The sequence below is a fragment of the Muscardinus avellanarius genome (genome assembly GCF_963383645.1).
Source record: "Muscardinus avellanarius genome assembly, chromosome: 10".
Lineage (NCBI taxonomy): Eukaryota > Metazoa > Chordata > Mammalia > Rodentia > Gliridae > Muscardinus > Muscardinus avellanarius.
In genome coordinates, this window is record NC_137796.1 from 66,636,767 (window position 1) to 66,780,945 (window position 144,179).

At 43.6% G+C, this 144,179-nt stretch overlaps 3 protein-coding genes across 11 annotated transcripts in view; all 3 read left to right on the top strand.

The window, feature by feature from the left end:
- EPN1 (epsin 1) overlaps window positions 1-7,197 on the top strand; it is a gene marked incomplete at both ends in the record, with an annotated part of 16,312 nt that extends 9,115 nt beyond the window's left edge. For 2 of the 9 annotated variants that reach the window (XM_080704697.1, XM_080704692.1), the window contains 8 exons: window positions 665-789; window positions 1,099-1,173; window positions 1,688-1,771; window positions 2,971-3,274; window positions 3,759-3,869; window positions 4,016-4,102; window positions 6,585-6,842; window positions 6,989-7,197. In XM_080704697.1, coding sequence (XP_080560823.1) covers window positions 665-789; window positions 1,099-1,173; window positions 1,688-1,771; window positions 2,971-3,274; window positions 3,759-3,869; window positions 4,016-4,102; window positions 6,585-6,842; window positions 6,989-7,197 — 1,253 coding nt within the window. The remainder of the gene's footprint in view (window positions 1-664; window positions 790-1,098; window positions 1,174-1,687; window positions 1,772-2,970; window positions 3,275-3,758; window positions 3,870-4,015; window positions 4,103-6,584; window positions 6,843-6,988) is intronic. The other 7 variants (XM_080704698.1, XM_080704693.1, XM_080704699.1 and 4 more) reach the window with 4 other exon arrangements.
- A 41,649-nt stretch (window positions 7,198-48,846) lies between these two features.
- NLRP9 (NLR family pyrin domain containing 9) lies at window positions 48,847-110,267 on the top strand (the record flags this gene model as incomplete). The annotated part of the gene is made up of 11 exons (XM_080703760.1): window positions 48,847-49,213; window positions 61,770-63,312; window positions 64,321-64,482; window positions 67,017-67,184; window positions 77,524-77,645; window positions 78,367-78,591; window positions 81,748-81,895; window positions 85,211-85,381; window positions 87,774-87,944; window positions 88,209-88,379; window positions 110,156-110,267. 11 exons carry the CDS (start codon window positions 48,847-48,849, stop codon window positions 110,265-110,267), a joined length of 3,360 nt encoding a protein of 1,119 aa, XP_080559886.1.
- Window positions 110,268-138,453: 28,186 nt separating this feature from the next.
- Window positions 138,454-141,254, top strand: LOC308268648 (vomeronasal type-1 receptor 1-like; the record flags this gene model as incomplete). The annotated part of the gene is made up of 2 exons (XM_080703761.1): window positions 138,454-139,210; window positions 141,163-141,254. The coding sequence occupies 2 exons, from the start codon at window positions 138,454-138,456 to the stop codon at window positions 141,252-141,254; spliced, it is 849 nt and encodes a 282-aa protein (XP_080559887.1).
- Window positions 141,255-144,179: the final 2,925 nt, after the last annotated feature.

The window sequence follows — 144,179 nt, forward strand, 5'->3', positions numbered from 1 at the left end:
GAAGTGAGAAGGTGCTGACCATGAAGGCTGGCATCTCAGCTCTTACCTGGAAGGGGGGGGGGGCTGCCATTGGCCTGTCCCCTCTTCTGCTGGCCCTGGAGATAGTTCAGCCTTACGTGATTCTGTCTATCCCTTTTTCTTGTCCTGCTCCTGGACATCCACCCTCTCCCTTCCCCTGATTGAGCCTTACATCTCACTGTCCGAACAAACACCATCTTTTCCCCCAAATTCCAGCCCTTTCCTGCCAGTTCCTTGATAGTTCCTGGAAACTGAGGCTCTGGTCTTCTTTCTGGGTCCTGATGGGCTTTTTCATAGTCTGGGAGTCAGGGACGTCTCATCTCTGGGTTTGTGGCCAGAGATGAGAAGTCTCAGGTCAATGAGAGGCCTGGGCCTGTTGTCCAGCAGGTCCCCTGGTCCTTCCCTCTGTGTGGGCAGACTTGCTCCTGTCCTCTGGTGCCGCCCTCTCCCATGGGTAGGCTGCCCTTCACCCCTCCCTCCCACCCTTCTCCTCAGCACTCCCTGCCCAGGCTTGGCCTGCTGTGGCCCTGGAGGTTGGATGGGGGATGGGGCTCCAGGCAGCAAAAGCACCCCTGTCTGAAGACATGGTTTCTAGTGCCTGCTCTCTAGGCGCCGTTCATCTTTGTTCCTCACTTTCCTGCCCCAGCCTCCTCAGCAGCAGTGGGCTCGGGCCCCCCACCTGAAGCGGAGCAGGCCTGGCCGCAGAGCAGTGGGGAGGAGGAGCTGCAGCTGCAGCTGGCCCTGGCTATGAGCAAGGAGGAGGCCGACCAGGTACTGGGCACCACATGGCTGAGGCTCTACTTCGTTCTGCCATCCTGTCTCCATGCTCACTGTCCACCTGCCTCCTCGCCCCACTGCCTCACTCGCTGCTCTCTCTGGTCCTCTCTCTACATCCTCGCCTTTCTGGTGCACTGTCTCCCCCTCTGCTCACCCTTCCCTGGCTGGGAAAGTGGCACCCCTCTCTCTCTCTTGCCTTGTCTAGTTCTGGTTCTTTGTCCCTCTGCACCTCCATCCTCTCTTGGCCTGCCTCTGCCTCTGGCGCATCCTGCCCTCCATCCCTTCACACTCTCTCTCCCCTAGCCCCCGTCCTGCGGTCCCGAGGATGACGTCCAGCTCCAGCTGGCCCTTAGTTTGAGCCGAGAGGAGCACGATAAGGTCAGAGTGGCCTCCCTACCCCTTCCCAGGTGTCCCTCACACTCCCCTCCCTAAGGTGCCCCTGCCAAGCCCACAGACATACACCTGTCAACCCGCAGTGTCATGGCTGTAGAACTGCAGGACAAACAGGATCTGGGTGGATTCCCAGGATGTGAGGCAGACCCGTTTTGCCCCCAAGTACAGAAAACACCATCGGGTCATGTGCCTCTGCAGGCCAGGAAGAGAGGGATCCCTGCTCTTCTTGGACAACAAGTGTTTGCCAAAACCTGTGCAGGCCCAGGTCTATCACCTCCTTCACGGCACTGTACTCTTCACCCCAGATCACCCTGCCTCCCACCCAGCCTTTGACCCAGGTGTCCCACTCCCATTTCATACATTGTCCACATCCCATTTTAAGTTTTCAGTCACCTTTGTCAGAGTGGAAGGGGGTGGCTGGGGCCTTCCAGGTGGGGGCAGGCAGTGTCTGACTGAGGCTCATGTTCTAACTCCTGCTCTGGTGCTCCTCCCCATGTAGGAAGAGCGAATCCGGCGTGGGGATGACCTGAGGCTGCAGATGGCAATAGAGGAGAGCAAGAGGGAGACCGGGGGCAAGGAGGAGGTGAGTGGGTGGGCAGCCTACCGTTCCCACTGGCTCAACTCCTGCTCTGGCCGAGGTGACTGTGGTGTAGTGATTGCTCCTGAGACTGAAGAGGGAGGCCCAGAGCTGCTGCAAGAGCCTGACCTGCCACAGGAAAGGGCATAGGGAGTCTGTCCCACCTATTCCTCAGGCACTCCCAAGGGCAATGCCTGTGTTAAAACCTGCGGGCCAGTGGTCCCTGACCAGGTCTCCTCTCTGACCCCTGCCCCAGGTTTCCTTCCCAGAGCTCCCAGTCTACTGCGGCATGTGGACAGGGCTTGGCTGGGCGTTAGGACTGCGCTCACTCAGGGCTGGGCTATAGCTTCCTCTCTGACCTCATCCTCCAGTCTTTTGTCTGTGGTTTCTCCTGAGTGTCTGTCTCTCTCCATGGGTTCTGCTGCTTGTTCCCCCTGAGGGCTAGCCGGTCTCCAGGCCAACCCAGGCATGAGATGTGGGTGCCTGGAGGGCAGATAGCTGACCTTGCCCAAGGCCCCACTGCCTCTCCTCCCTGCTCTGCCTCCTTGGCCCAGGGCAGGAGCGTGACTGAGGTTGATGGCTGATGGCTGGCGGCAGGACTCTGCACTTGGCTCTCCCTGGGGCCATTTGCCTCATGATTGCCAATTAGGGGTATGTGTATGTCTGTGGGGCACCTCCACTTGTAGAGAGAGGGCCTTTGGTCAGCCCCAGAACACCTGTACGTTGTTTAGATGTATGTGTGCACATACAGTGTTGGGTGGCCAGTGTGTGCTGGGGAAACGTGTGCTCAGGGAGACCTGGCAGGGTCCCAGGGAAGGGGGGGTGAACAAGGTCAGCTGAAAAATATAGTCAAGACCCAGTGTGGGGGGTGAGGTTCTGTGAGTTAAGGAGAGAGCTAGGTTTCTGCCCTCATTCAGGGGCTGATCAGAGGACCTGGGGGCAGGTGGGTTTTAAAGGGCCACCTGGCTACGATGCAGGGAGTAGACTGGGGCCAAGGTGGAGGGAGCTAGGCTGGGGTTCTTTGGTGATGTTCTGGGCCAGAGGTGGGGGGAGGTAGACAGAAGAGGTTCTGTCCTGGTGGATATGGGAGAGGATGGCCCAGGCTCTTGTCTGCTCACCTAGGCCCTGTGGCTCCCTCTGCAGGGCTCCCCACCATGTTCCATCCCTCTGGGCCCCCTCACATTCTGCTCTTCTCTCTCCTGCAGTCATCTCTCATGGATCTTGCTGATGTCTTCACGGCCCCGGCCCCTACACCAGCCTCAGACCCGTGGGGGGGCCCAGCGCCCATGGCTGTCCCTGGCCCCACAGCTGCCCCTGCCTCAGACCCCTGGGGGGGTCCTGCTGTCCCTCCGGCTGCTGACCCCTGGGGTGGCACGGCCCCCACGCCAGCTTCTGGGGACCCCTGGAGGCCTGCTGCCCCTGCAGGGACCTCTGTTGACCCTTGGGGTGGGACACCAGCCCCTGCGGCTGGAGAGGGGCCCACACCTGATCCATGGGGAAGCTCTGATGGTGAGTTCACCACCTGCTCTACTGAGGCCCTGCAGCCCTGTGCAGTTGCCCTCAGCCAGCCATGGTTTAGGATGGGGACTTTTACAGCTTGGTCCTGCTGGCAGTGGAGTGGTGCCATGGATGTTGTTGGGTCAGATGAGAGTGCCTAGGAGGGAGCTGTGGGGCAGAGGGGAGCTGTGGAGGCAGAAGCTGTGCCAGGCAGTCTGAGCATGTCTTGTGCTCCTGGGGTAAGGTTGAGTGGTAAAGGGCTAGATGCCCTTTTGGACAGGGGATGGTGGGGTGATGGAGTGAGAGGGGGCATGAGCCATGGGTAGGTCTGAGTAAGGCTGGGTGGGTTCTGTATCTGACTGGGTAGAATGCAAGTATGCGAGGAGGTGGTCTGCTAGTGGGGCTGGGGTGGTTGTACATCAGATTCAGAGGCAACAATATCTCAGCCACCCAAGCAGGGAAGCTATCAGCTCCTCACATGTCTTTTTACCCCCAGGTGGAGCTCCAGTCAGTGGGCCCCCAGCTTCCGATCCCTGGGCACCGGCACCAGCGTTCTCAGACCCTTGGGGGGGCTCGCCTGCCAAGCCCAGCACCAATGGCACTGCAGGTACTGGGTGGCCCTGAGCCAGGTGGGGGCAGCAGAGTCCTGGGGGGTGGGTACATGTGTGAAAAGTTCACCTCCTGGGTCATAAGGGAGGAGATGGAGATGGGGCCTCTAGGTGGGTACTAAGCCGAACATCCTGGCCCCCACAGCAGCTGGGGGCTTTGACACAGAGCCTGATGAGTTCTCAGACTTTGATCGACTCCGCACAGCCCTGCCAGCCTCTGGGAGCAGCACAGGTGAGCTGACCCTCCCCCAGGTCCCTAGAAGCCTTGGTTTCTCATCCCCCATTACCTGTCTCTCTCTGTCACCTCTGTCTGCTGCAGCCAACGTTCAGGGTGAAGAGCTTGGTGGGATAAAACAAGCAGGAACCATCCATCCATCCTCAGAAAGTTATAATATATAACTTTGTAGTCATTTTAGACTTTTTAAAGAGGAGTTGCCAAAATAGTTAGAGAATTCCCTCTGGAAATTGTCCACCCAAATGCCCACCCCTCTGCCTTCGGATCATTTTCCCTGTGAGTGGGAATTAGAGTGCATCGCATGCTGTGCTCCTCTCTCTCTCTCTCTCTCTCTCTCTCTCTCTCTCTCTCCCTCCCTCCCTCCCTCCCTCCCTCCCTCCCTCCCCTCTCTTTCTTTTTTGTGGTACTGGGGATGGAACCCTGGGGCTTTCTACCTCTGGGCTACACTCCCAGACCTATTTTCTATTTTATTTGGAAACAGGGTCTCACTAAGTTGCTGAGAGCCTCACTGAGTTTCTGAGACTGGCTTTTAACATGCATGATCTTCCTCTCTCAGCCTCCCAAGTACTGGGATTAAAAGCTTGCACCACCACACCCGACTTGTGGTATCTTCTTCCTCAGGCCTATCCTCTTATCAGAGTGGCTCCAAGGCATCTCTTTATCAGTGCCAGCAGCTACATCTGCTCTCTTGTTAAAAAATAAAAAGTTCTTAGTAGGCATGGTGGCCCATGCTTATAATCCCAGTACTTGGGAGGCTGAGACGGGAGGATCACTTAGGTTTGAAGCCAGCCTCAGCTACTTAGTGAGGCTCTCAGCAACTTAGTGAGACCCTGTTTCCAAATAAAATAGAAAATAGGTCTGGGAGTGTAGTAAGCCTATGGGTTTCATCCCCAGCACCACCAAAAAAAAAAAAAAAAGTTCTTGAAGCCAGGCGTGGTACGCACACTTGTAATCCCAGCATTTGGAAAGCTGAGACAGGAGGATCACTGCTTGGGGTCAGCCTGGTCAACCTCAGCTATATAGTGAGGTCCTTTGCAACTCTTGTGAGACCCTGTTTCAAAATAAAGAATAAAAAATAGGGCTGGGGTGTAGCTTAGAGGTAGAATGCTTCTGGGTTCCATCCCCAGTACTGCAAAACAAACAAAAAAATTCTTGAATTCAGCAAACTTGAGGCATAGAAACACATAACCATCCACTGATTAAGCCTGTAGGAAGAAGGCACTCCCAACACTTCCCAGCCTCCCTAATACCAGGATTAACTTAGATTAACTCTTTTTTTTTTTTTTTTTTTTTTGGTGGTACTGAGGGTGGAACCCAGAGGCTTTCTACCTCTGGGCTATACTTCCAGACCTTTTTAATATTTTATTTGGAAACAGGGTCTCACTAAGTTGGTGAGAGCCTCACTAAGTAGCTGAGGCTGGCTTGAACCTGTGCGATCCTCCTGTCTCAGCCTCCCAAGCGGGGGTATTACAAGCCTGCGCCACCACGCCCAGCTAATTTAGATTAACTCTTGAGTCTGCAATTTTCATTCTTCTCAGCCTCCCCACCCAACCTCCTATACAAATTTGCAGTATGTGACATTAGAATTCTTACATCTTCGCTAGGCGTGGTCACACACACTTGTAATCCCAGTGCTTTGGAATTGAGACGGTGGATTTCAGGTTTGAGGACAGCCTCAGCAAATAGTGAGACTCTCATCAATCTAGCGAGACCCTGTTTCAAAATAAAAATAAAATCGGGCTGGGGGTAAAGCTCAGAGGAAGAATGCTCCTGGTTTCAATTCCCAGTGACATAAACACACAGAGAAATTCTTACATCTTTTTGTGTGTGTGTGGTACTGGGGATTGAACCTGGGGTATTCTACCTGAGCTACACCTCCAGCCCTGTTTTAGTTTTATTTTGAAACAGGGTCTTACTAGTTTGATGAGAGTCTTAACTACTTGCTGAGACTGTCCTCCAACCTATGGTCCTCCTATCTTAGCCTCCCAAGTACTGGGATTATAGGTATGCACCACCATGCCCAGCTTACAACTGTGTAAAAAAAAAAAACCAGACCTTATGCCAACAAATGTTATCAACTCTGCCAAGTCATTGGCATCTGCCCTTGTTTCTTCACTTTAAAGGTCTTACATGGGACTGTAATTAGTAGGCTTTTTGTGGGGGATGCTCCTTTGAGACTGGAAATACCTTGTAGGCAGAAGTTCTTCAGTCAGCAACAGGCCCTTCCCTGAAACAGTCACTAGTCTGGTTGTTGGGGCACTCTAGTTCCATTATTCCCTCAGTGCTTGTACATTGGAACTAAATCCCTATGGTTTTTAATCAGGGCACTGCCGCTTGAGCTGCCAGCACTGAACAGACAGTGCTCCATCTGCCCCTCAGTCCTCCCCGAGAACTTGGGCAGCAGGTCCTCAGCCTGTGTCCTTTGTGCTTGGGTGGCCCTGCTGTCCCACCTGTCTGAGCCCCTTCCTGCTTCTTCCAGGGGAGCTGGAGTTGCTCGCTGGAGAGGTGCCCGCCCGCAGCCCTGGGGCCTTTGACATGAGTGGGGTCGGGGGTTCTCTGGCTGAGGCTGTGGGGAGTCCCCCACCTGCTGCCACCCCAACCCCCACACCCCCAACACGGAAGACGCCTGAGTCATTCCTGGGGCCCAACGCAGCACTCGTTGACCTGGACTCACTGGTGAGCCGGCCGGGCCCCACGCCACCGGGAGCCAAGGCCTCCAACCCCTTCTTGCCAAGCGGTAAGTATAGGTTGCAGACCTCCTTGCTGTCCCGCCGGAGCCAATGCCTCGCAGGCAGGGATGTTTCTCCCGACCTGTACACATGTACATTGCAGACACACTGGGTAGGCTGGGCCCGCTGATTGCTCCTTGTTTTCTCTCTGCAGGAGCCCCAGCCACTGGCCCCTCCGTCACCAACCCTTTCCAGCCAGCACCCCCTGCGACGCTCACCCTGAACCAGCTCCGTCTCAGCCCCGTGCCCCCAGTCCCTGGAGCGCCACCCACCTACATCTCTCCCCTGGGTGGGGGCCCTGGCCTGCCCCCCATGATGCCCCCAGGTCCTCCGGCCCCCAACACTAACCCTTTTCTCCTATAATCCAAGGCAGCAGGGGGGCCTGGTCTGGCCAGCTTCCCCCATTTCTGCTTACTGGGAGATCAGTGTTGTGAGTGCATGTGAAATGGGGGACCCCCAGTGCCCTCCCCCTTCTGGGGCCCACTCACACTACACCCTCTTTCCACATCCCCAACTCACCTCCCCAGAGAGAAACTGGACACAGGGATGGGGAGGAGAGCCGGCCAGAGGAGGACCCTTTTCCGTGGCATTAGAAGGGGGAGGGGCAGCTGGGGTCTCCCCACCATTCTCCCTCCCTCCAAATGTGTTACCCCCCCAATCAGTGTTTGAGCCTCCTCATTCCCCTTTGCACCCCTTGGTGAATCCTTGGTGATGATTTTGGCAACTTCGGGAATAAATGGCAATTCTCATGGGTGTGGCTCCCCAAATTCCCTTTCACGGTCCATGTGTCCCTCAGAAGCTTGTTCCCCTGGGGGATTCAGGGCTTGGACCCTGGTACCTTTTGGGGTGCAGCTGGAAGCAGCTCCTTTCTTAAAAGCATTTATTTCCCTGACCCAGTCGTGGGGTAGTAGAGGAGTGGAGCTGAGTTGAGCTGATGTGGTCCTTGAGTGTGAGGCTTCAAACATACTGTGGCCAGCGGACACCTGGTCTATGCTGGAGTATCAGTCAAGAAGGTGGTGGTGAGATGCTAAGAATCATTGAGAGGTGGCACATGTTTAACACATGGTCCTCATTACCCTCACCTGCGCCCACTGCAGGCATCAGGAATCCATCCCAGCACTCCTTGGAATCTTGGAGTCAGTCTGTGCTAAGAGTGGATCTCCAGGGACCATCTGGTCACCAGCACATCATCATCAGATGTGCTGGGCCACATCTGATAAGAACTATCCTGAGGCTTCAGGCTTCCCAGCAAGACGAATGAAGCTCTCATCTCCACGTATGGATGGGTGTTGGCCATCTGCAGCCCAGGGGCCTCTGGTGAGGACCCACCATGTCTATTTATGGCATGTGGGCTATCCTTATATGTGAGGTCTCCTGTTACTTCACAGGGCTGGGTCCTGGGGATCCAGGCATGGGGATGGAACTTCATCCTTGCCTATTGCTTGGGTTGAGAGGACAGATGGCCATGTCACAGTAGCGGAGCCCAAGGCAGTACTCAAGCTGGCCAGTGTTCCCAAGATACCCAGAGGAGATGTGGTTGGCAACTCCTGGGCTTGTAACTTCTATTCCCCATAGGTGCCCTCGTGTGCCCTGCCTCCCTGGTGGAAACCTGAGTCTCAGAGATGACCCTGAGGATGGTGCCCCATGTGGATAGTAGGGTAAAAGTGCTTGGTCATGGGTGACACAAAGCTAGTGTCCGGTACTTACTGTGAAATGTACCTTGGCCTGTTGGCATCAGGGAACATATTCTTGTCCCCAGCTCAGAAACCAGCTCCTGCTTCCTCCTACAGGCTAGGATGTTGGGAGGTTGTGGGGATGAAATAGCTGGCCGGCTACTCCACACAGGAAAGGACGCTAGGCTTGTTGGGGGGGTCAGCAAGATTCAGTGTCTGTGGCTCAGCCAGAGAAGGTAGCCCCCTTCTCCCACCTGGGATCCTGGATTGGGTGTGGGTGCCAGGGGACTCTGCAGGAGAAAACAAAAGGGTTTGCCATCCCTGGGTGGCAGACTGTGCTCTTTACTTGGGTTTCTCTGAGACCCATTCTCCAGTCCTTGGTGGATGGTCTGGAGGACACTTGTGGGGCTGCAGGGAGGCAGACACTTGGTCTCAACTCAGCTTGGTGGCCACTGAAGTCAAACCCTCTGTCCCGACCTGAGGATGTCACAGGATCTCATAGTTCAGGTAAGAGGAGGGCAATAAAATGAGTCCCTGCTGCTTGGCCTTGGTGGAAGGAGTTGGGACTTAGTGACAGCATCATCCCCTTTGCGTTTTCCATATATTTCTTACGGCATGAAAAGTACAAAGTAGCACCAAAGATCTGTGTCTTCTTGTTTACTCCTTTTTCCAGAGTATTCCAGCTGCCAGGGTTCTAGTGGGCACTGTTGTTTGAGGCCCCAGTACCCATTGTGACCTTCCATATCTGGACTTGAAATGAGTGCTCATTCAGGACTCAGTTCACTCTGCTGTAGGCACTCTGCTCCTGCAGGTACATCTCATCCTCAGGCAGGATGTCCTGTTAAAAAAAAAAAAAAAAAAGTTCAGTGACACCTGATAGAGCATGGTAGGGAAGAGCATCCAGCATCACAGGGTTAGGTACAAGGGCCCTGTGGTGGGGTCTTGCACTGGGGCAGAGGTTTGGCTCAGTCCTGATTGGGATGAGCAAGTACGTATTTATGGCCAAGAAGCAGGATGGGGTCTGGATGGAACGTGACCAACGGAGCACTAGGACTGAGGAGGATTCTTGCTGAAGGGAAGTCAGGTGACTGGACAGCTCCTGGGGGATGCGGAACCCTAGAGGGTGAGCAGAGGGAAGGGCAATTTAGAGATTGCTGAAACTAGATTTTACTGGGAAGTGCACAGATGGGCCTAGGAGAAGGTTCAAGAGCCCACCAAGGTGGCTAAGCAATCCCATCAGGCCAGGGCTAACCTGGGCACCTGTGTAGAGGGGCTGAAGTAAGTGCTGGAAGAGCTCTCCTGGGGTGTGAATGGGGCAAGAGGGGCGCCTTGGTTTTGACAGTTCTAGTCCTGGCTTGGGCTGTGTGGTGGATTGAAAGGCCCCTTCCTCGGGCCTGTGGGTATCTACAGCAGATGGCACCTGGGTTTGGTACTCTGGTTGGCCCTGGGTTGCGGAGCTGGTAGGAAGGCTCCCTCCAACCCTAGGCCCGGTCACTTGTACGGTGGGCACATCAGCCTCACACAGTCACCCTCCTTGCTCAGCAGAGGGGTACACTGGCCCTGCTTCCTCTGCAGTCACCCAGCTTGGCACTCTCCTAGCTCTGTTGTCACACAGCCTTGGCCGCGCTAGCATTGCTAGTGCCTTCTCCCAGCGTGCTGCCGCCACAGCCTGAAGTCCATTCAGGCTCACAGACTCCTCGCCAGCCTCTGCTTTAGCTCGCTGGCTCCTGTCTCCTGTGCAGCGCTGTGCGCTTCTTTGCACCACTTGATTTTGTGAATAATTTTGCTGTTATGCAGCTCCGGTGCCCCTGCACTGCATTGTGACTCATGTTTCCATTTAATTTTAGGGATAACTCATAAATGTTAGGTTTTTTTGGTTTGAGTATCTGCATTTTTTTAGTTTGAATATTTATCATGTTTTCTCTTTTTTTGCACTAGAGACTGAACCCAAGGACGTCCAGTGACTGAGCGAGAGCCACAGTCCCCCCCACCCCCGTTAGTACAGAGGATTGAATGCAGAGGTGTTCTTTCTCCGGGCTGCATCCCCAGCCTTTTTTATTTTTATTTTTATTTATTTATTTATTTATTTATTTATTTATTTATTTATTTATTTATTTATTTTGGTGGTGCCGGGGTTCCTGGAAGCCCTTCTACCTCCGGGCTACACTCCCAGACCTATTTTTACATTTTTATTTGGAAACAGGGTCTCCTAAGCCAGCGCGCGCGGCTGGCTTCGAACCTGCGCGATCCTCCTGTCTCCGCCTCCCAAGCGCGGGGATTACAAGCATGCGCCGCCACGCCCGGCCAGCCTTTTTTATTTTGAAACTGTCTTGCTAAATTGCTGAGGGTCTCCCAAAATTGCTGAGGCTGGCCTCAAACCTGCAACCCACCTGTCTCAGCTTTCCAAATACTGGGATTACAGGTGTGCATCACCATCCCGGGTTTGACGCACAGCCTCTCCTCCTTTTTGAGACAGGGTCTCACTAAGTTTCCTAGGCTTGCCACTGCTACCACTCCTCCTCTTCCTCCATCATCATTTTCTCCTCCTCCTCCTACTAGAGACTGAACCTAGAGGCATTCAACCCCTGAGCTACACCCCAGCCCTCTTTATTTTTTGTTTTGAAACATGAGCTAGCTAGGTTGCTAGGAGGTCTTGCTAAGTTGCTGAGGTTGGCCTCTACTTGTGATTCTCCTGTTTCAGCCTCCCAAGGCATGCAAAACCAAGCCTAGCTCTCCAGGCTTGTGTTGAACTTATAAACCTCCTATCCTGCCTCAGCCTCTTGAGTATCTGGGATTACAGGTGTGGGTCACCACATCTGAGTATTTATTTTATTTTATTTATTTATTATTATTATTTTTTTTTTCGGGTCTGGGGATGGAACCCAGGGGCATTTGACCTCCGAGCTACACCCCCTGCCCTACTTTTTATTCTTTCTTTTGAAACCGGCTCTCACTGAATTGCAGAGGGCCTCACTAAGTAGCTGAGGCTGTCTGTGAACTGTGATCCTCCAGGTCTCCGCCTCCCGAATGCTGGGATTACAAGCATGCGCCACCATGCCCGGCTCTGACTATTTATAACTTCAAAGAGCATTATATACTTTAATACAAATTTTGTTTTGGTCTTTTTTTAAATACAAAGTGTGTATGTGTGTGTTGTGGTAGTGGTGTACTGGGGATTGAACCCAGCAGCATTTGACCTCCAAGATATCCCCCCAGCCCTATTTTATCTTTTATTTATTTAGTTAGTTATTTTCTGCAGTACTAGGGATGGAACCCAGGGGCGTTCTACCTCCAAGCTACACACCCAGCCCTATTTTATCTTTTATTTGTTTAGTTAGTTATTTTCTGCAGTACTAGGGATGGAACCCAGGGACGTTCTACCTCCAAGCTACACACCCAGCCCTATTTTTTATTCTTTATTTTGAAACAGGGTCTCATTGAATTGCAGAGGGCCTCACTAAGTAGCTGAGGCTGTCTGTGAACTGTGATCCTCCTGTCTTAGCCTCCTAAATGCTGGGATTACAAGCATGCGCCACCATGCCAGGCACCAGCCCTATTTATTTTATTTTATTTATTTGTAGTACTGAGGACAGAACCCAGGCGCCTTCTACCTCTGGGCTATGCTCCCAGATCTATTTTATGTGTTATTTGGAAACAGGGTCTCACTAAGTTGCTGAGAGCCTCACTAAGTAGCTGAGGCTGGCTTCCAACCTGTGCGATCCTCCTGTCTCAGCCTCCCAAGCACTGGGATTACTAGCGTGCTCTACCACTCCTGGCTCTATTTTTTATTCTTTATTTTGAAACAGGGAGGGTCTCACTGAGTTGCAAAAGGCTTCACTAAGTAGCTGAGGCTATCCGCGAACTGTGACCCTTCTGTCTCATTGTCCCAAATGCTGGGATTACAAGTGTGTGCCACCATGCCTGGCTTTATTTTTTGTTTTTGAATCAGGATCTTGCTAGGTTGCTGAGAGTCTGCTGTTTGCTGAGGCTGGCCTAGAACCTCTTATCCTCCTGCCTCATCCTCTCAAGTGACTACAGGAATGTGCCACTAAACCCAGTTTAACAAACTTTTGATGGATGTTTTATTTGTCTGTTTTAGAAGAGGGGTGGGGGAGGGAAGGAGCTAACCTAGGACCTGCCATGCTAGATAAGCCCCTTATGAGCTATACTTCTATCCCTTAATAAATATATATATATATATATATATATATATATATTTAATGTGGATGGTACTGGGAATGGAACCCAGGGGCCATCTACCTCTGACCTACACCCTCAGATTTATTTTAGTTTTATTTTGAAACAGCCTTGATAGGTTGATGGGAGTCTCACTACTTGCTGAGACTCTTCTTGAATCTGAGATCCTCCTTTCTCAGCTTCCCAAGTACAGGGATTACAGGTGTGTGCCACCATGCCTGGCTTAATGGATGTTTTCAGGCACAAAAAAACTATAGACAAAGCCGGATATGATGGTGCGCACATGTTCCTGGCTATGGGCTTAAGGTCACTTTTAGCAATTTAGAGAGATTCTTAGCAACTTAGTGAGACCCTGTTTCCAAATTAAAAATAAAAATAGGGCTGGGGGTATGGGTCAGAGGTAGAATGTCTCTAGGTTCAGTCTTCAGTAACATACAACTATAGACAACCGTATTAGAATTCCCCTTCCAGCAGCCAGTGAAAAGCCTCACCCAGTTTCTTCTATTTATTTTATTTGGTACTGGGGATTGAACCCAGAAGCATTCTACCTCAGCTCCATCCCCAGCCCCATTTATTTTTTATTTGGATAGTCTCACTAAATGGTTGAGGCTGGCCTTGAACCTTCAATTCTTGTGGTTTAGCCTCCCAAGTACTGGGATTATAGGTATGTGCCACCACACCTGACTGGTTTCTTCCATTTATTTTGAGTAACCCTGTTTTATCCACAACGCCCTCAGAGTCCTGTCCCCTGGAACATTTTCTTTTTCTTTTTTTTTTCTTTCTTTTTTTTGGAGAGGGGTACTGGGAATGGAACCCAGAAGCATTGTACTTCTGAGCTACACCCTCAGCCCTATTTTATTCTTTATTTTAAACAGGGTCTCACTAAGTTGTGGAGGGCCTCACTACTCTGGAGTATTTTATTTTAATATTATTTTTTGTGGTACTGGAGATTGAACCTAGAGGCATTCTACCTTCAGGCTACACTTCTAGCCCAATTTTATTTCTTATTTGGAAACAGGGTCTTGCTAGGTTGCTGAGTGAGTATTTGCTGAGCCTCTCCTGTCTTAGCCTCCCAAGTACTGGGATTCCACGCATGTGTTACCACACCTGGCTGAGCACTTAAAAAGTGATAATTAAGCTGAGCATGGTGGCACATGCTTGGAATCCCAGTACTAGGGAGTCTGAAACAGAAGGATTGCGTAGGTTCGAAGCCAGCCTCAGTTACTTTAGTGAGGCTTTCAGCAACTTAGTGAGACCCTGTTTCCAAATAAAATATAAAATAGGTCTGGGAGTGTAGCCTGGAGTTGTAGAAAGCCCCTGGGTTCCATCCCTAGTAACACACACACACACACACACACACACACACACACACACACACACATACATACGATAATTAAGTTGGGCCATGATGGTGCACACATTATGTAATCTCAGTACTTTGGAGATTGAGACAGGAGGAGGATGGCAAGTTTGAGACCACCCTCAGCAACTTATCAAGACCCCATTTCAAAATAAAAAATTAAGAGGGCTGGCAATGTAGCTTGGAGGTAGAATGGCTTGGGTTTGATCCCTGGTAACACCCTCCTCACTCCATGTTAATTCTACTCCCTAGACGCAGTTGGGGAGCCCCAGGCAGTAGCTAGCCCACTGCGTTCAGAGGAGGAACATTTGTAGGGAGGAGGCTCATGAGTGACTGTTGCAGAATGGGTTCCTTGTCTTGGGGAATGTGCTGGTGGGCTAAGTCTAAGTCTACACCTATCCCTAATTTAGCATCATTAAGTCCACCCATGCCTGGGCTTCTGTCTTACTCAGGATACAGGTGTGGGGGCTACAGTACTCATCTCTGGAACACATTTATCTTTTTTAGGCCCTCCCTGCTGTTACCATTTGATGTCTCTGACTTTACTCCATTAACTTTAATTTTTTTTGGGGGGTGGGGGTGCTGGGAATAGAACCCAGAGGCATTCTACCTCTGAGCTACACCCCAGTCTCCCTTCCTTCCTTCCTTCCTTCCTTTTTTCTTTCCTTCTTGAAATAGGGTCTCACTGAATTGTGAAGGGCTTCACTAAGTAGCTGAGGCTGTCTGTGTGCAAACCGTAGCCTCTGGTCTCCACCTTCCGGGGGATTACAAGCATGTGCCACCACACCCAGCCTCCCTAGTTTTATTTCTTATTTGGAAACAAGGTCTTGATAGGTTGGTGAGAGTTTCACTACTTGCTAAGGCTGTCCTTGAACCTGAGATCCTGTCTTAGCCTCCTAAGTATTGGGACTACAGGCATCTGCAACCATGCCTGGCTATTCCATTTCCTTTAAAAGAAGCAGAAGAATGTAATAATAACATATTCCAATTCTCCTGAATCCTGTGGAGTGACGTCAGATACTTTCCCTGTTTGTGAAAAGGGAGGAGACAATATAAGAAAATCGCCTGAAGAAAAGCAGCCACCTGAAGAAGAGGCTAGAAATAATATCATTTATTCTGCATCTTTATGTTTCTCAGCCCTTATGAAATACTTTACTTGACCAAAGACCCTGTGTCTCTTTTCTCTTTCCCCAGGAAATTTTGGCTGCATTGATTCTTAGTAGGAACTGGCCTTTTTATCCACCCCCCCCCTTTTTATTGTGGTACTAGGGATTGAACCTAGGGGCATTCTACCTCCGTGCTGCACCCCCTAGTCCTTATTTTTTGTCTTGAAACAAGGTCTTGCTAGGTTGCTGAGAGTCTCACTAAGTTGTTGAGGCTGGCCTCAAGCCTGTGATCCTCCTGTCTGGGATTATAGACATGCGCCAACCTTTAATGGAAACATCTGTTATACCTTAAAATACTGAGTTTTTGGGGCCCTACCTGGCTTGTGATTTGGATATACTTTGATGTAAAATGAATGAATGAATTTTTTTCTTTTCTTTCTTTTTTTTTTCTTTCTTTATTTTCTTTATTTTCTTTTTTTATTTTTTATTTTTGGTGGCACTGGGGTTCCTGGAAGCCCTTCTACCCCCGGGATACACTCCCACGGGCTACACTCCCAGAACTATTTTTTACTTTTTTTTTTATGTGGAAACAGGGTCTCAAGCCAGCGCGGCTGGCTTCAAACCTGCGCGATCCTCCTGTCTCTGCCTCTCAAGTGCGGGGATTACAAGCGTGTGCCACCACACCCGGCTTGAATGAATGAATTTAATTCTTCATTTGTCCAAGAAATATTCACTGTATTCTTTCCACTCTTAGAATATACCTTCTGCAGCCTGTATGCTCATATGATGGTCAGCTCTGGAAAGACCCGTATGGGGGACAGGCCTGTGTTTGCTTGGGTCTACTTGTTTCTGCCTGGGACGGCACTGTTCTGAGAGGCTGCAGTGGGAAATGCCCCCAACTAGGGATTCCAGCCCTGGCACACATGCCAGGGCTCTTCCACTGAAGTGCGATCACCTGTTTGTATGTGCAGCACAGGAAGTTGTCAGAGACCCTCTCTTTTCTGCAGAGAGTTGGTGGTTATTGGCCGGGCATCGATAGAACTTTCTGAAATGCTGGAAATTTCCTTTGTGTTTGTACAACACAGATGCCACTAGCCATGCGCTGCTGTTGAGAACCTGAGGTATGGGCATGTGTATACATACAACACATGCACACATATGTACTAGGCACCAGACCCAGGAGCCTTCTATCTCTGAGCTACACCCCAGCTGTTTATTTTTTACTGTGAAACAGGGTCTCCTAAGTTGCTTAGATTGGCCTTAAACCTGTGATCCTCTTCTCTGAGCCTCCAAAGTACTAGGATTATAGGTATGTGCCACCATGCCCAGAGAGATATTTAATCTTTTTTTTTTTTTTTTTTTTTCAGTACTGGGGCTGGAACCCAAGGACATTGTACCTCTGAGCTACACCCCAGCCCTGTTTTTTTTATTTTGAGACAGGGTCTCACTGAGTTGCAAAGGGCCTCACTAAGTAGCTGAGACTGGCCGCGAACTGTGATCCTCCTGTCTTGGCCTCCCAAATGCTGGGATTAGAAACTTGCACCACCACGCCTGGCACCAGGCTTAATCTTGCTTGCTAAATTTTAATGAATTTAAATTGAGGAGCTTTCCTTGACTTTTAGGTTTTGAGTCCAGTAGAGGGCGCCAGAGACTGGAGCATGTGCACACACATGTATTCACTCCCTGTGCCCTCTTGCACAAGGTCCTGGGTACCCTGACCCACTAGATCGTGGTCGCTGTCCCGCCTAGTCCCCCACTCAATAGACATACACTACTTCTGCTTCACTGTGGTCTCCTCCCAGGCCCCATTTTCATCCCTGACAGACTCCTGAACTGGTACATTGTCTCAGTATACCTATGTGTGGTCACTGGTATGAGCAGAGCTGATGTGTCTTCCCCAAATCCATATGTCTTGAAGCCCTAACCCCCAGTCTCTCTCAGAATGTGACTATACTTAGAGACAGGCCCTTTAATAGGCAGTGAAGGGGCCAGGTGTGGTGGCGCACACTTGTAATCCCAGCATTTGAGAGGCTGACATAGGAGGCTCTCAGTTTGCCACCAGCCTCAGCTGCTTAGTGAGGCCCTCTGCAACTCAGTGAGACCCTGTTTCAAAATAAAGAATAAAAAATAGGGCTGGGGGTATAGCTTGGAGGTAAAACGTCCCTGGGTTCCATCCCCAGTACTGCAAAAAATAAAATTTAAAAAAGGCAGTGAAGGGGGCCTGACATGTACTTGGGAGGCTGAGACAAGAGGATTGTGCAGGTTCAAAGCCAGCCTTAGCTACTTAGTGAGGCTTGCAGCACCTTAGTGAGACCCCATTTCCAAATAAAAATATAAAATAGGTCTGGGAATATAGCCTGGAGGTAGAAGGCCCCTGGATTCCATCCCCAGTACCACACACACATACCCAAAGAGAAAGCAGAGGAAGGTAAAATGAGGCTCTTGGGTGGGTCCTAATCCAATATGGCAGGGATCCTCATTTTTTAAAAATTAGGACACAAACACACAGAGGGAAGGCCATCTGCAGGCCAAAGAGAGAGTCCCTGGGAGAAACCAACCCCACTGACACTGGCTTGGACATCTGGCCCCCAGAACGGTGAGAAAATAAATTTATGTTGTTTAAGCCACCAAATATAGGACTTTGTTATGGCAGCCTAGCTGAGCAGACCCAGATGATGGATTTAATATATACAGTGTTCTAGGCAGCTTTTATCCTTGTGTACAGTGAAATAAACATGGTTTGTCAAACATGGTTTCTCAGTGTTCCAAGAATCAAGGCAAACCAGGCATGGTGGCACATGCCTGTAATCTCTGTACATGGGAGGCTGAAACAGGAGGATCACAGGTTTGAGGCCAGCCTCAGCAACTTAGTGAGACCCTTTTAATAATTAAAAAATAGCTCAGAGAGCCAGGCGTGGTGGTGCACTCTTGTAATCCCAACATTCAAGAAGCTAAGACAGGAGGATCACGGTTCAAAGACAGCCTCAGCTACTTAGTGAGGCCCTTTGCAACTCAGACCCTGTTTCAAAATAAAGACTTAAAAATAGGGCTGGGGGTGTAGCTCAGAGGTACAATACCCCTGGGTTCTATCCACATTATCAAAAAAGAAAAAAAAAATAGCTCAGAGATAGAACATTCTTGGGTTCAATTCCCAGTACCACTCCCAAGCAAGCATGTTTTCTTCTTCTTCTTCTTCTTCTTCTTCTTCTTCTTCTTCTTCTTCTTCTTCTTCTTCTTCTTCTTCTTCTTCTCCTTCTCCTTCTCCTTCTCCTTCTCCTTCTCCTTCTCCTTCTCCTTCTCCTTCTCCTTCTTCTTCTTCTTCTTCTTCTTCTTTTTTTTTTTTTGGTGGTACTGGGGTTCCTGGAAGCCCTTCTACCTCCGGGCTACACTCCCAGACCTATTTTTTAACTTTATGTGGAAACAGGAAACAGGGTCTCTTAAACCAGCGAGGCTGGCTCGGAACCAGCGCGATCCTCCTGTCTCTGCCTCCCAAGCCCGGGGATTACAAGCGTGCGCCACCACGCCCGGCTAGCATGCCTTCTTTGTGAATGTGTGTACTAAGGATTAAACTCGGAGTCATTCTACCTCTGAGCTGCACCTCTGACCCTATTTTATTAATTTTTAATTTTGAAGCAAGGTCTCACTAAGTTACAGAGGGCCTTACTAAATCGCTGAGGCTGGCCATGAACCTGCAATCCTCCTATCTCGGCCTCCCAAGTACTGGGATTATAAGCATGACCCCGTTATACCTGGCCCAAGCAGCTTTTTATAATGAAATACATGTATTCAAAGAATTAAAGTATGCTAAGAATAAATGAACAAATAGGAATCTCAGAGGAATGAAAATGATAAAAAGCCAAGTAGAAATTTTCAGAGTAAAAATTACAATAACTGAAATGAAAAATTTAGTAGGTAGGCTGAATTCAGAAGATGGGCTTATACACACACACACACACACACACACACACACACACACACACACACACATATATATATATATATATATATATATATATTGGATACTGCATCTACACCCCTAGCCCTATTTTTTAATTTAATTTAATTTTATTTGCGGGTCTGGGAATGGAATCCAGGGGCATTTGACCTCCGAGCTACAGCCCCTGCCCTATTTTTTATTCTTTATTTTGAAACCGGGTCTCACTGAGTTGCAGAGGGCCTCACTAAGTAGCTGAGGCTGTCCGCGAACCGTAATACTCTGTTCTCAGCCTACCGAATACTAGGATTTCAAGGGTGCGTCACCACGCCCGGCTTATTTTTTATTTTAGTAGGGTCTTACCGAGTTACTGAAGGTCTCGCCGAGTTGCTGATGCCAGCCTTGAACCTGCTATTCTCCTGTCTCAGCCTTCCTAGTACTCAGATTACAGGCATGTACCACCACATCTGGCCCATCATAATTTATTTTTTTGTGATACTGGGAGTGGAACCCAGGGGCTTTTCTGCCTCTGGGCTATACTCCCAGACCTGTTTCATACTTTATTTGGAAACAGGGTCTTACTAAGTTGCTGAGAGCCTCACTAAGTAGCTGAGGCTGGCTTCCAACCTGTGGGATCTTCTTGTCTCAGCCTCCCAAGCACTGGGATTACAAGCATGTGCCACCATGCCCAGCCCATCATAATTTTTTTTTTCGGGTCTGGGGGATGGAACCCAGGGGCATTTGACCTCCGAGTTACACCCCCTGCCCTATTTTTTATTCTTTATTTTGAAACTGGGTCTCACTGATTTGCAGAGGGCCTCACTAAATAGCTGAGGGTGTCCACGAACTACGATCCTCCAGTGTCAGCCTCCTGAATGCTGGGATTACAAGCATGGGCCACCATGCCCAGCCCATCATAATATTTAAATGGTAGAAAAAAATAGTGAGTTTGAGGATAATACATTATCATCCAAATGAAAATCAGTGTAAAAAGACAATAACATTAAATTAAGAGGGATCTATGGGACAATATCAACCATTAGAACATACATGTAACTGGAATCTAAGCAGAAGCAGAAAAAGGAAAAAGAACAGAAAAATTAGTTGATCAAATACAGGCTGAAGCAGCAGGTCATGGTGTTGCACTCTTGTAATCCCAGTACTTGGGAGGCTGAGACAGGAGGATCATAGGTTTGTGGCCAGCCTCAGATACTTAGGCCCTCTACAACTTAGTAAGACCCTGTTTCAAAACTAAGAATAAAAAATAGGGCTGGGGGTATAGCTCAGAAGTAGAATGCCCCTGGGTTCAACCCCTAGTTCTGACCCCCAATATATATATGTGTGTGTGTGTGCATATATGTATATGTATATATACACATATATGTATGTATGTATGTATATATTTATATATGGGCTGAAAAATTCTAAATTTGAGAGAAAACATATTAGCCAAGAAACTTAACAGACCCTAAGTAGATTATAGGCAAAGAAAGCTATACCTAGATATTCTCATAAAGTAGAAAGGCCAAAAGGTAAGAGGAAATCTTTTTTTTTTTTGCGGTACTAGGGATGGAACTCAGGGGGCATTCTACCTCCAAGCTACACCCCCAGAACTATTTTTTATTCTTTACTTTGAAACAGGGTCTCACTGAGTTGCAAAGAGCCTCACTAAGTAGGTGAAGCTGTCTGCAAACCGCAATCTTCCAGTCTCAGCCTCCCAAATGCTGGGATTACAAGTGTGCGCCACCACGCCTGGCGGTAAGAGGAAATCTTGAAAGCAGCAAAAATGACTTGTAACATTGGGTTTTTCAACCTGTAATGTTGACATTTTGGCTTGGAATGTATTGTTACCAAAGGTCATATTTTGCCTTTTATGATATTTAGCAACATCTCTGGGCTCTGGACTCTTATTTTTTCTTATCCTTTTAACATCTGTCGAATAGTGATGTCTCTTCATCCATTCATTATATTCCAGGTAACTTGTGTCCTCTCTAAAGATTTCTTAAGTTTCTTTGGTCTCTTTTGATCTTACCTAATAGTTCTGGAATCCTAGTACCTGTCCCATTTTGCTTTGCCAAATCAAGTTAACTGGGATGAGCATTTGGGAAGAAAGAAAAAGAAATATATTGACTTGCTAGCAGATTGGAGAAAACAGGGAACTTCCACATTCAGGAACAAGTCCTGGATTCTCCCCATCAAAGGAAATCAAGTCCTTTTTAAGAGTTAGTTCTCCATGCTGGCGTCTTATCAGAAGGGATGCAGTTCATGTCTGGGTCTTCCTTAAGTCAGGTCTTACTCAGATCCACGGGTGCCAGGTCCCCTTCCACAGTAAATGGATGAGAACATGTTATTTGATCATAGAGGGTAAAGGAAAGGGAGAAGACAAAAGAGAAAAAACATAAGCTTTGAAATAGACTGTGTTTTCCATATACCACAACAGAAACAAAATGCAGTATGTTTCCTTAAAGAATTGTTCAAAATGTGTTTGGGGGGGATTTAGGAGAGTTATAGACATTTAAAAATTGAGGGAGCTGGGTGTATTGGTGCACACTTATAATCCTAGTACTTGGGAGGCTGAGACAAGAGGATCAGGGTTCGGGGCCAACCTCAGCTACTTAGGCCCTCTGCAACTCAGTGAGATTCTGTTTCACAGTAAAGAATAAAAAAACAGGGCTGGGAGTGTAGCTTGGAAGCAGAATGCCCTGGGGCCCAATCCCCAGCACCACACACACACACACACACACACACACATTGAGGGGGTAAAAGCCAGGCATGATGGTGCACATCTGTAATCTCACTACTTGAGAGACTGAAACAGGAAAATTGAAGGTTCAAGTCTAGCATCATCAATTTTTTTTTTTTTTTTTTGTACTGGAGATTGAACCTAAGGCATTCTACCTCCAAACTATACTCCCAGTCCTATTTTTTATTTTCATTTTGAAACAGAGTCTCACTAAGTTGTGGAGGGCCTCACTAAGTAGCTGAAGCTGATTGCAAGCCTATGATCCTTCAATCTCAGCCTCCCAAGTAATGGGATTACAAATGTGTGCCACAATACCAGGCTCAGTCTCAGCAATTTAGGGAGATCCTATTTCAAAATAAAAAATAAAATAGAGCTGGAGGTAGAGCTCAGAGGTGGAATGCCTCTGGTTTCAACCCCCAGTACCAAAACAAAACAAACAACAAAAAAAATTAAGGGATAAAATGGAAAATGAGGAAAAGGTAGTTACTGGGGCTAGAGAGAGTTTGGGTTTAGATTATCTTTAAATTGATCCTTAAAGTGATCCTTTGCCAGTTTTCTAGATAATCCTAGCATTTCACATCTAGTAGTGGTTAATTTTAGTTGTTGACTTGATTGGATTAAGAGATACCCAGAAGCTGGGCACGGTGGCACATGCCTGTAATTACAATATTTGGGAGGCTAAGACAGACATAGGAGGATCCCAAAAGCATTTTACCTCTGAGCTACAATCTCAGCTTGATTTTTTCTTCTTTATTTTGAAACAGAATCTTAGCAACTTAGTGAGACTCTTAGCAACCTAGTGAGACCCTGTTTCAAACCCCAAAGTAAAAAAGGCTGAGGTGTAGCTCAGAGATAGAATGCATTTGGGTTCAATCTCCAACAGTATGCCCCCCATCTCCAAAAAGAAAACACAAACAAACCAAGAGATATCTAGACTCGTGGTAAACATTTTGGGGTGTAGGTGAGGTGTACCCAAGAGATTAACACATGAATCGCCTGGACCTTGTGGGGAAGACCCACCCTCATTCTGGGGCTGCACCACCCAGCTTGTGTGTATGTGTGTATGTGGGGGAGGGCTCCGGAGAGAACAAATGCAGGAGACCACCTGGTCTCTTCCCAGAGTTGGTACAGCCCCTTTCTGCTTCCTGGGACTTGGAAACCCAGGCCTATGGATCCAAGACCGGCATGAGCAGCCTCAGGGCCTCAGACCCTCCCTTGGGACTGGAATTACATCACCAGCTACTCTGAACTTCCATTGGACTTGGAGTGAGTCCATGTGATACAGTGTGTGTGTGTGGGGATATATTAGTTTAAACCCTTTTCCCCACAAACAACCTGAACCAGTCCTTGAAATTCCAAACATGATAATGTCTTTTTATATGTTAATAAGCCAACCAAGGCCTGATGGACCTTAGGAAGCCTGAGACTTTCAGTTGCACCCCAGCCTGGTGTGTGTGTGGGGGAAGCTGACATTGGCCTTAGATTTTCAGATTTCTGCCATCAGACCTGTGAGATTAAGCTTTTTAAAACCCTACTTGAGCTGGGGGTGGTGGCCCACGTTTGTAATCCCTGTGCTTGGGAGGCGGAGACAGGAGGATTGCTCAGATTAGAAGCCAGCTGGGCTGGTTTAAGAGACCCTGTTTCCAAATAAAAAGTATAAAATATGTCTGGGAGTGTAGCCCTGAGGTAGAAGGGTTTCCAGGAACCCAGTACCACAATAAATAAATAAATAAATAAATAAACAAACCCCACTTGAAGGGGACCAGCAAGCTTCTGGATCCGGAAATTTGTGTTGGTTCCTGGAAAGGACAAACCTGAGAAAGCCAGAAGCTTTTTCACCCTCCCGAGCCTGCCCCCCCCCCGCCCTCTGTGATACTGGGAATTGAACCCAAGAGCATTTTACCTCTAAGTTACAATCTCAGCTTGAGTTTTTCTTCTTTATTTTGAAACAGAATCTCATTGAGTTGTAGGAGGCCTCACTAAGAAGCTGAGGGTGGCCGTGAACCTGGGATCCTCCTGTCTCAGCCTCTCAAGTACTGGGATTTACAGGTGTGCACCCATGCCCAGCTGTGCTATCTCTCATTTTAACAAATTAAATTAGTTTGAACTAGTGGGGCATGGTGGTGCATGCTTGTAATCCTGCCCTTGGGAGTCTGAGACAGGAGGATCACGTAGGTTCGAAGCCAGCCTTAGCTACTTAGGCTCTCAGCCACTTAGTGAGACCCTGTTTCCAAATAAAGTATAAAATAGGTCTGGGAGTATAGCCTGGAGGTTAGAAAACCCCTGGGTTTTACCCCCAATACCACACACACAAAAAAATAGGGCTGGGAGTGTAGCTCGGAGGTAGAATGCCCCTGAGTTCCATCCCCAGTACCATACACACACAAAAAGAATAAAATTGGGCTGTGAATGTGCTGCAGTCTCTGGCAGTGTGTGCAGGGGAAAGCACCAAGGAGCCACTGGTCCCCACCATGGGGACAATGAACATGGCATCGTGGCCAAGCCACAGTAAAGACAAGCTTGACAAGGGACCCAAGTATGGGCAGAACTACCTGCCTTGGGCATCAATAACTGTGTGTAATCTGTGGACCCACCATATTCACAGCAATGTAGATATTCAACAAGGCAGCAAACAGCCAGCAGGTACAGCAAGAACCAGTGGCCTTGTAAATTCTGCCTCTGAGCCCCACCCGGCCTGGGGTCTTAGGAACCTGAGTGAAGAACGGGTAGGTGCTCAGGACACAGGTGGAGGACAGGGACGTGCTGCGAGCCACCAGGAGGATGTAATACACTAGTTTGCACCCAAGATCGGACAGGGGGTTCCTGAAAACAAAGGCTGCCATGATTTGGGGGAGCACAATGGACAGGAGAAGCAAGGAGTTGGCCACAGCCAGGTGGACAAAGATCACCTGCGTGGGCCACAGTCTGAGGCCGAGCAAGGCTGGGGAGATATATTGTGGGAGAAGAGGATGTTCAATCCATCGATTGAATTCATAATCATTCTTCCTGTCAAAATAGTTCATTAAGGAAATAAAATACAGCCAGGTGTGGTGACACATCACCAACCCCTACCTGTAAAAGCAAGATGGTTTTCAGAGCCACTCCCCTGGAGGTTCTCAAGGCTTGGTTCTAAAAAGACATAAGAGGGTGTCAGAGAGGCTGCAGTGAGGAGCTTTCTGGGCCAGGCTGGTATAAAGATGCTTCTGCATTATCTGAGCTTGTGAAATGGATTAGGGTGGTTTTTTCTTCTTTCTCTTATTTAAAGAAGGAAAGCATGGCCACAAAGCACAGGAGGGACTGCTGGGAGAATCACAGATGCCAAATGTTGTATTTACAATAAGGTCTGAGATATAGGCACATGCCTATAATCTCAGTACCTGGGAGGTTGAGACAGGAAGATCACAGGTTCCAAGCCAGCCTTAGCAATTTAGCAAGACCTCATTTCCAGATACAAAGTGAAATTAGACCCGGGTGTGGCGGCACATGCTTGTAATCCCAGTACTTGGGAAGCTGAGACAGGAGGATTGCAGATTCATGGTCAGACTCAACTATTTAGTAAGACCCTCTGCAAATTAGTGAGATCCTGTTTCAAAATAAAGAATAAAAAATAAGGCTGGGAGTGTAGCTCAGAGGTAGAATGGGCCTGGGTGCAATCCCCAACACCACACATGCGCACATATACAAAAAGTGTGCATTTGTAAATTAATACATGAAAAAGGAGAAAGGCAATATTGCACTGTGCCATTGATTGAACTCATAATCATTCTTCCTGTCAAAATAGTTCATTAAGGAAATAAAATACAGCCAGGTGTGGTGACACACCACACGCTTGTAATCCCAGCATTTGGGAGGCTGAGACAGGAGGATTGCGGTTTGAGAATAGCCTCAGCTACTTAGGCTCTTTGCAACACAATGAGACCCAGTTTCAAAATGAAAAGAATAAAAAATTGGGCTGAAAGTGTAGCTTGAAGATAGAATGCCCCGGGTTCCACCTCTAGTACCGAAAAAAAAAAAAAAAAAAAAAATGCAAGCTGGGCGTGGTGGCGCACACCCAGCATTTAGGAGCCTGAGACAGGAGGATCGCAGTTGGTGGACAGCCTCAGCTACTTAGTGAGGACCTTTGCAACTCAGTGAGACCTTGTTTAAAAAAAAAATAGGACTGGGGGTGTATCTCTGAGGTTCCATACCCAGTATGGGCGGGGGGGGGATTATCTAAATGATGCTGGGCATGGTGGCACATGCTTGTTAATTCCAATACTTGGGAGGCTAAGACAAGAGGGACACAGGTTGGAGGACAACCTCAGCAAGCAGTGAGATTCTCATCAACCTAATGAGACCCTGTTTAAAAATAAAAATAAAACAGGGATGGGGTGTAGCTCAGGTAGAATGGCACCTGAATTCAATCCTCAATACAACAAACAACAGAAAAACAAAAAATAGATATTGACTTCCAGTTTAAAAAAAAAAAACACTAAAGTCTTCCAGAGGCAATAATCTTAATTTTTCTTTTTTTAAGTACTGGGGATTGGAACCCGGAGACATTCTACCTTTAAGCTATACCTCCAACCTTATTTTTTGTTCTTTATTTTATTTTTGCGGTACTGGGGATGGAACCCAGAGGCATTTGACCTCCAAGCTAGCCTCCCAAATGTTGGTATTACAAGCATGCCCCACCACACCTGGCTTTTATTCTTTATTTTGAAACAAGGTCTCACTGAGTTGCAAAGCACCTCATTAAGTAGCTGAGGCTGTCCCCAAACAGTGATCCTCCTGTCTGAGCCTCCCAAATGCTGGGATTATAAACATGTATCACCATGCCGGGCTCTTAATTATTAATGTTGGATCCAAGAGTCAATTGTCAGGTGAGGAAGGATAAATGACTTCTAAGTCAAAGTCCAGAGTTAGGAGAGTTCTCCAAGGAGACTGGGAGCTCACACAGTGGGGAGGGGCACCTGGACAGAGGCTGCTCTGAGCTCCTCCCATGGACAGCTCTCTCTGTTGCCTTTCTTCCTGGAATGGAACCTGGCTGGGCCTGGCCATGGAGCTCTGTGCAGGGAAGTGTCACCCAAGATGGACCCAGGACCTCGAGTCCATAGTTATAGGGGTAGGTCCCCACACCTGCTCTCCACAGAGACACCATCACCAGGCCCCCTGTCTGCCTGGAGAGCCTGGGACGTCTCCACTGAGCAGGGAACTCTGTCCCCAGTGCAGATCACATCAGCCACTTCAGGTGACTACTGACAACTTTGGCAATTAGTGGGATAAACCTAATGAGCAGCTAAACAAAAGTTAGGAAAACTTCTGTTTCCTGTGGGAGAGTCACAGGCCAGAATTGGTGTGGCCATGGGGGAGAAGAGGCCCTGGAGGTGGCTAAGGATCCTGTTGGTACATTTCCACAGGACCGTTTCACGATAATATCAAGGTCCTGAACATCAATCAGCACGTGCACCGCGGGCTGGTCTCCCTTGTGAACTTAAATTCCACAACTCCTGCTCCATATCAACTCTTGCTACAGGTGGTCCCAGGACTCCGGAGTCTGGAGCACACCAACTGAAGCCAGGGTGACCCTCCTCAGAGTCCTCAGGCCACCCTCATGCCCACGTCGCTGCAGGGAGAATATAACTCACTTCCCAAGGCTCCCTCCCAGCATACTTGCTTCTTGCCTCTCTTAACAGACTGTCCTGCTTTTTGGAGGATTTGCCCTGGAAGCAGTCATCCTGGACACACAGAGACTAAGGGGATGTAGAAATTAAGAAATATTGAAATATAGCATTAGAATTCTTTATTTGGTACTGGAGATTAAACTCGGGAACCTTCTACCTCAAAGCTATACCCCCCCAGTCCTTTATATTTATCTTTTATTTTTATTTATTTATTTTTTGCAATACTGGAGATGGAACCCAGGGTCATTCCACCTCCGAGCTACACCCCTAGGCCTATTTTTTATTCTTTATTTTGAAACAAGGCCTCACCTCCGGGCATGGTGGCCCACACTTGCAATCCCCGTGCTTGGGAGGCAGAGACAGGAGGATTGCGCAGGTTCAAAGCCAGCCTCTCTGGCTTAAAAAAAGAAAGAAGAAAGAAAGAAAGAAAGAAAGAAAGAAAGAAAGGAAGAAAGAAAGAAAGAAAGAAAGGTCTCACTAGCTGAAGTTGGCTGCTAACCTGGATCCTCCTATCTCAGCCTCCCAAATGCTGGGATTATAAGTGTGCCCCACCACGCCCGGCTAATTTTTTTCTTATTTTTATTTTTTTCCCCAGTACTGGGGATGGAACCCAGGGGCATTCTACCTTCGACCTACATCCCCAGCCCTATTTTTTATTTTTTATTTTGAAACAGGGTGTCACTGAGTTGCAAAAGGCCTCACTAAGTAGTTGCTGAGGCTCTCTGTGAACTGCGATCCTCCTCTCAGCCTCCCACATGCTGGGATTCCAAGCGTGCGCCACCACACACGGCTCCAGCTAGAATTCTTGAACACTGATGAAAAGAAGTTATGTCACTGGGTGTGGTAGGGCACACTTTTAATTCCAGTACTTGGGAGGCTGAGACAAGAGGATCCTAGGTTCAAGCACAGTTTCAGCAAGTAGTGAAACTCTCATCAAAACATGGTGGCACACACTTGTAATCCCAATACTTGGGAGGCTGAGACAGGAAGATCTCAGGTTCGAGGACAGACTTAGCAAGTAGTGAGATGCTCATCAACCTAGGGAGACCCTGTGCCAAAAAAGGGCTTCTCTCACTCTTGAGGCGGTCTAGATTCTTCCTTGAATGTGCATTTTTTACTTTCTTAATAAATTTCTAAGTATCAAGAAAAAAAAAAGTAAGTTTGTAACTGGGCATGGTATGACTGTAATCTCAGTACTTGGGAGGCTGAGACAAGAGATCACAAGTTTGAGGCCAGCTTCAGCAACTCATTGAGGCCCTCAGCAATGAAGCGAAACTCTGTTTCAAAATAAAAAATAAGCCGGGCTTAGTGGCCCACGCTTGTAATCCCAGCATTCGGGAGGCCGAGACAGGAGGATTGCGGTTTGCAGACAGCCTCGCTAAGTAGCTGAGGCTTTGCAACTCAGTGAGACCCTGTTTAAAAAATAAAAAGACTAGCCGGGCGTGGTGGCGCACGCTTGTAATCCTGTTCTTGGGAGGCAGAGACAAGAGGATCGCGCAGGTTCGAAGCCAGCCTTGCTGGTTTAAGAGACCCTGTTTCCAAATAAAAATATAAAAAATAGGTGTCTGGGAGTGTAGCCCGGAGGTAGAAGGGTTTCCAGGAACCCCAGTACCACCTAAATAAATAAAAATAAAAAGACTTAAAAAAAAGGGCTGGGGGTGTAGCTCAGAGGTAAAATGCTCCTGGGTTCCATCCCTGGTACCACAAAAAATAAAATAAAAAATAAAAAAATAAAATGGGCTGGAGATGAGGCTTGGAGGTAGAATATTCCTGGGCTCAACCACACACACTCACACACATACACACACACACACACACACACACACACACACACACAAGTATTCATACCCTGATGCTGTCCACAAACCCAGACACTGCAATTCCCCATAATAAACTGGAAAGAATAAACCAACCTTGTCAGCAGCACATACAGAAAAATTCTGTGCAGGTGTAGAGAAGGGCTCTTCCATGGCATACACACTTGGAGAATGTTAGTACTTTGTAACCTAAATTGCAATAATAGGGGTTTAAAAGTTGCTCCGTGTTAAACATTATCCTCTGATTCTTCTGCTCTGATTCTTCTGTTATTTCAGATTGATTCCATTTTTTATTATGTTGGTACTAGGGCATTCTTCCTCCAAGCTATACCCTCAGTTCTTTTTCTTTTTCTTTTTTTCAGTACAGGGGATTGAACTCAGAGGTATCATACCTCTGAGCTATACCCCCAGCCCTATTTTATTTTTATTTTTATTATTATTTTGGGGGGGTCTGGGGATGGAACCCAGGGGCATTCGACCTCTGAGCTACACCCCCTGCCCTATTTTTTATTCTTTATTTTGAAACAGGGTCTCACTAAGTTGCGGAGGGCCTCACTAAGTAGCTGAGGCTGTCCACAAACCGTGATCCTCCTGTTTTAGCCTTTGAATGCTGGGATTACAAATGTGTACCACCACGCCCGGCTCTTATTTTTATTTTGAAACAGGGCCTTACTAGATTGCTGAGAGTATCACTACTTGCTGAGGCTCTTTTGAACCTGTGATCCTCCTGTCTCAGCCTCCCAAGTACTGGAATTAACAGACATACACCATATGCCTGGCTCAAAATAAACTTAAAAAAAAATTTAGTAGCCGGGCATGGTAGCACATGCTTGTAATCCCAGTATTTGGAAGACTAAGACAGGAAGATTGAAGTTTCAAGGCCAGCCTTGGCAATTTAACAAGATTCCCAGCAATTTAATGAGACCCTGTTTCAAATAACAAAATCAGGCTGCAGGTATAGCTTGGAGGTAGAATGCCTCTGGATTCAATTCCCAACAGCCATCCCCCATTTTATTTATTTATTTATTTATTTATATTTTTTCGGTACTGGAGGTAGAATCAGGGGCATTCTACCTCTAAGCTACACCCTTGGCCTGATTTTTTTTATTCTTTATTTTGAAACAGGGTCTCACTGAGTTGCAAAGGGCCTCACTAAGTAGCTGAGTCTGGCCGCGAACCGCAATCCTCCTCAGCCTCTCGAATGCTGGGATTACAAGCATGCGCCACCACACCCGGGTCCCCCAATTTTATTTTGAAAGAGGATCTAGTTAAGTTGCTGAGACTGGTCTGTACCTGTGAGCCTTCCTGTCTCAGCTCCTCAAACTCTGGGATTACAGGTACTGTGGCAGGTTAGAATTCTGAGGGAGGGTTTGTGGCTTAAACCACAATCAAGATCTTAGAAAACATTCCAAGAGCCTCTTAACTCAGCCCCACTAGGCAAATGAAGCCCACTTCCCCATCTGCCTAGCTCAGCCTCTCTCATTCCCGTGAGGTCCTGGTGAGTAGCACACAGCACAGGGCAGGGTTTAGATCTGAGCTGGTCACATTGAGGGTGGTGGCGGAATGAACTCAAGCCCAGCCTCCACCTCAAGGGGCTCATGTATATTAAAAACAGGAACAGAAACTGGACCTGCTTCAGAGGACCAAGAGGAGCGGGATCTTCATAAGACACTTGCAGCACAGCCTGCAGTGGACATCAGAGAAGGCAGAGACCATGAGCATCGTTGTGGATGGTAGTGATTAGAGGGTGGAGGCCTCAGGAGGCAGGAGGAGGGCGGTACAGGTGTGAATAGACGTGGACAGGCTCAGGCTTCCAGCTCCATCCAACACTGGTTACTCCAGAGCATCCATTTCCTTAGATACTAATGCGCCTCGTGTGTGTGTGTGTGTGTGTGTGTGTGTGTGTGTGTGTGTGTGTGTGATAGTGGGAGTGGAACCCAGGGGCTTTTCTACCTCTGGGCTATACTCCCAGACCTATTTTATACTTTATTTGGGAACAGGGTCTCACTAAGCTGTTGAGAGCCTCACTAAGTAGCTGAGGCTGGCTTCGCACCTGTGCGATCCTCCTGTCTCAGCCTCCCAAGAGCAGGGATTACAAGTGTGCGCCACCACGCCCAGCTAAGACGCCTTTTTAAGCACTGCTATTAAGATTGAGAAGATGCACAAAGTAACTTCCCTTGGGATGCCACGGTAGAGGGGAAACTGTGCATTCAGATTGTGAGCAGGTCAGCCCCATTACCAGTATCCCAATTAGCCCTCATAGGTAGCAGGAGAAGGTCAAGGGCAAAAATCCAGTGTAATATATTTTACCTGGGAAGGTTGTATTAGTAGCATTGAGGGAGTATTCAGCAGTCAACACTCTCAGCAACGATCGGGGGTGGGAGTGATTGTCCACACCTGAGGAGCAAAAAAAAAAACCACTCCTGAAACGTTCACAGCTCCCAGGGTGGAGCCATCAAGAGCCCTAAGAGCCAATAGGAGGGGGAGAGTCCATGGCCAATCAGAGAGCAGGTTCGGCTTTTTATTCCTGTTTGTTTTAGGCAATCCCAGCTATTCAATGATAAACACCAGCCTCAGGACCAGGTCCAGACTGGGTAAGGGCGGCTTTTCCAACAGACTCATTTTTCTTCTCTCTCTCTCTCTTCTTGTCTTTTCATCTGTCTTCCTGAAGAGCGGGTGCATTTGCAGAGATTGGGCATCAGTGCCTCCTGTGAACCAGCACAATATTGGGGAACAGAATAGAATTCCTCCAGGAGGAACTGCAGCCCTTTAGTTTTCTTTCTTTTTCTATTTTTCTTTTTTAATTTTTGGTCCTGGGGATTGAATCTGGGGCATTCTGTCTTTGAGCCACACCTCTAGCCCTTCTAATTTTTTAAAATTGAAACGGGGTCTTGCTAAGTTGCTGAAGTTGCCTTTAAACTTGTGATCACCCTGTCACGGCCTCCCAAGTACTGGGGTACTGGGATTACAGGTGTGCACCACCTGGCCTGGCTCCCCCTTTTTTTTTTTTCCGGTACTGGGGATTGAATCCAGGGGTGAGCTAACGCTATTTTTTATTTTGAAACGGGGATCTCATTAAATTGCAGAGGATCTCACTAAGTAGCTGAAGCTGGCCACGAACCTACAATCTTCCTGTCTCAGCCTCCCAAGTACTAGGATTACAAGTGTGCGCCCCCACACCTGGCTTCCCCTTATTTTTTATTTTTATCATTTTTTAATTTTTTGCAGTACTGGGGATGGAACCTAGGGGTTTTCTACCTCTGAGTTACAATAGCAACCCAATTCTTTTTCTTTTTCTTTCTTTTTTTTTTTTCTTTGGTGGTACTAGGGGTGGAACCCAGAGGCTTTCTGCCTCCAGGCTATACTCCCAAACCTATTTTATATTTTATTTGGAAACAGGGTCACACCAAGTTGCTGAGAGCCTCACTAAGTAGCTGAGGCTGGCTTTGAACCTGTGCGATCCTCCTGTCTCAGCCTCCCAAGCGGGGGATTACAAGTTTGCACTCCCATGCCCGGCTATTCTTTGTTTTGAAACAGGGTCTCACTAAGTTGTAAAGGGCCTCACTCAGTAGCTGAGGCTGTCCACAAACTGTGATCCTCCCGTCTCGGCCTCCTGAATGCTGGGATTACAAGCATTCACCATCACGCCTGGCATTCCCCATATTTTTATTTTATTCATTTTTTCGTGTTACTGGGGATGGAACCCAGGGGCAGTCTACCTCGGAGCTACACCCCCCAGCTCTACTTTTTATTTTTTATTTTGAAACAGGATCTGAGTTGCAGGGGACCTCACCAAGTAGCTGAGGCTGGCTGTGAACCGCCATCTTCTTGTCTCAACCTCTCAAATGCTGGGATTATAAGGGAGAGCCACCAAGCCTGGCTTCCCCCCCCCCTTTTTTTTTTTTTTTTTTGGTGGGTCTGGGGATGAAACCCAGGGGCATTTGACCTCCGAGCTACACCCTCTGCCTTATCTTTTATTCTTTATTTTGAAATAGGGTCTCACTAAGTTGCAGAGGGCCTCAATAAGTAGCTGAGGCTGTCCACGAACCGCGATCCTCCAGTCTCAGCCTCTTGAATGCTGGGATTACAAGTGTGCAGCACCATGCTCAATTTCTTTTAAAACGGAAGACAGAGGGAAAATGGAATCTTTTGGTATTGGAGAACTAAGGAGAAATGATAAAAAAAAATACTCAAAGCCGAAAGTCTGCCTTTTGGATGGGCAGGTCTTGGGTTGTGACTTGGAGATTCACAGAATTTGTGGAGAATGAAACTGGGGGGGAAGGCGGAGGAGACAAGGGGAAACGGGGAATCTGATGGTGATGTGGCTGGTTGGCTTTTGTTTTGCAGTACTGAGGATTGAACCCTGGGCCTCCTGCATACTAGCCAAGTGCTCTACCACTGAGCCATGCCCTGGCCTTTTAAGTTTTTTCCTTGAAGGCTCTATCTGAGTTGCCCGGGCTGTTCTTGAATTTAGGATTCTCCTGCTTCATTTTCCTAGTCCCTGAGATTACAGGTGTGAGCCATTCTGCCGCAGCCTGGCAGGTGGGCTTGGGCCTAATCTTTTACCACCCAAGAGTTCTGGGAGGTCCTGATTTAATACTCAGTGATTTGCAAATTGCTTTGTCAACAACGTTTGTTTGGGGGTAACTCCAAAGCAGGACACGGAGGGAGTGACCCAGTGAACTGAGATCTGGATTTCTGCAGCACAACGGAAGACTGCTGAACCCAGAACACAGTGGGCGAGGCAGTAGGAGGGGAAGGGGGTGAGCCTTAAAGCTGCCTAGGGCGTCCAGGGGCTGGGGCATCCGCAGGAGCCCACCTGCCTCCGTTCCTAGCACACCTGCCATGCGGACTCTGCCTCAGGAGGTTTGGTACTTTCGGGAAGGCTTCGGCTGGGTTAGGACGGAGACAGGACTGGTTAGGTTCTTAATTTTTTTTTTTTTTTTTTTTTGGTGGTACTGGGGTTCCTGGAAACCCTTCTACCTCCGGGCTACCCTCCCAGACCTTATTTGGAAACAGGGTCTCTTAAACCAGCGCGGCTGGCTTCGAACCTACGTGATCCTCCTGTCTCAGCCTCCCAAGCGTGGGGATTACAAGCGTACACCACCACGCCTGGCTGAGGTTCTTAAATGTTGTGATAAAGCTGCGCGTGGTGGCGCACGGTTGTCATCACAGCATTCTGGAGGCTGAGACTGTAGGATCGCGGTTCGCGGACAGCTTCAGCTACTTAGGCTCTCCGCAATTTAGTGAGACCCTGTTTCAAAATAAAGAATAAAAAATAGGGCTCGGAGATCGAATGACCCTGGGTTCCATTCCCCAGACCTGGAAAAAAAAATTGTGATTAAAAAGCCGGGCGTAAACCAGGCGTGGTGGCGCATGCTTGTAATCCCCGCACTTGGGAGGCTGAGACAGGAGGGTCGCATGGGTTCGAAGCCAGCTACTTAGTGAGGCGCTCAGCAGCTTAGTGAGACCCTGTTTCCAAATAAAATGTGGAAAAAAAAAAAAGTCTGGGAGTATAGCTCGGAGGTAGAAAGCCTCTGGATTCCACCCCCAGTACCACCAAAAAAAAAAAAAAAAAAAAAAGCCGGGCTTAGTGCGCATGCTTGTGATCCCAGCATTTGGGATCCTGGTTCGCAGACAGCCTCAGCTACTTAGGCCCTCTGCAACTCAGAGACCCTGTTTAGAAATAAAAAATAGGGCTGGGTATATAGCTCAGAGGTAAAATGCTCCTGGGTTCCATCCCCAGTACTGCCCCCCCCAAAAAAAAATTGTGATAAAGCCAGGCGTGGGTGCACCTGTAATCTAGTACTTGAGAGGCTTAGATGGGAGGATTGCAGGTTTAAGGATTGTTTGAGGATAGCCTCAGTAATGTAAAGAGACTTTGCAAATTAGCAAGGCTGGGGTCCTCAGCAAGGACCTCCTGGTGGTAGACAGAGTCCCCACATGCACCTGTAGGCCCAGCCCAAATACATATTTCATATCCACATATTTCCAACTTTATTATGCATCATTCAGGTGTAATCATTTTCTCAAATACTCAGTATATATTGTTTTCAAATTACAGTTTTATTAGGCTGGGCATGATGGTGAATGCCTGTAATCCCAGTACTTGAAAGCCTGAGATAGGATTGTGGGTTCAAGTAAGGACAGCCTCAGCAACATAGTTTCCAAATAAAAAGGGGTTTAGCTCCAAGGTAGGATACCCCTGCATTTACTCCCTTCATAACACAAAAAAATAAAGGTTTTTTTTTTTTTTTTTTTTTTTTTTTTGGTTGTGGGGATGGAACTCAGGGGCATTTGACCTCTGAGCTACACCCCCTGCCCTATTTTTTATTTATTTTGAAACAGGGTCTCACTAACTTGCAGAGGACATCACTAAGTAACTGAGGCTGGCCACAAACAGTGATCCTCTGGACTCAACCTCCGGAATGCTTGCTGGGATTACAAGTGTGTGCCACCACGCCTGGTTTTTTTTTTTTTTTTTTTTTTTTGTGGTACTGGGGGTGGAACCCAGAGGCTTTCTACCTCCGGGCTATACTCCCAGACCTTTTTTATATTTTATTTGGAAACAAGGTCTTACTAAGTAGCTGAAAGCCTCACTAAGTAGCTGAGGCTGGCTTGGAACCCACGTGATCCTCCTGTTCCAGCCTCCCAAGTGCAGGGATTACAAGCATGTGCCACCACGCCTGGCCTAAAATAAAGTATTTTTTAACTGATACAAATTACATATAATGATGGGTATCAGGGTGATGCATATGTTTATTTATTTTTGCGGGTCTGGAGATGGAACCCAGGGATATTCAACCTCCGAGCTGCACCCCCTGCCCCATATTTATTCTTTATTTTGAAACCGGGTTTCACTGAGTTGCAGAGGGCCTCACTAAGTAGCTGAGGCTGTCTGCGAACCGGGATCCTCCAGGTCTCAGCCTCCCGAATGCTGGGATTACAAACGTGCGCCACCACGCCCGGTTTTTTTTTTTTTATTTTTTTATGACACCAGGGATTGAACCCAGGGTCATTCTACCGCCAAGCTACAACCCCAGCCCTATTTTTTATTCTTTATTTTGAAGGAGGGCTTTACTAAGTAGCTTCAAATCTGCAATCCTCCTTTCTCAGCCTTCCAAGTACTGGGATTACAATCGATCTCACTAAATTGTGGAGGGTCTCACAAGTTGCTGTGGCTGGCTGCGAACCTGCGATCCTCCTGTCTCAGCCTCCCAAGTACCGGGATTACAAGTGTGTGCCACCATGCCTAGTTTATTTTCTGTTTTTGCAATGGGGTCTTGGTAGGTTGCTGAGAATCTAGCTAAACCAAGGCTGGTCTTGAACCTTTGATCCTCCTGTTTTCTCAGCCTACCAAGTACTGAGCAGCACTGTGCTTGAGTTTCTTAGGAATCCCACTTATTTACATATGCATTTGTTTCCTTTTATTTTATTTATTTTTTAATTTTTTAAAAAATTTTTTGGTGGTACTGGGGTTCCGGGAAGCCCTTCTACCTCCGGGATACACCCCCCAGACCCATTTTATATTTTTATTTGAAAACAGGGTCTCTTAAGCCAGCTAGGCTGGCTTTGAACCAGTGTGATCCTCCTGTCTCTGCCTCCCAAGCGCGGGGATTACAAGCGTGCACCACCACGCCCGGCTGTTTCCTTTTATTTTAGATCTTATCCAAAAAAATCTTTGCCCATTCCATAATTTAGTGAGACCCTATTTCAAAATAAAACATAAAATAAGGCTGGGAATGTAGCTTAGAGGTAGAATGTTTCTGGGTTCAGTCCTCAGTTACTTACACACACACACGCAGCCTCGTGCCTCACCCACCCAAGTACTGGGATTATAGGCATCCGGCACCTTGCTTGGCTTCAGATATGTAAGTGTTCAATCAGTTTGAGTTGGTGTTGAAGTACAAGTCTAGTCTTTTTTTTTTTTTTTTTCGCATGTGTATATTTTTTCCTGCACTGTTTATTGAAGAGACTGTCCCTTCTCTGATGCATGCTCTGAGCAACTTTGTTGAAGATAAATTGTCTATAGATGAGTGGGTTTCTTCTGGGCTTTTTATCATGTTCTGTTAATATATGTGTTTCTTTGTGCTAGTACTATGTCATTTTTTGTGCATGGTACTAGGGATTGAACCTAGGGGCATTCTACCTTTATTTTCTGTGGTACTGGCTGGGGGTGGAACTCAGGGGCTTTTCTACCTCTGGGCTATACCCCCAGCCCTATTTTTCATTCTTTATTTTGAAACAGGGTCTCATTGAGTTGCAAAGAGCCTCACCAAGTAGCTGAGGCTGGCTGTGAACCACGCACACGATCCTCCTGTCTCAGCCTCCCAAATGCTGGGATTACAAGCGTGGGCCACCATGCCCAGCTCCCAGACCTATTTTATACTTTATTTGGAAACAGGGTCTCACTGAGTTGCTGAAAGCCTCACTGAGTAGCTGAGGCTGTCTTTGAACCTGTGTGATCCTCCTGTCTCAGCCTCCTAAGCACTGGAATTACAAGTGTGTGCCACCACACCTGGTTAATTTTATTTTTTTTGCAGCACTGGGGATGGAACCCAGCGGCATTTTACCTCCAAGCTACACCACAGCCCCCCCGCCTTCTCTCTCTCTCACTGTACTGGGAATGGAACCTAGGGACATTCTACCTCCAAGCTATATACTCCCAGCCCTCTTTTTTAAATTTTATTTCATTTTTTTTGTTCTTGCCTTCACTGTCCTTACTTTATTTTTTTATTTTTAATTTTTTAAAAATTTTAATTGATGCATTGTATTCATACATCATAATCGGGTAAAAATTTTGTGAAGACATACATGTGCACATAACCCAGTTAGCCCCTATCAAATCCCCACCTCATTCCCTCTCCATCCCCCCTTTCCATGCTTGGCTCAGTGGTTGACTTTGATACCTTTAAGTCAATTACGTGCTTTAGAGAGTTTCCTTCTCCCCCTCTTAGGTTGTCTTGTTTGCTGCTCTATAGGATTTCCTTTTTCACCTAGAGTTCCTCCTATGGCCCATTTCTCCTTAGCTTTTGCATATTAGGGAAAGCATCCATTTTCTTATTTTTTGTGACTGACTAATCTCACTTAGCATAATGTCCTCCATTTCCCTGAAAATGCTGCAATTGTGTTTTTATGGCTAAGTAAAATTCCATTGTGTACATATCCCACAGTTTTGTAATCCATTCATCTGTTGATGGACATCTTGGCTGGGTCCATAGTTTAGCTATGGTGAATTGTGCAGCTATGAACATAGATACACATGCATTAGTTTGGTAGTTTGGTTTCCTATCTTTTGGGTAGATACCCAGAAGTGGTATTGCTGGATCAAATGGTAAATTTGTTCCCAGTCTTCTAAGGATTCTCCATACTGTTTTCCAAAGTGGTTGCACTAATTTGCAATCCCACCAACAATGTCTTAGAGTTTCCACTTCTCCACATCCTCACCAGCATCTGTTGTTGTTTGTGTTTTGAATGATTGCCATTCTAGTTGGAGTCAGGTGAAATCTCAGGGTAATTTTGATTTGCATCTCTCTGGCCAATGATGGTGAGCATTTCTTCATGCATTTATTGGCCATTTGAATTTCTTCTTTTGTGAAGTGTCTATTTAGTTAGCTTGCCCATTTTTTTATTGGATTTTTTTTTTAGTGTTGAGTTTCTTGTTCTCTGTATATTCTAGATATTAGTCCTCTGTCGGAGGAGTAGGTGGCAAAAATCTCCCATTCTTTTGGCTCTCGGTTGAGGTTCTTGACAGTTTCCTTTGCTGAACAGAAGCTCTTCAGTTTCATGCAATCCCACACATTGATTCGCCTTTTAGTTTGTGCCTTTGGGGTCTCGTTGAGAAAGTTTTTATCTGTGCCTCTGTGTTGGACCTATGCCCTCTTCAAGGTCTCTGGTCTAATTTCTAAGTCTTTGATCCATCTTGAATTGACTCTTGTGCAGGGTGAGAAAGTGGGATTAATTTCCAATTTTCTGCATATGGTTAACCAGTTTTACCAACACCATTTGTTGAACAGGCCGTCTTTTTTCCAGTGTATGTTTTTGGTGCCTTTGTCAAAAATCAATTGGCTGTAAGTGTGTGTATTCTTATTTCAAAACAGGGTCTCGCTAAGTTGTGGAGGGCCTCACTACATAGCTGAGGCTGTCTGCGAACCATGATCCACCGGTCTCACCCTCCCAAATGCTGGGATTACAAGCGTGCGCCATCATGCCCGGCCCCAGCCCTATTTTTTATTCTTTACTTTGAAGCAGGGTCTCACTGAGTTGCAAAGGGTTTCACTAAGTAGTAGCTGAGGCTGGCCGTGAATAGCCATCCTCCTCTTAACCTCCCAAATGCTTGGATTACAAGCATGTGCCCCTACACCCAGCCCTTTTTTAAAAAATTCTTTATTTTGAAATAGTCTCATTTAGTTACGGAGGGTCTCACTAAGTAGCTGAGGCTGGCCGAGAACCTGTGATCCTCCTGTCTCAGCTGTACTGGGGATGGAACCCAGGGGCATTCTACCTCCGAGAGACACCCCCAGCTCCATTTTTTATTCTTTATTTTGAAACGGGGTTTCACTGAGTTGCAAAGGCTAAATAGCTGAGGCTGGCTTCGAACCTGCATGATCCTCCTGTCTCAGCCTCCCAAATGCTAGGATTACAAACGTGCACCACCATGCCTGGCTATATTTTAAATTTTAACTGACTCTCATTAAATTGCTGAGGGCTTCGCTAAATTTTTGAGGCGAGCCTCACCTGTGATCCTCCTGTCTCAGTCTCCCAAGTATGCACCACTATGGGGAGCCAGGATTTTTTTTTTTTTTTAATTCCTGTGAATAGTCATTGGCATTTTGATAGGGATTGCACTTGAATCTGAATCTGAAGGTAGTGTGAATATTTTACCAACTTTTTCAATCCTTGAACACGGGCTATCTTTCCACATATTTTGGCTTTATCTTCTATTTCTCTCAAATGTTTTATAATTTTCTTGTAGAAATCTTTTACCTTTCTGATTAAATTTATTACTAGGTATTTTATTTTTATAAACAGGACTGCTGCCTTGATTTCTTTCAGATAATTCAGTGATGTATAGCAATGCTATTGATTTTTGCATGTTGCTTTTTAATCCTGTAATTTTGCTGAATTCATTGAATAATTTTTGGTAGTTCTGTGGGGTTTCTGTATATAAGATTGTGTCATATGAAAACAGTGACAATTTATCTTCTTGTTTTTGTGGTTCTGGGAATTGGACCAGGGGCATTCTGCCTTCAAACTACATCCCCAGCCCTTTTTTTTTTTTTTTTTTAAACAGGATCTCTCAGTTGCTACGATTCTCTGTACATTCCTGAGGCTGCTCTTGAACCTGAGATCCTTCCGTCTCAGCCTCCCGAGTACTGAGGTTACAGACATGTGCCACCAGGGCTGGCTTAACTTTTATCCTTTTTAATGTGGATGCTCTTAATTTCTTTCTCTTCCTTGATGCTCTAGCTAGAATGTCTAGTTTTGTGTTGATTAAAAGTGGAGGAAGTGGGAATCCTTGCCTTTTTCTAGATCTTAGGAAGCATTTTTTTTTTTTTCCAGGTCTGGGGATGGAACCCAGGGGCATCTGATCTCCAAGCTACACCCCCTGCCCAATTTTTTATTTTTTATTTTGAAACAGGGTCTCATTGAGTAGCTGAGGCTGGCTGTGAACCTCGATCCTCCTGCCTCAGCCTCCCAAATGCTGGGATTCCAAGTGTGCGCCACCAACGCTCCGCTGAATTTGTTTTTGAAACAGGGTCTTGTTAGGTTGCAGTGTCTTGCTAGGATGCTGAGGCTGTCCTTGAACCTACCATCCTCCTGTCTCAGCCTCTCCAGTACTGGGATTCCAGGTGTGCACCATCATACCCAACTTTCTCCCTGTTTTTCGCAACTCACTGAGACCCTGTTTCAAAAATAAAAAAATACTAAAAAATAGAGCTGGGGGTGCAGCTTGGAGGTACGGTGGTGCAGTGCCCGTGGGTTCCATCCCCAGCACCCCCCCCCCACACAAATAGTTTTGCTAAGTACAGTATTTGTGGTTGATTCTTATTTTTTCTCAACTGTGAAATTCTCCTCTCTCTGCCTCCTGGCCTAGAAGTTTTCTGCTAAGAAGCTGTTGGCCAAATTGGAACAGTTATGTGATGTTCACTCATTTTCTCTTGATGCTCTGATAATTCTTTGCCTTTACCCTTTGAGAGCTCAATTATAGCATATATTAGGGTAGACTTGATTCAGTTGAATCTAACTGGCGACCTTGGACCTTACTATACCTGGGATATATGAATTCTTTAGGTTTGAGGGTTTCCTATTATCTGTGGGAATAAAATTCTACTCCCTTGGCATACTTGAATCCATTTTGAATCCCAATAGCCTAAATATTTGCTCTTTTTAATGCTGTTCCAAAGTTTCTATAGCTTTCTTTATTCTTTTTCCCCTTTGGTCCTAGAGATTGAACCCAGGAGCATTCTATTTCAGATCTATACCTCCAGCATTTTTTTTTTTTTTTTTTTTTTGGTGGTACTGGGGTTCCTGGAAGCCCTTCTACCTCCGGGCTACACTCCCAGACCTATTTTTACATTTTTATTTGGAAACAGGGTCTCCTAAGCCAGTGTGCGGCGGCTGGCTTCGAACCTGCGCAATCCTCCTGTCTCTGCCTCCCAAGCGCGGGGATTACAAGCGTGCGCCACCACGCCCGGTGGCCCCCAGCATTTTTTATTTTTAATTTAAAACAGGGCCTGGCTAAATTGTTGAGGCTGGCCTCAGACCTGATTCTTTCCTGTCTCAGCCTCCCAAGTCCTGGAATTATAGGCTTGCCTCACTGGATCTGGTTGCCAACTATATATTTTTGACTAACTTGTCTCTAAGATTACCGATTCTTCTCTTTGAGCTGTTCTGCTATTAATGCCTTCCATCGTATTTTTTAAGTTTGCTTTTTTTTTTTTTTTTTTGCAGTACGGGGGGATGGAACCCTGGGACATTTCACCTCCGAGCTACACCCCAGCCCCATTTTTTATTCTTCATTTTGAAACAGGGTCTCACTCAGTTGCAAAGGGCCTCACTAAGTAGCTGAGGCTGTCTGCGAACCGGGATCCTCCTGTCTTAGCCTCCCAAATGTTGGGATTACAAGCATGAGCCACCATGCCTGGCTCCTGGTTAGTATATATTTTCAGCTAATTTTAAGAATAATCTTGCTGGGCATGGTAGTGCAAGCTTGTATTCCCAGTACTTGGGAGGCTTGCGGCCAGCCTCAGCTACTTGGTGACGCCCTCTGCAATTTAGTGAGATCCTGTTTCAGAATAAATAATAAAACAATAGGTGGGGTTGTAACTCGGAGGTAGAATGCCCCTGGGTCAATCCTCAATACCGCAAAACAAAAAAGTAATCTTTTAGCTGCACTTGGTGGTACAAGCCTATAATCCCAGTTCTTGGTAAACTGAGGATCACATATTGGCAGCCAGCCTCAGCAAGTTAGTGAGGACCTCTGCAATTTAGTGATATCCTGTTTCCATGTTTAAAAATATAGGTCTGGGGGTATAGCTTGAAGGTTAGAATGTCCCTGGGTTCAATCCCCAATACCACCTCTCCCTTCTCCCCTCCCCCTCTCCCCTCTCCTCTCCCCTCTCCCCTCTCCTCTCCCCTCTCCCCTCCCTCTCCCCCTCCCTTCCCCTCCCTCCTCCCCCCTCTCCCTCTCCCCTCTCCCCTCCCCCCTCTCCCCTCCCCCTCCCTTCCCCTCCCTCCTCCCCCCTCTCCCTCTCCCCTCTCCCCTCTTCCCTCCCCCTCCCTTCCCCTCCCTCCTCTCCCCTCTCCTTCTCCATCCCCCTCCCCCTCCCTCCTCCCCCCTCTCCCCTCTCCCTCCTCCCCCCTCTCCCTCCCCCCTCTCCCTCCCCCCTCTCCCTCCCCCCTCTCCCTCCCCCCTCTCCCTCTCCCACACAAACTTTTATTGGTGCATTGTAATTGTACATCATAGTGAGAGTCTTGGTGACACATTCATCTATGCACACAACATCACTTGGTCTGTTTCTCCACACCTTCCCCCCTCCGTGTACACGATAGTGAGATTCATGGAAATATGTATACGCACGTAACATTGTTTACTGTTTCCTTCCTCCTACCTCTCCTTTTGGCTCAAGGATTTTTATTTATTGGTTACTTCCTCCTCTTAAGTTTTTCTGATAGAGTATTAAGCTGTTTCTCTGGCCTCCTGAAGACTGAGAACAGCCGTTTTGCACAGTCTGGCTGCCGTATCTAGTCTGCTAGGTGAGGCTGTGATTCCTGGCAAGTGCTAGACGCTCTTTGACAGGTGCCATAGTCTACGTGATTAAGTACTAGGTGTGTTTTTCAGACCTCATGACCTGCGTCTCTTTGCGTCTGTCCTTTCATACATTCCCAGTGGACGGCTTGTCTCTCGAAGCCTCTGATTACTTCTGCGGTTTCAGCGCTGGATGGTGGCAGGTTTGCCAGGAACCTGCAGTTTGCATCTAACCACTGAGCACCGGATTTGCACCTCGCTCACTCTGGCACACACCTGCAGTGTGTTACTCAGAATGAACTGGGTGCCCCGTGAGGCCAGTCTGTCTGCAGGCCGCCTCCTGGGGCTGGGTAAGCCCAGACACTTAGCCCCCAGTCACTGATCTGTCGTGGACTGCCACAGGGCTCTGCTCAACTCTGGGCCTCGCCATGGAGGGATGAGCCCCGTTTCGCTGTCTGCTAGGCAGCAACATGTCGCTTCCTTCCCTCTTCTCTCTCCTATCTGATAATCACTCCGCCGTCATGTTGCCCAGGGTTAGGGGAGATGGTGCAGGATGGAGGCCCTCACTAGTGGGCTGTTGGCTGCTCTGATGTATTTGTGGCCTAAGTACAGGCAGAAGCCCCAAAGCAGAAGCCCCAATCTCTGGGTTTGTGGGTCCCCATACAGCACTGGGGTAGGTCTGCATGCTGTGGCCGGAGATGCACGCCTGGGGGTTCTGCCCGACACCAAGTTCTAGGGCAAAGTCTTGTGCTTACCCCCCTGTCCTAAAATATGGCAAGTAGAGTCTTGATGTACATTATGCCCAGGACTGGGGGGAGCCATTTGTTGGCTCGCTGGCTCACACAGGTGCAGAGGCCCCACCCACAGGCATTGGCTCTGTGGCTCTGCCCAGTGCTGGGTGTCAGTGCTGAAGGCTGGGTGCTGGATTCTACAATGGTAGCCTAGACTTAATTCCCTTGTCTAAGTGGGAAGTGTCCCTCCACACTGTGTTGGGGTTGAGAGAAGGGTGATATGGGCCATACTTCCCTCTTGGCCTCCAGTGTCTCCTGTCTTATTACCATGCTAAATCTTGGTGCTGTGGTCTCCTACTTGGTTTCTTTAGTTCTTGTGAACGTTGTTCGTACATGAATAGCTGTCAAATCGATGTTTCTATGGAAAATGACCATTGGTGCTTCTTGCTCTCTAATTTTTGTTACTGTAAACTTGAATTTTTTTAATTTTTACTTATTTAATTATAGTACTGGGGATTGAACCCAGGGGCATTCTATCTCTGAGCTACACCTCCAGGCCTATTTTTAAATTCTATTTATTTATTTATTTATTTATTTATTTTTGCAGTATTAGGAATGGAACCCAGGGGCATTCTACCTCCAAGCTATACTCCCAACCCTATTTTTTATTATTCTCTATTGTGAAACAGGGTCCCACTGAGTTCCAAAGGGCCTCACTAAGTAGTAGCCGAGGCTGTCCTCGAACCTTGATCCTCCTGTCTCAGCCTCCCAAATGCTGGGATTACAAGTGTGTGCCATCACGCTCGACTTTTATTCTTTATTTTGAAACAGGATCTTACTGAGTCGTAGAGGGCCTCAATAAGGAGCCAAGGCTGGCTTCAAATCTGCAATCCTTCTGTCTCAGCATCCCAAGTACTGGGATTATAAGCGTGCGCCACCATACCCAGTGTAAACTTGAATTTTAAACCACTTTTTGAATCTGTTACTGGGAAGCTTACATATGAATGGATACAGGTATGAGAGTTTACTTTTATCAGCTTCAACCTTATGAAATCTATATACAGATTCAGTACTTGTAGTAAAATCTGATCTGAATTGAGCTATTCTGTTCCTATCTTACCCTTTCACTTCATTTCCCTCAGATGCTTCTTATCTTCCCCTTCCAGTTTCGCCATGTTCTTCCAGTCTCCACTGAACTTCCCACCTTCCTCCAATATTTCCTGTCTTGGTCATGCACTTTGTTTCCTGTCTTTGGTACGTCTCCCCTTCCTATTATACCTGTCTTCCCTTGTAGACTCCCTGTCTCCATCATAGACTTCCTGTCTCCCATGTCTCCTTCCTGTCTTTCTGTCTTTCTCTTCCCCTTTCTGAGTTCATCATATGCTTCTAAGAGTGTCTACTGAATTTTCCATCTTCCTCCAACATTTTATGTTTGGTCATGTATTTCCTGTCTCCTTCTTTGGTACTTCATTTCTTCCTACTACTCATCTGTCTTTACTCTCGAACTTCCTGTCTCCTTCATACATTTCCTGTCATCCTTTTCCTATCTTTCTCTTCTGCTTCCTATCTTCAACATACACTTTCAGCCTCTTTCATTGAATTTCCTATCTCCCTCCAACATTTCCTGTCTGTCTTGCACTTCCCGTTTTCTCCCTGCGTTCTTTGGTACATTTCCTGTCCTATTACTCTTCTGTTTTCTCCTTCCCACTTTTCTCCATATATACCCTATCTTCCCCTTCTACTTCCGGTCTTTCACTTCTAGTCTTTTTGCAAGTCTTGGGGATGGAACCCAGATGCATTCGACCTCTGAGCTACACTCCCTGCCCTATTTTTTTTATTCTTCGTTTTTTTTGGGGGGGTGGTACTGGGGTTCCTAGAAACCCTTCTGCTTCCAGGCTACACTCCCAGACAGCTATTTTTTATATTTTTACTTGGAAACAGGGTCTCATAAGCCAGTGAGGCTGGCTTCGAACCTGTGCAATCCTCCTGTCTCTGCCTCCCAAGCACGGGGATTACAAGTGTGCGCCACCACGCCCAGCTTTTTTTTTCTTTCCTTTTTTTGCAGGTCTGGGGATGGAACCCAGGGACATTTGACCTCCGAGCTACGCCCCCTGCCCTATTTTTTATTCTTTCTTTTGAAACCGGATCTCACTAAGTTGCAGAGGGCCTCACTAAGTAGCTGAGGCTGTCCGCGAATTGCAATTCTCCAGGTCTGAGCCTCCCGAATGCTGGGATTACAAGCGTGCACCACCACGCCCGGCTTTTCCTTATTCTTTATTTTGAAATAGGGTCTCACTAAGTTGTGGAGGGCCTCACTAAGTAGCTGGGGCTGTCCATGACCTGTGATCCTCCAGTCTCAGCCTCCCAAATGCTGGGATTACAAGCGTGCGCCACCACGCCCGGCTTTCTAGTCTTCATGTACTTCTGTTTTTTATTCAATTTTCTGCCATCCTCCAACATTTCTTGTCTCCCTCATGCACTTCCTGGGTTTTTTTTTTTTTTTTTTTTGAGGTGCTGGGGATGGAACCCAGGGGCATTCTACCTCCAAGCTATACCCCTAGCCCCATTTTTTATTTTTTATTTTGAAACAAGGTATCACTAAGTTGAGGAGGGCCTCACCTAAGAAGCTGAGGCTGGCCAAATACCTGCAGTCCTCCTGACTCAGCCTCCTAAGTGCTGGGATTACAAGCGTGTGCCACCACACCTGGCTTTGTTTCATTGTTTTTAAAAATTAAAATACTGCCAGATGATTTGGCCAGCCTCAGTTACTTAGTGAGGCCCTCTGCAACCCTGAAGATGAGGGTCTTTTTTTTTTCAGATAGGGAATGTTTTCTTGACTGAATTCTTCTGCTCCCTCTGTTCTTTCTCTCTCGAGCTTCCATGCAATGCTGTGGGATTCCTGGGGCTCGTAGCACCGTCTACATGGGTCATCCTTTTTCTGTATGCTGAGTGTTGACCTACCCTGCTCTGTGGAATGAGTCATGTCAGCTTCCTGGGATGGCTGCCCAAAGCTGCTCCTTTCAGTCCAGTACCAGGGGATGGATCCCAGCAGACCACTCTTGGGTCAGTCCTCTCCTGCTTTTGTTTTGGAATCTGGATTGTTGCTAAGCAGAGCTTTTTGCCTTCTGTCTTTCAGGGGTCCATCAGAACTTTATCACATGAATGACTTACTTTTTTAGAGTTCTTCCTCCTCCTCCTCCTCCTCCGGTACTGGGGATGGATCCCAGAGGCATTCTACCTCCGAGCTACACCTCCAGTTCTAATTTTTATTTGTTTTATTATGGTGGTGATTGAACCCAGGGGCATTCTACCTCCAAACTATACCCCCAGATTTTCTTTCTTTCTTCTTTCTTCCTTTCTTTCTTTCTTTCTTTCTTTCTTTCCTTCTTTCTCTCTTTCTTTCTTTCTTTTTTTCTTTTTTTTGCAGTACTGGGGCTGGAACTCAGGGGTATTATCTCCAAATGACACCCTCAGCCTTATTTATTTATTTATTTATTTATTTATTTATTTATTTATTTATTGTGGGTCTGGGGATAGAACCCAGGGGCATTCGACCTCCGAGCTACAGCCCCTGCCCTATTTTTTATTCTTTATTTTGAAACTGGGTCTCACTGAGTTGCAAAGGGCCTCACTAAGTAGCTGAGGCTGTCTGCGGACTGTGATCTTCTGGTCTCAGCCTCTGCTGGGAGTGTGCACCACCATGCCCGGTGCAGCCCTATTTTATATTCTTTATTTTGAAACAGGGTCCCACTGAGTTGCAGAGGGCCTCCCTCTGAGGCTGTCTGTGAACTGCGATCCTCTTGTCTCAGCCTCCCGAATGCTGGGATTACAAGCGTGCGCCACTACGTCTGGCTCTGGCTCACCTTTTAGAGTTTTGATTTTATAAAAGTCTTTCTTGCTAGGTTGGAAACTGTGTTTTATGAAATGTTCAATATAACAGTGTATTGAATCTTAGAAGTTCTCACGATATGACACAAAGCTAATATTCAGCTCTTCAGAGCTTAAGCGTTCCCTAGGGAGATGTGGTGGACGGTACAAACCTAGAAATCCAACTTTCCAGCCAGGCGTGGTGGTGCATGCCTGTAATCCCAGTACTTGGGAGGTTTAGACAGGAAGATTGTTGGTTCGAAGCCAGCCTTGGTAATTTACCTTACCAAGGCTCTTAGCAACCTAGCAAGACCCTGTTTCCAAATAAAAAATGGGGTTAGGGGTGCAGTTCACAGGTCGAATGCTTCTGGGTTCAATTGCCAGCACCACACACATTAAAAAAGTAATCCAAGTTTCCTTCATTGCCTCTGCTGATAAATCTGTGTCTTGTTATGGCTTGAGCTAGTTACCATTCTCCCTGACAGCTACTTGGCACAAACTACATTTTTAGTTCTAGCATTGAATTCCTATGCATCATCACAGAAAGCTGACGTACAAAGCTTCCTCTACAGACAAGGCTGGATAGATGTGTATATGTGTTTGAAACAAGAATTGTATGACATTGATACTTTTGAGCCCCCTTTTGCTGTTGAGACTTGACTCCCTAATCATGTCGTTCTTCTTCAGGTATCACTCCTTGATTTTGAAGATCTCATATTTTCTGTGGAGCCGTCTGAGCTTACAGTTTTGGGACAAGATGGCCCAATTCTTTTTTCCTGAGTTGGGCTTGCTGTGGTACCTGGGAGAGCTCACCAGGGAAGAGTTCAAGAGATTTAAGGAGCTGCTCAGGGCAGAGCCTCAGAAGTTTCAGCTGATACCAATTCCCTGGGCTGAGCTCAAGAAGGCTTCAAAAGAACACCTGGCTAGGCTCTTGGACCAGCGATACCCAGGCGGACAGGCATGGGAATTGACCATGAGCCTCTTTCTACAGATCAACCGGGTCGATCTCTGGGAGAAGATTAAGGAAGAGATAGAACGTAAGTGAGGGAGGAGCGTGGGGGGAGGGCCGCCCAGGCATGTCATGCCATAAAGGTGATGTTACTATTGAATGACCATCCATCCACCTGCTCCCTTGCTTGAGGATGGGTTGGGGGTCAGTGTGTGAGCTCAGAGGTCGTAGGAGCCAATACTGGTCTTAGGCCAGCTGTGAACTGGAGAGAGTATCCTAATCCAATCCTCAGGGTTGGATCTAAGGAGTTTCTCTCTGCTTTTCTGCTAGAAGCTAAGTCAGTTTATGGCAGGAGATGACCTGGAATTTGTTTCTTACTGATTGTCTACTGAGCTCGAGTTCTATTTCAGCAGTTGTGTTTTCTTTCTCTTTTTCTTTCTTCCTTTCTTTCTCTTCTTCCCCAGCCCTATTTTCCTTTTATTTTGAAACAGGGTCTTGCTTGCTATATTGAAGAGGCTGGCCTGGAACCTGTGATCCTCCTGTCTGTCTCAGCCTCCAAAATACTGGGATTACAGGTGTGCACCACCATGCCTGGCTTTGCTCATCCTTTTGACCAGATATGCTCAAGGGTTTAGGCAGGTCCTAAATTTAGGAAATAATTGTAGAGAGCTCATGTGCTGGCAATCACAGGAAACACTTCTTATAATGTTTTCACTCTCATCATGGCTCAACAAAATTAATCAAAAAGAAAACTTGGGGTCAGGCAGTGTTGCTTGTGTTAGAAGAACCCTCCAAAAGTGATGGGCATGATTCCTGACTCTCCTGATGGACTCACTGATGGGACTTATTCCCTCTTCCAGGAGGGTGGTATTTTATTTTTAGAAAATAGGAAGATTAGACAGGGAGTAATGGTACATGTCTGGAATCCCAGTACTTGGAATCCTAGTACTCAGGAGGCTGAGACAGGATTGCAGGTTCATGGACAGCCTCAGCTACTCATTGAGGTTCTCTGCAACTTGGTGAGACCCTGTTTCAAAATAAATAAGATAGGATTGGCAGGGATAGCTTGGAGGTAGAATGCTTCTGGGTTCAATCTCCAGTACCACCACAACCAAAAAAAAAATATTTTTCAGACTATGAGATAAAATGTCCTTTATTTCACCTTGCATGTAATTGAAAGTATGATGGTGTTTTGCCTTATTTTTTCATTACTAGGGATTGAACCCAGGGGCATTCTACATCTGAGCTACACCCCCAGTCCTATTTTTCATTATTTTAAAATGGAGTCTCACTAAGTAGCTGAGGCTGGCCTCAAACCTGCGATCCTTTTGTCTCACCTTCCCAAGTACTGGGAATACAAGCATGTGCTGCCACACTTGGCTCTTAATTTTTTTTTTTTTGAGCCCAGAGGCATTCTATCTGTAAGTTATATCCCCAGCCCTATTTTATTTTCAAACTGGATCTCATTAAGTTGTTGAGGCTGGTCTTGAACCTGTGATCCTCCTGTCTCAGCCTCCCAAGTACTGGGATTGCAGGTGTGCACCACCCTGTCCAGCTAAGATGAGCTTTCTTTCTGTGGTTGTCTGAGCAGGAGAGAGATGCTCTTGCTTTATACTCCTGGGACCTTTTCAGACAGAGGACTCTCCACGTCTCTCCAGGGAATTGCTGTTCTAGAAAGAGCAGGACCAGCTCCACATTCCAGGGCCATCTCTTGTTTGTAATCTTTGAGCAAAAGCTATTAATGCCTTCTGCTCAGAGGCTAAACAGAACTGACAGAAATGTGAGCCTTGTCCCCCAACAGTGACCACAAGTCTGAACCAGCTGTCTGGCTCGAATCTGAGTCGGGCCCCTTATTATCTGGTGGAAGCTGCTCAGGGACACTGTGCCTCAATTTCCTTGATTGTAAAATGAGGAGGAGGATGGTACCCATCCTCTAGCAAGGACAAACAGGCTACTGTTTGTAAGCATCGTTAAAATGTGACCTCTGAGCAGGAAACGGTCCTTCTCTCTGAGCACAGAGCATGGCTGCCTGGGAGGGAGGCTTTCGGCCTGTCTCCTTCAGGCTCCTGCTCTAGAAATACTGGGCATGGAGTCAAGTCGTTCTCAGGAGTACCCTTATCCACAGAGCCCTCTCTGGCCTCGATGACCTTGGAGTCTCCTTGGTGAGCTTCTTCCTCCTGATAGGCTACTGACTCAAGAGGAACATTCCCCCACCCCCTTACTATGGGCTTGTGGTAATTAAGCGGGAGGACGCTGCTATGTTGTGGGTAGAGTCCTGGGATGCTTCTCGGTGCTTAAGACCCCCTCCCCCACCAACAAATGATCCAGCCCCAAACACAAATAGTGCCATGGTTGAGAAACCCTGCTGTGTTAACATGGCTGCAGAGACCCATGAACCAGATGAGATGCACCGGAGCATCTGAGGCCACCTGCTCTTTGCCATGGACTGTCTTAGGCTCTGGGGTTTACATGGCCCAGAGGCTCTCGAGTGAAGTTTGTTGGGTATGAAATGACACAAGGAAAACAGCTTAGTGCAAACGTTCAGTTAAAATGATGTATATTTACTTATTTTAATGGTACTGGGGATGGAAGCCAGGGGCATTCTACCTCTGAGCTATACTCTAAGCCCTATTTTTAATTTTTATTTCAAAACAGGGTCTCAGCCAGGCGTGGTGATGCTCGCTTGTAACCCCAGCCTTTGGGAGGCTGAGGCAGAGGGATCACGGTTTGCAGATAGCCTCAACTACTTAGTGAGGCCCTTTGCAACTCGGTGAGACCCTGTTTCAAAATAAAGAAAAAATAGAGCTGGGGGTGTAGCTCGGAGGTAAAATGTCCCTGGGTTCTATCCCCAGTACCGCAAAAACAAAACAACAACAAAAAACAGGGTCTCAGTAGGTTGATAAAAGCCTTACCACTTACTAAGGCTGGTCTCGAACCTGCGCTCCTCCCAAGTACTGGGATTACAAGCATGTACCATCATGCCCGGCATAGGGTTAACTTTTGATTTATAAGCACACTTAAAAGTTTTTTTTTTTTTTTTTTTTAGTAAGGTAGTTAAATCCATTCACATTTTCTGTTCGGTTCTCTCATGTGGAAATTACCCTGTGTGATCAATCTATAGCCTTTTCTATTTGATGTATCTTCCATGCTTTTAACATTCTTTATATATTAAAGTGTTTTAAAATATTTATTTATTTATTTATTTATTTTGGTGGTACTGGGGTTCCTGGAAGCCCTTCTACCTCTGGGCTATACTCCCAGGCCTATTTTTATACTTTTTAATTTGGAAACAGGGTCTCTTAAGCCAGCGCGGCTGGCTTTGAACCTGCGCGATCCTCCTGTCTCCGCCTCCCAAGCGCGGGGATTACAAGCGTGCGCCACCACGCCCGGCTAAAATATTTATTAAAGTTGTTACCTTTTACAAATACTTTCATAGAGTGCTCTGATCTCCCCTCATCCTAAATTTTTAATCTTTTTCAGCATTGGAGATTGAACCCAGGGGCATTCTACCTCCAAGCTACACCCCCAGCCTTATATTTTTATTTATTTTGAGACAGGGTCTCACTGAGTTGCGAAGGGACTCACTAGAAGTACCTAAGGCTGTTTCTGAACTTCAATCCTCCTGTCCCAGCCTCCCCAATGCTGGGATTACAAGCGTGCATCACTATGCCCAGCTCCCCAAGCCCTATTTTTTTGGGTGGGGTCTGGGGATGGAACCCAGAGGCATTCGACCTCTGACATACACCCCTTCCCTATTTTTTATTCTTTATTTTGAAACAGGGTCTCACTAAGTTGTGGAGGGCCTCACTAAGTAGCTGAGGCTGTCCATAAACTGTGACTCTCCGGTCTCAGCCTCCCAGATGCTGGAATTATAAGCATGATCCACCATGCCCTGTTTAGTTTCTTTTTATATATATTTATTTAGTTTTTGCAGCACTGGAGGTAGAACCCAGGGGCTTTTATACCTCTGGGCTATACTCTCAGACCTATTTTATATTTTATTTGGAAACAGGGTCTCACTAAGTTGCTGAGAGCCTCACTCAGTAGCTGAGGCTGGCTTCGAACATGTGCAATCCTGTCTCAGCCTCCCAAGCGCAGGGATTACAAGCGTGTGCCATCACTCCTGGCCTTATTTTTTATTTTTGAATCAGGGTCTAATTTGCAGAAGCTGGTCTTAAATTTGTAATCCTCAGCCGGGTGTGGTGGCGCACTCTTGTAATCCCCGGGTTTGGGAGTCGGAGACAGGAGAATCGAGCAGGTTCGAAGCCAGCCGCGCTGGCTTAAAGAGACCCTGTTTCCAAATTAAAAAAAAAAAAAAAAAAGTATAAAAATAGGTCTGGGAGCGTAGCCCGGAGGTAGAAGGGCTTCCAGAAACCCCAGTACCACCAAAAAAAAAAAAAAAGTAATCCTCCTGTTGGAGTCTCCCAGATACTGAGATTACAGGGCTGCTACCATGCCTGACTTTATACTTTTTAAAAAATACGATACCAATCTCATTGGCCTATGCAGATTTCCTCTTTTCCCTCTTTCCTTGTTTTCCTTGATTGGTGAGTCTGAATCACTTTTGTAAATGATGTCCCCGGCAGAGTGGAAATGCATGAGGATACTGCAAAGGATCGGGAATGATGTGGCTTGTTGGAGGTGAGTCGTCTCCTTAGAGTTTGACAGGGCTGTATGTTGAGAAGGATAGCAAGAGAAGTAGTGGGGAGTTACTGACGGCAGTTAAGCTGGTCTCAGCATCACCAGAACTGCCTTTTAGAAATAACTCTAGGCCGGGCGTGGTAGCACACGCTTGTAATCCGAGCATTCGGGAGGCTGAGACAGGAGGGTCATGGTTCAGACAGCCTCAGCTACTTAGGTACTTTGCAACTCAGTGAGACCCTGTTTCAAAATAAAGAATAAAAAATAGGACTGGGGGTGTAGCTCGGACTTAGACACCCCTGGGTTCCATCCCTAGTATCACCCCCCCCCCGCCCCGCCAGACACACGCATACACACACTATTTAAGCTTGGCATGGAGGTACATGCCTATAATCCCTGTATTTGGGAGGCTGAGTCAGGAAGAATGCAGATTTAAGGCCAGCCTCAGCAACTTCGCGAGACCCTGTTTCAAAATAAAGAAATCTGGGCATGGTGGAATCCTAGTGTTTGGGAGGCTGAGACAGAATGATCACAAGTTCGAGAACAACTCCAGCAACTTAGACCCTATCTTAAGAAAATAAAGGCTGGGAATATAGCTTAGAGGTAGAATGTCCCTAGGTTCAACCCTCAGTATCTCTCTCTCTCTCCTCTCTCTCTCCTCTCTCTCTCCTCTCTCTCCTCTCTCTCTTCTCTCTCTCCTCTCTCTCCTCTCTCTCCTCTCTCTCTTCTCTCTCTTCTCTCTCTCTCTCTCTTCTCTTCTCTTCTCTTCTCTTCTCTTCTCTTCTCTTCTCTCTCTCTCTCTCTCTCTCTCTCTCTCTCTCTCTCTCTCCTGTATTTATCCATTTATCTGTTGATGGACACCTAGGTTGGTCCCATAATGTGATTATTGTACTACTATAAATATGGGTAGGCATGAATCACTGTAGTATTCCAACTTTAATAATTCTTTTGGAAAGATAGGAGTGGTGTAGCTGGGTCATATGGTGGTTCCATTCCTAGTCTTTTTTTTTTTTTTTTTTTTCAGTACTGGGAATGGAACCGAGGGGCATTCTACCTCTGAGCTACACTCCCAGCCCTATTTTTTATTCTTTATTTTGAAACAGGGTCTCACCGAGTTGCAGAGGGCCTCACTAAGTAGCTGAGACTGGTCACAAACCCGGATCCTCCTGTCTCAGCCTCTCAAATGCTGGGATTACAAGCGTGTGCCACCACGCCCGACAAATTGGTGCCCTATAGTCTCACATAATGTAAGTCATGAGCCAGGCATGGTGGAGCACTCTTGTAATTCCAGTACTTGGGAGGCTGAGATGGGAGGATCTCAGGTTCGAGACCAGCCTCAGCTACTTAGTGAGGCCTTTCACAACTTAGTGAGACTCTTTCAAAGTAAAGAGTAGAAAATTAGGCTGGGGGTGTAGCTTGGAGGTAGAATGCCCCTGGGTTCAATCCGCAGTACCGCATGTGTGCGCGTACACACACAGTAATCATGTTGACAATGACATACATGCACATACCACTTGGTGGTGCCCCTCTAGCCTCCCCTTTTACCTTTTTCCCAATAAAGAATACTGGGATTGCCGGGCGTGGTGGCGCACACTTGTTATCCCCGCGCTTGGGAGGCTGAGACAGGAGGATTGCACAGGTTCGGAGCCAGCCTCAGCTACTTAGTGAGGCTCTCAGCAACTTAGACCCTGTTTCCAAATAAAAGTAGAAAATGGGTCTGGGAGTATAGCCCAGAGGTAGAAGGTCTCTGGGTTCCACCCCCAGTACCACCAAAAAAAATACTGGGATTGACCTTGGTATTCACATATGTACACGTAGTCAATGGTAGTATTTCCATTAATGAAACTCAGATTCTTCCTCCTCCCCTTCCCTTAGACCACCTCCCTGGCTCACTGAGGTTTCTCTTCCATTATCTGGAATCCCTCTCGTATTCCAGTTACTCCCTACCTTGCACATATTGGAGAAAACACCTGACCTTTCTCTGTCTGTGACTGGTTAATCTCACTTAACATAATGTTCCCTAGGTCCTTCCATCTTCTTGCAAATGACATAATTTTCTATGTTGCTGAGTAGAATTCCATTGTGTGTATTTTCCATAATTTTGTAATCCATTCATCCGTTGGTAAATACCTAGGTTCGTCCCATAACTTGGATATTGTGAATTGTGCTTCTATGAACATGGGTATGCATATATTACTATAGTTCTTTGGTTTTAACCCTTTTGGAAAGATACCCAGGAATGGTATAACCAGATCGTGTGGTGGGTCCATCCCTAGCTTTCTGAGGAATCTCCACACTGATCTCCATGGTGGCTGAACTAGTTTGTAATCCCACCAACAGTGTGGAAGAGTTCCAATTTCTTTTTTTCTTTCGTGTGTGTGTGTGTGTGTGTGTGTGTGTGTGTGTTTTACTGGGAATTGAACCCAGATGCATTCTACCTCTGAGCTACATCCCCAGACTGTTTTCTTTTTTGGAAACAGGGTCTCACTAGGTTTAGTGTGTCACTACTTGCAGGGGCTATCCTTGAACCTGCAATCTTTCTCAATCTTTCTCAGCCTCCCAAGTATTAGGATTACAGGCATGAGCCACCTGCCTGGTTCTCAGTGTAGTTTTGATTTGAATCTTTCTGATTGCTAATGATGTTGAACATTTTTACATGTATTGGCCATTTGCACCTCTTTTGTGAAGTGTCTCTTCAATTCAGTTGCCTTTTTTTTTTTTCCGGGTCTGAGGATGTAACCTGGGGCATTCAACCTCCAAGCTACACGCCCTGCCCTATTTTTTATTTTTTTAGTTTGAAAAAGGGTCTCACTAAGTTGTGGAGGGCCTCACTAAGTAGCTGAGGCTGTTCATGAACCACAGTCCTCCAGTCTCAGCCTCCCGAATGCTGGGATTACAAGCGTGTGCCACCACGCCTGGCTTGCCCATTTCTTTTTTTTTTTTTTTTTAAATTTTTATTTTTTTTTATTGGTGCACTGTATTCATACGTCATAGTGGGATACAAACTTTTGTAGACATACATGTACACATCACCAGGTCAGCCCCCACCCGATCCCCACCCCATTTTCTCCCCATTCCTCCTTCCCATGCTTGGCTTAGTGGTTGACATCTAGTATTATAGCAATTTATCCAAAATTAAAAATGATAATCTCACATAACAGTTTCATTTGTCTGATACCAAGCTTTTGATGACTTAAAGATAACATTTCAATATTTCTTTTTGCTTTTTTCTTACCAGAGAATATTTTTTCTTTTTTTTTTGTGAAACTATCATACATTTATTTATTTATTTTTCAGAAAAAATCTATCCTAATATGGAATATGGATTCTAGATACCCAAAACGATCTTGAAAAAGAACAAAGCTAGAAGATATATATTTTCTGATTTCAAACCATATCAAGCTACAATAATTGAAACAGTTTAGTACTGTTTTAAAGGCAGATATATAAACCATTGGAGTTAAATACAAGCGTAGAGCTAAATTCTTCCCTATATTGTCAAGTTATTTTTGACAAGGTTTCCACGAACATTTGGTGGTGGAAATAATAATCTTTTAACTAAATATTGTTGAAAAATAATAATTACATGGAAAAGAATAAAATTGGACCCTTACCTAATCCCATATACAAGTATTAACTCAAAATAGATAAAAGACCTAAATATAATTCTTAAGACTATAAACTTTTAGAAGAAAATCTGGGTCATAAAACCTCACAACATTGAAATTGGCAGTGATTTCTTGGATATGATTTCAATGGCACAGGCAACAGAAGAGTATACAAACTCCCTAAAAAATAAAAAAATATTGTATATCCAAAGACAATGTAAACAGAGTTAAGTTACTAATAGAATTGGATAAAATATTTCCAAATGCTATATCTGAAGGTATATTAATATTCCAACTAGAAATCCTAAAAATTAACAACAATAAAGGCAAACAATACAATTTAGAAATAGGTAAAAGACTAACATAAATAATGAATCTCCACAGATAACCAATCTTAGTTGTCTGTTGGATGGAAAATCTTATTTCTCGGGTTCTGGTGTGTGTTACCTGTTTCTTCTTTGTAGTTAATCTCTTTGGGTATTTTCTCTAGCGCTGGTTTTGAAGACATAAATTCCTTCAGTTTCTGTTTGTCATGGAAGCTTCTTATTTCTCCATCTAATTTGATAGAAAGTTTAGCTGGGTAGAAAATTTTTGGCTGGAAGTTTTTTTCTTTCAGAGTTTGGAATATGTTACTCCAAGCCCTTCTGGCTCTCATGACTTGGTTTGGGAAGTATGGAGTGATTCTAATTGGTTTGCCTCTGAATGTCACTTGGCCCTTTGTTTTTGTTGCCTTTAAGATTCTCTGCTTGGCTTCCACATTGGTCATTTTGACAATGATGTGGCATGGGGATCCTCTTCTCCAATCCTGTCTAAAGGGAGTTCTATAAGTTTCCTGGACCTGTGTATCAACCTCTTGCTCTGTGTTTGGAAAATTTTCTGCTATTACTTCCTTGAAGAGATTGTTGATCCCTTTGGTTTCACTTTCTTTTCCCTCCTCTATTCCAATTATTCTTAGGTTAGCTCTCTTGAAATGGGCCCATATTTCTTCAATGTCAGATTCCTGCTGTTGGATATATTTTTCTAGATTAGAAACTATGCGTTCATTTTTGGAATGATCATCTTCTAAGAGCGAGATTCTATTCTCCATGTGGTCTAATCGGTTGTTTGTGCTTTGAATTGAGGACTTTACTTCATTAATTGCATCCTTTATCTCTTTTTGGCTCTCTCTGAATTCTTTTCGAAGCACCTCTATTATTTCTACAGTTATTTTCCTGATCTTCTAGAAATCTCTGATTTTCTGTTTTATCGGGTTCTGATGTTGTGGGGTTGTGGGCATTCATTGCTTCATTGTTATTCCTCTTTCCCGTGATTTTGGAAGTTTGTGCCTTCTTTGGGTTCTTCCCTTGGGTCACTATGACTTCACTTAAGGTGCTCTGGATCTCAAGACTGTAGTATTCAGACCCCACTACTCCTTTACTGGGTTGTATCACAGAATCTCCGACCCAGGGAGTCGATAGAGGCTGCTTTAAACTATGGGGTGGTGCCAGGTTGCACGTTCTCCTATGGTGTGATATCTCTGCCACCACCACTACCCCACTGGGTCAAGTCCCAGGGAGTACAGTACTGGGATTTCTCCTCTGTGGCCTGCAATTTGACTCACTGTTCTTGAGTTCGCAGATGTAGCTGTACTGGACTCGGTGAATTTGCTGCTGCTGCCGCCGATGGCAATATGGCGCCGCTGCTACGCCCTCGGCCGTGAGGCTGGCTTATTTCTTCTTGGTTTTGAGTTCCACTCTGAGTCCCTGCAGCGTGTTCTGAGCTCAGCCACTGGGAGCTTTAGATGCTCCCTGCGCTGAAAAATCCCGCCTGGCTGTTCTGCAGCGGCTCACCTTGGCTTGCTGTAGCCCTCCAGTGAACTCGCTGCTGCCGCTGGCAGTATGGCGCTGCTGCCGCATCCTCAGGCGTGAGACCGGTGTATCTCCTCTGTGGCTCTGAGCTCTGTTCTCAGTCCGCTTTCTCTCTGGAGCCTAGTGATTTTTTGTTTCTCTGGTGATGGTGTTTTCTGGCTATGAAAGGCGCTGATTTTGTGGTAATGGAGATTGTTTGTTAGCGGGGCTCTTAAGCTCCGCATTTCTTGGTTGCCATCTTCCCGGAAGTCTCTTGCCCATTTCTTGATTGGGTTATTTTTTTAATTTTTATTATTTTATTTAGTGTAAAGCATTCCTAGTCTTTTGAGAAACCTCCATACTGAACTCCAGTGGTTGTATTAATTGATAGTCCCACCAATAGTGTATAAGAGTTCTCATTTCCCCACATACCCACCAGCATATACTAGGGAGTCTGTTTACAGATGGATGGATAAAGAAAATGTGGTATATACCCACAGTGGATACAACATATCATTTTTGTGTAACTAGAAAATATTATGCTATGTAATATCACCCATTCTGAGAAAGTAAAGCATTTTCTCTTATGTGGAAACTAGAGAGATAGGGGGAAAAAAAGGGATTTTATTTTATTTATTTATTTATTGTTTTTTTTTTTTTTTTTTTTTGGTGGTGCTGGGGTTCCTGGAAGCCCTTCTACCTCCGGGCTACACTCCCAGATCTATTTTTACATTTTTATTTGGAAACAGGGTCTCCTAAGCCTGCGCGTGGCTGGCTTCGAACCTGCGTGATCCTCCTGTCTCTGCCTCCCAAGTGCGGGGATTACAAGCGTGTGCCACCACTCCCGGCTATTTTTTTTTTTTTTTTTTGTGGTACTGGAGTTCCTGGAAGCCCTTCTACCTCCAGGCTACACTCCCAGGCCCATTTTATACTTTTTAAATTTTACTTGGAAACAGGATCCTTCTGTCTCCGCCTCCCAAGCGCGGGGATTACAAGCGTGCGCCACCACGCCTGGCGCTAAAAGGGACTTTAGTTAAATGAGAGAAACCAGTAGAATAGTGGAAGGGGGTTGGGAGAAGGAGGTGGGCAAGGGAAAAAGGATAGAAGAAAGAATTCAAATAATGCTTGTCCACATACGAAAATAGTGTAAACTCAACACATACGGGGGGAAAGATGCGGGGGACAGGATGGGATATAGCTGGAAACACAAGTGATGTATGCGTGTATCGCTCTGAATCTCACTCTGACCTCTAATTATAGTGCACCCATATAGGAATAAAAGGACACTATACACTATTCCTGGGATAAACTAGAATTTTTTTTTTTTTTTGTACTGGGGATTGAATCCAGGAACGTTTCACCTCTATTCTATACCTCCTTTTATTTATTTTGAAACAGGGTCTCACTAAGTTGAGACACTTGCCAAGTTGTTGGGGCTGGCCTTGAACCTGTGATCCTCCTGTATCAGCTTCCCAAGTATCCTCCTGTATCAACCTCCATCATCTGAAGGTTTCCAGATCCCAGTGTCTTTAAAAGCTACATGTGATGCCTTTTCGTTGTAAGGAGTCCTTTTAATATGTCAACAAAGTAGCCGAGTATGGTGGCATATGCTTGTAATCCCAGTACTCTGGAAGCTGAGACGGGAGGATCGAGGGTTTGCGGACAGCCTCAACTATTCAGTGAGGCCCTCTGCAATTTAGTGAGACCTTGTTCCAAATGTAAAGAATAAAAAATAAGGCTGGGGGTGTAGTTCCGAGGTAGAATGCCCCTGGGCTCCATCCCTAGTACCACCCCCCAAAAAAAGTCATTGAAGTGATATGATCATTCTGAGAAATGTCTTGGAGTTTTTCTTGCAGGACATGTGTATTTTAGTTACCTGCAGATCTTTCTTCCCTTAGAGAGAGCTCTTTCCTCAGTTCAAGGGAAGGCCCCTTGTGTGTTTGCACCTCTTTTCTATATCCCCTGACTTGGTGCTTCCAGAGTGGAGTATGTGCAGATTGGAAGAAAGATAGTTCAAGAGTGCATTTCTGAAACTAAGCACAGTTAAGCCATTGCGTTAGGAACAGTAGAAATCATGGTTTCAAGCCACAAAGAAGAAATGGGCACCTGACCCTCATTTTTTCATTAATCTAAATTCATCAAGAGATATGAACTCTTACCATTATTTTTGGTAATGTGGGAATAGAATAAAACTTAGTGGATTATTGAAGGCATCAACTCTCTAGAATCAATAGTAATTCTTGAAGCCCTTACTCCTGGCAGATGCCCTGCAGATGGGTGTGTATGGACCCTCCAATGGGGAGGTACCACCCTGTTTCAGTCTGGACTGTAATGCTCAAGCGTTCACACTTTGCAGCAGCTTAATTCTGAGGCGGGTTTCCAGTTCTGTTCACTTGCTTCCATGGACAGGATCTCGGGTTATGTTCCTTCCAAACCAAACGAACCAGTCTGATCGGTCAACCAGGGAAGTAGATCCGCCATTGGGCCAGTCCAGCTAAATCTGTAGGAGTCATCCTGGGGAGTGTAAGACTCGAAACCGTCTCTTTATATCCCGTTCTCTTTAACCTAGATAGAAGAAACCCGTACAAGAGGCACATGAAGGAAAAATTTCATTCCATCTGGGATAGGGAAATGTGTCTTCCAGTCCCTGTTGGCTTTTACAAGGACACTCGTAACTATGAGTATTCACTGATAAGTAGGATAGGTGCTGAGCCCATCACCGTAGTCCTGGCAGGTCCTGAAGGAACCGGTAAAACAGCCTTTTTGGTGAGAGCAATGTTGGAATGGGCAGAGGGTAATCTGTGGAAGGACAGGTTCACGTTCGTTTTCTTCTTCAACGTCTATGAATTGAACTCTAACATGGAGACGAGCTTGGCAGAACTCGTCTCCAGGAGCTGGCCTGTGTCTTTGGAGGTCATCAATGACATGTTTTCCCAGCCAGAGAGAATCTTGTTTATCATGGATGGCTTTGAGAAACTGAGACTTGACATGTGGGCTCAGACTAACCTGTGCAATGACTGGAGCCAGCGACAGCCAGCACAGGTCATCCTGAGCAGTTTGCTGCGCAGGAGAATGCTTCCAGAAGCCTCTCTTCTTCTGGCACTGGGAAAAATAGGTTGGCAAAAAGTTTACGGCATACTGCATAATCCAAGGGACATACACTTCCGTGAATTAACGGAGAGCATGAGAGAGTCCTACGTCTACTACTTCTTCCGTGACAGTAAGAAAGCTGAACAAGCCACCCGGTATTTGAGGTCCTTAGGACCCCTCTTCTCCCTCTGCAGCAGCCCCCTCACGTGCTGGCTGGTCTGTTCTTGTTTAAAACGGCAGCTGGATATTGGAGAAGAACCTGAAATCATCTGTATAAACAATGCAGGTTTATATGCTTCCTTTTTAATCAGCGCGTTCAGAGTAAGAAATGAGAGTTGCGCTACCAGGAGGGACCGAGCTCGGCTCACAAGCCTGTGTGCCCTGGCTGCAGAGGGAATGTGGACGCAGACCTTTATGTTTTGCCAGGAGGATCTTGGGAGGAGAGGGATCTCTCAATCTGATGTCTCCATGTGGCTGAGCATGAAAATTTTTCAAAGGAAGGAATTTTACTTTATCTTTCACCACATGTCCATGCAAGCATTCTTTGCTGCCCTGTATTATGTGCTCAGACAACCTACGGATGGTCCTAACCCGGTCATCGGCAGTGTAACCCAGCTTATAACGGCAAGTTTGACCCAAGCTCAAGCCCACTTGTCCCAGGTGAAGTTACTTCTGTTTTCAATTTCAAATGAAAGAATGACACATGTACTGGAGACATCTTTGGGTTTTCTAACGTCCAAAGAGTACAAGCAGGAGATGAATCAGAGCCTGCGTGACCTAAGTGAACGCGAGGCCATCGAGAGAGTGGTGAATTTCCATGAACTGTTCGAGGGTTTATTTGAAGTCCAAAATGAAGCCTTTGTAAGAGAGGTGATGGGTCTCTTTGAAGAAATTTACCTCAGTATCGATGATGTGGACCCGTTAACGATAGCTTCATTCTGCCTACAATTTTGTCCAACCCTGAAGAAAATTCACCTGTGCATACAGACGATTTTCTCGAGGAATGCTGTATCCAGCCGAAGGTGAGTGCCCCCACCCCATGCCGTGGTTTGCTCCTGGGTGTTTTATGGCTTCTATGCCTAAGAGCGTGGAGGCTGTCATGAGAGTGACACAGGCTTCCTGTGGGGCCCTGGCGATGCTCTTTGCTAACCATGTGGCACTGGACAACAACCTCCTGAACTTTTTCCGTCTCTAAAGAGTAAGCTCTTTACCTACTTCCCAGGGCCAATCTGAGATGGAGAGCGAGCAGTTCTTACTGCTGTCATGACTGCTTTGTAACTCTCTGTGCATGTCCTAGCGACTACACTGGGGGCCTCTGGGGTCTTCATGCTCCTTTCCTGGGGGGGCAGCCATGGGCCCACCAACTCTCAGATGTACAATATCTATCTAGCTTTTCTTTTCTTTCTCTTTCTTTCTCTTTCTCTCTCTCTTCCATTCTCTTTCTTTCTCTTTCTTTTTTCTTTCTCTTTCTCTTTTTTTCCTTCCTTCCTTTCTTTTCTCTGGATAACCCAGGGACATTATACTTCCAAGCTACACCCCCAGCCCTAGTTTTTATTCTTTATTTTGAAATAGGGCCTCACTGAGTTGCAAAGGGCCTCATTATATAGCCGAGTGTGTCCATGAACCATGATCCTCTTGTCTCAGCCTCCCAAATACTGGGATTACAAGCAGTGCACAGTATCTTTCATGATGCTTTCTGGGATACAGTATCTTGTTCACCCAAATATCAACCCTTGTTCACATAGCTGTCAATTATCCTCCCCTGCATAGAGCAGGAAATGGAGACAGAACAAGGTTGATAGATCATTCAGGGTCACAGAGGGAGTGAGCAGTTTCACTAAAGTTCAATCCTACCTGATCTCACCTCCAGATTCTCTAACTACTAGGCCACATTGATTCGGCTTCGTTGGCTGAGCTCTCCCTGTCCGAGGCTGGCTATCAGATTTGTGGAACTTTGGGAATTGTATGTTTGGGGAATGTCTCAAATTGAATTTAGCCACTGGAAAGTCATGGTCTATGTTCTCTTGTAGTTACAAGGAGGTTATCCACTTTTGGAAAGCCTTTTGCCAAGTGTTTATCAACAGCCCAAACCTCCAGGTTTTGGAATTGGAAAACTGTTGTTTCAATGATAACTCCCAGAAGATTCTTACGAAAGCCATAGCCCATCCTGACTGTAAACTCCAAAGCTTGCTGTAAGTTTGATATGAACCTTTTCTTTAAGTAGATGACAAAGTTTTCTTTTGAATTTTTTTGGAGAAGACCAGTTTATAAATGCAGAGCTAGACTCCACAGTGTTCAGTAGAGTAATACTGAGACTTGCATATATAAATTTTAACCAGGTTTGGTGGCACATGCTTGTAATTTCAGTACTTGGGAAGTTGGACAGGAGGATCACAGGTTTAATTTTTATTTTTTTATTTTGGTGGTACTGGGGTTCCTGGAAGCCCTTCTACCTCCGAGCTACACTCCCAAACTTATTTTATACTTTTTTTTTTTTTTTTAATTTGGAAACAGGGTCTCTTAAGCTAGAGCAGCTGGCTTCAAACCTATGCGATCCTCCTGTCTCCGCCTCCCAAGCGTGGGGATTACAAGCATGTGCCACCACGCCCGGCTAGGATCACAGGCTTAAAACCAGCCTTAGCAACTTAGCAAGATTCTGTTTAAAAATAAAAAGTAAAAGCGGGCCACAGGGTGTGGCTTGGAAGTAGACTATCCCCAATTTCATTCCTCAGTACGACACAAAAAAATTTAATGTGTCAAATGTTTATATACCTGTATTTAATCTGATTTGCAAACACCTTTATATCTGGTTTACAAATACCTATATCTGTATATATATTTCAGTTGGTATTTCCACTGCTGTGCCCACACAACTTAGAGGAAGGTTTATTTGCTCACAGTTACGGAGTTTTCAGGGGTTCAGTCCAGGTCAGGCCTGGTTACACTGGTGGAGCTCAGGGTATGGCATCTGCAGGCAAAAGAGGGCTAGTGAAGGGGATTAGAGGACACATACACAGCTCCTAAGGCCATACCCCCAGGGACTTATATCTTTCAGTCACATTCCACCTGCCTAGGTTACCACCCAATAAACACAATGGATTAATCCACCTGAGATTATAACCCTCATGATTTAATTATATCAACTCTGAACATCAATACATGAAATTTTTCTAGGGACATTCTATTGGTAAACAATTTATTATTATTATTATTATTATTATTATTATTATTTTATTTGCAGTACTGGGGATTGAATCCAGTGGCGTTCTACCTCTCAGCTACACCCCTAACCTTATTTTTTATTCTTTATTTTGAAATAGGGTTTTACTAAGTTACAGAGGGCCTCACTAAGTAGCTGAGGCTGGCTGCAAACGCGATCCTCCTGTCTCAGCCGCCCAAGTACTGGGATTACAAGCATTCACCACATCTGGCCTGTTATGTTCTTAATACTGTGACAAGATCTATTTGTATCAGGAAGAAATTGGACCACAAAGGCATTGGGTAATTTTTCCAACCTTACAAAAAAAAGGAGAAAAAGCCAAGTTTGTATCCAGTGTTTTTTAACTTCAGAGCCAAGGTCTATGATCATGACAAAGCTTCATCCTTTAAAAATACTCTTAGTGCCTAAGTGGAAACGGTTCCATTGCTTGGAGTGCATAGTCGGAAACATTCATTCAAATGTGAATGTCTAGGCCGGGCGTGGTGGCCCACGCTTGTAATCCCCGCGCTTGGGAGGCAGAGACAGGATCGCGCAGGTTAGAAGTCAGCCTCACTGGCTTAAGAGACCCTGTTTCCAAATAAAAATATAAAATAGGTCTGGGAGTGTAGCCCGGAGGTAGAAGGGCTTCCAGGAACCCCAGTACCACCAAAAAAAAAAAAAAAAAAAAAAAAAAAAAAAAAACCCAAACAAACAAAAAAACCAAATGTGAACATCTAGCTGGGCATGGTGGTGCACACTTGTAATCCTAGCGCTTGGGAGGCTGAGACAGGAGGATCGCACAGGTTGGAAGCCAGCCTCAGCTACTTAGTGAGGCTCTCAGCAACTTAGACCTTATTTACAAATAAAGTATAAAAAAGGTCTGGGAGTATAGCCTGGAGATAGAAAAGGCCCTGGGTTCCACCCCCAGTACCACACACACACACAGACATACACACACAAAATGTGAACATCTTGCCAGGTATGGTGGCACATACCTGTAATCCCGTTTCTTGGGAGGCAGAGGAGGATTGCAGGTTCAAGGCTAGCCTGAGCAAGTTAAAACCTGTTTCAAAACAAAAACAGCTGGGGGTGTAGCTTGGAGGTAGATGGCCTCTGGTTTCCATTCCCAGTACCAAAATTGAATGAATGAACGAATGGTGAGCGTCTCTTGTGCTTGAGGGACTGTGTTGGATTTTGGAAAGCAACAAGATACAAACATGATCTGTCCATGTCCTTGAGGGCTCAAGAGTTTAAGATGAGATAAGTCTGAGTTTCCTAATAAATGCCTCTGGTATTATATGAAAGCACAGGGAGAGACAGGGGGAAATGGAGATCTGAGCAGCTGAGTCTTGGTGCTTGTCTGGCATCTGAAAATCCCGGTGAGAAATAACTTGGGGTGAGGAGTAACCAGAATTCCAAAAGCAGTTCTTCGAGGCTAAGTCTGGAAAGAAGAGGCCCCCGGGCAAGAGGGGCCTAGCTTTGCACTTGCACCTTCTGGCATGAGTCTCCGTTTCCTTGTCTCTACAGGTGTAACTTCATGCCCCACTTTGGCCTTGACCCAGACTTTTTCAAGGTGATTCTTCATAATGCTCACCTGAAGTGCCTGAACCTGTATGGGACCAGTATGTCCGGAGACGGGGTAAAGTCCCTGTGTGAGGCACTCATGCACCCGATGAACAACATTGAAAAGCTGATGTGAGTCTGTGGGCTGAGGGGCTACCTGCTCTGCTCTCGGCGTGTAATGTGAGGTTTGACTTTGTTTTCTCTTTCTGGAGGTCCCTGGGCCAGCCTCCACCTCTCCTGCTTTCCATCTTCTCAGTCTCTAAGGCTTCTGGGTAGAAAGATGGGTTGTATGTAGAGGATGAGGCTTCTCTTAGAAGGCGGGCTTCACTCCCTACCACCCCACCTCCCAACCTCTCCACTCCTACACCTTCCCACCCCAGATCAAGGCTCCAGGCATCTTGCCCAGTATTTTTTTTTTTTGCCCTCCAGTCAGCCAAGTCTAGAACTCCATTTCCCCCAAGGATATTAATATATTTTATTTTATTTTTTTGTGGTACTGAGGATGAACCCATGGGCATTCTACCTCTGAGCTACACCCCCAGCCCAATTTTTTCTTTACTTTGAAACAGGGTCTCACCGAGTTGCAAAGGGCCTCACTAAGTAGCTGAGGCTGTCTGCGAACCATGATCTTCCCGTCTTGGCCTCCTGAATGCTGGGATTTACAAGCGTGTACCACCATGCCTGGCTGTCCCAAGGATATTTATGAAAACACTCACGAGTGTGTGGGTGAGATCACAGCATGCTCTTCTGACCTGGTAGATGAGGGAGGGAGGGAGAGAGAGACTAGAGAGAGAGAGAGAGAGAGAGACTACTTGCTCAATGCAATTTTTTACTCTTGAAAGTGACCTGGGCTGTCCTCATCCTAAAATAGGCAGAGTCAATTTATTTCCCAGCAGAAATAGTCCAGGAAGGTCATTGAGACAGTGAACAGTACCAGCTCATGAACTCACTCGGAGAATGTGCTCTTGTCTCCCAGCCCATGGTCTCTAGTCTGCAGTGACTGTTGCAAACGCATGTGTTTGAACACTGCGCAGAAGTCGTGCATGGAGCCTCGGCATTCATAGAGCAGGCTCTGTGCACAGGTAGCACAGCACATGGGTTGATAAAGGTCACACTGATCATTTCAACTATGTCCCTTTCACAGCAGCTTTTTCTTCTAACTCTTCATGTGGGAGATCTTGCAAAAACACTTTAGAACTTGGCTCCATTTCGTAGTCATGCCATTTGCTGAATGTTTCATGCACTGCATATAGGTAAGATATGGGTAGCAGATTCAAGAAAGGCAGGAGTCAAGTGTAGATGTGCTGTGTTTGGAGTTGCTGTCTCTTTGGGGAAATGAGCTGTGCTCCTTTCTTTTCTCTTCCTCCCTCCCTCCCTCCCTCGTTGGGTATTGTGGAGGGAGATTCCACAGTCGGGTCCAACTTGGTGGTCAGTATGGGTCAGTTTGTTCCTTGGAGGATGCCAATGTTTGGAGACATGATTGTCTCAACTGCATGGTGAGGGTGCTGCTGGGCCTCTAATGGGTAGAGTCCTGGTGCTGCTAAAAGCTCATGGTGTGTGCAGAATGGAACCCAGCCCCCAGAAAGCAATGGTGCTGGGATCGAGAAGCCTCTTCTACCTGGCATAGTACTCTAGGGTAGTGTGACTCTTCTCCTTTCTCTTCTTCCCAGGGATGTTCTATCTCTGAACTATACCCCTGGCCCTTTTTATTTTGAAATAGGGTCTCAGTGAGTTACTGAGGCTGGTATCAAACAAAATCTTCCTGTCTCAGCCTCCCAAGCACTGGGATTACAAGTGTGCACCAACATGTCTCACTTATGGATTTTTAAAAACGTTTTCTTTGGACTAGGGATTGAATCCAGGAGCATTCTACCTCTAGGTTATACTCTTCGGCCTATTTTTATTTTATTTTCTTAATTTGAAACAGGGTCTTGCTATGTTGCTGAGGCTGGCCTTGAACCTGTGATCTGCCTCCCAAGTTCTGAGCTTACAGATGTGTTCTACTATACTTGGCTCACATTTTGAATTTTTTTTGGTACTGGGGATGGAACACAGGAGCATTCTACGTCCGAGCTACACCCCCACCTCTGTTTTTAATTCTTTATTTTGAAATAGGCTTTTACTAAGTTGTATATGACCTCACTAAGTTTCTGAGGCTTGCCGTGAACCTGCGATCCTCCTGTTTCAGCCTCCCAGTTACTGGAATTATAAATGTGTGCCATCATGCCCAGCTCACATTTTGAATTTTCGATATCCATTTTATATCTTTCTATTTTCTGTCTATTGCCTGTTCCTTAATATATTAATATAGTTATTGTTTCATTTTTTAGTCTTAATGCTAAGGATATGAATGGTTTATGCATCATGCCTACTATATTCAATCACTCTGAATTTGTATAGTTAGTCTTTTCTAATTTTTAATTTTATTTTTATTTTATTGGTGCATTGTATTCATACATCATAGTGGGATAAAAAAATTGTGTAGATATACATGCACACATCACCCAGTCAGCCCCCATCCAATCCCCACCCCCTACCCTCCTCAACCCTCCCTCCCATACTTGGCTTAATGATTGATATTGATACATTTGTCTAAATACATCATGTGCCTTTTTCCCCACCTCCCATACCCTCAGTTAGGTTGCCTTATTTTCTCCTCTATAGGATCTCCTTTTTCACCTGGAGCTCCTCCTTTGACCATTTCACTTCAGCTTTCACATATTAGTGAAAGCACCAGATTTCTTACTTTTTGTGACTGACTAATCTTGCTTAGTGTAATGTCCTTCAGTTCCATCCATTTCCCTGAGAATGCAGTAATTGTATATATTTTTTTAATGGCTGAGTAAAACTCCATTGTGTACATATCCCACAGTTTTGTAATCCATTCATCTGTTGATGAACATCTTGGTTGGTTCCATAGTTTGGCTATGGTGAATTGCGCAGCTATGAACATAGATATGCATGGATTAGTTTGATAGTTTGGTTTGCTTTCTTTTGGGTAGATACCCACAAGTGGTATTGCTGGATCAAATGGTAGATTTGTTCCCATTCTTCTGAGGATCCTCCCTACTGTTTTGCAAAGTGGTTGCACTAGTTTGCAATCCCACCGACAGTGTTTTAGAGTTCCCACTCCTCCACATCCTCATGAGCATCTGTTGTTTGTGTTTTGAATGATTGTCATTCTAATTGGAGTTAGGTGAAATCTCAGGGTAGTTTTGATTTGCATCTCTTTGATTGCCAATGATGTTGAACATTTTTTCATGTATTTATTAGTCATTTGAATTTCTTAATAAAGTTCACTTGCCCATTTTTTTTTTTTTGGTGGTACTGGGGTTCCTAGAAACCCTTTTACCTCAGGGCTACACTCTCAGTTCTATTTTATACTTTTTTTTTTTTAATTTGGAAACAGGGTCTCTTAAGCTAGTGCGGCTGGCTTTGAACTTACGCGATCCTCCTGTCTCTGCCTCCCAAGCACAGGGATTACAAGCATGTGCCACCATGCCTGGCTCATTTGCTCATTTTTAAATTGGAGTATTTGCTTTTTTGGTGTAGAGTTTCTTGAGCTCTCTGTATATTTTAGATATTAGTCCTCTGTCTGAGGAATAGGTGGCAAAAATCTCCCATTCTTTTGGCTCTTGATTGAGGTTCTTGACAGTTTCCTTTGCTGAACAGAAGCTCTTCAGTTTCATGCAGTCCCACACATTGATTCGCCTTTTAATTTCTTGTGCCTTATGGGGTCTTGTTGAGAAAGATATTATCTGTGCCTATGTGTTGCAGTGTTGAACCTATGCCCTCTTCAAGGAGCCTCAAGGTCTCTGGTCTAATTTCCAAGTCTTTGATCCATCTTGAATTGACTCTTGTGCAGGGTGAGAAGGTGAGATTCAATTCCATTTTTCTGCATTTGGGTAATCAGTTTTGCCAACATCATTTGTTGAACAGACTGTCCTTGTTTTATTGTATGTTTTTGGTGCCTTTGTCAAATATCATTTGGCTGTGAGTGTGTGGTTTCGTTTCTGAGTCTTGTAATCTGCTCCATTGGTCTATGTATCTGTTTTTGTGCCAGTACCATGCTATTTTTATTACAGTGGCTTTGTAGTTAGGTATTGTGATTCCTCCTACATGGTTTTTGTTGCTGAGAACTACTTTAGCTATTCTGGGGTTTTGATTTTTCCAAATGAATTTAAGGTCTGATTTTTCTATGTCTGTGAGGAATGATCTTGGTAATTTAATTGGTATAACATTGAATCTGTAGATAACTTTTGGAAGTATGGCCATCTTGATGTTTAGTCTGCCTATCCATGAACATGGAAGATCTTTCCATCTTCTAAGATCTTCTTTGATTTATCTTTTCAGTGTTTTATAATTTTCTTTGCAGAGGTCTTTTACTTCTTTGATTCAGTTTATTCCTAAGTATTTTTTTGTTGTTGGAAATCCTGAGTGGAAGTATTTTCTGAATTTCTTTTTCAGTAGATTTATGGTTGGTGTACAGAAAAGCTTCTGATTTTTTAAGGTTGATTTCGTATCCAGATACTTTGCTGAATTTGATCAGTTCTATAAGTCTTTTGGTTGAGTTTGTTGGGTCTTCTAGGTATAGTATCATGTCATCTACAAATAGTGAGAGTTTGAGTTCTTCTTTTCCTATTTTTACTCCTCTGATTTCCTTTTCTTGCCTTGCTGCTCTGGCTAGAGTCTCAAGTACTATATTGAAGAGAAGTGGTAATAATGGACATCATCCTTGTCTTGTTCCTGTTTTTAGGGGGAATTCTCAAAGTTTTTCCCCCATTTAATATGATGTTGGCTGTGGATTTATTGTAGATTGCCTTTATTATGTTGAGGTATGTTTCTTCTATTCTGATTCTCTGTAGTGTTTTTATCATGAATGGATGTTGGATTTTATCAAAGGCTTTTTCAGCATCTATTGAAATGATCATGTGATTTTTATCTTTGGTTCTGTTTATATGATGAATCACATGGATTGATTTTTGTATGGTGAACCAGCCTTGCATCCCTGGGATGAAGCCTACCTGGTCATGGTGTATGATTTTCTTGATGTGGTTTTTGAATGCGTGTTGCTAGTCTTTTGTTTAATAGTTTTGCATCCAAGTTCATCAGAGATATAGGCCTATAGTTTTCTTTTCTTGAACTATCTTTATTTGGTTTTAGTATTAATATGATGTTGGCTTTGTAGAATGTATTTTGGAGAGTTCTATTTCTCTCTATTTTCATGAAATAGATTGAGGAATATAGGGATTAGCTCTTCTATAAAGGTTTTATAAAATTCACTTGGGAAGCCATCTGGTTCTGGACTTTTCTTAGATGGTAAGGTCTTTATTGCTGTTTCAAACTCTTTGATTGATATTGTTTGGTCTAAGTGGTTTAAGTTTTCTTTGTCTTCTCGACTTAGTTTAGGAAGGTTGTATTTACCTAGGAAGTTGTCAGTTTCCTCCAGATTTTTCATTTTGTTGGAGTATAGTTTTTCAAAGTAATTTCTGACAATCCTCTGGATTTTTGCACTGTCTCTTGTGATATCTCCTTTTTCATCTCTTCAAAATTTGGGTCGATTCTTTTTTTTTTTTTAATTAGACTGGCTAGTGGTTTATCTATCTTACTAATTTTTTTGAGGAACCAGCTTTTGGTTTTGTTGATTTTCTGTATCATTTTTTATTCTCTATTTCATTTATTTCTTCTCTGATTTTAACAATTTCCTGTCTTCTACTAGCTTTGGGGTTAGATTACTCCTGTTTTCCAAGGGCTTTGAGGTGTATCATTAAGTTATTTGTTTGGTGATTTTCTGTCTTATATGAGCACTCAGTGCTATAAATTTCCCTCTTTTTCTTTTTGATGGTACTAGGGTTCCTGGAATCCCTTCTACCTCCAGGCTACACTCCCAGACCTATTTTTATATTTTTTTTATTTGGAAACAGGGTCTCTTAAGCCAGCGTGGCTGGCTTCGAACCTGCAGGATCCTCCTGTCTCCGCCTCCCAAGTGCGGGGATTACAAGTGTGCGCCACCACACCCGGCAAATTTCCCTCTTAATACTGCCTTCAGTGTGTCCCAGAGATTTTGATATATTGTATCTCTATTTTCATTTGTTTTTTAGAAATTTCTTGAGAGATGATTTTTAATTCCTGACATGTTGAGATTTTACTTCTGTTTGAAATATTGTTTTTCTTTTTGTCTGTTGGATAGAAATTCTTGTTTCTCTGGTTCTGTCATGTATGTCTTGTTTCTTCTTTGTACTTAATCTCTTTGGGTATTTTCTCTAGTGCTGGTTTTGAAGACATAAATTCTTTGATCTTCTGTTTTTCATGGCAGATTTTTATTTCCCCTCTAGTTTGAGAGATAGTTTTGCTGGGTACGAAATTTTGGCTGCAAGTTATTTTCTTTTAGAGTTTGGAATATGCTACTCCAGGCCCTTCTTGGTTTGGGAAGTCTGGAGTGATTCTGATTGGCTTCCTTCTGAATGTCACTCTGTCTTTTGTTTTAGTTGCCTTTAAGATTCTCTCTTTTACTTCTACATTGGTCATTTTGACTATATATATGGCATGGAGAATCTTTTCTTTGATATTGTCTAAAGGGGATCCTGTAAGTTTCCTGTACCTGTGTATCAATATCTTACTCAGTGTTTGGAGAATTTTCTGCTATTAGTTCATTGAAGAGATTGTTGAGCCCCTTGGTTTCACCTTCTTTTCTCTCCTCTATGCCAATAATTCTTAAGTTGGATCTTTTTAAATGGGCCCATATTTCTTCAATGTCTAATTCCTGCTGTCAAGCGAGATTCTACTCTCCATGTGGTCTAAGCAATTGTTTATTGTTTGAATAGATGCCTTTACTTCAATGATTGCATCCTTTATTTCTTTCAGACTCTCTCTAAATTCTTTTTGGAATTCCTGTCTTACTTCTACAGTTACATTCTTGACTTGACCTTCTGGAGATCTCTGAATTTCTGTGTTATCAGGTTCTGTAAATGTGGAGTTGTGGGAGCTCATTGCTCCTTTGTTGTTCCTCCTTTTTATGATTTCAGATGTTCGCCTTTGTTGCTTTTGGTAGACTTCTCTCAGTTTCTAGGTGTCTGCTGGTATATCTAAGAGGAGTTTGTATTCAACAGTGCAGTTTGAGGAAGGAGGGAAGTGCAGGAGTGAATGGAAGAATAGGGTAAAATCTCAGAGTCGAATAGAATGAAAGTATGCATTTCGTAGAGCAGAGTATACTAGGGATTAGAGGTAGTAAGGATATAGTAGTATTCTGGTAACCGATGAAGAATTTGTGGTATAATGATATAAAGTATATTTTATACAAGATAGGGGAGGGATAGAAAGCAGGAGCAAGCTAGGAAAGGGATAGTGAGAGGAGGGTTGGTATGTACAAAGGAAGAAGCTTGGGAGAAGGTTTGGAAATAGGTTAAAAATAAACAGAACAAAACCAAAACAATAAAACCAACCAGGTATACACACTCATATACAAAAAAAGAACAAAGAACAAACACAACAAAACCCAACCTCCACTACAAATTAATGCAAGTCTACAATTAAATCTCTATTTAGCAGATAGGTCTGCTGCAGTCTCTCTCTGCAGAAACTGAGTACCACCTGCCCCCTTCCTATTGTGGGTTTGGTTCTCTGCGACTTTCTCAGTTTATGTAGATGGCTGATACTGTTTGGGCTGTGTCATGTATTATGTGCAGGTCACTCTCATGCTTTCCACCGGTTTGGAGACTAGATATCTCCCTGCCACCATTGGTGATGTTTGCCTCTGAGACCAAACTCACTGTTGAGACTCTGTTCTCCGCACCTAGTGCTGGTCTAGGTTTCACGTTCGCCCTAAATGGGAGGTCTGTGATGATTTCGGACCTTCTATTAAATGGGTCTAGCTAGATTTTCCTCCCCCCATTTTCTGCTGAGCAAAGCCAGAGTCTGTCAGAGCTTCTGTTATGTCCAACAGCAGCCTCCTCTCTCAATTTCTCTGGGCTGTATTGAGAAGTCACAGACCTGGGCTGTGCTGAGCAATCCCTTTTGAGATGGACATCACCTAAGCTTTAGGAGCTGCTGAGCTGGGACTCTGGGGGGCCCTGGAAGGCTGGGCTGTCGCTCGGTTGATGGCGGCATGTCAGCCGCACCATGTGAGTGGCGGGTGCTGAACTCTACTCAGGTTCCCTTGGTGGTATGTTTAGCTCCTTGGAAGTTGTAGGAGGTCTCTTCACAAGCTGGCTAGCAGCCCATGGGTCCACCTTCTCTCCCTTTAAATCCTTGTCTCTGGTGTTGGCACTGTGTGGGAAAGCTGTGCCACAGTGGCACCCATCGCCCGTGCAGCAGGCGGGGCTGTTTTTCGTTGTTCTTTTTCCCTCTCAGTTGGTCGCCGCCGCCGCCTCCTCCTCCTCCTCCTCCTCCTCCTCCTCCTCCTCCTCCTCCTTCTCCTTCTGTCTCTGGTGTTTATTGTTGCTTTTCCTCTGCTAAACATACTATCTAGTTTTGTAGTGCTCTGTTTTGGGGACAGTGGTGACCAAGTGTTCGCAGGATTCGTAAACGCGGCTGCTCTCGGTTGCCATCTTCCCCGCCTCTGTATAGTTACTCTTATCAGTAAGTTTTATGCCTTCCTATGCATTATTACTCACTAATGCTTCTTTGTCTGAAGGATTTCCTGTTATTGTAGAACAGGTCTGGTAGAGGTATATTCTTCCAACTTCTGCTTGGGAATATTGTTAGCTCCCCTTCGTTTCTAAAGGATAGGTTTGCTGAGCACAGTTTGTTTTTGGTACTAGAGATTGGACTCGGGGGCATTCTACCTATGAGCTTCACCTCCAGCCATTTTAAAACATTTTTGTTTTGACAAGAGATCTTCCCAGGTTGCTGAGGGTCTTGCTATGTGACCATGCCTGTGCCTGGCTGGCCATGTAGTGTTGATGAACAGCTTCTCCACCCCCTACCCCCTTCAGTATTGAAACCCTCATTCCACTCTCTTCTGGCCTGTAAGGTTTCTGCTGAGAAGTTTGCCATCAGGTGAATTGCAGCACTCCTATGTTTCATTTGTTTTATCTTATGGCCTTGTGAATCTTTTTTTTTTTTTTTTTGGTAGTACTGGGGATGGAACCCAGGGGCATTGTACCTCAGAGCTATATCCCTAGGCCTATTTTTTATTCTTTATTTGGAAACAGGATCTCACTAAGTTGCAGAGGGCCTCAGTAAGTAGCCGAGGATGTCTGTGAACCCAGATCTTCCTTGTCTCAGCCTCCCAAATGCTGGGATTACAGGCGTGTGCCACCACACATGACTTTGTTGTATCTTTGAATATGCTTTCTACTTCTTTGGTGTTCTCAAGGCCTTCTAGAACCCAAATGACCCAAAATTTTCTCTTTGAATATTGCCCCCAAGATGTTCCTGGAAGCTTTTTTTCATTTCTCTTCATTCTTTTTTCTCTTCCTATTGTATATTTTCTAATAACTAGTCTTTGAGCTCACTATTTGATCTGCTATTGATGGCTTCTCTCACTTTTTAAATTTTACTTTTAAGCAGCTCAAGAATTTGTTTTATTTTTATTTTTTGCAGACCTAGGGAGGGATTGAACCCAGGGACCTTTTACCTCTGAGCTACATCCCCAGCCCTATTTTTTATTTTCAAACAGGGTCTCCATAAGTCTCAAAGGCCATACCAAGTAACTGAGCTGGCTGTGAACCTGCAATCCTCCTGTCTCAGCCTCCCAAGTAATGGGATTACAAGAGTGCATCACCACATTCAGCTTGTTTGATTTTTTAAAATTTCTTAATTTCTCAAGCCCGGCCTGGTGGCACACGCTTGTAATCCCAGCATTCGGGAGGCTGAGACCGGAGGATCCTGGTTCACAGACAGCCTCAGCTACTTAGTGAGGCCCTCTGCAACTCAGTAAGACCCTGTTTCAAAATAAAGAATACAAAAATAGGGCAGGGAGTGTAGCTTGGAGGTCAAATGCCCCTGGGTTCCATACCCAGACCCGCAAAAAAAAAAAAAAAAAAAAAAAAAAATTTTTCTTAATTTCTGTTTTCTTTAAGCTAATTCAGTTTTCTTAAAATAGTTGTTTTAAATTCTGAGTTCTCACATACTGCTTCCTGTCTGGTCAGTTTCTGGCACCTTATTTTGAGTGCTGAGTGAGGTCATGGTTTCCTGAGAGCTCCTAATGCTCATTAGTATTGCAGGTCCTTTGGGCATTGAAGGATCATTTATTTTTCCCAGTCTTCCTAATCTGGTTTTGTATCACCTTTCCAAAAATTCTAAGCTAGCTACTTATTTTCTGAGACTATAGTCACTTCCACTATTTGAGCACTAGATGGTGTACAGATCTAGATATCTCAGAAGTCTGGTGGTAGGGTGTTGTCACTGTTTCACTACCAGAGTGCAACCCAAGCCAGGTTTTTCTCAAATAATCTGTTGTTGGGTTGTTCAAAAAGAAACAAGAGAGTCCCCACAGGCTTCATTCAGGTATTGGCCTATATGCTGCCAGCTTTGGGCAGCATCACTGTGTGTGGACCGACCCCGGGCTCTATATTATGTCTGTGGTCACTGAAGCTACCCAGCTGAGTACCAAACTGAGCCTGCAGCCTGCCAAGAACTTGCATAACACTGGTTTGGGGCCAAGGCTAACACTGCTATGGTATGCCTGTTGCTGAGATAAACCTACGGCCCAAGACCACTACAGCCAGCCACAGATGCTAGCTGGAAGAGAAGTCCCAGAGGCAGGGGTCACGGGTCTGCCCTTTGCATTGCAGCTTGTCTAGAGGCTACAGTTGCAGGCTGGCCTAGGGCCGGGGCTTTTAGGAATCTGCCCAGTGTTAGACTTCACCAGCCCCACACTAAGTTTCAGGGCAAACTCTTATGCTTGTCACCCCGACATACTCCCAGTGAATAGGATCTTGCATCATGCTTTGCTGTCTGAGACTGGGGTGATCTGGTGAAGGCAGACCCTTGGCCTCCTGGGCTTAAGCTAAGCTGGGTCACACCCAAGTGTCACAGCCACAGTGGCCTGCACAGTCTTGGATACACTGAGGTCCATGCTGTAGCTGGTAGTGTAACCGAGATGATGAGACTGTCCCACTAGAGCACAGGCCTCTCCCTGGTGCCTAGGAAATACTAGAGTCTCATCTGTGAGCACTGGGCTGGTGATAACTGTGCTTCTTAAGCTTAAGGGATGCCCACTGTGGCTACCTGGGCTGATGCTAAGCTGGCCTGAACTAGAGCCTCACAAACGCACGGGAGCTATAGGGGCACAGTCTTGGGAGGAGGGCAGGTTCCCCAGGCCCACTCCCAGGCTGGAACTGATACTGGTGACACTTGATCTGTCCCACAGATACTAGTGTCTCTCCTGATCCTGAAGCTGCTACAGAGGCTCCAGATGTGAGCTTTGGCCTGCGTGGATTTCCTTCAGTTTTAACGCTTCCTTGGTCTATTGGTGGCAGGCCTGGCTTCGGGGACTCTGAGGTGAAGCCTGAACAGCTTTTGATCTCTGCTCCCCAGGAGGTGGAGGCCTCCCCCTTCTCCACTCCATCTGTTGTGCCTCTGGAGGTTGTAGGTGGTTAGTGGAGACTGCAGGTGGTTGGTTTTGCTTCTGGGTCTGGTGCAACTCTCCACGGATGTTGCCCTGGTGGGAGGGGTTGTGGGGCTTTGCCCAGGACAAGATTACACGATGGTCAGCCTGATACTTGGTTTCAAATCTAAGGTCTGCCCTCAGTTTTCTCTACCTTCACCAAGCACAAGGTACCTCTCTCCAGGCTGGGCTTCTGGGGGAACTCCTTTCCTTCCTTCAATTTTTTTTTTTTTGGTGGTACTGGGGATGGAACCCTTCTACCTCTGGGCTACACTCCCAGACCTATTTTTTTATATTTTATTTGGAAACAGGGTCTCTTAAGCCAGAGAGGCTGGCTTCGAACCTGCGCGATCCTCCTGTCCCTGCCTCCCAGGCACGGGGATTACAAGCGTGCGCCACCACGCCCGGCTTCCTTCCTTCAATGGATCTTTCATTTTGCTATACCAGAAACAGGCAGTATGTTCTCTCATCTGACTTCTTTGGTGTGTGTATAGCTGTTTAGCTTGGTGTGCCTGTGGTGAGATCTGACAGATCTCAGGTGCTGTCTTACTCTGTCTCATGGATTCATAGAATCAAAGTCTTACTTCAGTTGACATGACCATGTATTTTAGTCTGTGGTTCTATTTACGTGGTAAATTATGTTTATTGATTTGCCTATGTTGAACCATCCTTGCATCTCTGAATTGGTATTGGGGAGATAGTGGTTTCATAGGATGGGTTTTGAGTGTTCCTTTTCACATGGCATAATTTAAGGAGCATTGATATTGATAGTTCTTTAAAGGTCTGGTCATCTGAGAATCTGTCTGGTCTTGGCTTTTTGTTGGGAGATTGTCTATTACTGCTTCAATCTCATTGCTTGTTATTGGTCTGTTAAGGTCTTCTATAACATTTAGGTTCAACTTTGATAGGTCATATATGTCTAGAAATCATTTATTCTAGGTTTTCCATTTGAATGGAAATAGTTCCTAATGACCCTCTGGATTTCAGTAGTGCCTATTGGAATATCCGCTGTGGCACTTGTAGTACTGTGATTTATGGTAAGAAATACACATTTTGGTCTTTTTTTGTGGTACTGTGGATGGAAGCCAAGGGCATTCTACCTCCGAGCTATACCCCCAAGCCATATATATATATATAATATATTTTTGGTGGTGGTACTGGGAATGGAAACCTTCTACCTCTGGACTATACTGCCAGACCTATTTTATATTTTTATTTGGAAACAGGGTCTCTTAAGCCAGTGAGGTTGGCTTTGAACATGCATGATTCTCCTGTCTCCGCTTCCCAAGCGCGGGGATTATAAGCATATGTCACCACGCCTGGCTCCTCCCAGCCCTATTTTTAACTCTTTATTTTGAAATAGTCTCACTGGCTGGGCATGGTGGTGCACACTTGTAATCCCTGCGCTTGGGAGGCTGAGACAGGAGGATCCTGCAGGTTCGAAGCCAGCCTCAGCTGGCTTAAGAGACTCTGTTTCCAAATAAAAATATAAAATAGGTCTGGGAGTATAGCCCGGAGGTAGAAAGCCCCTGGGTTCCATTCCCAGTGCCACCAAAAAAAAAAGTCTCACTGAATTGCAAAGGGCCTCACTAAGTGGTAGCTGAGGCTGTCTATGAACCGCGATCCTCCTGTCTCAGCCTCCCAAATTATAGGATTACAAGCACGTGCCACCACCCAGCTCATCTTTTGGTCTTGATAGATGGTTCTAGCCCTTGGAATTTCATGAGTAACAGTGGTACTAGGAGGATCTTCTGTTTTAAAGCTGTTTCTACTCTGGTACCCAACATGGAGCTCCTGCTGTCTTGGAACTTTCCTGAGTGATGGGAGCATCTTTTATTCCAGCAGGTGACTCTCAGTAGGTCTAGGATAGGGACTACATAACAGCAGGGTGAAGACATGATTAGACACTTGGAACTTTCAGCCTCAGCCCCACCATGAGGGAGAGGAGAGGGGTTGGAAATGGTGCTAATCTATCAGGTCTATGTGGTAAAGCCTCCATAAAAATCTCTAGAGAAGCTTGGAGAGTTTCCCAGTTAGTAAACATCAAGGTAGAGCATCCCACCCCATGAGCAGAAGGGTCCCTCCTGTCTGGGACCCTTCCAGATTTCACCCTGTGTATGTCTCCACCTGGCTGTTCATATCCTTAATTATACCATTCAGTTAGTAATGTGTTAAAGTAGGACATGTGTTTTTTTTGAGTCTCATGATCTCAAATGAACTAATTGAACCCGAAGAGAAGTCATAGGAAGTCCCAATTTATAGCTGGTGGTCAGAACACAGGTGTGATGACCTCATGCCTGGCCTCTGAGGTGGCAGGCAGTATTGCGGGATTGACCTTCCATCCTGTGGGTTGTTTGACTCCTGGTGGAAGGTGTCAGGATGAAGATGAATCACAGGACATCAGTTGGTATTTGCTGAGAACTTCTTGGCCTCTGAAAATCTCACATACATTTTGGTGAACGTAGGTAAGCGTTCTGAGTGTACCAAGTATTGTACTGAGTGAGGATAGGAAAAATTAGTTTTTTTTTTTTTTGTGTGTGTGTGTTACTTGGGTTGAAACCCAGGGGCATTCTACCTCTGAGCTACACCCCTAGCCCTTTGCTGAGAGACTCACTAGGTTGCCAAGGCTGATCTCAAACTTGTGATCCTCCTGTCTTAGTCTCCCAAGTACTGCGATTACAAGTGTGCGCCATCACCCCTGGCTGAATTTGGTGTTTGCTATCTTCTAGAGAACCATTGATGAATAATCAGATCATATTTACCTGGGTTCCAGACACTCCTCTGTGGGGTGTGTCCTGTGCATCGTAGGATGTATAGCAGCATCCTTGGCCTCTACCTGCTAGATGCCACCAGCACCTTTTCCCTGTTTGTGACAGCAATTTTCCCAAACCTTTCTTCATGTATCCCCAAGAACAAAATCACCCCTGGTTGAGAACCACCTGCTTAGATGCTTTCTGACTTCAGTGGAAGCCATAGCGACTCTCCAGGAAAGTCACAAAATTATGTTTGTGCTTTTAAAAAACCTAGGATGTAAACAATGCATTGGTAGGTGTGTGGGAGTGGGGCCCATTTTGTGTGAACACCTGAAGCTCATGCCCCGCGCTGTGTGTCTTGCCTGCAGATTGGGGAATTGTGATATCACAGCGGAAGACTGTCAATTCATTGCCAATGTCCTAAAGAACAGAAACCGCCTGCAGCATCTCTCCTTGGCAGAGAATCCCTTGATGGACAGAGGAATGGGATTTCTTTGTGAGGCCTTGAAGCACCCCAATTGTGTCCTGAAGATTCTAGTGTGAGTTGGTTCAGGAGAAGTGTGCTTGGGGGAGGTCTCAGAAATCTTCCAAGGATCAGTGCACGGTGAATGCAGTCAAATGCATTCTGCCACTGACCTACACCTCTAGCCCTCTTTACCTATTTATTTTTTTCTTTTTGTGGTGCTAGGGATTGAACCCAGGGGCTTTCTTCCTCTGAGCTACATCCCCACATTATGTCTTTTAAAATTTTTAAAAGGGTCTCATTAAGTTGCTGAGAGCTTCACTAAATTGCTGAGGCTAGCTTTGAACCTACCTCCTAAGTACTGGGATTACAAACCTGTGCCATTATGCCTAGGTAGGTTTTAATTTTGAGACAGGGTGTTGCCTAGGCTTGAACTCGCCATCCTCCGGCCTCACCTTCCTAAGTAGCCAGTATTATGGGCATGTGCCACCCGGCCCAGTTATTACTTCTTAAATATGTGCATCTTTGGGTGTGGTAGTAAAATCCAGTACTTGGAAAGCTGACATGGGAGGATTTGCAGGTTCGAGGACAGCCTCACCAATTTAGGGAGACCGTGTTTCAAAATAAATAAAATGGGGCATGGGGGTATTGCTCAGAGGTAGAATGTTCCTGGGTTCAATTCCCAGTTCCCCAAACAACAACAAAATAACAGATCAATTCTGGCAAAGATCAAGTATACAATACAGTATGATTAAGTAGTATTGTTTAAAACCCAAATATTAGCCGGGCGTGGTGACACACGCTTGTAATCCCAGCATTCGGGAGGCTGAGACCGGAGGATCGCGGTTCGCGGACAGCCTCAGCTACTTAGTGAGGCCCTTTGCAACTCGGTGAGGCCTGGTTTCAAAATAAAGAATAAAAAGTTGGGCAGGGGGTGTAGCTCGGAGGTCAAATGCCTCTGGGTTCAATCTCTAGACCTGCAAAAAAAAATTTTGTAGATATTAAAATGGTCACTATAGCTGAACAAATGAACATATCCATCTCATAGATAGGACTTTTTTATTTATTTTTATACAGTCCTGGGGATGGAACCGATAGGACTTTATTTTTTTATTTTTATACAGGGACATTCTACCTCTGAGCTACACCCTCAGCCCTGTTTGTTTGTTTATTTATTTTTATTTATTTATTTTTTGCAGGTCTGGGGGTGGAACCCAGGGGCATTCGACCTCCGAGCTACACCCCCTGCCCTATTTTTTATTCTTTATTTTGAAACTGGGTCTCACTGAATTGCAGAGGGCCTCACTAGGTAGCTGAGGCTGTCTGTGATCCTCCGGTCTCAGCCTCCCAAATGCTGGGATTAAAAGTGTGCGCCACCAAGCCTGGCTTAGATAGGACGTTTTTAGAATGTGTGGCAAGAGTGCTGAAGATGTGTTTAGAGCAAAGTCTGAAGTATATACAACAAAAATAAGCCCCAACATAATTCCATCCAGTATATTCCATTAAGCCAGATCTACCACATTGGTGCTCAGAATGGGTGGTGATACCCAGGGTCACCAGCCAGTGGTGATACGACCTGGAACTGGAATGGAGTTGGAGATGCTGATTCCTAGTTCCACACACTGATCTGTGTGTGTGTGTGTGTGTGTGTGTGTGTGTGTGTGTGTGTGTGTGTACTGGAGACTGAACCCAGGGACATTTTATCTTTGGGCTATGCCCTTAGCTCTATTTTTATTTATTTTATTTATTTTTTTGCGGTACTGAAGATGGAACCCAGAGACATTCTACCTCCAAGCTACACCCCCAACCCTATTTTTTATTCATTATTTTGAAACAGGGTCTCACTGAGTTGCGGAGGACCTCACTAAGTAGCTGGGGCTGTCCGTGAACCTCAGTCTTCCTGTCTCAGCCTCCCAGATGCTGGGATTACAAGTGTGAGCCAACATGCCCAGCTTCCTATTTTTAAGTTTACTTATTTTATTCTTGGTACTGGAGAGTGGACCCAGAGGCATTCTACCTCCAAGCTATTGCCCCAGCCCAATTTTATTTCTTATTTTGAAACAAGGTCTTGCCTTGAACCTGCGATACAACTTGTCTTAGCTTCCCAAGTATCAGGATTGCAGGCATGTGCCACAAAACAGGGTCTTCACTAGGTTGCTGAAAGTTTCTTGAGGTTGCAGAGGCTGACCTAGAACCTGTGGTACTCTTTTCTCAGTCTCCCAAGTACTGAGATTACAGGTGTGTGCCACCATGCCTGGCTCTCTCCCTACCTTCTTTCTTCTTTATTTCTGCTACAAGTTTCAATTTAAAAAAAAAATTTTTTTTTTTTTGCAACCTGGATTGAAATGGTGATGTCTTCTACCTCTACCTCTGAGCTATCTTCAGCTCCCTCTTTTTTATTTATTATGAAAAAGGGGCTGGCAAAGTTGCTAAGGGTCTCACTAAATTGCTGAGGCTGGCCTTGAACCTGCTATCCTTGTGTCTCAGCCTCCCAAGTACTAGGATTCTAGGTGTCCACCACCATACCTGGCTGCAAATTTCCATCCTTTTAATATATTTTATTTTATTTTTTTGTGGTACTAGGGGTTGAACCCAGGGGTATTCACCTCTGAGCTACACCCCAGCCCTATTTTTTTTGTGTTTTTGCAGTACTGGGGGTGGAGTCCAGGGAGGTTCTTCCTCCAAGTAACACCCCGAGCCCTATTTTTTTTAATTGAACCCAGGGACATTCTACCTCTGAGTTATGCCCATAGCCCTTCTTTATTTTTATTTTGTTTCTTTATTTTGAAAGAGTCTCATTGAGTTGCAAAGGGTCTCACTAAGTAGCCGAGCCTGTCCTCAAATCACAATCCTCTTGTCTCAGCTTCCCAAATGCTGAGATTACAAGCATGTGCCACCATGCCCAGCTCCCATTCCTATGTTTTAGTTTTTTTTTTTTTTTGGTGGTACTGGGGTTCCTGGAAGCCCTTCTACCTCTGGGCTACACTCCCAGACCTATTTTATACTTTTTATTTGGAAATAGGGTCTCTTAAGCCAGCGCGGCTGGCTTCGAACCTGCGCGATCCTCCTGTCTCCGCCTCCCAAGTGTGGGGATTACAAGCGTGTGCCACCACGCCCAGCCTTAATCTTTATTTTTAAAATAGGGGTCTCACTAAGTTGCCCAGGGGCCTCACCAAGTAGCTGAGGCTGGTCGTGAACCTGTGATCCTCCTGTCTTCGTCTCTCAAGTATTGGGATTGTACGCGTGCACTACCACCCCCAGCTTTTATCCTTCTATCTTCTCAAGTGGCGGTGGAGCCCAGAATGACTTGAAGGCTTTTGCTGGAGGCAGCAGGATGATGTCCTCACAGCAAGCTTCTGTGGGCTGAGGACTCCTGTATTTGTCTTTGCAGGATGTCTTACTGTTGTCTCTTCTCCTCCTCCTGTACCTGCTTCGCCGAAATCCTGGTGTGCAACAGATCCCTGCGTCTGCTGGATCTGGGCTTTAACTTCCTGGAGGATGAAGGAGTGGCGACTCTCTGTGCAGCGTTAAGGAACCCATGCTGCACCCTGCAGGAGTTGTGGTAGGACTCCTCCTCTGCAGGGTTTCTGTCTTCAGCGCCAGCACTCAGGAAGGAGGATTGGTCTGAGTGTCTGTGTCCCCAAGTCAATACAGTGAATCCTAACCCCAAGGGGATGGTACTAAGTGGTAGGGCCTTGGGAAGGGATTAGGTCATGGGGATCGAGCTCCCTGAATGGGATTACTGTCCTCATAAGGATGTTCCAGGCATTGGCTGTGATGTGGCGTGCTATAATCCCAGTACTTGGGAGGCTGAGACAGAAGGATTGCAGCTTTGAGGCCAACCTGGGCAACTTAGCAAGGCCCTCAACAACTTACTGAGACCCCATTTTAAAATAATAAAAAGGGCTGGGGCTATAGCTTGAAGGTAGAACTATCCTGGGCTCAATCCCCAATACCAAAAATATCAATAAAAAGGCCCCAAGCACTGTGCTGTCCCTTCCACCATGTGAAGACACAGAAGGCACCATCTGGGAGCCAAGCCTCAGCACATGCTTGGGCACTCACACCTTGATGTAGACCTCTGATCCCCAGAACAGAGACATCGGTTTCTGTTGCTGGCAAGCCACCCAGGCTCTGGTGTTTTATTCAGGCAGTCCATGCAGACAGAAAGCTGGCTTCCTCTTCTCTGGGCCACCTGGTGGCTGCTGACCAAAGCAGCTGTCAGGACGGGCTGCTCAGCACATGGCTCTGCATGGGGGTCTCAGGCACCAGAACGGCCTTGGTGGAGTCCAGGGTATCTCTGAGATGTGTGCAGGTGACTTGCCCCTCCCAGGTATGCATGAGGATGAGGCAGTCCTCACCTGGAAGGATGACACTGGCTCACTGGAATCATGCACAGGAAGAACTGTTGTTGATCATGTGTGCTCAGTAAGTGATAGAGGTATAGCACGAGAGCCATCCACTCCTTCTAGGGACCAGAGACTTCTGAGTAGGTTGGTGAAGTTAGTAGAAACTCTGATTTCACTCTCCCATGCACTTCCATTTCCTTGAGTGTCCTGTGCACACATGTTCACACATCAGGCACATACGTACACCATATGGGGTAGGAGAATACGTACATGGCTAATATCATGGTGTCTCTATCTTGGAACTATTGACATTTTCCCACATCATTGTGTGGTGGGGGCTGTCCTTTGTTGTACAGAAAGTTTTTTATATCAGCATCTTTGGTTTGTCTGGTAGATTCTATAGTAGTCTCTCTCCAGCATGGCATGCCAAAAATGCCTCAAGACACTGCAGAAGAAACCCTGCCTGGAAAAAAAGCAAGCATGTGTTGGAGCCACTGACACACACACACACACGCACACACGTACATATTACCAGGTATATACATTTATCCCTATGTATGGGTGTATATACAGTTTTTTTTTTTTTTTTTTTTTGGTGGTACTGTTGGTGGAACCCAGGGGTTTTCTACCTCCAGGCCATACTTCTAGACCTGTTTTATATTTTATTTGGAAACAGGGTCTCACTAAGTAGCTGAGGCTGGCTTCAAATCTGCGCGATCCTCCTGTCTCAGCCTCCCAAGTGCAGGGATTACAAGCGTGTGCCATCACACCCAGCTCTACACACACTCCTATTAACTATCTATTACTGTGTCTGTGTATCTCTGTATCTATCATCCAACCATCTTTTGTGTGTGTGTGTGTGTGTGTGTGTGTGGCACTGGAGATTGAACTCAGAGGCATTCTACCTCTGAGCTAAACCCCTGGTCTGATTTTTTTTTTTTTTTTTTTTTTTTTATTTGGAAACAGAGGGCCTTGCTAAGTTGAGACTGGCTTCAAAACTGCGATCCTCTTCCCTCAGCCTCCCAAGTACTGGGATTAAGAACGTGTGCCACCACACCCGGCTTCATTTATCTTTCAATCTGTCATTTCTCATTTATCATCTACCCATCATTCATCTAGACTCTACATATCACCTCTGTAACATTTACCATATATCTATTTATCCAGATCCATTTACCATGTACCTAAATTGTGTGTCTATTTCCTATTTTACATCTATCTGTCCATCTCTCTTGATCATCTGCCCACTACCTCCCATCTCTCTCTGTATGAAAGGAGGTAGTGAATTTTATGGGAAATCATAAGCTTGACATCTGGAGAGGCATCGGACCACATTATCAGACTTCATAGTGGGGGAAGTTCTCACCAAAATGGTGACATTTGCACAGAGCTTTGGAGGCGATGCCAGGCAGCTCTGTTGGTTCTCAGGACACAAATGCTTTAGTGAGGGGGAGAAACTGGAAAGTCATCACATCTTCATCCTTAGCAGCATCAGAAGTTCTTGGATATTTCTTGCTTCATGTGAATCAATTATGAGATGCTAGGCTGTGGAGACTGGAGCTCGTGAGTGTGTACCTTTGTGTGTGTACATTTCCTCCCCCCCAGGTTGGTAGGTTGCTACCTCACTCCTTATATCTGTATGGACATCTATAGTGTTCTTATTAGTAACGAGAACCTACAGAGACTGAGGCTTGGGAAAAATGAAATACGAGACGAAGGTGTCAAAAAGTTGAGTGAAGCTCTGAAGCATCCTAACTGCAAATTGCAGAGTCTTGGGTGAGTATCCGCTGAACATGGACGTGGGAAGGGATTTCTACTTCGGTAGGATGAATAGGATTATTTGAGGGTCAATAGGATTAAGAACGAGTCTGTGTGGCATAGACTGACGAAACAAGGGTTTGCTCAGATATGAGACCTTAGGTGGTGGTGGCTGGCTCTTTGCTGTGGGGGCCTCCGTGACCACTGTGAGATGTTGAGTGGCACTGCTGTGGGTGTTGCCCCTGGTGGGGATGGATGTCTCCTGTGTGTTCCCTGCTGCAGGCTGGAAGAGTGCCAGCTCACCTCTGACTGCTTCCCGGACCTCGTCTTGGGTCTTATCTCCTGCAAGACTCTCTGGAGCCTCAACATCAACTGGATCAGCCTGGACATCGAAGGGCTGTTGCTGCTGCGTGAAGCTTTGCTCTATGGGGACTGTGGCCTACACTTACTCGGGTGAGCACACACAGTCTCGCTGGGTGGTGAGTGGCCTCAGGGCAAGGTCTGTCGCCGTGTACCTGCTGCGTCTCAGCACAGGTGACGTGGGGCTGGAGGGGCTGCCACCTGTGCAGACTGTAGGAGATTGGCTGCTTCCACTTCTCAGCGCTGGCACCACCTCTCCCACTGTGACTTATCAAAATACCTCTAGAACCTGGGCATTGTGGTGCACACTTAAGAACCCAGTACTTGGGGAGGTTGACACAGAAGGATCTCAGGTTTGCGGCCAGCCTCGGCATCTTAGTGAGAGATCCTGTTTCAAACTAAAAAACAAAATTGGGAGCCGGTTGTGATGGAGCATGCTTGTAATCCCAGCATTTGGGAGGCTGAGATGGTTCACAGCCAGCCTCAGCTACTTTAGTGAGGCCTCTGCAACTTGGTGAGACCCTGTTTCAAAATAAAGACTAAGGCCGGGCGTGGTGGTGCACGTTTGTAGTCCCTGTGCCTGGGAGGCGGAGACAGGAGGATTGCGCTGGTTTGAAGCCAGTCTGGCTGATTTAAGAGACCCTGTTTCCAAATGAAAAAAAATATATATATAAAATAGGCCTGGGAGTGTAGCCTGGAGGTAGAAGGGTTTCCAGGAACCCTAGTACCACAAATAAATAATAAATAAATAAATTAAATAAATAAATAAATACTAAGACCCGGGCATGGTGGCGCACGCTTGTAATCCCAGTACTTGGGGCTGAGACAGGAGGATCACACAGGTTTGAAGCCAGCCTCAGCTACTTAGTGAGGCTCTCGGCAACTTAGTGAGACCCTGTATGCAAACAAAATATAAAATAGGTCTGGGAGTGTAGCCTGGAGGTAGAAGGCCCCTGGGTTCCATCTCCGGTACTGCAAAAAAAAAAAAATAAATAAATAAATAAATAAATAAACCAACAAAAACAAATAGGGCTGGGATTGTAGCTTGGAGGTAGAATGGCCCTTGGTTCCATCCCCAGTAACACACACACATACACATCCAGACATTGTCCAGTGTCCCCTGGGGCCAGTGTCACTGTTTAAAGCCAGGGCTCTGTGACACACATCACCTCTGGGTGACGTTGCCCCAGAGCAGGGCAGGTGAGGGCTGAGCACCTGCTGTATGTCATGCTGAGCACGTGGCTGTGAGCACAACACCCCATCTCTGCCCATGTGAGTGGGTTCTCGTGTGGGTGGGAGGCCTGAGTATGAAACAGGTGATGGGTGGTGCTTGGTTCTGACAGTATTCACTGCGGAAGAGGTAGGAGATTTGGGGGTGAGGTTGGCAGTGTGATCCCCAAGATCCCACTGTCTGGGAAGAGCTCTAAGTTCCCGTGTCCGTGGACCCTTTTATCCTGATAGCACCCCGTGAGGGCACACAGGTTCTCCTACTTCTCCCGTGAGGACTCTGATGCTGAGGGAGTGTTTCCTGCTGGGGTATGTGGCCAGGGAGGCACTTGGTTAGATGCAGAAGCTTGGCCATGAGAGCCCCACTTAGTTCTTAGTGTTGTCAAGGTGACCTTGAGGGTTCTCAGTACTAGGGAAGAAGTCCCAGATGAGGGATGTAGCAAGAACAAGGTCCCTGGGGCCCAGGGACTGTGCTCCAGGCCTGCAAAGGAACCTGGGATTCAAAAACAGAGTAAAGATGTAAATTGGTCCAGGGGAGAAACAGACTAGCTCCTATCCAAACAAGTCAGGCAGTAAAACTTGCATTACAAAATCTCTCTCCTCACTGGGTGTGTTGGTGCATGCCTGTAATCCCAGTACTTGGGGGGGATGAGGCGGGAGAATTACAAGTTCAAGGCCAGCCTCAGCAAGTTAGCAAGATCCTCAACAGCCTAGCAAGACCCAGTTTCAAAACAAAAAATAAGCCGAGTGTGGTGATGCATGCTTGTAATCCCAGTACTTGGGAGGCTGAGGCAGAAGAATTACAGGTTCGAGGCCAGTTTCAACAAGTTAGTGAGACCCTTTTTCAAAATAAAATGGGCTGAGGGTAAAGCTCAGAGGTAGAATGCCCGGAGCTCAATGCCTAGTACCAAATCAAACAAAAAATAAATAAAAAGGACCGGACATGTCGCTCAGACATAGAAAACTCCTGGGTTCAATCTCCCAAGTACCACAAAAAATCTTCCTCCTGCTTAGCCCCCATTCACACCCAAACCCTACATCTTCTCAACTGGGACCACCATCTCCCACTTCTCACTACACTCTGTAGATTAGTCCTTGCAATTGCCAGAATCTTTGCCATCTTCTCAGAAAATCCAAGGGCAAAGAAACTCCCACTCCTGTAAGTGTCTGAATGCCCAAACCTTTTGGACCTACCATGCCTGCTGTACCCTGTGCAATGAAGGGTGAAATTATACACACCAGGCAAGAAAAGGGTGTGCAGGAGGGAGAGGGGTTCCAATCTTACCATTTCCTTGTGAACTTATTTCAATTTCCCTGAAACATGGGGTGGGGGACTTAAGCCTTTTTTTTTGTGGTACCGGGGTCCCTGGAAACCCTTCTACCTCTGGGTTACATTCCCAGACCAGTCTTACTGACATGTGCCAAGGTCTGAGACACTGATGTGGAAAGAGTGAGGCTAGGTGGGAGTGACTGAGCTGTTTACACTTAAAATAATTTGTAGCACTTGTTATTTCAAAGTGGGTAGGGGTATAAATGGAACAGGCTGGTTATTAGTAATTGTTCAAGCTGGCAATTAGTATATTATGTTTGAGAGAAATCAATAAGCTTAAAAAACAACTTCTCTAGGGACTAATCAATGTGTCTGGGCTCATAATCAGCTAAGGAGAAGTTTACTTTATTTTTCGTGGTACTGGTGATTAAACCCAGGAGCATTCTACCTTTTGAGTTACATCTTCAGCCTTATTTTATTTTTATTTATTTTTTGTCGTAGTGGGAATGAAATCCAGGGGCTTTCTACCTCTGGACTATACTCAAAGACCCATTTTATATTTTATTTAGAAACAGGGTCTCACTAAGTTGCTGAGAGCCTCACTAAGTAGCTGAGGCTGGCTTCGAACCTGCATGATCCTCCTGTCACAAGCATACACCACCATGCCTGGCTTATTTTTATTTTTTTGTGGTACTGGGGATGAAACCTGGGAGCATTCTACCCCTGAGCTACACCCCCTGCCCTATTTTTTTTTTTAATTCTTTATTTTGAAACAGGGTCTCCCTGAGTCAAAGGCCCTCGCTAAGTAGCTGAGGCTATCTGTGAACTGTGATCCTCCTGTCTCGGCCCCCCAAATGTTGGGATTACAGGTATGCACCACCACACCTGGCTCCTATTTCATTTTTTTTTTTTTTTAATTTAGAAACAAGGTCTTACTAAATTGGAGAAGACTGCCAGGCATGGTGGCATATGCTTGTAATCTCAGCACTTGGGAGGTTGAGACAGGAGGATCGCAGTTCGCAGACAGCCTCAGCTACTTAGTGAGGTCCTTTGCAACTCAGTGAGAGCCTTTTTAAAAATAAAGAATAAAAACCAAATAGGGCCGGGTGTGGTGGCGCATGCTTGTAATCCCTGCGCTTGGAAGGCGGAGACATGAAGATTGTGCAGGTTCGAAGCCAGCCTCACTGACTTAAGAGACCCTGTTTCCAAATAAAAAAAATATAAAATAGGTCTGGGAGTGTAGCCTGGAGGTAGAAGGCATTCCAGGAACCCCAGTACCACCACCATAAAAAAAAAAATACAACAAAAAAACAAATAGGGTTGGAGGTGTAGCTCAGAGGTAGAATGTCCCTGGGTTCCATCCCCAGTACTGCAAAAAAATAAAAAATTTCAGAAGATGTCGCTAAATTTCTGAGGTTGGCTGCAAAATGTGATCTTCCTGCCTCAGCCTCTCAAGTATTGGGATTACAGGTGTGTATCACCACGCCAAGTGGAAGTTCATTTTTACCTGACTTGAATCTTAAGCTCTTGACGTGCGCTTTGTATAGTCATTGTGAATAAGAGAATTTTTACTCTGTCGTCAAGATTTGCATTTTCTCTTCAATACAGTTCTGTCATTTCTAGGGAAAGAGCAAGAGACAAGGTAGGCACAGAGTCAAATAATTATGTGTAAAGTAAGGAAAGCTGTTCTGCATGGTGGCCACACCTGTAATCCCAGTACTTGGGAGGCTGAGGCAGAAGGCTCACAGGTTTGAGGCCCATCTCAGTAACTTAATGAGGTTCTTATTAGCAACCCTGTTTCTAAATAATAAAAATAGGGCTGGGGTACAACTCAGAGGTGGAATGCCCCTGGTTCAATCCCCAACACTGTAAATAAATAAGCTGGGTGTGGTGGTGCACACTTGTAATCCCAGCATTTGGGAGGCTGAGATAGGAGGATCGCGCAGGTTCAAAGCCAGCCTTAGCTACTTAGTTGGGGCCCTTTGCAATTCAGTGAGACCCTGTCTCAAAGAATAAAAATAGGGCGGGGGGTGTCTCAGAGGTAGAATCCCCCTTGGTTCCATCCCCAGAACCACAAAATAAAAATAAATAAATAAGGAAAGCTATTTCAATTCCCCAGGCTGGACAGAGAGACCTTTACTCCGGACTTTCAGTTGCTGCTGGATTCTTTGGAAGCTGAAATCCCCCAGCTGACCATTTCACACCTCCCTTGGATCGAAGAGGAGTACAGAATAAAGGGTGTTCCTCAGAAGAGGAACCATTAAAATTATTTTGCCACGGAATTTCTTTCTTAGTCACAGTGGGCATTTCTCCTGGCACACCCTGCCCTGGTGGTCATGATCACACACCTTTGTCCTGGTCCCTCTTTAGAATCCCCACCTTACTATGGAATACTTAGAGCAAGTCCATTAAATGAATGCTAAGCACTTTGGAAAGCATGGATTCATTTTCTTAATCTGTGATTTGGCATGTTGGAGGCTTAAAACTGAAGAACTTCAGTCCCCTAATCTCTCAGACTTGGAAATGCTAGAATCTGTGGAGGTCACACGAGTAGGTGTAGAAACAACCGTATGTGATGCCCACCACGTAGACTGTAGCATGTGTTGGTCAGGTAGAGATGAGAGCAAGTAAAGAAACCTGAGCTGGTGTGGAGAGTAACTTGTGCTCAGGATGGAAGGGAAAAGGAACTGGACAGGGGTATGTCCAAGGTTCTTTACGTGGAACTTGAGTTCATGTGTAGATAGCCCTCTGTTGAGAGCTAGTTCCCTCATCCTGGAGAAGTCAGAGGGGAAGCCAATTTCCATCAGAAATACGTGAAGAAGGCCAGGTGTCATGATGCACTCCCGTATTCCCAGTACTTGGGAGGCTAAAATGGGAGGATCACAGATTCCAGGCCAGTCTCAGCAATTTAGCAAGACTGTGTTTCAAAGTAAAAAAAAAATTTTTTTTGCTGGGGGTATAACTTGGAGATAGAATGCTCAGTAACAAAAACAAACCAGAAATACATAAGGAGTTTTGGAATGAAGTACAACCCACCGGTGACTTCTGCAGTGAATTAATGCAGAGATGGCACCAGAAGTGTCCACAGTTCAAGCGCATAGGTTTCTCCAGGCAGGTCAGCTGCTTGCTTTATAGAAAATGAAATGTCATCTATTGCAAAGGATGAAAGTCCGTGGGCTGCCAGGTATGTTGGTGCATGCCCGTAATCCCAGTACTTGGGAGGCTGAGACAGGAGAATCACAGCAACTTAGACCTTGTTTCAAAATAAAAAATACGGCTTGGGTTGTAGCTCAGAGGTAGAGTGTCCCTGAGTTAAATGCCCAGTACCACAAAAGAAAATCTGTGGGCTGAGTGCATAGTAGCATAACGTTTTCTTCAGGCTTTATAAGAAAAGTATTCTTTGCCCCAACTCCTAACTGGTCCCAGTGTTGTCTAATGAGGTAATAAAGGGATGGAAATTTCTGCCCATCGGGGACCTTTGGGTCGAGTAAGGGGAGAGACATGAGGTCTCCCTCCAATGCCAGCAAGTCTAACTTGTAGCTTAATCTATAGCAGGATCCAAGAGACTGAGCTAATTATTATTTTTGTAGTAGTGAGGGCAGAACCCAGGGGCTTTTCTACCTCCAGGCTATACTCCTAGACCTATTTTATACTTTATTGATAACAGGGTCTCACTAAGTTGCTGAGAGCATCACTCAGTAACTGAGGCTGGCTTAGAACCTGCGTGATCCTCCTGTCTCAGCCTCCCAAGCACTGGGATTACAAGCGTGCGCCACCACGCCCGGCTGAGACTGAACTAATTAAAAGACTGAATTTGCTACCTCCAAGAGTAACCCAACCTCTAATAGATGCCATGTAGGTGCAGAACTCAAATTAATGACTGCCAACCCAGAGTGCCAGATGAAGTGGATTCAGTTGAGGATGTCATGTCATGGCGTGCACGTATTAGAGCCACAGGTAATGTTGGTAAGAATGACAAATTGCTCTTATTTTTTACCCTTTAACGGCAGTTTTAAAAATCTGAAGAAAATTACTTTTAAATCCACCTCCTCCCATGGATTCTTTTGGGCCTGGAAAACCTTCACAGGATATGCTGCCTCTGAGAAACTAACAGTGGATTTCAATCTTAGATTTTCTCTAGAATCTTATGATTAGTATGTTTTAATTCTTCTTGAGTCCAGCACTATTTTGATGTAATTTAATTTTAATTAATTACTGAGTACAGAAAGAGTTAACTTAAACCTAAGAAAGAGAATAGATCTTGAGAGTTAAGTTTCTATTTCATGTGAATAAAACATTGCCTTACAGTCTTTTTTTGGGGGGTAAATGTAAAAGCCAGGCGTGGTGGTACACATCTGTAGTTGCAGTCCTTGTGAGGGAGGCTGAGATAGGAGGATTGCAGGTTCAAGGCCATTAGCGACATAGTGAGATCCAGTTTCAAAATAAAAGATAAAGAAGGCTGGGGATGTAGTGTGAAGTGTGGAATGCTCCTGAGTTCTCTCCCTAGTAACACACACACACACACACACACACACACACACACACACACACACTGCAGCAAGACACAGATTCTGTAAAAAGAGGATTTCACAGAGAAGTCCAGAAATACTGTTTGGATTGGCCACTGGAGTTATCATAGTCATATAACTGCTTTTTCACATTTTGTTATGTCCCTGCATTGAAATTTGTACATCTGGCCTATTATTTATCTCTATCATTTGCATGGGGTAAGCTCTGGAGTAAATAGCTTTTTTTGAGGATGTCTCTTGGGTATGGTTTGGGAAGCCTTGTTCGCTTTGGCTTTGTGTGCTCATCTCTGAATGGATGTATTTTTTGACCACTGTCATCACCTCTAGGCATCAGATTGTTTAGCCTTTGAACTATAGACTTGCACCTGTGGTTGCCCGGGGAGACTCCAGACCCTGAGCCTTGGTCTAGGGTTATGTCATTGGTCTATCTTGTTCTGAAGCTTGCAGGAGGATCGCGCAGGTTCGAAGCCAGCCGCGCGCGCTGGCTTAGGAGACCCTGTTTCCAAATAAAAATGTAAAAATAGGTCTGGGAGTGTAGCCTGGAGGTAGAAGGGCTTCCAGGAACCCTAGTACCACCAAAATATAAAAAATAAAAACATATAAAATAAAAACATAAAAAAGAAAAAGAAAACAAAGAAATATTGAAATGTTATCTCTAAGTGTAGCCCGGAGGTAGAAGGGCTTCCAGGAACCCCAGTACCACCAAAATATAAAAAATAAAAAAATATAAAAAAAAGATAGAAAACAAGAAAGAAATATTGAAATGTTTTCTCTAAGTGATCAAAAGTTTGATATCAGACAAATGAATCTGTTAGATGAGATTTATATTTTATTTGGAAACAGGGTCTCACTAAGCTGCTGAGAGGCTCACTAAGTTGCTGAGGCTGACTTCGAACTTGTGTGATCCTCCTGTCTCAGCCTCCCAAGTGCAGGGATTACGAGCGTGCGCCACCACGCCCGGCTAATTCGTGACTTTTTTTTTTTTTTTTTTTTGGTGGTACTGGGGTTCCTGGAAGCCCTTCTACCTCTGGGCTACACTCCCAGACCTATTTTTATATTTTTATTTAGAAACAGGGTCTCCTAAGCCAGCGCGCGCGGCTGGCTTCGAACCTGCGCGATCCTCCTGTCTCCGCCTCCCAAGCGCGGGGATTACAAGCTGCGCCACCACGCCTGGCTCGTGACTTTTTAATGTAGGTATTTAGTGTTAAAATTTTTTCTCTTAACCCTGCTATTGTAGAAATTGCCTGGAATGATAAACCCAATGCCAGGGTGGAAAAGAGGAAGTTTATTACACCAGTGGGCTGAGGTTAGAATAGTTCCTGAAAATCCCCAGCCCCAAACTCTGTGTATTCCCATTTTATAGATTTGTGACAAAGGGCAAGAGTAGGCAGGTGAGTTTACAGGGGTTGAAATGTGGCAGTGCTTGAAGCTGGGCATGGGGAGGGGAAGAGGGGGAAATTCCTAAGTAAGTTACTGACGTGTTCTTTACGAGCAGTTGCCTGGATACCTGTCCTTCTTTTTGCAAGTTGCTTATCTGTAGTTACATTCTTAGTTAAGAGTTTAGGTTTAGGAGTTTTCTGCTCCCTCCCCCAGTCCAGAGAGTGATGCTTAGCAGTTGTAAATTAATGGGATCAGACCTTCTCTCTAGGCAACCAGGAGATGGGACCAGAGGGGAGTCCCTTTCTGAGTATAAACAAAGCATCAGCCTGGTAAGAGAGACAAGACAAATTAATTTAAATATTTTCCTGGTTTTTATAACACACGCCTGCTAGGTGTAATCCCCCTTTTCCTCGTCTCTGAGTTAAGTGACCAGGAGGTTAGAATGTCTTTGTTCATGGCCCAGGGGTTGAAAAGCTGGCATTAATTCCCTGGACCATCCGTGGCTGATTAAATAGAGATCTGCTATCAGCCTCTGGCTTCTGGAGGTTCTTCCTCTGAAATCTGGCTGTGGGGAACAAAGAAGAGAGAAATTTTGGTGTATTATTTTAGTAACTCTTTGGACTCTACCATACTGCCTTCAAGGTGTTCATATACTTTGGTACATTGTGTCTTTATTTTTGTTAAATTCCAGTAATGAATAAAACTTTTTACATCCAGGCATGGTGGCACATGCTTATAATCCCAGCATTTGGGAGGCTGAGACCGGAGGATCGCGGTTTGCGGACAGCCTCAGCTACTTAGTGAGGCCCTCTGCAACTCAGTGAGACCCTGTTTCAAAATAAAGAATAAAAAATTGGGCAGGGGGCATAGCTCGGAGGTCAAATGCCTCTGGGTTCCATCCCCAGACCCACAAACAAACAAACAAACCACTGGGGGTGTAGCTCAGAGGTAGTGCCCCTGGGTTCAATCCCTAGTAACACAAACACACATGCATGCACACACACACACACACACACACACGCACGCACACACACAACCCCACCACCAACAAAAATTAAAAAAAATTTCCTTTATTCTCTGATCCATTCTCCATATATTTATGTAACTTCTTCCTGTTTTTCATTTCTAATTTCATTTTGTTGTAATCTAAGAAGGTGCTGGGAAATATATTACATTTTTGGGGTTTGCTGTTGCTTACTTTGTGGCCCAGGATGTAGTCTATTTTGGAGAGTATTCCATGAGCAGCCAAGAAGAAAGTGTATTCAGCCATTGCTAGTTGAGAAATATTCTGTATATGTCTATTAGGCCCATTTTTTTGTGGTGTCTTTACTCATCTATTGTATAGAAGATCAATCTACTGGTGTAAGTGGTATGTTGGAGTCTCTTAATATTATTGTATTTTGGGTCTATTTGAGACCTAATGTCTCAAAGAGTTTGTTTTACGTAAGTGGGTATATCATTTTTGTGGTATTGAGGATTGAACTCAGGGGCAGTCTAGCTCTGAGCTACATCCCCAGCCCTATTTTTTATTCTTTTTATTTTTTGAAACAGGGTCTCACTAAGTAGCTGAGGTTGGCTGTGAACCCATATACTCCTGTCTCAGCCTCCCAAATATTGGGATTACAAGCGTGCACCACCATGCCTGGCTCTATCATTATATCTTTTTGTTGGATTATTTCTTAATAATAAGTGATCTGCTTTGTCTCTTCTAATGTGTGTTAGCTTAAAGTTTGTCAGATATGAGTATTGCTACCCCTGCTTGTTTTTGGTCTTCATTTGCATGGTATATCTTTTTCCATTCTTTCACTTTTAGCATATGAATATCTTTGGCTATAAGGTGAGTTTCTTTGGCTATAATAAGTGATCTGCTTTGTCTCTTCTAATGTGTGTTAGCTTAAAGTTTGTCAGATATGAGTATTGCTACCCCTGCTTGTTTTTGGTCTTCATTTGCATGGTATATCTTTTTCCATTCTTTCACTTTTAGCATATGAATATCTTTGGCTATAAGGTGAGTTTCTTTGGCTATAATAAGTGATCTGCTTTGTCTCTTCTAATGTGTGTTAGCTTAAAGTTTGTCAGATATGAGTATTGCTACCCCTGCTTGTTTTTGGTCTTCATTTGCATGGTATATCTTTTTCCATTCTTTCACTTTTAGCATATGAATATCTTTGGCTATAAGGTGAGTTTCTTTGGCTATAATAAGTGATCTGCTTTGTCTCTTCTAATGTGTGTTAGCTTAAAGTTTGTCAGATATGAGTATTGCTACCCCTGCTTGTTTTTGGTCTTCATTTGCATGGTATATCTTTTTCCATTCTTTCACTTTTAGCATATGAATATCTTTGGCTATAAGGTGAGTTTCTTTGGCTATAATAAGTGATCTGCTTTGTCTCTTCTAATGTGTGTTAGCTTAAAGTTTGTCAGATATGAGTATTGCTACCCCTGCTTGTTTTTGGTCTTCATTTGCATGGTATATCTTTTTCCATTCTTTCACTTTTAGCATATGAATATCTTTGGCTATAAGGTGAGTTTCTTGTAAGGAGCATATAGTTGGATTATGTTTTTAATACACATTGCCAGTCTATGTCTTTTAATTAGGGAGTTAAGACCTTTGACATTCAATGTTATTATTGAGATTTGATTTTTTTTTTTTTTTTTTGCAGGTGTAGGGATGGAACCCAGGGGCATTTGACCTTTGAGCTATACCCCTTCCCCTAATTTTTATTCTTTATTTTGAAACAGGGTTTCACTAAGTTGTAGAAGGCCTCACTAAGTAGCTGAGGCTGTCTGTGAACCACGATCCTCTGGTCTCAGCCTCCCAAGTGCTAGGATTACAAGTGTACATTACCATGCGTGGCTTGAGATATGATTTTTTTCTGTTGTTTTGAGTCCTATTTTCTGTTGTAGTGTTATTTCTTCTTTGCTGGGTTTTTCATCTGGTGGAGTTAGCTCCTTCTCTGGTTCTAGGGTTTGCTTTTTTCTTCTTTGTATTTTTTTTTCTTTATTTTCTTTGGTGCTGACTTGGTAATCAGAAATTCTTTTAGTTTCTGCTTGTGCTGGGATGTTTTCATTTCTCCATCAATTTTGAATACTATCTTTACCAGATATAGCAGTTGGAATTTGTTTTCTTTCAGGATCTGGAGTATATCACACCAGTCCCTTCTAGTTTTCATGACTTGGTTTGAGAATTCTGGTGATTTTTATTGTTTAACCCCTGACTGTGACCTGTTTTTGTTTTTCCCTGCAGATCAGTATTGGTGCTCTCCTTTGTTGAGTTGTAGGAGATTTTTTTCCACTCTGCTTTTCATTTTCATATATTTCCTCGGTCACTTCCTGTACACTTTCTTTGAGGGCTTTTATCATATTGAAGATCAAAATTTGGAATTCTCTTTCTTGCATTTCCTGCCATTGTTCTATATTTCTTGGATGTTCAGGTTGTGTTATTATATTGTCTTCTCTATATTGTTTACTGTGTTTTCAGTTTTGAATGAACTGTTTTCCAAGGATGATGCTCTGTTTTCCATGTGGTCTAACCTGCTTGAGGTGGTTTCTATTGCAGTCTTTAATTCATTTTTGACTTCTTTATTTCACTCAAAGTCTCTTTTTGGTTCTTTCTTAGGGCTTCAGTTTTCTCCTTTACTTCCTGTACGCTTTCTTTGAGGCCTTTTATCATATTGAAGATCAAAATTTGGAATTCTCCTTCTTGCATTTCCTGCAGATCAGTATTGGTAATCTCCCTTGTTGAGTTGTGGGAGTTTATTTTTTCCTCTCTGTTTTTCATTTTCATATATTCAGAGTCTCAGGTTTGTATTTCTGTTGTCTCGGTATCTTCTTCTTTGTGTGTGGGTCCTGTGTCTATTTGTTTTCCCTTTATAATAAGGTCTATGCTGGGGGTATATATTTGCCTCTTCCAATCTGTCTCATATAATCAAACTTTTGAGTTTGTCCCCAGAACCTCTTTAACTAGATATAGTTATTTTTTTGTGTGATACTGGGGTTGGAACTCAAGGGCATTCTAACTCTGAATGACACCACCAGCCCTAATTTTTTATTCTTTATTTTTGAAACAAGGTCTCACTGAGTTGCAAGGGCCTCACCAAGTAGCTGAGGCTGTCCACAAACTGCAGTGCCCAGGGGCATTTTACCTCTTGAGTTATACATCTAGTCCTATTTTTCATGCTTAATTTTGAAACAGGGTCTCAACTAAGTTGCAGAGGGCCTTAGTAAGTAGCTGAATTTGGTGGTTAATCTGTGATCTACCTGCCTCCAAGAATGCACCACCATGCCCAGCTAACCTTATGTTTTCTTCTTTCTTTCTTTCTTTCTTTCTTTCTTTCTTTCTTTCTTTCTTTCTTCCTTTCTTGTAGTGGAGGTGGAACCCAGGGGCTTTTCTATCTCTGGGCTATGCTCCCAGACCTATTTTATAATTTATTTGGAAACAGGGTCTCACTAAGTTGCTGAGAGCCTTACTAAGTAGCTGAGGCTGGCTTTGAACCTATGTGATCTTCCTGTCTCAGCCTTCTAAGTACTGGGATTACAATTGTGCACCACCAGCTCTTAATCACTTATTTCTTTTGTTTTTTTTTTGACACTGGTACCCAGGGGCATTGTATCTCTGAGCTACATCCCCAACCCTATTTTTCTTAGTCGTTTTATTTCTGAAACAGGATCTCACTGAGTTGCAAAGGGCCTTGCTAAGTAGCTTAGGCTGTCTGCAAACCATGATCCTCTGGTCTCAGTCTCTCAAATGCTGGGATTACAAGTGTGTGCCATCATGCCCAGCTCTTAACCACTTTTTTTTTTTTTTTTGGTGGTAGTGGGGTTCCTGGAAGCCCTTCTACCTCCGGGCTACACTCCTAGACCTATTTTTACATTTTTATTTGGAAACAGGGTCTCCTAAGCCAGCGTGCGGCTGGCTTCGAACCTGCATGATCCTCCTGTCTCTGCCTCCCAAGCGTGGGGATTACAAGCGTGCGCCACCATGCCCGGCTTAACCACTTATTTTTAATACATATCTCTAAAGGAATAATGTCATCAAACATAACAATTCAGAAATCCTACTGTCATTTACCTTTCTTCTTGTTGAGCTTACCCCATGTGCTTTAGTTTTTTTTTTTTAGACACTAAGTTCTTCCTGTATAAAGCTTTTTAAAGAAAATACTTTGATTTGTGTATTGTAATAATGCATCATACTGAGGCTTAAAGTGATGTGAACATATATGCACACAAGCACTTGTTTTTCCCTCTGCATCCCACCCTGCTCCCTCCCAGATATGTTAGTGAAATTGCTAGTGATACCTTCATAAATGGACATAGCATTATTTGAACTGCTTTTTCCTCTATCTTCCTTTTCCCTTCAGCACTTGCCACCTCTAATCTCCTCCCACTATTCTACTGGTCACTCTCCTCATTTCTCTGAAGCCTTCTTTCCTTTCACAGGGGATTACATACAGGGCATTCTACCTCCAAGCTATACCCCCAGTGCTTTTAATTTTTTATTTTTTGAAACAATGTCTTGCTGAAGCTGGCCTTGAACATGTGATCCTATCTCAGCCTCCCAAGTACTGAGATTACAAGTGTGTGCTACTGTACCTGGCTTCATTAGGTTTTTTGGTTATATCTCTGAATCACTTTTCTGTGTTCTCTTGGAATTTGCCAAGTTAAATTCTTGGCCAGGAATGTCTCCTATCTCTACCTGATGTGGGTTAGTTGCTGGGGTCTTCCTGTTCCATTTGGTGAGAGCTTGGTTACTTTTTCACTTAGTCCTTATGGATGCATGTTTATGACTTGGCACTGGACTGTTGGTATTTTTTCCAGTGTTTTCCATTTATCTCACTGTATATTTTTCTTCTTAATGTTATGTCTCTTTCATGGCCATATATGGATTCCTGAATTCCACTTACTTGGAGACAATATCTCTTTTTATTTTTCAGCACTAAATGATGGCCTAAGCCCAGGTTTGCTGCAGGTCCTGTAACAATTTTTCCCCCTGTGGTGCTATAGATAGAACCGAGGGGCATTCTACCTAGGCGTTATAACCCAGCCTGATTTTTTTTTTATTCCAATTGGTGTATCCAGGTCACTATTAGATCAGCTTTCTGAGTCCTTTAATTTGCAGTATATATTTTCTATGCTAGATGAGACTGTAAAAAATAATCTATTCAAAAAACATAACAAAATACCAGATTCCCTATTAACAAGAAAAGGGGATCAAGTTTAACAGGTCAAAATAGAAGACAAGGAGTAGATGGCACAAAACAGCTCTAACCTCAGAGCCCCTCTCTGAAGGAGTTACTGGCAAAACCTGAAGGCACAAGAGCTGTAAAAAGACAGTCAGGTGTGTGAAGCACATGTTCCTTTCCCATTTTGTCATCCTCTGAGCTCTCAGCAGACCTTACGTCTGTAGCTACTCTCAGATTTGTATGTTTGTCCTTGTCTGTGTTTCATTATTGGTTACAGGGATATGGACACTTTTATCACTCTTTTTTCCTTTTGGTTTGCTTAATGTCTCTTTTCCTCACTTTCCTCAGAATTGCTGGATGCGGAATCATCTGACTGGGAAGTGTCACTTTCTGCTCCTATAAATAAAGCTTTTTTTTTTTTTTGTAGTACTGGGAATGAAACCCATTGTACCACCAAGCTACAACCCCAGCCTTAATTTTTAGTCTTTTTATTTTTTATTAACAGGGTCTCAGTAAGTTGTGAAGGGCCTCATTAAGTAGGTGAGGCTGTCCATGAACCACGATTCTCTGGTCTCTGGCTCCCAAATGCTGGGGTAACAAGTGTGTACCACCACACACAGCTTAAAGCAGATTTTTTAAGATTTTTATTTCTTCAAATTTTTCCTTGTGTTTACGTCATTGTTTTCTTTTCTTTGTACTAGAAACCCCAGTTTCCTCTGAGAGCTCCCTTGAGGAATCTGCTGTTATATCTGTGGCTTCTCTTTTGCTTTGTATCTTTTTTTTTTTTTTTTTGGTGGTACTGGGGTTCCTGGAAGCCCTTCTACCTCCGGGCTACACTCCCAGACCTATAGACCTATTTTTACATTTTCATTTTTGGAAACAGGGTCTCCTAAGCCAGCGCGAGCGGCTGGCTTTGAACCTGCGCGATCCTCCTGTCTCCGCCTCCCAAGCGCGGGGATTACAAGCGTGCGCCACCACGCCCGGCTGTATCTTTTTTTTTTTAGTGACCTTTTATTACTGCTTTTTTAGAATTTGACTTCTTAGGTTTGTAGGATTCATGAGTAGATAATTTTACCTAGGGAGTTTCCCCCCCCCCCCCCCATTGGCAATATCTTCCTGATCACTACTGCCTGTTTCAAACTCTTCAGGATACAACTCCACTGTGACTCCATCTGTCTGGCATGTTAGCTTGTCATTCCAGTACTTGGGAGCCTGAGACTCGGCTACTTAGTGAGGTTCTCTGCAACTTAATGAGACCCTGTTTCAAAATAAAGAATAAAAAATAGGGCTGGAGGTATAGCTCAGAGTTAGAATGCCCCTGGGTTTAATCTCCAGTACTATAATAACAAAACAAAAACAAAAACAAATTGAGTCTGTTTAAGTGAACAGGTATAGTGGCACACGTCTGTAATCTCAGTGCTTGAAAGACTGATTCAGAAGGACTTGAGGTTCAAGGCCAGCCTTAGCAACTTAGCAAGACCCTCTTTCAAAAGAAAAAAGCAAGGAGCTGAGGATATAGTTTGGAGGTAGAATGCCTCTGGGTTCAATTCTCAGTAACATAGGAAAAACAAAACAAAATAGCCTGCAAACTATCTTCCAAAGGGATGTATCATTTTGCATTCTCACCAACGATAAATTAGAGTTTCTTTTGCTCCAGAGCACTGTTAGCCCTAAAAATCGTTAGGTTTTTTTCCTGTCTTATTATTTATTTATTTATGTATTATTTTAATATAATTTTATTAGTGCATTGTATTTATACATCATAATGGGGTAAAAAAAACTTGTGTAGACATAGATGTACACATCACCCAGCCAGCCCCCACCCAGTCCCCACCTCACTCCCTCCCCGCCCCTCCCTCCCATGCTTGGTTTAGTGGTTGACTTCAATATGAATAAGTACATCATGTGCTGTAAAGAGCTTCCCTCTCCTCTCCTCCCGTCCCCAGTTAGGTTGCCTTATTTGCTCCTCTATAGGATCTCCTTTTTCTCCTGGAGTTCCTCCTATGACGCCTTTCACCCTAGCTTTCACATATTATGGAAAGCATCTGATTCCTTACTTCTCTCGACTGACTAATCTCACTTAGCATAATGTCCTCCAGTTCCATCCATTTCCCTATAAATGCTGCAATTGTGTTTTTATGGCTGAGTAAAATTCCATTGTGTACATATCCCACAGTTTTGTAATCTATTCATCTGTTGATGGACATCTTGGCTGGTTCCATAGTTTGGCTATGGTGAATTGTGCAGCTATGAACATAGGTACACATGCATTAGTTTGGTAGTTAGGTTTCCTTTCTTTTGGGTAGATACCCAGAAGTGGTATTGCTAGATCAAATGGTAGTTTTGTTCCCATTGTTTTGAGGATCCTCCATACTGTTTTCCAAAGTGGTTGCACACATTTGCAATCCCACGAACAATGTTTTAGAGTTCCAACTTCTCCACATCCTTGCCAGCATTTGTTGTTGTTTGTGTTCCAACTAGATTGCCATTCTAGTTGGAGTTAGGTGAAATCTCAGGGTAGTTTTGATTTGCGTCTCTCTGATGGTCAATGATGTTGAGCATATTTCATGCATTTATTGGCCATTTGAATTTCTTCTTTCGCGATGTGTCTATTAAGTTCGCTTGCCCATTTTTTATTGGATTTTTTTTTTTTTAGTGTTGAGTTTCTTGAGTTCTCTGTATATTCTAGATATTAGTCCTCTATCAGAGGAGTAGGTGGTGAAAATCTGCTCTTATTTTGTTGGCTCTCAGTTGAGGTTCTTGACAGTTTCCTTTGCTGAACAGGAGCTCTTCAGTTTCATGCAATCCCACATATTGATTCACCTTTTAGTTTGTTGTGCCTTTGGGGTCTTGTTGAGAAAGTGTTTATCTGTGCCTATGTGTTGCAGTGTTGGACCTATGCCCTCTTCAAGGAGCTTCAAGGTCTCTGGTTTTATTTCCAAGTCTTTGATCCATTTTGAATTGCCTCTTGTGCAGGGTGAGAAAGTAGGATTAATTTCCAGTTTTCTATATATGGTTAACCAGTTTTGCCAACACCATTTATTGAACAGGCTATCTTTTTTCCAGTGTATGTTTTTGGTCCCTTTGTCAACAATCAATTGGCTGAAAGTGTGTGGACTTGTTTCTGGGTCTTCTATTCTGCTTCTATTCTGCTTCATTGGTCTATGTGTCTGTTTTTGTGCCAGTACCATGCTGTTTTTATTACAATGGCTTTGTAGTATAGTTTAACGTCAGGCATTGTGATTCCCCTTGCATGGTTTTTGCTGCTGAGAACTACTTTGGCTATTCTGGGATTTTTGTTATTCCAAATGAATTTAAGGACTGATTTTCCTATGTCTATGAGGAATGCTCTTGGTAGTTTTTTGGGCATTGCGTTAAATATGTTTATCACTTTTGGAAGAATGGCCATTTTAATAATAATCTGTCTATCCATGAACATGGCAGATCTTTCCATCTCCTAAGATCTTTGATTTCTTTTTTCAATGTTTTATAATTTTCTTTTTCCAAATATTTTATTTTTTTGTGGGTGATCCTGAGTGGAAGTGTTTTCTGAATTTCTTTTTCAGTGGATTTATGGATGGTATACAGGAAAGCTTCTGATTTTTTGAGATTGATTTTTGTATCCAGACACTTTGCTGAATTTGTTGATCAGTTCTATAAGCCTTTTGGTTGAGTTTGTTGGGTTTTCTAAATATAGTATCATGTCATCTGCAAATAGTGAAAGTTTGAGTTCTTTCCCTATTTGTGCTCCTTTGATTTCCTTTTTTTTGCCTTATTGCTCTGGCTAGAGTCTTAAGTACTATATTGAATAGAAGTGGTGATAATGGACATCCTTGTCTTGTTCCTGTTTTTAGGGGGAATTCTTGAAGTTTTTCCCCATTTAATACGATGTTGGCTGTGGGCTTATTGTAGATTGCCTTTATGATGTTGTGATATGTTCCTTCTATTCCAATTCTCTGCAGTGTTTTTTATCATAAATGGATGTTGGATTTTATCAAATGCTTTTTCAGCATCTATTGAAATGATCATTTGATTTTTGTCTTTGGTTCTGTTTATGTGATGAATTACATGGATTGATTTTCGTATGTTGAACTAGCATTGAATCCTTGGGATGAACCCTACCTGGTCATGATGTATGATTTTCTTGATGTGTTTTTGAATGCATGTCGCTAGTATTTTTTTTAAATAAATTTTTATTGGTGCAGTGTAGTCATACATCTTAATGGGATAAAAAAAAATCTTTTGGAGATATACATCCACACATCACCCAATCAGCCCCTACCCAGTCCCTAACCCTTCCCTCCCTCCTTCTCATTCTTGGTTTCCTGATTAACTTTGATACATTTTTTTTTTCTTCCGCATAGGGTCAAGTTATTTTTGAAAAGGTTTCCAAGAACATTTGGTGAAGGAAATAATAATCTTTTCACTAAATATTGTTGAAAAATAATAATTACATGAAAAAGAATAAAATTGGGCCCTTACCTAATACCATATACAAATATTAACTCAAAATATATAAAAGATATAAATGAAATCTTAAGACTATAAACTCTTAGAAGAAAACCAGGGTCATAAAACTTCACAACATTGAAACTGGCAGTGATTTTTTGGATATGATTCCAAAGGCACAGGCAACAAGAGAATAAACAAACTTCATAAAAAATAAAAAAATATTTTACATCCAAAGACCATGTAAACAGAATTAAGTTACTGATAGAATGGCATAATATATTTCCAAATGCTATATCTGAAGGTATATTAATATTCCAAATAGCAATCCTAAAAATTAGCAACAATAAAAGCAAACAATACAATTTAGAAATAGATAAAAGACTAAAATAGATAATGAATATCCAAAGATTTTTATATAACCAATAAACAAATGAATATCATTCATCATTATCATTATATAACTAATCATTAAGAAAATACAAATAAAAACTATAGTGAAATACTACTTCACATTTGTTAGGATGGCTACTTAACATGAATTACCTTGCTCCAGCCCTTTACCTTGAGTTTGTTACTATCTTGTAAAGTGTGTTTCTTGTAAGCAGCAGATGGATGGATTCTGGTTTTTTTAACCCATTTTATCACTTTATGTCTTTTTATTGGGGAATTGAGGCCACTTACATTCAGTATTGTTTTTTATTCTCTATTTCATTAATTTCTGCTCTAATTCTAATAATTTTCTATCTTCTACTGGCTTTGGGGTTCAATTGTTCCTGTTTTTCAAGGGCTTTGAGGTGTGTTAGGTTATTTATTTGAAGATTTTGTTTTTCTTATGTGAGCACTCAGTGCTATAAATTTTCCTCTTAATACTACCTTCAAAGTATCCCAGAGGTTTTGATATGTTGTATCTTTATTTTTATTTGTTTCTAGAAATTTCTTGATTTCACCTCTTACATCTTCTATGACCCATTCTTCATTCAGAAGTGTGGTGTTCAGTCCCCACATGTTTATGTTGTTTCTCTGGGTCTTCTTATAGTTGATTTCTAGTTTCATTCTACTATGGTTTGAAATGACACAGGGAAGTATGTAACATTTATAAAATTTGCTAGTGCTCATTTTGTGTCCAGGATGTGATCTATTTTGGAGAAGGTTCCATGAGAAGCTGAGAGAAATGTAAACTCTGCTGTAGTTGGGTGAAATCCACTTGATTAATGGTGTTCTTTAGTTCTGAGGCATCTTTATTGACCCTGTGTTTGGAAGATCAGTCTAGTGTTGTGAGAGGTGTGTTGAAGTCTCCCAGTATTGTTGTATTGGGATTTATGTGTGACTTCATGTCACAAAGAGTTTGATTTATGAAAGTAGCTGCACCTATGTTTGGGGCATACATGTTGATTATTGTTAATTCCTCTTGCTGGATTATTCCTTTTACCAGTAAAATATGACCTTCTTTGTCTCTTCTAATAAGCTTGGGCTTGAAGTTTAACTTGTCTGATATCATAGTTGCTATTCCTGCTTGCCTTCGAGTTCCATTAGCATGGATTACCTTGCACAAGCCCCTTACCTTGAGTTTGTTCCTATCTTTACTTGTCAGGTGTGTTTCTTGTAAGCAGCAGATGGATGCATTCTGGTTTTGAATCCATTTTGCCACTTTATGTCTTTTTATTGGGGAGTTGAGGCCGTTTACATTCAGTGTGATTATTGAGAGATAACTTAATTCCTAACATGTTAAGGTTTTATTTCTGTTTGAGATACTGTTTATTCTTCTTTGCTTAGTTGTCTGCTGTATGGGAAATCTTGTTTCTTTGTTTCTGGCATGTATTACTGTTTTCTTCTTTGTAGTTAATCTCCTTGAATATTTTCTCTAGTGCTGGTTTTGAAGACATAAATTCCTTCAGTTTCTGTTTGTCATAGAAGCTTCTTATTTCCCCATCTAATTTGATAGAGAGTTGTGCTGGGTAGGAAATTTTTGGCTGGAAGTTGTTTTCTTTCAGAGTTTGGAATATGTTACTCCAAGCCCTTCTGGCTCTCATGACTTGGTTTGGGAAGTATGGAGTGATTCTAATTGGTTTGCCTCTGAATGTCACTTGGCCTTTTGTTTTTGTTGCCTTTATGATTCTCTCCTTGGATTCCACATTAGTCATTTTGACAGTTATGTGGCGTGGGGAACCTCTTCTCTGATCCTGTCTAAAGGGAGTTCTATGTTTCCTGGACCTGTGTATTGACTTCTTGCTCTATGTTTGGAAACTTTTCTGCTATTATTTCTTTGAAGAGATTATTGATCCCTTTTGTTTCACCTTCTTTTCCCTCCTCTATTCCAATTATTCTTAGGTTAGCTGTCTTAAAAATGGGCCCATATTTCTTCAATGTCAAATTCCTGCAGTCGGATTTTTTTCCCCTAAATTATAAACTATGCGTTCATTTTTGGAGTGATCATCTTCTAGGAGCAAGATTCTGTTCTCCATGTGGTCTAATCTATTGAAACTGGGTCTCACCAAGTTGTGGAGGGCCTCACTATGTAGCTGAGGCTTGCTGAAAACACATGATCCTCCTGTCTCAGCCTCCCAAGTATTGGGATTACAATCTTGCACCACCATTCCTGGCATGCTGTGGGTCATTTTAAAGTGGTTACCATTTTCCTGTCTTGCTAGACCCACAGGAGACTCTTCTTCTCTCTTCATTTTAAGGATATGGTGGAATTCCTGGAAGTGAACCCCACAAAGATATCATACCTCCTGGGACCACACAGTTTATTATCTCACATTAGTTCTAGCTTGTCCTTTAACAGCTCATTAAAATTACCATATGAATGTGCCCACATGTCTATGGCTGTAGGTGCTTCTACTCCAGGTACGCAGATCTTGGTTGTGACTCTGTCTCCACAGATTTGAAGATGGCAGTTGTCACATTCTTTCAGTTCTCTGAAGAGTCCATGAATAGTTATTAATTTCTCTTTTCTTTTTTTCTTTTTTTTTTCCTTTTTCTTGGTATGAGGATGAACCCAGTGATGGTTTTAAGTACATGACATATCAGACTTCACTGTCAAAAAACTTTAACCTAAGGCCAACGAATAAAATAAAAACCATATAGTATTTCATCTAATAGATTTAAACATTATGTTTTTATTAAATAAAGTAGATTATGATTTTATAAATCCACAAATGTAGTTTATACTGATCCATCTGCTTTAGGTGAATCATTGTCATAGGGGAAGGATTGACTAGTTAACTCAGGGTAGGCAGGATCCTTGGCTTATGTGATGGAAAAGAACTTTAGCACATGCCAGTCAGAGACATAAGCAGAGGTTTATTTAGGAAAGTAAGAAATACACATTTAAAAGAGAATGTGGGCCAACCCCAAAGTGAGAGAGGCCTTTTGGGTGTGCACGGCTTTTATTTTGTGGGGGACTTTCATGAGAGCTAAACATGAGGAGGTATATGAGGTTAACCTCAGTTCGTTAGTCCAATGATTTAAGGTGTTCTAATCATCCTCCAGATCCTGACCCTCTTTGTCTTAATCAGTAGGTATCCATTGTGTTTAATCTGTTCAAGCATGGCCCAGAATGCCCAAGGAGCTTGCCCCTTGGGGTGATCTCCCTGAAGATAGTTCACAGTGTTCAGAGTAATGAGTACATTTTGGTAAATTCCTCAGACTTTTGGGTCTAACAGGCCTTGTCATAGGGTTCCATGTTAAAGTTACATTTTTCTTGTTTTCCCTTTATGCCTCCTTTCTACCTATTTTTCTTCTACCTTACTCCATCATGAATACTTGATTCTTGTGTTTCTGATAAATGATTCCTAGGATGATGGAGGACATGGGCGAAGCCTGAGGAATGAAAGATTCCGAAGGAGTTAAAAGGGGGGCTGGTGAAAGGTCAGACTCCCCCAAGACTCCAGGTGGAACTCCAGTCCCCTCCGGAATTCATACCCCAAGCCCCCAGTGAGAGCAGGAACTTATCTTAATCATATTTTTATTAATCCTTTACTAGGTCGTTCTGCCCTCCCCTGTGTTTGCTAGTTTTTTTTGTTGATTGTATCTTAGTGATTTATGACACCTTCCCTATTCCTAATATTACCCGTGGTATTTCAGTGTTTGCTTTTTCCCATGATATTTAGCTGAAAAGGGGGTATAAAAAAAACCTAGTTTTAGAGAATAAAATTGTCAGTTGCCAAAGGAGCAATTGTCTGGGTCCTTCATTTCAGGTCTGTCCCTTCCAAGTCCCGGAGAGGAATCTCCACACTAGGAATATTGGTGAAAAACAATTTTTGCGATAATTTGTAGCATCCTATTGTTTCATCAAAATATTTTTTGAGATATTTTCCCAGCCTCCCAAGTGCTGTGATTACAAGCATGTGCTACTATGCCTGGCCAGATTCTTAAGTGATAGGCAATGTTTTGTTCATCAGAAAAAGAAACTTAACTCTCAAATATAATCTTTTTATGTCAAAATTAATTCCTAATGCATGCAGTAAATCATCAAAATTGAATATCAAAATAGCATTGGATTAAAGAGGAATTAAAACACATAAATCACAAAATTGTTGAGAAATTCAAAGATAAAACTCACTGTCAGTTTCTTGCAGGAGAGCCAGTGGAGATATTGTAACAGGGACCTGCTTCTGACCCTGGCAGCTAAAAGATGGCCTGTTTCAAAGCTGATACTTTTCGTCCTTTGTACTTCCCCTTGTCTTCATCCCTGTTAACAAATAACATGTTATTATCTATTTATTGATAGAAAGGGACCTGGCACCTTGTAGAACTGAATAAGAACTGACTCCAGGAAGACTTAAACATGAATTTTATTCTTTCTGATAATCAAACCAGTGTGACCCTGGCCTGTGGATGTGAACAGACTCAAGGATAACTTAGACATGAATTGTATTCCTTCTGATAAGTGATAGGTGGGGGTCTCCCCTTTCCTCCCCCCCCACATGACCCCTTGGTGGGGACAGGAGGTGGAATCCTGGAAGCCAGAAGCAGAGATATAGCAAGACTCCAGGTGTCATGAGACTCCAAACATCGCGAGACAGACTCCAGAGGTCGCAAGAGAATCAGCATGCCTATAAAGCATTAGTGCTTCCAGTCTGCCACGCTACTCAGCTGGCGGATTGGGACTACGTGGGACTCTGCAAATGTATGGCTCGTTGGTCCCTTCCCCCATGGCCTGCTGACTCTCCGAGGGTGCTGGGTCCAAATAAAGCAGCAGCTTTTGATAACCTGGCTGGTATTTTACCTCCTTTGTAATTCCCTAGCTCCATTTTCAGTATTTCAATAAGATACCAGGTGCGTGACATCTTAAAAGGGACTCGATGGCTTTATTTGGGGAGAGTTCAGGGCTTCTTCCTGAATCTTTTAGTTCACTGGGTTCTCTGATTTGCTAGCAAATCAGTTTCTTTTTCTTCCCAAAAGCTTGTCAAAATTATTTAACTTGTTAATATTGGTGCAGGTACTGGGATTTGATTAGTGACCCAGTTGAGACCCAAGTGCACTCCTTCACTCACGTTGTCTGCAGGCCACAAAGACCCAGCTGCTCAGGATTTGAGAGATGACTCAGCTAGCCCCAGGTAACATCATTCTTCCTCCTGCAAAGGAGGAAGATGTTCTCAGCAGCTGTCAAGCTTTTCTTTTTTCCTAGCTTGGGGAACTCATTTTTTTCTGAGTAAGTGAAGCTCCCTTCACCATTTGGGTAGATTTGGGAGGAAGGAAATTAAATGCAGTACTTTGTGACAAGCCTGATGATCACCTGGGTAAGTTCCCCTTGGAGTGCACTCCATGACCTTTTGACTCCACACACCTGTTCCCTCTCGTGGGGATGGTCTGTGGTCTTTCTGTATTGCCCCTCATGCTGGAATCATGATTAAGTGGAAACCAGGAAATCTCATATGGGGGACTTGTCCCTGTCTGTAAACATGGGTTCTTGTCCCACTGGCTGATCTGTTTTCTGAAGATTCCCATCCATCTGTCTGCTGGTTGCTTTGATTGGCTCTGTCTATATGTGTGCCTGTTTGTAACTGTTTTTCCTTTGTGAAATGCCAGTGCTGTACTGGCTTCCATGGGATCTCTTTGTTTTGGTGGTACTGGGGTTCCTGGAAATCCTTTACCTCCGGGCTACACTCCCAGACCTATTTTATATTTTTATTTGGAAACATGGTCTCTTAAGCCAGCGAGGCTGGCTTCAAACCAGCGCAATCCTCCTGTTTCCGCCTCCCAAGAGGGGATTGTAAGCATGCGCCACCACACCCAGCCATGGGATCTTTTTGAAAGTATAAATCAGCCAGGTGTGGTGGTGCATGCTTATAATCTCAGTACTTGGGAGGCTGAGACTGGAGGATCCGGTTTTGCGGCCAGCCTCAGCTACTTAATGACTCTGAAACTTGGTGAGATTGTTTGAAAAATAAAGAATAAAAAAAAATTGGGCTGGGGGTCTAGCTTGGTGGTAGAATGCTCCTGGGTTCAATCCCCAGCACCACATACAAAAAGTGTCAACCAAGTGGTTGCTTATGACTGTAGGGGTAAAACTACAAGAAAGATGAGACTTTACAGTGACATAATTTGGGTGATGTATGTAAAAAAAAATGTAGCTAATAGCTGGGCATGGTGGCATATGCTTGTAAATCCAGCATTCAGAAGGCTGAGACCAGAGGATTGTGGTTTGCAGACAGCCTCAGCTACTTAGGCCCTCTGCAACTTAGTGAGACCCTGTTTCAAAATAAAGAAAATATAGGGCAGAAGGTGTAGCTTGGAGGTCGAATGCCCCTGGGTTCCATCCCCAGACCCACACACAATAAATTAGCTAATGATATATGAAATATTCTGAGTATGACGTGATCTGATGGTTGAAATTGTTTAGCTGAATGGAAAAAGATTGATTTTGTTTGTTTGAGGGGGAAATAAGGAGTATGAACAGCCTAGATCAAAGCTAATGGTACAGAGAACCACACTACCACTGGTGTTTCTGCCAGAAGAAAGTGAGAAAAATTTAATAAACATGACATAAAATTGTCCTGATGCAGCACCATGGCTTTTGGGGCAATGGTGTCCCCCACAAAATGGTGATTACCTCACTCTCAGAGGCTTCAGTAGCGGTGCATCTTGCCAATCTCATTCCCTGTGCAGCGCCAGCATCTGGGCATTTTGCCCAGGTGTGCTTGGAGTGGGTGGCCTCCCCAAAGCCTGCAGCCAACAGCTGTGTAGAATCTGCAGTTCTTTCTGGTCCTAGGGGTCCGGGCACTAAAAAAAAAAAGTGATGCCTGCCTCCTGTATCCAGGACTAAGGGCTGCTTCCCTGCCCTGTGGACCTAGGACTGAGCTCTCATCTCCTGTCTTCTCCCATCTGTGCCAAATGAGAGGATGTATGTGTGTGTTGGGGTACTTTTAGAGCACAGGAAAATGGAAACATCTTATGAAGGAACACATTGAATCTCCTGAGAAAGGTCCGAGGAAGAGGACAAAGGTTTTTCACTCAGTGTGCCTTGGGCCAAGATGTGACCTTGCCCGTGTTCTCATATTTCCTGCCATATCAATATGTTTTAATCAAACAGCCCTAAAAAAATGTATATTTCTTGTAACCAGACAGACTTTGTTGCAGAAGACCTTGGCTATTTCTAAGAATGTAATCCATTATATGCTACGTGCATAGTGCCGTCAGAGTCCGTAACCTCTAATAACCTCTTGGGTCCTGCTTAAACCTCACAAATCCTGAGATAAATTGACTATTGCTTTAAGACCCTAGTCCTCTCGTCTGTCTGGCTTTGCAGTCCAGGTTCAATACTGACCTAGAGAACAGTAGTCGATAGGGTACCCCAGTCCTATTTTCTCCCCATGTTCTCCTCACCACAGGCTACTGGATAAAAAGGTAGGGGAAAAGCAGCAGTCTTTCCTCTGTGGGCAACATCAGATCGGGAAAAGTCTCTTCCTTTAAGATTCCTTTGTCGCTGGGGCGTGGGGGCTCACGCTTGTAATCCCTGCGCTTGGGAGGTGGAGACAGGAAGATCGTGCTGGTTCGGAGCCAGCCTTGCTGGCTTGAGACCTTGTTTCCACATAAAAAGTAAAAAAAAAAAAAAAAAAAAAGGTCTGGGAGTGTAGCCCATGGGAGTGTAGCCTGGAGGTAGAAGGGCTTCCAGGAACCCCAGTACCACCAAAAAATAAAATAAATAAATAAAATAAATAAATAAATAAAAGATTCATTTGTCTGGTGCAGAGAACCACTGGTTTCCAAGGGAAAGGCAAGTCTCACTACCCCATTACAAAGGGAGAAAGGAAAACAAAAAACAGTCATTAGTTTGGAAGATCACCTGTGTGGCTCCCCACCTGTGCATTAGTCTTATCAGCAGATATTCTGCCTGAGACTCTGCATTTCACCAATGAGATCAAATGAAAACCAAGGGCCTAAGCCAAACATGGTGGTGCATGCTTGTAATATCAGTACTTGGGAGGCTGAGACAGGAGAAGTACATATTTGAGGCCCTCAGCAACTTAGCAAGACTTTAATAATAATAAAAATTAACAGGGATGGGGGTGTAGCTTGGAGGTAGAATTATCCTGGGTTCCATCCCCAGGGCCACAAAAGCAAAAAAAAAAAAAAAAACAAAAAACAAAAACAAAACAAAACAAAAAAAAAACAAGCACACAAACAAAAGCAAGGGCCACCAGACACTCCCATAAGTCTTTGCCTGCGTACAGACTGTCCCTTGACCCCGTTAGCATTTGCAGAGAAAGAAAATCAGAGGGTGGATTGTAAAAAAAATTTTTTTTTTTGTTTTTTAATTGGTGCACTGTATTCATACATCATAGCGGGATACAAATTTTTGTAGATACACATGCACACATCACCCAGTCAGCGCCCACCCGATCCCCACCCCATTCTCTCCCCATCCCTCCTTCCCATGCTTGGCTTAGTGGTTGACATCTAGTATTATAGCAATTTATCCAAAATTAAAAATGATAATCTCACATAACAGTTTCATTTGTCTAATACCAAGCTTTTGATGACTTAAAGATAACATTTCAATATTTCTTTTTGCTTTCTTTCTTACCAGAGAATTTTTTTTTCTATTTTTTTAGGTGAAACTATCATATATTTATTTTTTTCAGAAAAAAAATCTACCCTAATATGGAATATGGACTCTAGGTACCCAAAACGATCTTGAAAAAGAACAAAGCTAGAAGATATATATTTTCTAATTTCAAACCATATAAAGCTACAATAATTGAAACAGTGTAGTACTGTTCTAAAGGCAGATATATAAACCATTGGAGTTAAACACAAGCCTTGAGCTAATTTCTTCCCTATATTGTCAAGTTATTTTTGACAAGGTTTCCACGAACATTTGGTGGTGGAAGTAATCTTTTAACTAAATATTGTTGGAAAATAATAATTACATGGAAAAGAATAAAATTGGACCCTTACCTAATCCCATATACAAGTATTAACTCAAAATAGATAAAAGACCTAAATATAAATCTTAAGACTATAAACTTTTAGAAGAAAATCTGGGTCATAAAATCTCACAACATTGAAATTGGCAGTGATTTCTTGGATATGATTTCAATGGCACAGGCAACAGAAGAGTATACAAACTCCCTAAAAAATAAAAAAATATTGTAATATATCCAGAGACAATGTAAACAGAGTTAAAAGTTACTAATAGAATTGGATAAAATATTTCCAAATGCTATATCTGAAGGTATATTAATATTCCAACTAGAAATCCTAAAAATTAACAATAAAGGCAAACAATACTATTTAGAGATAGGTAAAAGACTAACAAATAATGAATCTCCACACATAACCAACCTTAGTTGTCTGTTGGATGGAAAATCTTGTTTCTCTGGTTCTGGTGTGTGTTACCTATTTCTTCTTTGTAGTTAATCTCTTTGAGTATTTTCTCTAGCGCTGGTTTTGAAGACATAAATTCCTTCAGTTTCTGTTTGTCATGGAAGCTTCTTATTTTTCCATCTAATTTGATAGAAAGTTTAGCCGGGTAGAAAATATTTGGCTGGAAGTTGTTTTCTTTCAGAGTTTGGAATATGTTACTCCAAGCCCTTCTGGCTCTCATGACTTGGTTTGGGAAGTCTGGAGTGATTCTAATTGGTTTGCCTCTGAACGTCACTTGGCCCTTTGTTTTTGTTGCCTTTAAGATTCTCTGCTTGGCTTCCACATTGGTCATTTTGACAATTATGTGGCGTGGGGATCCTCTTCTCCGATCCTGTCTAAAGGGAGTTCTATAAGTTTCCTGGATCTGTGTATCAACCTCTTGCTCTATGTTTGGAAAATTTTCTGCTATTACTTCCTTGAAGAGATTGTTGATCCCTTTGGTTTCACTTTCTTTTCCCTCCTCTATTCCAATTATTCTTAGGTTAGCTCTCTTAAAATGGGCCCATATTTCTTCAATGTCAGATTCCTGCTGTTGGATATATTTTTCTAGATTAGAAACTATGCGTTCATTTTTGGAATGATCATCTTCTAAGAGCGAGATTCTGTTCTCTATGTGGTCTAATTGGTTGTTTGTGCTTTGAATTAAGGCCTTTACTTCATTAATTGCATCCTTTATCTCTTTTTGGCTCTCTCTGAATTCTTTTCGAAGCACCTCTATTATTTCTACAGTTATTTTCCTGATTTGATCTTCTAGAAATCTCTGATTTTCTGTTTTATCGGGTTCTGATGTTGTGGGGTTGTGGGCATTCATTGCTCCATTGTTATTCCTCTTTCCCATAATTTTGGAAGTTTGTGCCTTCTCTGGGTTCTTCCCTTGGGTCACTATGACTTCACTTAAGGTGTTCTGGATCTCGAGTCTGTAGTATCTCAGACCCCACTACTCCTTTACTGGGTTGTATCACAGAGTCTCCGACCCAGGGAGTCGATAGAGGCTGCTTTAAATTATGGGGGGATGCCAGGTTGGGCGTTCTCCTATGGTGTGATATCTCTGCCACCGCCACTCTCCCAGTGGGTCAAGTTCCAGGGAGTACAGTACTGGGATTTCTCTTCTGTGGCCTGCAATTTGACTCACTGTTCTTGAGTTCGCAGATGGAGCTGTACTGGACTCGGTGAATTCGGTGCTGCTTCCGCCGGTGGCAATATGGCGCCGCTGCTATGCCCTCAGCCATGAGGCTGGCTTATTTCTTCTTGGTTTTGAGTTCCACTCTGAGTCCCTGCAGCATGTGCTGAGCTCAGCCACTGGGAGCTTTAGATGCTCCCTGTGCTGAAAAATCCCACCTGGCTGTTCCACAGCGGCTCACCTCGGCTTGCTGTAGCCGTCTGGTGAACTCGCCGCTTCCGCCGGCAGTATGGCGCTGCTGCCGCGTCCTCAGGCGTGAGGCCAGTGTATTTCCTCTGTGGCTCTGAGCTCTGTTCTCAGTCCGCTTTCTCTCTGGAGCCTGGTGATTTTTTTGTTTCTCTGGTGATGGTGTTTTCTGGCTATGAAAGGCGCTGATTTTGTGGTAATGGAGACTGGTTGTTAGCGGGGCTCTTAAGCCCCGCTTTTCTCGGTCACCATCTTCCCGGAAGTCCTAAAAAAAATTTCTTAAGCTTTTCTTTTTTTATTCTTTTGGTGATACTGGGGCTTCTGGAAACCCTTCTACCTCCGGGATATACTCTCAGACATATTTTTATATTTTTATTTGGAAACAGGGTCTCTTAAGCCAGCGAGGCTGGTTTTGAACCAGCGCGATCCTCCTGTCTCCTCCTCCCAAGCGTGGGGATTACAAGCGGGTGTCACCATGCCCAGCATTCTTAAGCTTTTCTAAGAGTTGTGGGCAGCCCTCTAGATCTCTAGAACAAATCCACAAGACATACACTGATATAAAGCTTGCTTAAAAATATTTGGATGGTTAATCTTATTTTTATTGGACAGAATGCCTGAATATTAAGAAAAAATGTTCCAGTGAGTAAAAGGTAATCGACATTAACTCCTCACAGCTACTTTATGTTTCCTTTAAGATGTATAATGCCTGGAAGAAACCAACACTAAGTCTTCTATTCTGCTCCATTGGTTTGAAGTCTGGTATGGTGAAGTCTGTTATTGTGATGCTTCTTTTTGTTGAGAACTACTTTGTTATTCTGTTGTTGTTGTTGTTGTTGTTGTTGTTATTATTTTTGTTCCAAATGAATTTAAGGACTGATTTTGTCTGTCTGTGAGCAATGATTTTGGTAACTTGATGGGTATTTTCATTAAATTTGTAGTCACTTTTGGAAGAATAGCCATTTTGATATTCTGCCCATCCAAGAGCATGGGAGGTCCTTCCATCTTCTATGATCTTCTTCATTTTCTTTTTTCAAGGTTTTAATATTTTCTTTATAGGGGTATTTTAATTCCTTGGTTAGGTTTATTCTTAGGTTTTTTTTATTGTTTTGGAGTATATCATGAGTGGAAAAAATTTTTTATTTCTTTTTCATTGGATATTTGGCATACAGAAAAGCTTCTGATTTTTTAAAGATTGATTTTGTATCCACACACTTTGTTGAATTTGTTGATCATTTCCAAAGGCCATTTGATCGCTGGGCGTGGTGGCGCACGCTTGTAATCCCCGTGCTTGGGAGGCAGAGACAGGAGGATTGTGCAGGTTCGAAGCCAGCTGTGCTGGCTTAAGAGACCCTGTTTCCAAATAAAAAAAGTATAAAATAGGTCTGGGAGTGTAGCCCGGAGGTAGAAGGGCTTCGAGGAACCCCAGTACCACCAAAAACAAACAAACAAAAAAAAACAAAGGCCATTTGATTGAGTTTATTGGTTCTTCTAAGTATAATATGTCATCTGTAAATAGAGATAGTTTCAGTTCTTCTTTTCCTATTTGTACTGATTTGATTTCTTTCTCTTGCCATATTGCTCTGGCTAGAGCCTCACGTACTATATTGAAAAGAAGTGGTGATAGTGGACATCTTTGTCTTGTTCCTGTTTTTAAGGGGAACTTTCGTAGTGTTCTCCTATTTAATATTATATTGACTGTGGGTTTATGTTATATTGCCTTTATAATGTTGAGGTATGTTCATTTTATTCAAATTTTTAGCATGAATGGGTGTTGGATTTTGTTGAATGATTTTCAGCACTATTCAAATGATCATGTGATTTTTGTCCTTAGTTCTGTTTATGTGATGAATTTTATGAATTGCTTTTTGTGTGTCGTACCAGCCTTGCATCCTTGGGATGAACCCAAATTTTTGTGATGTATAATTTTCTTGATGTGGCTTTGAATGCATGTTGCTAGTATTTTGTGTAGAAGTTTTGCATCTAAGTTCATCAATGATATATTGGCCTGTAGTTTTCTTGAGCTGTTTTTAACTTTTTTTGGTTTTGGTAATAATGTGATGTTGGTATCATAGAATGTATTTGAGAGAGTTTTGTTTCTTTTTATTTCATGGAATAAATTGAGAAGTATTAGGATTAGCTCTTCTATAGGTTTTACAAAATCTGCCTGGGAAACCATATGGATCTGGGTTTTTCTTTAATAGTAGGCTCTTTACTGCTGCTTCAATCTCTTTGATTGTTATTGTTGGTTTAAATTTTATATCTCTCCTTGATTCAATTTAGGAAGATTGTATGTTCCTAGCAGTTTGTCAGTTTCTTCTGGGTTTTCCATTTTGTTGGAAAGTAGTTTGTTTTTCAAAATAGTTTCTGATAATCCTCTGGATTTCTATGCTATCAGTGGTAATAGCACTTTTAAAATCTCTTATTTTAGTAATTTGGGTTGATTCTTTCTTTTGGTTAGGTTGGTTAGTGACTTATCTAATTTTTTTTTTTTGAGAAACCTGCTTTTGGTTTTGTTGATTTTTTTTGCATTGCTTTTTATTATCTGCTTCATTTATTTCTGTTTTGATTTTAATGATATCCAGTCTTCTACTGGCTTTGGGATTAATTTGTTCCTGTTTTTCAAGGACTTGGAGATGTTTCATTAGGTGATTTTTCTGTTCTTACGTGAACACCTAGTGCTATAAATTTTTCTCTTAATAGATGCCTTTAAAATATCCCATAGATTTTGATATGTTGTGTCTTTATTTTTATTTATTTCTAGGAACTTCTTAATTTTCCCCCTTATTTCTTTTATGACCCATTCCTCATTCAGCAGTGTGGTGTTTAGTCTCCAGGTGCTTATGAGGTTTATCTGTGTCTTCTTATAGTTGATTTCTAGTTTCATTTCATTGTGGTCTGAAAAGATGTAGAGAGTTATGTCACATCTTTCATTCTTGCAGTACTGGGATGGAACCCAGGGGTATTGTACCACTGAACTACACCCCCAGCCATATTTTTTAGTCTTTTTATTTTTTGAAACAGAGTCTCACCGAGTTGAAAAGTAGCTGAGGCTTTCTACGAACCAGACTCTCCAAGTCTCTGCCTCCCAAATGCTGGGATTACAAGTGTGTGCCACCATGCCCAGCTGTTATTTCATATTTTTAAAATTTTCTGGCACTTGCTTTGTGGCCCAGGATATGTTCTATTTTGGAGAAATTTTGTGAGCAGCTGAAAAGAATATCAGTTCAGCTGTATATGGGTAAAATATTTTATATGTATCTAACAGGTCCATTTGATTTTATGGTATTCTTTAGGTCTGAGGCATCTTTACTGACCTTTTGTCTAGAAGATTGATTTAGTTTTGCGAGAGGAGTGTTAAAGTCTCCCATTATTATTGTATTGAGATCTATGTATAATTTAATGTCACAAGACTTTGTTTTATGAAAATGGTTCACCTATGTTTGGGGTATAAATGTTGACTATTGTTATACCCTCTTGTTGGATTGTTCCTCTTGCCAGTAAAAAATGACCTGTTTTGTCTCTTCTGATAATTTAGGCTTGAAGTCTATTTTGCCTAATATCAGAGTTGCTACTCCTGCTTGTTGAGTTCCATTAGTGTGAGTTATTTTTCTCCAGCCCTTTACCTTTAGTTTGGGAGTATATTATAAGATGCATATAGATGAATTATGATTTTAATCCATTTTGCCAACTTATGTCTTTTGATTGATGAGCTAAGGCCATTGACATTCAGTGTGATTATTAAAGATGAATTTTTAATTCCTATGGCCCAGGCAGATAAATCTGGCTTTCCAGTCTCTGAACCATGAAAAAAGACATTCCAACCTCCTTATATCATTGGCCCCTCAGAGACAATGAAAAGGGGGATTACAACTAGTAGGCCTGTGTTATAAAAAATCAGAAAAGTATTTAAAATAAGTTTTCTTGTCTTTCTTTCCAGTCTGATGCTTTCTTTACGTTCAGGAAGGGACTCCCCACTGGTCCCATCTTCTGGTTGCCTAGAGGAAACCCATTAATATGCAAGACACTCTCTTTTCTCTGCTAAACATCAGCTAGCTGGACTGGAGGAGGAAGCAAAAAACTCCTAAATCTAAACTCTTAACTAAGAATGTAACTACAGATAAGCAACTTGCAGCAGGACAGGTAACCAGGAAACTGCTTGTAAAAGACACATATGTCAGTAACTTGCTCAGGAATTTCCCCTCTTGCCCTCCCCATACCTAACATTGGTCACTGTCACATTTCAACCCCTGTAAGATCATCTCACTGCTCCCACCCTTTGTCACAAATCTATAAATCGGGTGCTCATATAGAGGTGAGAGCCAGAGTTTTTCAGGAACGTGCTAACCTCCACCTACTAGTGTGATAAGCTTTCTCTTTTCCACTGTAACTGGCATTGGGTCAATGATTCCAGAGAATTTCTACAACAAATTTGAAAGTTATATTTGCTGGGTAGAGCAGTCTAGACTGGACTATTTTTCTTTCAGAGTTTGGAGTATGTCATTCCAGGCTATCCTGGCTTTCATGTCTTGGTTTGAGAGGTCTGGAGTGATTCTTACTGGTTTGCATCTGAATGTCATTTGTTGTTTTGCTCTTATTACCTTTAAGATTTTCTCTTTGGTCTCTATATTAGTCAGTTTGATTATTATGTGACATGGTGAACTTTTCTCTTGTTTTGTTTGATGGGGGTTATGTATGTTTCCTGTATTTGTGTGTTGGACTCAAGGCCTCAAGAAGCAGATGAAAAATTTCTTTTTTTTTCACTTCCTGATTTATTTTTTATTTTTTAAAATTTTTTGACTTCCGGGAAGATGGTGACGGAGAAAAGCGGGGCTTCTGAGCCCCACTAACAACCAATCTCTATTACCACAAAATCGGCACCTTTCCTAGTCAGAAAACACCATTAGCATAGGAACAAAAAATGTAATTACAAGGGACAGAGAAAAAGAGGGCTGGAAAAACGAGACACCAGAAAGAAACCAGATCGCAGTGCTGTGGCTGGAGCCATGGCTGGAGCCGTGGCGCGGAGCGGCGGGCACCATCTTTCCTTGCAGCACCAGGCCTCAGAGAGGAGGGGGACTCAGAACGGAGCTCAGAGCCACAGAGGAGATACGCTGGCCTCACGCCCGAGGAAGCAGCAGCAGCGTCTTACTGCCGGCAGCAGTGGCAACTTCACCGGACGGCTCCAGACCAACGCACTCAACAGCCCACCAGGCTCCAGAGAGGAGCGGCAGACAGCGAGCCAAGGTGAGCTGCTATGGAACAGCCGGGTGGGATTTGGCAGATTTTTTGGCACAGGGAGCATCTAAAGCTCCCAGTGGCTGGGCTCAGCACACCCTGCAGGGACTCAGAGCAGAGCGCAATACCAGAGAAGAAATACGCCAGCCTCATGGCCGAGGGTGTGGCAGTGGCGCCATATTGCCACCGAGGGCAGCAGCAGCGAATTCACCAAGTCCACTACAGCTCCATCGACGCACTGAACAACAGTGAGTCAAATTGCGGCCCCTAGAGAAGAAATCCCAGTACTGCACTCCCAGGGACTTGACCCAGTGGAAGAGTGGTGGTGGCAGAGATATCACACCATAGGAGAACACCCAACCTGGCACGCCCCATGGTCTAAAGCAGCCTCGATTGACTCCTTGGGTCTGAGACTCTGCCATACAACCCAGTAAAGGAGTAGTGGGGTCTGAGATACCACAGACTTGAGATCCAGAGCACCTTAAGTGAAATCATAGTGACCCAAGGGTTCTTCCCAGAGAAGGCACAAACTTCTGAAATCATGGGAAAGAGGAATAACAATGGAGCAATAAATGGCCACAATCCCACAACATCAGAACCCGATAAAACAGAAATTCAGAGATTTCTAGAAGCTCAAATCAGGAAAATAACTGTAGAAAAGCTATTTCAAAAAGAATTCAGAGAGAGCCAAAAAGAGATAAAGGATGCAATTAATGAAGTAAAGGCCTCAATTCAAAGTACAAACAACTGATTAGACCACATGGAGAATAGAATCTCGCTCTTAGAAGATGATCACTCCAAAAATGAAGGCATAGTTTCTAAATTAGAAAAAAAAATCCAACAGCAGGAATCTGACATTGAAGAAATATGGGCCCATTTTAAGAGAGCTAACCTAAGAATAATTGGAATAGAGGAGGGAAAAGAAGGTGAAACCAAAGGGATCAACAATCTCTTCAAGGAAGTAATAGAAAATTTTTCAAACATAGAGCAAGAGGTTGATACACAGGCCCAGGAAACTTATAAAACTCCCTTTAGATAGGATCGGAGAAGAGGATTCCCCCAATGTGGAAGCCAAGCAGAGAATCTTAAAGGCAACAAAAACAAAGGGCCAAGTGACATTCAGAGGCAAACCAATTAGAATCACTCCAGACTTCCCAAACCAAGTCATGAGAGCCAGAAGGGCTTGGAGTAACATATTCCAAACTCTGAAAGAAAACAACTTCCAGCCAAAAATTTCCTACCCAGCACAACTCTCTATCAAATTAGATGAGGAAATAGGAAGCTTCTATGACAAACAGAAACTGAAGGAATTTATGTCTTCAAAACCAGCGCTAGAGAAAATACTCAAGGAGATTAAACAAAGAAGAAAACAGTAATACATGACAGAAACAAATAAGATTTCCCATTCAGCAGACAACTAAGATTGGTTATCTTTGGAGATTCATTAGTCTTTTACCTATCTCTAAATTGTATTGTTTGCCTTTATTGTTGCTAATTATTAGGATTTCTAGTTGGAATATTAATATATCTTCAGATATAGCATTTGGAAATATTTTATCCCATTCTATCAGTAACTTTTAACTCTGTTTACATTGTCTTTGGATATACAATATTTTTTCTTTTTTAGTGAGTTTGTTTACCCTTCTGTTGCCTGTGCCATTGAAATCATATCCAAGAAATCACTGCCAGTTTCAACGTTGTGAGGTTTAATGACCCAGATTTTCTTCTAAAAGTTTATAGTCTTAAGATTTATATTTAGGTCTTTTATCTATTTTGAGTTAATATTTGTATATGGTGTTAGGTAAGGGTCCAATTTTATTCTTTTTCATGTAATTATTATTTTTCAACAATATTTAGTTAAAAGATTATTATTTCCTCCATCAAATGTACGTGGAAACCTTGTCAAAAATAACTTGACAATATATGGAAGAATTTATCTTTAGGCTTTTACTTAACTCCAATGGTTTATATATCTGCCTTTATAACAGTACTACACTGTTTTAATTACTGTAGCTTTATATGGTTTGAAACAGAAAATATACATCTTCTAGCTTTGTTCTTTTTTGAGATCATTTTGGGTATCTAGAGTCCATATTCCACATTAGGATATATTTTTTTCTGAAAAATAAATAAATAAATGTATGATAGTTTCACCTAAAAAAAAAAAGAAAAAATATTCACTGGTTAGAAAGAAAGCAAAAAGAAATATTGAAATGTTATCTTTAAGTCATCAAAAGCTTGGTATCAGACAAATTAAACTGTTCTGTGAGATTATCATTGTTAATTTTGCTGTGAGATTATCATTGTTAATTTTGGATAAATGGCTATAATACTAGATGTCAACCACTAAGCCAAGCATGGGAAGGAGGGTTGGGGATCAGGTACAGGCTAATTGGACAATGTGTTTATGTATGTCTACAAAAGTTTTTTGTTTTCATCCCATTATGATATATGAATACAGTGCACAAATAAAATAAAGGAAAAAATAAAAATTTTTATATGAATAAAATTATATTCATATATCATATTGGGGTAAAAAACTTGTGTGTACATATATGTATACATCACTGATTTAACCCCTACCCAATTCCAACCCTATTCCCTCCCCATCCCTCCTTCCCTTGCTTGGGTAGGTGGTTGACTTCAATATGTTTAAGTACATTGTGTGTTTTAGAGAATTTCCTTCTTCCCCCCTCCCAACCCCGCATTTAGGTCATCTTGTTTGTTCCTCTGTAGGATTTCCATTTTCTTTTCTTTTCTTTTTTTTTTTGGTGGTACTGGCGTTCCTGGAAGCCCTTCTATCTCCGGGCTATACTCCCAGACCTACACACACACACACACACACACACACACACACACACACACACACATTTTATTTGGAAACAGGGTCTCCTAATCCAGCGCGCATGGCTGGCTTCGAACCTGCGCGATCCTCCTGTCTCTGCTTCCCAAGCGCGGGGATTACAAGCGTGCGCCACCATGCTCGGCTAGGATTTCCATTTTCATCTAGAGTTCCTCCTATGACCCATTTCTCCTTAATTTTCACATATTAGGGAAAGCATCTGATTTCTTTTTTCTTTTTTCTTTTTTTGGTGGTACTGGGGTTCCTGGAAGCCCTTCTACCTCTGGGATATACTCCCATGGGCTACACTCCCACACCTATTTTTAACTTTTTTATGTGGAAACAGGGTCTCTTAAGCCAGCGAGAACCAGCATGATCCTCCTGTCTCCACCTCCCAAGCTTGGGGATTACAAACTTGCGCCATCATGCCAGGCCGATTTCTTATTTTTTGACTGACTAATCTCACTTAGCATAATGTCCTCCAGTTCTATCCATTTTCCTGAAAATGATATAATTCAGTTTTTTTTAATAGCTGAGTAAAATTCCATTGTGTACATATCCCACAGTTTTGTAATCCATTCATCTGTTGATGGACATCTTGGCTGGTTCCATAGTTTGGCTATGGTGAATGGTGCAGCTATGAACATAGATACACATGCATTAGTTCGGTAGTTTGGTTTGCTTTCTTTTGTTTAGATGCCCAGAAGTGGTATTGCTGGATCGAATGGGAGATTTGTTCCCATTCTTCTGAGGATTCTCCATACTCTTTTCCAAAGTGGTTGCACTAATTTGCAATCCCATCAACAATGTTTTAGAGTTCCCACTTCTCCACATCCTTGCCAGCATCTGTTGTTGTTTGTGTTTTGAATGATTGTCATTTTAATTGGAGTTACATGAAATCTCAGGGTAGTTTTGATTTGCATCTCTCTGATTGCCAATGATGTTGAGCATTTTTCATGCATTTATTGGCCATTTGAATTTCTTCTTTCGTGAGTGTCTATTTAGTTCGCTTGACCATTTTGTTATTGGATGATTTGTTTTTTTAGTGTTGATATTAGTCCTCTATCGGAGGAGTAGGTGGTGAAAATCTCCGATTCTGTTGGCTCTCGATTGAGGTTCTTGACAGTTTCCTTTGCTGAACAGAAACACTTCAGTTTCATGCAATCCCATGTATTGATTCACCTTTTATTGTTGTGCCTTTGGGGTCTTGTTGAGAAAGCGTTTATCTGTGCCTATGTGTTGCAGTGTTGGACCTATGCCCTCTCCAAGGAGCTTCAAGGTCTCTGGTTTGATTTCCAAGTCTTTGATCCATCTTGAATTGACTCTTGTGCAGGGTGAGAAAGTGGGATTCATTTCCAATTTTCTGCATATGGTTAACCAGTATTGCCAATAACATTTGTTGAACTATGTTGGCTATTCTGGGCTTTTTGTTATTCCAAATCAAATTAAGGACTGATTTTTCTATGTCTGTGAGAAACGATCTTGGTAGTTTAATGGGCATTGCGTTGAATCTGTATATCACTTTTGGAAGGATGGCCATTTTAATGGTATTTATTCTGTCAGTCAATGAACATGGAAGATCTTTCCATCTTCTAAGATCTTCGGTTTCTTTTTTTCAATGTTTTATAATTTACCTTTTAGAGATATTTTACCTCCTTGGTTAAGTTTATTCCTAAGTATTTTATTTTATCGTGGGAGATCCTGAGTGGAAGTGTTTTCTCAATTTCTTTTTGTGGATTTATGGATGGTGTACAGGAAAGCTTCTGATTTTTTTAGATTAATTTTGTATCCAGACACTTCGCTGAATTTGTTGATCAGTTCTATAAGCCTTTTGGTTGAGTTTGTTGGGTTTTCTAAATATAGTATCATGTCATCTGCAAATAGTGGAAGTTTGAGTTCATCTTTTCCTATTTGTACTCTTTTGATTTCCTTTTCTTGCCTTATTGCTTTGGCTAGAGTCTCTAGTACTATATTGAGAAGTGATAATGGATATCCTTGTCCCATTCCTGTTTTTAGTGGGAATTCTTGAAGTTTTTCCCTGTTAAATATGATATTGGCAGTGGGGTTATTGTAGATTGACTTAATGATGTTGAGATATGTTCCTTCTATTCCAGTTCTCTGCAGTGTTTTTTTTATAAGTGGATGTTGGATTTTATCAAATATTTTTTCAGTGTCTATTGAAATGATCATGTGATTTTTGTCTTTGATTCTTTTTATATGGTGAATTACATGGATTAATTTTCATATGTTGAAACAGTCTTGCATCCCTGGGATGAACTCTACCTGGTCATGGTGTATGATTTTCTCTGTGTAGCTTTGAATAATTGTTGCTAGTCTTTTGTTTAATAGTTTTGCATCCAAGTTCATCAGAGATATAGGCCTGTAGTTTTCCTTCCTTTAACTGTATTTATTTGTTTTGGGTATTAGTGTGATGTTGGCTTCATAGAATGTATTTGGGATATTCCCGTTTTTTTCTATTTCACAAAATAGTTTGAGGAGTATTGAGGTTATCTCTTTTATAAAGGTTTTATAGAATACACGTGGAAAGACCTCTGGTCCTGGGCTTTTCTTTAAAGTAAGTTCTTTATTGCTGACAGTAGTAATGTCTCCTTTTTCATTTCTTATCTTAAAAATTGGTTTCTCTCTTTTTTATAGTTAGGTTGGCTAGTAGCTTATCAATCTTGTTAATTTTTTAAAAAAACCATCTTTTTGTTTTGTTGATTTTCTGTATTTATTTTTTTATTCTCTATTTCATTAATTTCTGCTCTAATTTTAGTAATTTCCTGTCTTCTGTGACTTTGGGGTTCAATTGTTCCTGCTTTTCAATGGCTTTGGGGTATGTCATTAAGTTATTTATTTGAAGATTTTCTGTTTTTCTTATGTGAGCACTCAGTGCTATAAAGTTTCCTCTTAATACTGCATTCAAAGTGTCCCAGAGGTTTTGATATGTTGTATATTTATTTTCATTTGTTTCTAGAAATTTCTTGATTTCACCTCTTACATCTTCTATGACCCATTCTTCATTCAGAAGTGTGGTGTTTGCCAGGCGTGGTGGTGCACACTTGTAGTCACCATGCTTGGGAGGCAGAGACAGGAGGATTGCGCAGGTTCAAAGCCAGTTGTGCTGACTTAAGAGACCCTGTTTCCACATAAAATAGTATAAAAATAGGTTTGGGAGTGTAGCCCATGGGAGTGTAGCTGGAGGTAGAAGGGCTTCCAGGATCCCCAGTACCACCACCAAAAAAAAAAAAAAAAAAAAAAAGAAGTGTGGTGTTCAGTCTCCATATGTTTATGTCGTTTCTCTGGGTCTTCTTATAGTTGATTTCTAGTTTTATTCCATTATGGTCTGAAATGACACAGGGAAGTATGTAACATTTTTTGAATTTACTAGTGCTCATTTTGTGTCCAGGGTGTGATCTATTTTGGAGAAGGTTCCGTGAGCAGCGGAGAAAAATATAAACTCCACTGTAGTTGGGTGAAATAGTCTATATGTGTCCAACAGGTCCATTTGATTAATGGTGTTCTTTAATTCTGAGGCATCTTTACTGACCTTTTGTCTGGAAGATCAGTCTAGTGTTGTGAGAGGTGTGTTGAAATCTCCCAGTATTATTGTGTTGGGACTTATGTTTGACTTCATGTCACAAAGAGTTTGATTAATGAAAGTAGCTACACCTATGTTTGGGGCATACATGTTGATTATTGTTATTTCTTCTTGCTGGATTATTCCTTTTACCAGTAAAATATGACCTTTGTCTCTTCTAATAAGTTTGGGTTTGAAGTCTAACTTGTCTGATATCATAGCTGCTACTCCTGCTTGCCTTCGAGTTCCATTAGCATGGATTACCTTGCACAAGCCCCTTACCTTGAGTTTGTTCCTATCTTTACTTGTCAGGTGTGTTTCTTGTAAGCAGCAGATGGATGCATTTTGGTTTTGAATCCATTTTGCCACTTTATGTCTTTTTATTGGGGAGTTGAGGTCGTTTACATTCAGTGTGATTATTGAGAGATAGTTTTTAATTCCTAACATGTTAAGATTTTATTTCTGTTTGAGATACTGTTTATTCTTCTTTGCTTAGTTGTCTGCTGGATGGGAAATCTTGTTTGTTTCTGGCATGTATTACCTATTCCTTCTTTGTAGTTAATCTCCTTGAGTATTTTCTCTAGCGCTGGCTTTGAAGACATAAATTCCTTCAGTTTCTGTTTATCATGGAAGCTTCTTATTTCTCCATCTAATTTGATAGTTTTGCTTTGTAGAAAAATTTTGGCTGGAAGTTGTTTTCTTTCAGAGTTTGGAATATGTTACTCCAAGCCCTTCTGGCTCTCATGACTTGGTTTGGGAAGTCTGGAGTGATTCTAATTGGCTCGCCTCTGAATGTCACTTGGCCTTTTGTTTTTGTTGCCTTTAAGATTCTCTGCTTAGCTTCCACATTGGTCATTTTGACAATTATGTGGCATGGGGAACCTCTTCTCTGATCCTGTCTAAAGGGGGTTCTAGAAGTTTCCTGGACCTGTTTATTGATCTTTTGCTCTATGTTTGGAAAATTTTCTGCTATTATTTTTTTGAAGATATTATTGATCCCTTTGGTTTCACCTTCTTTTCCCTCCCCTATTCCAGTTATTCTTAGGTTAGCTCTCTTTAAATGGGCCCATATTTCTTCAATGTCAAATTTCTGCTGTTGGATTTTTTTCTAAATTAGAAACTATGCATTCATTTTTGGAGTAGCATATTCTAGGAGCGAGATTCTATTCTCCATGTGGTCTAATCAATTGTTTATACTTTGAATTGTTGCCTTTACTTCAATGATTGCATCCTTTGGTTCTTTTAAACTCTCTCTAAAATCTTTTTGAAGGTCCTGAATTATTTCTACAGTTATATTCCTGATTTGTTCTTCTGGAGATCTCTGAATTTCTGTGTTATCAGGTTCTGATGTTATGGGGTTGTGGGCATTCATTGCTCTATTGTTATTTCTCTTTTCCATGATTTCAGAAGTTTGTGCCTTCTCTGGTTTCTTCCCTGGGTCACTACGACTTCACTTTGGGTGCTCTGGATCTCAAGTCTGTGGTAATCTCCGTTACCACTCTCTTTTACTGGGTTGTATCACAAAGTCTCAGACCCAGAGTTAATTGAGGCTGCTTGAGACCATGGGGGTGCCAGGCTGGGTGTTTTCCCATGGTGAACTGCGACTAGGGTATGGTATCTCTGCCACCATTACTCCTTCACTGGGTTGGACTGCAAAATGTCAGACCCAGGGAGAATGTCAAAGTCGCGCAAGTCCCTGGGGGTGCAGTACTGGGATTTCTCCTTTAGGTGCTATAATTTCACTCAGGGTTGTTGAGTGTGCTGATCTGGAGCTGTCATGGGCGTGGTGAACTCGCTGCCACCACCCCTGGCAATATGGCTCTGCTGTTAAGTCCTCAGCAGTCGCGAGGTTAGCATATTTCTTTTCTGGTTTTGAGCTCCGTTCTGAGTCCCTGGAAGGCGTGATGAGCTTGGCCACTGGGTGTTTTAGACGTTCTTTGTGCTGAAAGAACTTCTGAATTACACCAGAATGATCTGCAGCTGCTCACTTCAGCTCCTTGTTTATCTTTCTTCTCTGGAACCTGGTGGGTTGTTGAGTGCCCTGATCTGGAGCTGTTGTGGGCATGGTAAACTCGCTGCCACTGCTGGCAATAAGGTGCTGTTGTTGTGCTCTCGGCTGTGAGGCTGCTGTATTTCTTCTCTGGATTTGAGCTCCATTCTGAGTCCCTTTCTTCTCTTGAGCGTGGTGCTGCAAGGCAAGATGGCGCCGGTGCGGCTCCGCCGCCGCAATGTGGGCCGGTTTATTTTCTGGTCTCTGGTTGTTCTTCTAGTCTTATTTTTCTCTGTCCCTTGTATTTACAGTTTTTATTTCTCTGCTGATGGTATTTTATGGCTATCAAAAGCACTGATTTTGTGGCAATAGAGATGGATTGTTAGCGGGACTCGTAAACGCTGCTTTTCTCATTCGCCATCTTCCCAGAAGTCGAAAATTTCTTAAAGTTAAATCTTCTCACAGTCTGAAACAGCCTGCCTAAATGATATGGTTTAACACTGAAGCTAATTGTTAACTTTTAACCCTTATTCTCCCCACTTTGTTTGCCATTAACTTTTAACTCTTCTTCTCCCCCTTTGTTTGTGCACCTACAGAAAGTATGTTTAGTAACATACGCTAAAACTCACACCATAAAAAGGTAAATGTTTTACTCAGACTATGGGAAAGTAAACTTTTTGCCCTGAGCTTGTATTTTGCCTGTATAAAAATACCCCAAAGTGGCTACTTGGGGTTACACTCCAGTTCTATGCCCAGTGTAGTCTCAGCCAGTAATAAAGACTTTCTATTGGCAATGGATTTGTCTAGTTCATCTCTGGTGGATTACCTCACAACCCATGGAAAACAGAATCTCACTCATAGAAGAGACCACTTCAAAAATGAACATGGAGTATATCATTTAGAAAATAAAGACAATTTGACAGCATGAGTTAGATATTGAAGAGATCTGGGCCAACTTTAAAAGAGCAAACCTAAGAAAAATAGGCATAGAGGAAGAGATAGAAGGCAGGTGTGGTTGAGGCTTTTAATCCCAGTACTTGGGACGCTAAAACAGGAGGATCGTGGATTGCAGCCAGCCCCAGCTACTTAGTGAAGTCCTCTACAACTTAGTGAAATCCTGTATATATATATAAAAAAAAGAATAAAAAATAGGGCTGGGGGTGTAGTTCAAAAATAGAATGTCCCTGGGTTCCATCTCCAGTGCTAAAAAAAGAAGAGAGATAGTAACCAAAACAAGTGGTGGTTTGTATTGATGCCTTCACTTTATTTACTCTATACTTCACTTCCATCAGAGCATCTTTTAAATTTCTCTTCAGGATATTAGATTCTTTGTTTATTTGATCCTTTATTTCTTTCAAGGTCTCTCTCAACTCTTTTCAGAAATCCTGTATCATTTCTATTAAAATTCTGAATTGTCCTAGCAATCTCTGCAATTCTTTGTTGGCAGGTTTTGTTGTTGTGGGATTGTAGGGACTCATTGTTTCCTTACCATTCTTCTTCTCAAGATTTATTTATTTCTTTCTCTTCTTCCTCCCTCCCTCTCTCTCTCTCTCTCTCTCTCTCTCTCTCTCTCTCTCTCTCTCTCTCTGGGTCTGGGGATGGAACCCAGGGGCATTCGACCTCTGAGCTACACTACCTGCCATATTTTTTATTCTTTATTTTGAAATAGGGTCTTACAAAGTAGCTGAGGCTGTCCACGAACTGTGATCCTCTTATCTCAGCCTCCCAAATGCTGGGATTACAAGCATGTGCCACCACACCTGATTTCTTAAGTTTATATCTTTGTTACTTTTGATCACTCTCAGAAAGAAATATTCTAAAATCTATATGGAACCAAAAAAGACTCCAAGTAGCAAAGACATACTGAGCAAAAAGAACAACCCAGAAGCATTATATTACCTAATTTTATTTTTTTATTTTTGGTGGTACTGGGGATGGAACTCTTCTACCTCTAGGCTATACTCCCAGACCTATTATATATATATATATATATATATATATATATATATATATATATATATATATATATATATATATATATATTTTTTTTTTTTTTTGGAAACAGGGTCTCTTAAGCCAGCATGGCTGGCTTCGAACCTGCACGATCCTCCTGTCTCTGCCTCCCAAGCACGGTGATTACAAGTATGTGTCACCTCGCCCGGCCCCTAATTTAATTAATTAATTAGTTAATTAATTAATTTATTGGTGGTACTGGGGGTGGAACCCAGAGGCTTTCTATCTATGGGCTATACTCCCAGACCCATTTTCTATTTTATTTGGAAACAGGGTCTCACTAAGTTGCTGAGAACCTCACTGAGTAGCTGAGGTTGGCTTCGAACCTCCGCGATCCTCCTGTCTCTGCCTCCCAAGCGTGAGGATTACAAGCGTGTGCCACCACGCCCGGCTCCTAATTTTAAATTATAACAAAAACTATAGTAATCAAAATGACATGGTACTGGCAAAAAGAAACAGAATAATAGAACAAGAGAATGAATCTAGAAGTAAGCCCATGCATTTACAAACAACTTCTACAAAGTTGCTAATTGTATGCATCAGAGAAGGTCTAGTCTTTTAAATAAACAGGGCTGGGAAAATTGGATATACACATGCAGAAACAGATAAGGCCCTTTTTCTTACAAGTGACAAAAACAAACTCAAATGGCTTGAACACTAAAATGAAAGATCTGAAACTATAACACTGCTCAATGAAGATAGTGTAAAATGCTTCAGGATAGCTGGACATGGTGGCGCATGCCTGTAATCCCAGTACTTGGGAGGCTCTGATAGGAGGGTCACAGGTTTGATGCCAGCCTCATTAAGTAGTGAGACTCTGAGGAACCTAGTGAGATCCTGTTTAAAACAAACAAAGAATAAATAAATACATAAAGGACTGGGGATATTGCTCAGAGGTAGAATGCCCCTGGTTTCAATCCACAGTAACCCTCCCACATACACGCATATTTAGGACACTGAATTGTATAAGGATTTTTTGGATAATATCCAAAAGTGCAGGAAAAAAATGTATGTAAACAAATGGAATTTTATCAAACTAAAAAAGCTACAGCACCATAAAGGAAATATCAATAGGGTGACATGACACTCTAAAGATTGAGAGAAAATATTTGCAAACTACACTTCATACAATGGTATAATATTAATAATTTATAACCTAATAGAAAAATGTAATTTAAATTAAAATGGACAATAAACCTAAATGGATATTCTTCAAAAGAAAATGTACAAATGGCATATATATAATTTATTTTTTTGGTAGTACTGGGGCTCTTGGAAATCCTTCTAACTCCGGGATACACTCCCAGACCTGTTTTTAAAAATATTTTTATTTGGAAACAGGGTCTCTTAAGCCAGCGAGACTGGCTTTGAATCAGCGTGATCCTCTTGTCTCTGCCTCCCAAGCACGGGGATTACAAGCGTGTGCCACCATGCCCGGCAAATAGATATATTTTTTTAAATACTCAGCATTGTTAATCATCAGAGACGCGCATATCAAAACCACAGTTAAGTAATCATAGGCTTGAGTAAGAATGGCTGTGAAAAAGACTGGGGTTGTAGCTCAGAGGTAGGATGTCCCTGGGTTCCATCTCCAGTACCAGAAACAAAAGGTAACTAGCACTGCCCAAGACATAGAGAAAGGGGGCCATTGCACACAGTTGGGGGAATGTGGATTGGGAAGTGAGTTAAAATCTCCCTGCAGCGACGTGGGCATAAGGGTGGCCTGAGAACTCCTGGCTTCAGTTGTCGTGCTCCAGACTCAGGAGTCCCGGGACCACCTGTAGCAAAAATTGATAGGAAGCAGGAGTTGTGGAATTTTAACCTCACGAGGGAGACCAGCCCACGGTGCACGTGCTGATGTTTAGCATGACAGGACCTTGGTGTCATTGTGAAACAGTCCTGTGGAAATGCCAACTGGAAATGTACCAACAGGATCCTTAGCCACCTCCAGGGCCTCTTCCCCCCATGGCCACACCAATTGTGGCCTGCGACTCTCCCACAGGAAACAGAAACTTTTTCTAATTTCTGTTCAGCTGCTCATTAGGTTTATCCCACTAATTGCCAAAGTTGTCAGTAGTCACCTGAAGTGTCACCTGAAGTGGCTGATGTGATCTGCACTGGGGACAGAGTTCCCTGCTCAGTGGAGACGTCCCAGGCTCTCCAGGCAGACAGGGGGCCTGGTGATGGTGTCTCTGTGAAGAGCAGGTGTGGGGACCTTGCCCTATAACTATGGACTCGAGGTCCTGGGTCCATCTTGAGCGACACTTCCCTGCACAGAGCTCCATGGCCAGGCTCAGCCAGGTGAGTGCTTCCCTGGGTTACACCCCAGGGAGAAGGGCAGCAGAGGGATGTCCACAGGAGGAGCTCAGAGCTGCGGCTGAGCTGTTGCTCTGTGCAGGTGTCCTCCCACTGTGTGGGCCCCTGTCCTTGCTGGAGAACTCCCCTAACTCTGCACTTTGGCTTAGAAGTCATTTATCTTTTCTCACCTGACAATGACTCCTGGATCCAAATTCATAATTGAGATAGCTGGGCACAGTGGCACATGCCTGCAATCCTAATTCTTAGGATGCTGAGACAGGAGGATTGCTGTTCAATTCTAACCTCAGCAATTCAGTGAGACTAGTGAGACTTTGTTTCAAGAAAACAAAGGATTGGAGGTGTAGCTCTGAGGTAAAATGCCCCTGGGTTCAATCCCCGGTAACACTCCCCTGCAAATCTATTGCCTCTGGAAGACTTTTGTGTGTTCTACCTCCAAACTAAATGCCCAGCACTTTTAATTTTGAAACAATGTTTTGCTAAGTTGCTCAAGGCCTTGTTAAATTTCTGAGGCTGCCCTGAACCTGTTATCCTCTTGTCTCTTAAGTATAGGAGTTACAGAAGGGCCATTGTGCCTGGCTTGGAAGTGACAATTTTTTCTTTTTTTTTTTTCTTTTTTTTTTTACTCTCTCTTATTCAACTTCAGTGGGTTCAGTTGTTCCAGCATTTTCTCAAAGATTTTCTAGGTCCTTTTTCTTTGTCTGTTCTATAGTAAGTGTGTATGCGAGTGTGTGGGTGCATTGTGCATATTTTAATCTAACTGATTATAAATGGGCTCCTCCGATATTTTATGCTTTTTTTTGGTAATAGGAATTGAACTCAGGAGCATACTGTATTTGAGATACACCTAGGCTTTTTTATTTTTTATTTTGAAAAGGGCCTTTCTAAAGTGCTGTCCTGGAGCCTCTAATCCTCCTGTCTCAGCCTCCCGAATACTAGAATTGCAAGTGTGCACCAGTGTGTCCCACCCCTTTTTTAATTTTAATGAGTTAGGCCATCTTATAATTTGATCACAATTTTGTACGTATTCATTTCATTTTCTTAAGTTAGTTCAGTATGATAACTGAAAAGTGATGGATTCTATGGCATAATATATCCATATGAGTGTCTCCTTCAGTTATTCATTTATAAAGTACTTATTTATTTAACACAATGTCACCTCACTGTTGAACAAGGCAGACATGTTTCCTACCATCATGAATCTTGCATTTTGGTGAGAGTTATATTATGAAATAAAATAGGAATAAATACCAAAACCTCAATGGTAAAATATGTGGTTGGTGTCAGTGGGATGTTCTTTTGGCTGAGATCCTCGTGTGTGTGTGTGTGTGTGTGTGTGTGTGTGTGTGTGTGTGTGTTTGATATTGATCATTAAACCCAGGGGAATTCTGCCTCTCTTTTTGTGTGTGTGGTGCTGGAAATGGAATCCCAGGGGCATTCTACCTCTGAGCTATACCTCAAGCCCTATTTTATTTTTTAATTTGAAATGGTCTCACTCCGTTCCAGGGGACCTCACAAATTGTTAAGGCTGGTCACAAACTGCAATCCTCTTATCTCAGCCTTCCAAGTACTGAGATTACATGTGTGTACCACCAAACCTGGCTATAGTCTACCTATGGTCTATACTCCCAGCCCTTCTAGTTTTTGTTTTTGAAACAGGGTCTCATAGGTTGCAGAGAGTCTGACTCAGTTGCTAAGGTGGGCTTGAACCTATTATCCTCTTTCATCAGCCTCCTAAGTATTGGGATTACAGGTATGGATCACCACACCCAGTGGGTGAAGCACCTCTTGTGGGTTATAATGGTGTTTCCATTTTCTGGAAAAAAGGCCAAATGATTATCTCATATGAAAAACTAGGAGGAGAGCTGGGCCATCACTGACCCAGCCTTCATTGCAGCCTCTCTGATGCCCTCTCATGTCTTTTCAGAATGAAGCCCTGAGTACCCCCGGGGAAGTGGCTCTGAAGACCATCTTGTTTTTGCAGATGGGAGTTGGGATGCTGGCCAACATCATCCTCTTCTTTTGCAATGTCTCCCCAGCCTTGCTGGGCCTCAGACTGTGGCCCACGCAGGTAATCTTTGCCCACATGGCTATGGCCAACTCCTCAATTCTCCTGTCCACTGCACTCCCTCACGTGATGGTGGCCTTTGGTCTCAGGAACCCCCTGTCGAGTCTTGGGTGCAAGCTGGTGTATTACATCCGCCTGGTGGCTCGCAGTACATGCCTGTCCTCCACCTGTGTCCTGAGCACCTACCGCTTCCTCACTCTGGTTCCTAGGACTCCAGGCTGGGCGGGGCTCAGAGACAGAGTCCCCAAGGCCATCGGGTTTACTTGCTGCACCTGCTGGCTGTTTGCTCTCTTGTGGCATGCCCACATTCCTTTGATGGTGGCTGGTCCACAGGAAACATCCAATGTTACTGACGCCCAAGGCAAGTGGCTCTGCTCATTCTTGGGTCCCTTTGCAAGCGTAGTCTTCTTGTGGCTTGTGCATGATGCCGTGTTCATTGGACTCATGGTGGGGACCAGCGGCTCCTTGGTGCTTTTCCTGCACAGACACCACCAGAGACTGCAGCACATCCACAGCCCCAAGCAGCACAAAGGCCGCCCCGAGGCCAGAGCGGCACACACTGTCCTGATGCTGGTGCTCACCTTCTTCTGCTGTTACCTGGGAAGTACAGTTTTGTGTTCTTATATTAATCCAACGTTAGCCTCTCATCTCTTGTGGCTTGAGGTCTCTACTATTCTGGTTGTGTGTTTTCCCACCGTGTGCCCCTTATTGTTGATGCTTAGGGATCCTAGGATTCTTCTTTCCTGCTCTTGAAACGTTGAAAATCACTGTTGAGCCAGGCTCAATGGTACTGCCTGAAATACCAGCACTCGAGAGGCTGAAGTAGTAGGATCGCAGGTTCAAGGCAGAATCAGCAAATTAGTGGACCCTCAGCATTTTAGTGAGAACCTGTCTTAAAAGAAAAAAATAAATTAGAGATGAGCATATAGCTTAGTGGCACAATGCTCCTGGGTTCAATCCCCAGTACTAAAAAAAAAAAAAAAAAAAAAAAAAAAGACTGCTGAATGGTTTATGTAGATGATAGGTTTGCTAATAGGCATATGTAGCCTATTAAATAATCATTTGTCTTTTTTATATAAAATCCACAATGATCTTATCAAGCTAATGTGATACTGGGTTGTATTGGGGGATTTTACTAAATATAGCAGAAATAAGTTTGAAAAAGATCCATGACAGTATTTAAGATACAAGTTTCCTCTCTGTGTGGAGCTGTAAAGAAAATTTCTTCAGGAGCATTTGCAGAGAGTTCACAAATGTTATGTCATTGGGGATATTGGTAATACCTTCTATACATTGGTATAAGGTTCAATATAGGTCCAGGTAAATGTTTCTCCAGATTAGGGTCAGATTTTGTTACACACATGAAGATGAGAAAACCTGAAGGTGAACAATGTCCTTTTCTATGTTATAATCCCCAGTACTGAAAAAAGAAACACTGTCGAATGCTGTATGTAGAAGATAGTTTTGATAATAGCCATATATACTCTTTTTAATAATCATTTATTAGCCAGGTATGGTGGCACATGCCTTTATTTACAGTACTTGAGTTGCTGATACAGGAAAATCGCAGGTTCAAAAATAGCCTCATCAAATAGCAAGACTCTTATCAACCGATTCAAAATAAAAATTAAAAATAGGCCTGAGGGTATAGCTTGTAGGTAGAATGTCCCTGGGTTCCATCTCCAGTACCACATAAAATGTTATTATTATCATTTTTACATGAAATCCACAATAATTTTATCAAGCCAATGTGATACTGGAGTTGCATTGGGCGATTTGGTCATCTATAGATGAAATTATGTTGAAATGAGCTTAAAAAAGAGCTGTGACATTATTGAAGATACAAGTTTCATCTCTATTAGAGTTGTAAAATTTTTTTCTCTTTTTCAGAAGCATTTAAAGAGATTTTTAGAAATGTTATCTCATTGGGGATTTATTTTTTCTTTTTGGTACTGGAGATGGAACCCCAGGGGCATTCTACCTTCAAGCTACACACCCAGCCCTACTTTTTATTCCTTTTTTTATTTTTATTTTTTGGTGGTACTGAGGTTCCTGGAAGCCCTTCTACCTCTGGGATACACTCCCAGACCTATTTTATACTTTTTTATTTGGAAACAGGGTCTCTTAAACCAGCACAGCTGGCTTTGAACCTGCACGATCCTCCTGTCTCCGCCTCCCAAGCGTGGGGATTACAAGTGTGCGCCACCATGCCTGGCTATTCTTTATTTTTAAACAGGATCTCACTGAGTTGTGGAGGGCCTCACTCAATAGCTGAGGCTGTTCACGAGCTGAGATCCTCCTGTCTCAGCCTCCCAGATGCTTGGATTACAAGTGTGTTTCCTCACACCTGGCTTTCATTGGGGATATTGATAATACCTTCTAGGCATTGGTATAAAATTCTGTATTGGTCCAGATAAATTTTCCTTCAGGGCAGGTACAGATATGTTGCACAGATAAAGACAAGAAAATGAAGATAAACAAGGCCCTTTTCTCCATTATTTTATACCTTTGTTTCACTCACTTTTTCCACAGTGCTATATTTCCTGTATTGAGCAGGAAAACGATGTGGGCTGGGTTCTTCACGCAAGCCTTGCGGGTACTCTGTATGGTGGCTCCTCTGTCTGTCACTGGTTGGACTGATGGAGTGATGCTGTGCGGAGGCTGACGTCTGACGTCTGTGGAGTCGCACCTTGGACTTTTAGTTAAGTGATTGAAAATGAAAGCTGGGGACTGTGTTGTCTATCTGTTCAATTTACTTCTTTCCCTCTTTGTTTTTCTTCTTACATTCTTTGAAAGACAGCCTCATGTTTTAATATATTTTTTATTATTATATTTTTAATATATATTTTATTATTATTTATATATTATTTAATCATATTAAATTAACAAATATAGTAAGGCTGATTGTCCCACCTCTGATCCAGTCTTGGCCTCTCTGAGGATCTCATCCTCCTCCTATTTGTCAGAGGCCTTTGTCAGCTCATTAGCATATGAAAAACATTATCTCAGGGGTGAAAACCAAATACATATAGGTAAATATTGAGAATGTCATATATATATATATGAAGAGCAAATATATACATATATTTCTGAACACTACACACACACACACACACACACACACCCCTAAAGAAGTTTAGAGTAAGTAGCTGGGGATGCATTACAGTCCCAGATGGAAGGCCTGGGATCTGAGGTTGCCTGTATAGGTCTGTATTCAAGGGCCAGTGAGCCTGGATTTCCAGGTCCTGGGCAGCAGAAAGAGGCTGTGATAACTCTGGGGAAGAGATCAGATTGCCTCCTGTATTTGTTCCAGAAAACTGAAGTATAAAAAGAGAAAGTAAAGCCGGGCGTGGTGGCGCACACTTGTAATCCCCCGCCCTTGGGAGGCTGAGACAGGAGGATCGCGCAGGTTCGAAGCCAGCCTCAGCTGGCTTAAGAGACCCAGCCTCAGCTGGCTTAAGAGACCCTGTTTCCAAATAAAATATAAAATAGGTCTGGGAGTGTAAAACCAGATTTAGAAGGCCCCTGGGTTCCATCCCCAGTACCACAAAAAAAAAAAAAAAAAAAAAAAAAAAAATTTACCTGTATTGCAAATGGAAGAATTCCCTTCTCTGTACCAGTATTAAGAAGTGGCCTAAAAAGATTCAAAAAAGAAATTTTGGGTTATTAATATATATATTTCAAAAATCAGGTTACAGAAAATGGAGCGCAGATCTCTAAGAGGGAAGGGCGGTTAGGGCTTGGTTACTGCCAGGAGTCTGGTAGCTGTTATAATGCAAAGTACCCTCCTGCTAAAAGTACTTAGCAAGTGGATAGAGGGTTGGGTCCTAGGACCTTCACATTCTAGAAACAGATTTACATAATAAATGGCATCTAGCAAAAGCTAAGAGTTCCCCAAAGGTGTGGGTGGAGGGTACTAACCTTTGTAAAAGGGGAGCAGATACTACAGATAGATACCATGGCCCTGACCTTGTGAATCATTCTGGTTCTAACAAAGAAATCTAGAAAAAAAGACCTGCCCCGGAAATAGGGTGGATCTAGTAGGGTCAGAAGACTGGTTATAAGAATACTGTGTCCAGGAATCTTCAGTGGCTTCTTTCCAGTCATCCCACTATGTTACTTTGTGGCATAGTGCTCTACTCTAAGGTCTGTCTTTCCTTCTTTCTAATGGTGCCATAACAGTTACAACCTGTATTTCTATCTTTGTAATAATAAAACTCGTTTAAATCTTTAGCAAGAGTTGGGACTAGTGCATATCTATCCTCGGTCTGGACAAGAACCTGCGGTTCACGGGAACCATCTCCGGTACCTTAAGAGAGGTCCCTAGGGATAGTTTGCCTAAACCCTAACAGTTTAAACTGTAACATTCTCTATGGCAAATTCATAATAGTGTCCATTTTATTCCTGCTAAAAATAAATTACCATGATGTATTAAGAAAAAAACATATATTCAAAAGTTGTTCAGCAGCTGGTTGTGGTTGCCCACGCTTGTGGTCCCAGTACTTGGGAGGCTAAAACAGGAGGATCACAGGTTTGTGGCCAGCTTCAGCTACTTAGTGAGGCCCTCTGCAACTTAGTGAGACCCTGTTTTAAAGTAAAGAATAAAAAAAAACAAGTCTAGGGGTGTAGCTTACATGTAAAATGCCCCTAAGTTCAACCCCTAGTTTGGAAAAAAAAAAGTTGCTAAGCAAGGTAATTTTACATTTACAAAATGGATCTTACCACCAGGGTATAGAAGCACATTGAACTGAAAGCCCACCCAGTTTGTTTGTTTATTTATTTATTTATTTATTTATTTATCTTTTGTGGTACTGGGGATTGAACTCAGGGGCATCCTACCTCTGAGATACATCCCCAGCCCCATTTTATTTTTTAGTTTGAAACAAGGTCTCACTAAGTTGCAGAGGGCCTCACTAAGTAAGACTGGCTACAAGCCTACAGTTCTCCTGTCTCAACATTCCAAATACTGGAATTACAGTTTTATAATCTTACAATATTGGCTAGTTCATCTAGAATGGGATATTGGGGAGGGGTGTCATTTGCAATTTTTAAAGAAATACTAAATGAAAAAAAGATGAGAGCTTATTCAGTGTTTCAAAAGGGCAGTTTTATAAAATGGAGTTAAGCTAATCTTTTTGTCATGGGAAAACATGATAATTCCATGGAGAGTCTTGAGGAACTCCTAGTTTTGGTGATGGGGAAACTCACATCAGGACTCAGGGTTTTTGGCATCCATGTCAAAAAGAATTTCAGCATATCCAGTTAGAGACAAAGATAGAGGTTTTATTTAAGAAAAGTGGGGATATACATTCAAGGGAAAATGTGGGCCACCTTGAGTGTGAGAGGCCATTGGGATCTTTGTAATCTTTATAAAGGACCCAAAGAGGCAATGGCTAGGGCACATGGTAGGGATTATTTTATCTTGTCTCTGTTGTTGAAAACCCCAAGGGCCAAGTTTAAAAGTTGATCAATGGGAGTCTGAGGTCTCATTTTTTTGCTCTTGGAGTTTTCTCCTAATATCTGGGGCTGATTGGCTGGTAAAATAAGTTACCAATAATATTTTCTCCTCACAT